The sequence below is a fragment of the Notolepis coatsorum genome (assembly GCF_963971535.1).
Source record: "Notolepis coatsorum genome assembly, chromosome: 11".
NCBI lineage: Eukaryota > Metazoa > Chordata > Actinopteri > Aulopiformes > Paralepididae > Notolepis > Notolepis coatsorum.
This window is the reverse complement of record NC_140175.1, coordinates 129,013,665-129,157,843: the sequence shown is the minus strand read 5'-3', so window position 1 is coordinate 129,157,843 and position 144,179 is coordinate 129,013,665. Positions and strand designations below refer to the sequence as shown.

At 43.4% G+C, this 144,179-nt stretch overlaps 1 protein-coding gene across 1 annotated transcript; it reads left to right on the top strand.

Moving 5' to 3' along the window:
- Nucleotides 1-25,002: 25,002 nt before the first annotated feature.
- LOC311237269 (toll-like receptor 2) lies at nt 25,003-105,687 on the top strand (the record flags this gene model as incomplete). The annotated part of the gene is made up of 3 exons (XM_084325075.1): nt 25,003-25,364; nt 25,908-27,366; nt 105,487-105,687. 3 exons carry the CDS (start codon nt 25,003-25,005, stop codon nt 105,685-105,687), a joined length of 2,022 nt encoding a protein of 673 aa, XP_084181201.1.
- Nucleotides 105,688-144,179: the final 38,492 nt, after the last annotated feature.

The window sequence follows — 144,179 nt, the reverse complement described above, 5'->3', positions numbered from 1 at the left end:
TCACTTGAGATCAAAGATCTCTTTTTCGAGCAAGACCTGGCCTGTGGTCGGAACTGCGGGTGGAGGTGAACATGCGAACAGCGGAGCTTTGGACGTATTGTAGTTTATGGAGGATTTTGGTGGATGTGCCATAAAGAATGCTGTGCTAAATACCCTGCTTATCTCTGAGTAAAAAAAAAAGTATGACTTGAATCTGGTCCAAGTGGCCCCCCGCCCCGAGCCTTGGAGAATCCATATTGTCGAAACCCTGTCGAATGGAATCGTCTAGTAACAAATTGACTCACAGATGATGTTTACTTCTTTCAAGTGGAGGAAGAACTGGAATGCAGCATCAAAGAACGGAGGCAGGAGTATGAAAAAATAAATCAACAACTTTATTTTGCCAGTTCAGTCCAAAGTCCGTAAACCGTAGTCAATCAATCAGACGGAGGTACAAAATAATTAAGGCAGAAATCCAAAGTCACTCACAGACAGAGCCAAAACCACACAACAGAGCAGACAGACATGCAGTTAGTCAGGGTACATCTCTGGAAGAAATGCCATTTTCTATAGGCTCTAGGTTTGTAAGGTTTACTCTCACACACACACACACACACACACACACACACCTACACACACACACACACACACACACACACACACACACACACACACACACACACACACACACACACACACCTACACACACACACACACACACACACACACACACACACACACCTACACACACACACACACACACACACACACACACACACACACACACACACACACACACACAACCCACACTCTAGTCATGTGTGGAGATGATAGGATATTCCTTTATTGATCCCCTTAGGGGAAATGCAGGCATCAAAGCAGCATGGGGGGGGGGGTGCACAGGTACAAGTATGGGCAGGGTAATAGTAGAAGACATAAATATAGGCAATACATTTATAGTACAGAAGAAAAGTAAAAAAACATGAGTTTGATAACTAACATAAGGCTATGGTTGAGGAGGTGAACTTGAGATTAGCCACAGGGGCCATGGCTCACAGCCTCAATGTGACTCTGACCTTCCAGGGCAGTGCAGCAGGTCTGTATGTCAGAGGGAACACAGCTGCCGTGTCTGTTTCTCTCTCTCCTCGCTCCACGTCTAAACAGTTTTTAGCCTTTTGTCTTTTCACACCCCTCTCTCTCTCTCAGCTGGAATATCTGCGTGAGGTGCTTCTCTTCAGAGCACGCGTTGGAAGCCGTTTGTAGGGATTTGTCCCATCGCTCTGAGCACCGTTTTGAAAAGTGTTGACTGCGATTGTTAGATATAGATTTTTAATAAAAACAGGATCATTTTCGGCAAAACGTGAATCCAATTCGTTGTACCGAGTGGGCACATGTAGAGAGACCTTGTGTTAACCATTATGCGACGACTGTGTGGTGCTTTTACGTAATCAATCATATTATGTTTTCTGTGTTTAGTGTGCCATCATAATGTGCATGAATGTGAGTTGTGTATTTAAAATAAGAAGCAGGCTTGATTACATTGGAAACCTATACAGACAGTAGAGCAAGACCGATTAATCAGACATATCGGTATCGGCCAATATGTTGGCTGATATAGGTGCCAATATTACAACTTTCTTTTACAGAACATGATGCAGAGTCAAATGCTTGGGGACATTTATAAATGTCGTCATCAGTTTGTCCAGCAGAGCACGCTCCGAATGCATGGTTTAAAATTAGTAAAGAGGACACCAGACTTCACTCATCGTGTTGTTTTTAATATACCTCCCTATTACCTAAATATTAAGATAAATTCATCATTAGTGAAGATTAAGCTATTTAGAATAGAATATAGAATAGAACATGCAATTATAATATAATACAATTCAGTTCCTGTCTCACACTTTTTGTATTTATAATCTTTTGTACAGGTGGCTGAGGGTAGGTGTAAAGTGTAAGGTGTGAGACTACATTAAAAAGAAAAAATGTAACTAATTGTCGGAAATTGGTTTTAAGCCATAAACATTGGATCCGATTTTCTTTCAATAAAAAAAAGTGAATTGTATCATTTTAAATGCTCTTTTAAAATGAAAAATAGTGATTGGAAAAGTATGTGAAAGTCCTTGAATTTCCTTTTGCAATGTCTGTGGGAACCCTGGTTTGTGCGTCCTTGTGCACGTGCTGGAAGAACATGTGATTCACAATTTTCAGCATTGAGTCACTAATTTGTTTTTCTATTAATACATTTGAAGAAGAAAAACATGTGTGTATCGTGATTGCAGACCAACGATGCAATTACACTGATGGACAACATAATAATAATAATAATTCATTACATTTATATAGCGCTTTTCTAGACACTCAAAGCTCCTCCCACAATGTAGGGTGTAAATTGCCTCCTTCACCACCACTGGTAGCACCCAACCTTGGGCCACGCAGGCTCGATGGCTGCCATACACTGGCACCAGGCACACATCACACTACATAATGACTACCATACACTGGCACCAGACACACAAGACACTACACAATGACTACCATACACTGGCACCAGGCACACATCACACTACATAATGACTACCATACACTGGCACCAGACACACAAGACACTACACAATGACTACCATACACTGGCACCAGGCACACATCACACTACACAATGACTACCATACACTGGCACCAGACACACATCACACTACACAATGACTACCATACACTGGCACCAGACACACGTCACACTACACAATGACTACCATACACTGGCACCAGACACACATCACACTACACAATGACTACCATACACTGGCACCAGGCACATATCACACTACATAATGACTACCATACACTGGCACCAGACACACAAGACACTACACAATGACTACCATACACTGGCACCAGGCACACATCACACTACATAATGACTACCATACACTGGCACCAGACACACAAGACACTACACAATGACTACCATACACTGGCACCAGGCACACATCACACTACATAATGACTACCATACACTGGCACCAGACACACAAGACACTACACAATGACTACCATACACTGGCACCAGGCACACATCACACTACATAATGACTACCATACACTGGCACCAGACACACAACACACTACACAATGACTACCATACACTGGCACCAGGCACACATCACACTACACAAGGACTACCATACACTGGCACCAGACACACATCACACTACACAATGACTACCATACACTGGCACCAGACACACGTCACACTACACAATGACTACCATACACTGGCACCAGACACACATCACACTACACAATGACTACCATACACTGGCACCAGGCACACATCACACTACATAATGACTACCATACACTGGCACCAGACACACAAGACACTACACAATGACTACCATACACTGGCACCAGGCACACATCACACTACATAATAACTACCATACACTGGCACCAGACACACAACACACTACACAATGACTACCATACACTGGCACCAGGCACACATCACACTACACAATAACTACCATACACTGGCACCAGACACACATCACACTACACAATGACTACCATACACTGGCACCAGACACACAACACACTACACAATGACTACCATACACTGGCACCAGGCACACATCACACTACACAATAACTACCATACACTGGCACCAGACACACATCACACTACACAATGACTACCATACACTGGCACCAGACACACGTCACACTACACAATGACTACCATACACTGGCACCAGACACACATCACACTACACAATAACTACCATACACTGGCACCAGACACACATCACACTACACAATGACTACCATACACTGGCACCAGACACACATCACACTACACAATGACTACCATACACTGGCACCAGACACACGTCACACTACACAATGACTACCATACACTGGCACCAGACACACATCACACTACACAATGACTACCATACACTGGCACCAGGCACACTTCACACTACACACTAACTACCATACACTGGCACCAGACACACGTCACACTACACAATGACTACCATACACTGGCACCAGACACACATCACACTACACAATGACTACCATACACTGGCACCAGGCCAGTGGTGCAGTGCTGGGCAACCGCGGTCAAACGGCGTTTGGGCTTCGAAGTGCGCGCATCCTATTATTATGCAAAGTCTAGGTGATAAGTGCCTAGACTTTGCATAATAATAGGATACCGTTTGGCCTCCGCCCATATTACGACTGCACCCCTGCACCAGGCACACATCACACTATACACAATGGCTGAACGGCTCAGGAGACAGGGATTGATATCAGCCAATTAAGGGGAAGGGATGATTAGGTGGCCTTGATGTCAGAGACCTGATTGGGAATTTGGCCAGGAACGTCGGGGAACCCCCTACTCTTTACGATAGGCGTCCTGGGTTCTTTAACGACCGAGATTCGGTCAACATAGCTGCAAAATAAGTGGTTCCTTTTAGGGGGGAAAACATCTGCTGAACATGTGGACGGTTCTGGATGTAATTTTCACAATGTGTTGCATACAAACCTCTTTTCTCACTTGTTTGCCTTCCTCCCTGGTGGTGACACGTTTTGTGTTTGGTGACTGGACACTTTTTCTACTACATGCCCATTTTCTCGAACATGATAGCCTAGTTCACCACCAAGAGAAAAAGAAAAGGACCAGCCAAAAGAGGGCAAACCATCTCTTTTGGAACCACACATATTATGGCTTTAGACGCTAGACAGTGGGAAAACATGTGGCCATGCCAAACTGTCCTAGTTAACCCATCACTACCACACTACCAAAGGGTTAACCGTCTGTAGTGTGGTAGTGAAAGGTTAACCTCCTATAGTGTGGTAGTGAAAGGGTTAAAAAATAGGGATGTCCGATATTATCTGCCGATATTGGCATTAAAATGTAATATCGGAAAATATCGCTATTGTTTAAAAAATATATATAATAATAATCTATTTTGTTATTTATTTTTTAACATTTATTTTACCTTTATTTACCCAGGCAAGCAAGTAAGAACAAATTCTTATTTTATTTATTGTCAAAAGTATGCATAATGTTGTGTTAATTCCACAACAAGAGATATGTAAGGGATAATGTATGGCTACGAGGTCATTGTCGCAAAATATTTTACCGACACAGAGTTTAAAATACCGAGGCGCAGCGCCGAGGTGTTTTAAACGCCAGTGAAGGTCAATTATTTTGCGACAATGATCGAGTATAGCTATACATTATCCTGCTTATTACATGGCTAACTTACTAAGTAACAAATATACCTAATTCATTGTACACCATCGACAAGACGAGATCAAATGCAAACGCCGTTGTTCTGTGGCTCTGTCAGCCCAAATAAAGTGATTATTATTATTATCGGCAGTCGGCAGGTCTGTGGTCTGATTGCACTGATGACTGTGATTGCACTGATGACTGAGTGCAGCTGTGCATATGCTGAGCAGCACTGAGGCAGTGTTGTAGTGGGCTTGATTGCGAACAGCTGCGCACAGCGGTCATTATTGCTTGGCAGCGGTCATTATTGTGTGATAACGGACCTCTGACGAGCGCTATTGACCAATCACAAGCAAGCATTTCGGCGATTGTGAAAACGCCATGTAATAAGTAATGTTAATTACCTGAAATTATTCCGTTTTTTGGGGGGGGGGGGGGGGGGGGGGCGCATATATCGGTATCGGTTGATATCGGTATCGGGAAATTAAGAGTTGGACAATATCGGTATATCGGATATCGGTAAAAAAGCCAACATCGAGCATCCCTAGTTAAGAATCATTTACCTCCCCAGTTGACAACTTGGCTGATGGATGACCCCGTGGGTGGTCTGCATGTTGATTGGCTGATGGATGACCCCATGGGTGGTCTGCATGTTGATTGGCTGATGGATGACCCTGTGAGTGGTCTGCATGCTGAGAGACAGATCAGGGTCATCAGGTTCCTGTTCACTCACCACACCATTGTTTGTTTCAGGCTAGAAATGAGGAACCATGACATCTGTGGTATAAACGGTTCGACACGGGAATCGAACGAGGAACCTCTGGGTGACCAGATGACTGCTCTACTGTACCTACCGAGCCACTGTCACGGTCTGCGTACAACACAGCAGCTACTGCTCACGTTGATGCTGGGATTAAAGGCCTTAATCATGGGCACATGGTGATAGTGTAATATCAGGGTTCGCACAAGGTCCTTGAAGTGCCTGGAATCTCTTGAAAACAGCAATTTTTTTTACAAGGTGCTTAAAAAGTCCTTGCAATTCAAATCAACCATTCGCATTGAATGTTTTGTTCATCCATGATCAAATTGTTTTGAAACAAGAAATCATTTAAAAAGATAAATCCATGAAAATGCGTTTTGTTTTTTGGCCAATCTGTTTCTGAGTCTACGCATGTAATTCTCATATTGTTCTTTCGTGTGGTGAAGTATTTTATTTGTTTGTCATAGGCCTACTGCACTTTGGTATGTGTTCTTATTGGATTAAACCTGATGCCTTTAGTGCGCCTATGAATAGACTGTGTTGTCTTTTTTATGTTGGGCATTGGGGGGTGCGTCAGCTAGGTTGGGAGGTGACGGGGGATGCATGACCAAAAAGGTTTGGGAACCGCTGCTCTAGCTTGATCTAGCTGGCAAGCAGGCTAAGAAGATGCTTAAAAAAGAGCATTTAAAAGTGAATTGTATCCTTCGAGTGACATCCTTGTAAATGAAAAAAATAGTGCTTGGAAAACTACTTACAAGTCCTTGAATTTCATTTGGCAATGTCTGGGAACCCGGTAATATCTTTATTGGTGAAAACAGTTTACACACGGACACTGCCATGTCATCTGGTGTCTCCAGTGATCCGTCCAGAGTCTCTAGACATCGTCAGCGGGACTCTACAGGCCGATGCACTGCTCTGTCCTGGAGATCAAACCTGTAACCTTCCCGTTACTCGTCTGTTCCTCTAACTTCCAGGCCGACCCCTCCGCGTGTAGCTTAATCCCAGCGGAAGAGTCGCAGAACGCTTCCGCATTCTTCGCCGCACGCCAGTACGGTAATGCGCATTTCCTTTTCCTTCGCCCAGGCGAATGAGATCCCCGCTTGGTTCGCCGCTTTGGTTCATATTAATCACATATTAACACGCTTTGGTTCATATTAATCACATATTAACACGCTTTGGTTCATACTAACGCGCCATATTAGCACACATATATACACGCGATGGACGCAGCAGGCGATCATATTAATCACATATTAACACGCTTTGGTTCATATTAATCACATATTAACGCTAACGCGCCATATTAGCACACATATATACACGCGATGGACGCAGGCGATCACTGCTACTGTTATTCAGCCGCGCCGAGGTACATGATTGATTGATATGTACTTTACATATTATCCAAACGAGGACAACGCAGCTGTCAACTGTACTTTACATATTATGGAATACATGTATATTATCGCGAAGCTTGAAAAGTACTTTCTGGACGTGGAAGGGAATTATTTCACTACGTGCGTCAATTGTTTGTACTCCTCTACTTAGCCCCTCGGCACGACCTGTCTATGACAGTCTACTGCCGCAACAGACGTGACTGGGGGTTCTGTCTCCCAGGCAGTCCTGAGGTCCGGGATCTCTCCTGCATCCCGCCATCAGGTGGGCTAGCAGGAGTGTGTGGGTGTGGACCGTTAATATGATTAATATGAACCAAAGAATATGAACCAAATCGTGATTAATATGAACCAAAGCGTGTTAATATGTGTCGAACCAAGCGGGGATCTCATGCGCGCGCGAGTACCTCGCGGGCACCTCGCGAGCACCTGGGCGAAGGAAAAGGAAATGCGCATTACCGTACTGGCGTGCGGCGAAGAATGCGGAAGCGTTCTGCGACTCTTCCGCTGAGATTAAGCTACACGCGACCCCTCCCCCCCAAGTCAAATAGTCATCATTTCAACTTCTGTTCTGTTCTTACTTCATGATTCCCTACTTCCTATTTGTGACTGGATGAACTAGTCAGAGATACGGGGACATAGCCAGATCTTTGCTGGAACAGCACAACCCTATACTTACCTATGTGATTGTACGTAAACAAGATGACTGTTTGACTCTACCTGCAAGCAAGATATTGTATTGGGACTCCATGAGGTAATTTCAGTGAATAATTACATTACTATTTGTTCTTGGAAAAAGGCAATATTGGATTCAAATTTCGAGAAAACTTATGGTGGCTGTTTTTCTAGACTATTCTATCATACCTGCATATATACTACTACTATATACTATATAAATATACCCAGTGGCTATAAAAACAAATTGCCTCCTTCATACTTCTGAAAGGAAACCAGAGGCAATTTGGCCCAAATAGATATTATATGTAAATGTACATAAATATTTCTTATCACTTTAGATTAATGTTATGCTTTAAAATGTCTGGAATTTCCTTTTGTCTGAATAGAGTACTTGGTGTACATTAGATTAATTAATTAAACTAGAAATGTTGTTACACCAGAATATCTGGAGATGGTCAAGTATACATATATTTAAAATGCAGATCTGTTTCACTCAAAATATTCAAAACAAATGCAAATTTAGAAAGATTTACAATTTCATTATAATCCTTGTCAATCAATTTGAACATTTAAAGAAAATTATGTCTCCAATGACATGTTTTAATGACGTCACGTGCACGCGAGCTCCCACACATGCGCATAAATGTTCCCTCGCGTGCGCACAGAATAAAGACGATGCCTAATTGCCTCTAGGAATGGAATGTTCCCAGATCGACAGAGAGACGCCCTCCCGAACAGAGACAGTCTTGCTTCCCACCCCACACAATGCTATGCCCGCAGCTAGCTACGTGACGCTACCGGTGGCTACACCTAACCACGGGGCCGACGCTACGCTAACTGCTAGCCCCACCCCAATACCCACTAAACACAGTACTCAGACCCACAGTTCACAGTACCCCGTACACAGTTCACGGCGGGGTGGGTAACTGTACATTGGAGGGGGTTGGGTTAGGACATTTACTGTACATTGGAGGGGGTTGGGTTAGGACATTTACAGGGGCCAGTTTCAAATTGGAGTCTCCCGTAGGTGCTCTTTGAGAGTGGTTTTGAAAGTGGGTAGTGATTCACATTCCTTTACGGCAGTGGGTAGGGCGTTCCACATTGATGTGGCATAATTGCTAAACGTGTTTAGTCCCTTGTTTGAGCCGAATCTGGGTTTAACATGATTTGTGGAGCTCCCTCTGGTGTTGTGATCGTGGTATTCACTGACCTTTGGGAAGTATTTTGACATGTACATCGGTACCTTAGTCGTGTAGTGTATCTTGTAGACCAGGCCCATTGCAAGTTGCTGTACTCTGTCGTCTACTCTAAGCCATCCTAGGTTGTCAAAGGGGCCAGGGGTGAGGTGGGTTCTAGGAGTAAGGTCAAGCAGTAGTCTGACCATTTTGTTTTGTGATGTTTGTCATTTAGATTTTAGCGCCTTTGAGGTGCTTTGGTACCATGAGGTGCAAGCATAGTCGTAGTACCCTTGAATGAGTGCTCCTGCCACAGTCTTTAGGGTATTCTTGTTAACCAAGTGGCAGCTCGACTGACCAACCACCCAAATCCCAGGGTCGCTACAAATGATGTTCTATGAATATAATTAAAGTGTACTTGTTGGTGATTGGGGTTACTGGAGGCCAGTGTAATATTAGTTCAGACATCGCCCCAGTCAAACTCAGGGTCCAGTTCTGGAATGTCTTCCCGCCAAACTATATCTATATCTTGTACGTGGACCTGAGCAAAGGTGCGGTTACACCTTTCGTTTCATTTTCGTATCATTGTCATATGCGTTTCGCCGCGACGTTGTGCGCCTCGAGTCACACTTTCGTTTTTTTTCCGTTTTTGTCACCCGAGCACACTGATGTAGTATACTGCCAAAGCAGTAGGTGGCAGTAGGTGGCAAACATGAAGGCAATTTCAACCAATCAGAACTTGAATGTGCCAATACACTTCCTGGAAGCTCCAGCAAAGAAAATGTCAATAAGGCAGGCGCCTATGCCGCGCCACCATCTTGCCTATTTACCCAATGCAGCAATTTTTTCAGCAAAGCCTAATAAAAGTGCAACAAACAAAACGGATACATTCACTGTGTTGTAAATTCCCCATGATTTGTTATGCTGTGTATTGTCATTTCCAGTCAGGCACTTCTTTGATGGCCCAGGGGTCCTATTATTTATAGTCTGGCATCTCTCTGGACAGCCCAGGGGTCCTAATGGGTTTAAATACAGCGGCCATCTTGCCGCCCATGGGTTCCATTGCTGTCTGCTTTCCCAGTGAGAGAGTGCGTTCATGAACTAAGTAAGTCACCAATAGCCTACAAATATAGTGCCTATGGTAATGATAGATACATGTCATATGTAGCCTGCCTTATGTGTTGAGATGCTGTGACATGCATGTGTGACTATGATTTGGTTTGCTACGTTGTGTTAATTCATGCTGCTAATTGAGCTATGCTAATGCCAATAATGCTATAGCATCTCTTCAGTTGTGTGTTCTGGATGCCATTGCATTCTGCCATTTACTTGTTATGTTGGTCCATGCGGCCGATGCTAATATGCTAGATAGCATCTTTTCAGTTGTGTGCATTATGTTTGGTCCATGCGGCCGATGCTAATATGCTAGATAGCATCTTTTCAGTTGTGTGCATTATGTTTGGTCCATGCAGCCAATGCTAATATGCTAGATAGCATCTTTTCAGTTGTGTGCATTATGTTTGGTCCATGCGGCCGATGCTAATATGCTAGATAGCATCTTTTCAGTTGTGTGCATTATGTTTGGTCCATGCGGCCGATGCTAATATGCTAGATAGCATCTTTTCAGTTGTGTGCATTATGTTTGGTCCATGCGGCCGATGCTAATATGCTAGATAGCATCTTTTCAGTTGTGTGCATTATGTTTGGTCCATGCGGCCAATGCTAATATGCTAGATAGCATATTTTGCTGTGTGTTCAGGTTATGATTAATAAGCATGTACCTCTGTTAATTATTGTGTGTTCTGCTTATCTGTTGCAGAACACCACTCACTCAATCTTTGATTGCTCCATCCAGCCCTACGACCTGGATGGAAGCATATCGCTCAACAACAGAATCCTTAATAAATACGAAAGGACTGTTCTCTGTGTCTGCGTCCGCTCTCTGACCGGGGTGTGCCCTTCTGGATGAAGTGGCTCCAGCAAACTTTGCAAACAAGCATTATATCTTCAATATTGGTCCTTCGAACCGGATAACTTCACCCACGACGGCGCCATGGACACACAGAGAACAGCAGCAGACGAAAATGGAAGACGAGGAGGAAGGCTGCGACAGCTTCCAGCACACCTGCAAGGCTATCAGGTTAGCTTACCACAGTCCCTCATGCCTAATACTGCACCGCCTCTACCAGATGACAGCGAAGGTGCCACCGCACAGCAGCTGCGGTCACTCAGCCTGCAGACCGAGGTTGCAGCTACAGGTGACCAGCTCCACACTGCGCTCGGGCCCCCTCCCTGCCACTCATTGCCGGGAGCAGTCGATCAGACGCGACACGGGGACCTATCACCGTATGCTAACACCCGGCCTGACCAGCGGGAAGTGTGTGTGGGGCTCACATCGCCATCCCCATCAGAGCAGAGCCACCACAGTCGGAGCCTAACAGGTGGCACCTCTGACGCAAGAGGACCTTGCTCTACCATGCCCCTACGCCTTCCACCACCATTGTCACATCATAGTCTGAGTGTCCCACCTAGCCGCTCACCATGGTCGAGCCCGCTGCCACTAACGCTGCTGTGCCCAACAACTGCAACGTTACAGTCTCAAGCCACAACCTGTACACCGGGCCAAAGGCAGCAAGCCTACATGTCGACTCAGTCTCTACCGCCGACAGTAACCGCCGCACCGCTGTTCGGGGCAGCTCTGAGGCCCCCAGCCCCCACCGCGATGAGTCTGGTCATGCCACAGTCTGACTTCCAGGTGATGCTAGCAGTGGGTCACGTGGGCCAGCAAATGCCAACGGTACCAAGTCACCAGTCTACCTACCGGTCAAACCAGCCTGTGTCATCAATGGTGAGGAGCAGGCATGGCAGCACACCAGCGGCCGCACGGACACGGTATGAGTTTACGCCGATGAGATCTGCATATCAAGCGTATCAATATACCACAGCTACGCCTGCACAGCCTAACTATCAACTCCAGACTGCAACAGCGCTCTACCCTGCACAACGGTTGCCCACTGCAACTGCTCTCCAGCCAGTGGGCCAACATACAGCAGGTGCACCTCAGCAGTCTACCCATCAACTACCCTCCTGGACAGCGGCATGTTCACCATACACAACCGCTGTTGCAGCAGCGAGGGCATATCGGCCTCAACCAATCATCACTGCTCAGCAAGTGTACCAAGCATTGCCGCACCAACTGAGCCACCATCCACAACCAGTGTATCAGCCTCAGCCTGCTCCATCGACTCAGCCAGCCTACCAGCTGGTGCATCCAACACCCGGTCCAGCACCCTACTATCATGTAGCAGTTCCACCGGTCCAGTATGTCCGTCAGGCCCAGTACACAGCACTACAGGATCCACACGCTCTCCAGCCTCCCAGGCAGCCAGTCCCTGTACCTAAACTGCCTAACCTGGTCCATGACAGCGAGAGAGAGTTTACAGACCTTAAGATGGCGCTGGATCACCTGCTCGATGCCCACCCTGAACTTTCTGAGCACTACAAGTACCGTGTACTTATGGAGCAGCTGGTTCTAGATGAGGCTAAGCTGATAGCCCAGTCCTGCAGGCATTATGCGCAACCCTACACCGCCGCCATGCAGGACTTGCAGCGGCAATACGGACAGCCATATCAGCTTGCACAAAGCGAGATTGCCGCACTACTGAACGCTCCTGATCTCAAAGCAGGAGATACCAAAGCCTTCCAGAGCTTCGCCCTTAGCGTCGACTTGCTAGTGGGAATGCTCACATCACTGGAAGGACCTAACGGGATGGAAGTCAGGTCGACCGGCCATGTGGACCGGCTCCTGTGTAAACTCCCTACGCAAGTGAGAGATGGCTTTGTGGAGCACCTACAGGCTCGAGGTCGCCTCGACACGACCAGCCTAAACCCGTACGACCTTCGAGACCTCGCCGACTGGCTCAGGGTAAAGGCTGACGCTCAAAGACTGTCGGAGAGAATGGCACAGCGCCATCGGATGGAAGGGACACAGTTCCCTAAGAGAGATAAGCAAGTTCCCCCACCCAGACCTCGCAACCAGCCTTTCCACGTTTATCATGGCTCCGACAAGCCTGAACATGACAGCCGTCAGCCTGCTGAGACATCTCGATCAGAAGCCAAGAAGCAGCAGTTCAAGAGGATGTGTCTCTTCTGCAGGAGTGCCGAGCACTACCTATCGCAGTGTCCAGACATTGTCCAATGCTCGCCAGGAAAGGTTGAGGAGTGGATAGCAAATGGCAAACGTTGTCGTCATTGCGGTCGTACCAGCCACGAGCAAGATGCCTGCACCTTGAGGAAAGCATGCAGTGAGTGCCAGGAGGTCCACCTCAGAGTCCTCCACGCCATTGCCAAGCCAGGCCCCCGCTTCTACCTCATCACACCGAAGGAGGGCGCCTCTCTCTCCAACTCCAGACGAGGAGGGAAGGTGTACCTTAAGGTGGTACCAATCGTCATTACCAACGGAAGCAAGTCACTGCACACTTATGCGATCCTAGACGATGGAGCCGAACGCACGATAATACTGCCAGCTGCAGCTCGACACCTGGACCTTAAAGGCGAAGCGGAGTCCCTCGCACTGCGGACGATTCGCCAGGACGTGGCTCGCCTCACTGGCAAGTCTGTAGACTTCCATGTGGCCTCCCTGACTCATCCTTCTGAACAGCACCTGGTGAAGGGTGCCTTCACAGCGGGTCGATTAGCCCTGTCAGAGCAGTCTTACCCTGTGACGGCACTTCAGGAACGCTATCGCCACCTGAGGGGGCTCCCATTGCAGGACTTCAGTCAAGTGCATCCACTACTGCTAATTGGTGCAGACTGCACCCATCTGATCACACCGCAAGAACCCATCAGATTCGGCCCCAAAGGTGGACCCGCAGCAGTCCACACAGCGCTCGGCTGGGCACTCCAAGGCCCAGATGGTCTTGCGTCGCATGCTACTTCATGCTACTTTACCTCTCTCAAGTCTGCACCGGACGACCTCTATCAACACGTTGAACGTCTCTGGCAGCTTGATGTGCTTCCATTTAGAAGCGAAAAGCTAGCAGTAAGGTCCCGTCTGGACCACGAGGCTGTGGGCATCCTGGAAGCACGCACTGAGAGGGTGAAGGTTGGTGACACACTCCGATACGCCACGCCTCTGCTCCGCGTAAAGGACGCGCCGCCACTGAAAGCCACTGCCGAAGCAGTCATGCCAATACTCCGTAGCACCGAGCGACGACTGGTAAAGGATCCAGCCAAGGCTCAAATCTATGGAGCAGAGATCCAGAAGCTCATCGATGGAGGATGTGTTACCAAGCTGGGTAAAGAAGAGGTGACCAAGTCTGACGAGTCATGGTTCATCCCCCATCACCATGTCCACCATAATGGGAAGGATCGTCTGGTCTTCGACTGCTCCTTCACCTGTCGCGGCCTCTCCCTCAACGAGCAACTTCTTCCAGGCCCAACCCTCGGACCATCGCTCATCGGGGTCCTCCTGCGATTCCGGCAGTACACCGTCGCCATTAGTGGGGACATCCGAGCGATGTTCCATCAAGTTCGGCTGTTACCTGAGGACCAGCCACTGCTGCGGTTTGTCTGGCGAAACCTGCAAAGGGAGGAGCAACCGGACGTGTACCAATGGCAAGTCTTGCCGTTTGGGACCACAAGCAGCCCCTGCTGCGCAACATTTGCACTGCAGAAGCATGTCAAAGATCATGTGGAGGGAAACGAGGATATCCTGCAGTCCATAGAGAAGTCGTTCTATGTGGACAACTGTCTCCAGAGCCTTTCAACGCCAGAGGCTGCCAAGCACCTTGTGGACAAGATGCGGCAGTGTCTAGCCTTGGGAGGATTCGAGATCCGGCAGTGGGCGAGTAACGTCCCATCCGCGGTCTCCCATCTGCCCTCCACCGCTAGATCGGACAGCACAGAGCTATGGCTTGTAGAGAAGAACACTGACACCCAGGAGCCGGCCCTGGGCCTACGGTGGCATTGTCCAACTGATCAACTTGGCTACAAGTCCAAGCCTTTGGAGAGCGAGATTCCCACCATGCGCTATGTCTACAGGGTGCTAGCCCGCCAATATGACCCTCTTGGAGCCATCATTCCCTACACAACACGGGCCAAGGTTATAGTCCAGAGACTGTGGGCTAAGAAGAGGGACTGGGATGACCCAAATCTCCCTCCTGACATCCTTGAGGCCTGGTTACGCTGGGAAAGGGAACTCCCTGACTTGCCGAACATCTCCCTACCGCGAAGCTACGCACCGCTGGAGGTTGCCACAGAAGCCACAGACTACACTCTCCACATCTTCTCTGATGCCTCTGAACAGGCGTATGGCTCGGTAGCCTACCTCACAATGAGGAGTAATGACAGAGTCCACGTCTCATTTGTTATGGCACGGTCTAGGGTGGCCCCAAAGCGTCAGCAGTCGATGCCACGGTTAGAGCTCTGTGCAGCACTGGCAGGAGCCCAGTTGTGCTCCCTGATTCATCGGGAGCTCACCCTAAGCATCTCCCAGACCTTTCTCTGGACTGACTCTACCACAGTCTTAACCTGGCTGACATCAGAGTCCTGCAGGTTCAAGGTGTTCGTGGGAACCAGGGTCTCCGAGATCCAAGACCTGACAGCCCTGCACACCTGGCGCTACGTGGACACAGCCAACAATCCAGCCGATGATCTCACCCGCGGCAAAACCCTAGCTGAACTGGCGGCACCAAATCGGTGGATTCAAGGACCATCATTCCTCCGTGGTCCACCCGACAGATGGCCATTGCTTCCCACCTCTACAGACCCAGAAGATGCGGCCGAGCTCAAGCAGAGTATCTTCTGTGGCCTCACACAGATTAATCCGGCATCCCAAACACCCGATGTTTCGCAGTTCAGCAGCTGGACGGACCTGGTCAAAGCCACCCAGCAGTTTCTTTACGGGGCGGCGGCCGACTCCTCTCTACCTCACCCTGACCTGCACGACGCCGAAGTCTTCTTGCTGAAGGCCAGCCAGGCGGACTGCTTCCCCGAGGAACTTAAGTGTCTCAGAGCCGGAAACCCAGTACTGCCCAGTAGTAAGCTCGGTACGCTCTCGCCAGAGATGGATCATACAATGGGTCTTCTCCGAGTTGGTGGACGGTTTCGCCACCTGGACATCTCCTCCTCTACCGACATCCACCCCATAGTTCTCCACCCTGGCCATGCAGTGACAAAACTCCTCATCAAGGATGTGGATGCACGCCTACTCCACCCAGGGCCCGATCGGGTCTTTGCAGAAGTCAGGCGCCAGTACTGGGTCCTGCGGGGTAGACAGGCCATCAAACATCATCAAAGGACCTGCCCAGAATGTAGGAAGTGGAGAGGGAAGCCGGTGGTTCCAATGATGGCCGACTTACCTCCTGCCCGCTTGCGGATCCTTAAGCCGCCATTCTTCTCGACAGGAATCGACTGCTTCGGGCCATATACCATCAAGGTCGGGCGGGGCACCAGAAAATGTTGGGGAGTCATCTTTAAATGCCTGACCACTCGCTGTGTCCACTTAGACCTGCTGAGTAGTATCGACACCGATGCCTTCCTCTTGGCTTTGAGACGATTCATCGCCCGGAGAGGCACCCCCTTTGAGATTCTCTCGGATCAGGGGATGAACTTCCGAGGTGCAGAAAGGGAACTGAGGGAGGCATTCGCCTCGATGGAGCCACAGCTGCAGGAGATACTTGCCAAGAAAAGGATCAAATTTCAGTTCAACCCACCAGCAGCTCCCCACTTTGGTGGTGCCTGGGAACGTGAGATACAATCCGTCAAGAAGGCTCTGCAGGTGGTGATCGGTACTCAGCCTCTCCAGGAAGAAGTCCTGCTCACTGTTATGGTCGAAGTGGAAGGCATCCTCAATGCCAAACCTTTAGGATACGTGTCGTCAGACATTGCGGATCCGGACCCTGTGACACCAAACATGTTGCTGATGGGGCGGCGGGACGCCTCCCTGCCACAAGTGTCCTACGCTCCGGACCTACTCACCAGGAGACGGTGGCGGCATTGCCAAATGATGGTGGACCACTTCTGGGTGCAATTCCTCAGAAGCTACTTGCCATCCCTTCAAGTCCGCCAGAAGTGGCGACAACACACTGATGGTCTCCTCCAGGACACCGTCGTGATGATTGTCGACCCTCAGCTGCCACGTGCTCACTGGCCCGTTGGGAGGGTTGTCAGACTAAATGCAAGTGCAGATGGATGCATCCGGTCGGCTGAGGTCCGAGTTGGAGACAAGACGTACCTACGACCGGTAGCACGCCTTGTCCAGCTGCCGGCTGTGGCACACGATGTTGACAATCCATAGACCTCGGTAGCCACTTAGGGAATTTGACTGTTTACATAATAGCTATGCTATTCTTGGGGCGGCTGTTGTAAATTCCCCATGATTTGTTATGCTGTGTATTGTCATTTCCAGTCAGGCACTTCTTTGATGGCCCAGGGGTCCTATTATTTATAGTCTGGCATCTCTCTGGACAGCCCAGGGGTCCTAATGGGTTTAAATACAGCGGCCATCTTGCCGCCCATGGGTTCCATTGCTGTCTGCTTTCCCAGTGAGAGAGTGCGTTCATGAACTAAGTAAGTCACCAATAGCCTACAAATATAGTGCCTATGGTAATGATAGATACATGTCATATGTAGCCTGCCTTATGTGTTGAGATGCTGTGACATGCATGTGTGACTATGATTTGGTTTGCTACGTTGTGTTAATTCATGCTGCTAATTGAGCTATGCTAATGCCAATAATGCTATAGCATCTCTTCAGTTGTGTGTTCTGGATGCCATTGCATTCTGCCATTTACTTGTTATGTTGGTCCATGCGGCCGATGCTAATATGCTAGATAGCATCTTTTCAGTTGTGTGCATTATGTTTGGTCCATGCGGCCGATGCTAATATGCTAGATAGCATCTTTTCAGTTGTGTGCATTATGTTTGGTCCATGCAGCCAATGCTAATATGCTAGATAGCATCTTTTCAGTTGTGTGCATTATGTTTGGTCCATGCGGCCGATGCTAATATGCTAGATAGCATCTTTTCAGTTGTGTGCATTATGTTTGGTCCATGCGGCCGATGCTAATATGCTAGATAGCATCTTTTCAGTTGTGTGCATTATGTTTGGTCCATGCGGCCGATGCTAATATGCTAGATAGCATCTTTTCAGTTGTGTGCATTATGTTTGGTCCATGCGGCCAATGCTAATATGCTAGATAGCATATTTTGCTGTGTGTTCAGGTTATGATTAATAAGCATGTACCTCTGTTAATTATTGTGTGTTCTGCTTATCTGTTGCAGAACACCACTCACTCAATCTTTGATTGCTCCATCCAGCCCTACGACCTGGATGGAAGCATATCGCTCAACAACAGAATCCTTAATAAATACGAAAGGACTGTTCTCTGTGTCTGCGTCCGCTCTCTGACCGGGGTGTGCCCTTCTGGATGAAGTGGCTCCAGCAAACTTTGCAAACAAGCATTATATCTTCAATACACTGTGTGTTCTGCCTGTCATTTGTTGATGAAACAAAACTAACATCAACACAAGTGACCACCAAGAGCGGATAGTTTAGTCTAAAAAACGATCGGTAGCATTGTTAGCTGCATGCTAACGTCAATGGAATTTGCCATTATAACAGTATAGCATTGTGGCTAGAAGCTAACGTTAGCTCACGCTACTTATCGGGAGCTATCAGTGGTTACATAACATTAGAGACAACGCTGTGTGTATTAAACAAAGGTGAATAGATGACTGGGCCATTTTGTTTAATGCTTGTTAAAGCCCAACCTCCAGGTTAAACCCTACTGATCAATTATGGGTAGTTTACATCATTGGTATATAATTTCATTATTTATTTTTTTCCATTTGACACCGGAAATGCCACTCTGAAAGAGTTAAAAAGGTCCACACACGAATAACATGCACGCGCGAATCAAAAAAGCTTATCAAACGCCGACGTCACAACAGGTCAACAGGACAACAGGTGCATATTAATGAGCCGAATCTAAAAGCTTATCAGACGCTAGCACCTAGCACGGCCGTGACGTCACTTCAGGAAACGTATGCCTTATGTCCGTCCGGGTCATAGTACTAGATCAATGGTGGCTCACTCGGTGCATCACAGTTAGCCTATATCTCCGCCGTCCCTGCTACACGCAGTCGGGACCACTACACTCACTGACGTTAGCCTATAGCCCGCCGTCCCTGCGGGTGGTTCTCTCCTCTTTGTGTGCCCCCGTCCCCGCGGAGGAGCTTGTGGACTCGACGGCGGTGGCGGCCGCGGGGCGCCGGAGCCCGCAGTGCTAGTTAGCTCATAGCTATCGTGTAACACTAGCCTTTGCGGGCTCTAGCGCCCTGCGGCTGCCGCCGCCGTCGCGTCCATGGGCCCCCCCGGCAGGGCACCCGTGGGGACGGGTCGGGGTGTACAGAGAGCAGAGAACCATTTTGGGTCGGCCGTTCATGCCGGCCAGCGAGCCGGATGTCGGGATATGTTGTTAGCACAATAGCTACCAAGCTAAGCTATGTTATCTACTAACGTTATAAACACAATATGTGTACAACGACACAATGATTTACATTATTACAAATATGGTAACGTGGTTGTGGCTTTTACAAATAGTGGTTAGCTTTAGAGATGGATGGATGGCTATAATCACGGAGCAATAGTGAGGTGAAACAGATACATTTCCATTCGGCTAGTAGTAGCAAGCATATATCTATGGTAGCAAGGCTCTCTGCCTGCCACTAGCTGTGTGACTCTCAGCGCCCCCTGGTGAGCCCCCTGTTGTCCTGCACCTGTTGTGACGATTACACACGCACGTTATGAACCATTGATTAAAATATGCACGTGCGTGGTGATTGTGTTGGGCATACAAAATGTTTGATAAAAACACTAAAACTGGGTCAATTTCAATACTTTTTTTTCCCCTTCTTCATGAAAGCCACTGTTGGCCTAGTCCACATTGTTTATTGAACAAAAATACAACGTGGAGGTTGACCTTTAAGTTGAAAGAGGAGCTTTGAGCTAACAGGGTTTGATAGCTAACACTAGCTCATGTTATCCAGTGGCAGTGCCAATCGGTAATGCTAGCAGAATGAATGGATGTAAACTTTCTTTAACATATTGCATATGGGTACAATACAATACGGCTCAATACAAACAATTGTTAAGGGAATGCAGACTGTTGTAGCTTGGACTGGGGTCCTTATAACAATAACTTGACAACACATAGTAGCTGCAGCTATTTGGTTTGGGACAGCTCTCTGTCACCGGAAGGGCACGCAGATGGTATCTACTGCGCATGGGCGTTTTCGCAACAACAGCTACACGCTGTTGTCTGCGCGTTTTTTAGCGTTTCTCCAAAACGCAAACACAATTTTGCGTTTCAGCCGTATCCACAAAAAAATGCCAAAAAACGCATTTCTGTGTAATAGGGACATGAAACGTACTCAAAAACGTATAAAAAAAACGCCACAAATACACTAGTCTAACCATGGCCCAAGAGTGTATAGACATCTGAAACGAAGCCCCTTGAGGTTGTTCTGTCTCTAAAAAAAGGGTGTGGATGTAACGGTTGACCCCATGCGCCCTGAGCGCCGCCCTCAGCTGTAAATAGAAGAAGGAGCAGCTGACATACATATGAGTGTGGACTCCCTTCCCTTCCCACTGAGGGTTGTTAATGGGTTTATGACCAATAAGTAATTGTTGGTTAGGAAATATTGGGGAGTCAATTGGTGCCATGGGCATTTGATGGTACAAGATCTCTGTGCGTTGCGCCATGTCTGAATCACATGGGAGATGATCGTAATGGTAATTGACATTTTCTAATCGAGGTGTTGTCCACATGGAATTTGTATGTACATTTCTCATCGGGCCACACACCAAGATATTTATATTCAATGATGAAGACTTTATTCCAGACTCAAGGTCCATATTACACATTATACAAAACACCAACAAGAATACAATAACAAAAGCAACAAGGCCAACAACATAGATTAAAATACATTAAAATACATAAAGGCATCAAATCCAATGTTTCCACAAATCAGAGGAGTACCTTGTATCACTTCGTTTAACATCACTAATGGATTATCTTGTTTTTAGATTCTAATAAATGACACATAAATGTAAACATCAGGTTCCTCAGCAGAGCATGGAAGGTGGGGACATTTGTAGTCACAAACAAATGGCTTGCACTAGTCTGTCTTGGGAGCTTAAGGAGGATCCTAAATGCATCATTATATGCTACCTGCAGTTTTTTGTTTGTTGCTGTGCTATAATTACAACATATTGGCCTGTGCATATAGTTTGCAGCACTGGCGCTGCACATCAACATCATCACACATGTCATCAGTGATATTGTGACCCAGACATCGCATACTCTTCACCACATCTAGAGCGCAGTCAGACAGCAAGAAGGAGGGCAACTTTTGCTTCTGGTCCTCACAGTTTTCACTATCATAACAACACTCTTTTTAGGGTTGAATTTGATGTCATGTTGTATATACCATACACAGAGCAGATTTTAAGCAGTTGCTGTAAACCAGCACTATAGGGGGACAGTATGACTAAGTCATCAGCATAAATCAGATGGTTGATAAGGCTCTCCCCCACCATACATACAGTCTTGCAATCCCTTAGTTTGAATGAATGAATGAATGAAAACTTTATTTAACAGATTGCAGAATGGGTACAATACAGTACGGCTCAATACATACAATTGTTAAGGGGATGCAGACCTGAGAAAGATGTTTGTCTTGTTTCCATCTGGGTCCCCCATTTTCAATTCATATAGACATTTATGACATACACAACATACATGACATTTATGGCATAGGGACATATAGGTATTTAGTACTGATACATTTGTGACATAAACGGTATTCCAATATACAGTACTGTTACCCCTAGATCCTGACAGAGTATATACATATGATGGGGAGGGGACTGTACATTAGGAGGGGGTGGGTGGGTGGGAGAGAAATATACATACGGCGGGGAGGGAATATATACATGCGGTGGGGAGGAGACTGTCTATTAGGAGGTGGTGGGGGTTTTGGGCATTTACGGTGGCCAGTTTCGAATTGCAGCCTCCCGTAGGTGCTCTTTAAGAGCGGTTTTGAATGTGGGCAGGGATTCACATTCCTTTACAGCTTTGGGTAGGGCGTTCCACATTGTTGTGGCATAATTGCGAAACGTGTTTAGTCCCTTGTTTGAGCCGAATCTGGGTTTAACATGATTTGTGAGCTTCCTCTGGTTTTGATTGATTGATTGATTGAAAAGTTTATTAACAGATTGCAGAATGGGTACAGTACGGCTCAATACATACAATTGTTAAGAGGATGCAGACCTGAGAAAGACTTTCGTCTTGTTTCCATCAGGGTCCCCCATTTTCAATTCATCATATGACACACATGACATACAGATAGACAGTACTGCTACATCTATACATTTATGACATACCAGATTTTCAAATACAGTACTGTTTGTGATACTAAAAAAATCCAGAAGAAGAGTATATACATTTGACATAGAAACTGTGCATTGGGGGAGGTTGGGTAGGTGGGGTGGGGCTGTGTATTGGAGGTGGGGGGGGGGGGGACACTGTACATTGGAATACTGACATACATTTGACATGGAAACTGTACATTGGAGGAGGTTGGATAGGTGGGGTGGGGTTGGGTGGGGCTGTATATTGGAATACTGACAAAGCCATGCTTGGTCTTTATTGTACAACTGGGTTAGGACATTTGTAGGGGCCAGTTTTGAATTGCAGTCTCCCGTAGGTGTTTTTTGAGAGTGTTTTTGAAGGTGGGTAGTAATTTACATTCCTTTACAGCTTTGGGTAGGGCGTTCCACATTGTTGTGGCATAATTGCGAAACGTGTTTAGTCCCTTGTTTGAGCCGAATCTGGGTTTTACATGATTTGTGGAGCTCCCTCTGGTGTTGTGATCGTGGTATTCACTGACCTTTGGGAAGTATTTTGACATGTACATGGGTACCTTGGTCGTGTAGTGTATCTTGTATCCCTCCCAGTAGACTCTCTCAATGCTAGAACCAGTTATGGTAGATATCTGTAAACCATCATATTCAATCTTTCTGGTTCTAGAAAACAGCATACATTTAGTTGTACTAGCATTAAGAACCAAATTAGGTTTAATAAGAGCTTCCTGGAGTGTAATAAAAGGATAGTTGTAATTTCTGAATGGCCAGTTGTACAGAGTCAGCAATACAATACACACCAGTGTCATCTGCATAAAGATGGGCTTGACAACCATTCAGTGAAAACACAATATCATTAATATAAATAGTGAAGAGGACAGGACCTATAGAATTGAACCCTGTGGCACACTTTTAGTTATTGATATTAATTTAAACAATTTAAATCCGACTTCACACACTGATGTCTCCCTGACAGTTAATCTTGGAACCAATCACATGCATTTCTATCCAAACCAATAGTAGCTAATAGTTTTAAGAGTAAATGGTGATTGACTCTATCAAAAGCTTTTGACAAATCAACCACAGAGCACATTTTTGCTCGGATGAGGGAAGCAACAGTTGTGATTGGAGGATCAAGAAAAGAGGGCGGGGAGTGCTCACACATGTAGACGCGGACTGGTTTTGTTCTTTTGATCATGGACTCTTGCTCTGATAACTATTTGTTCTGATTTGTGATTTTAATTCTGTATTTTACTGTTGATTTGATTATATCTTTTAGAAAAGCCTCAATCAAGTCAAGTCAAGTCAAGAGTTTTATTTGTCACGGCAACAAGTATACAATGAAATGCGGGTGGTCTTGCCCGCAACGATGTGCAATACAGTAGTAACAACATATAATAGAATCCAATAAAACAACATTGTGCAATAAACAAGTAACATAGTACGGCATATCGGTATTTGTACATAGTTATTTACATTTTTTATACAATCTCAGGTTATGCTATACTATTTTTAAAGTGACCTTTCTTTAGTGGCCATAAGTGTGGGCGTGTGCAGCATGAGTGTGTGCTTGCTCATGTTAAAGTGGCTGCTAGTGTGTGAGCGTGTACAGTGTCTGTGCTCATGTGTGCTTGTGTGTGTAGAGTTCAGTGTTCAGGGCTCTGATGGCCTGGGGGAAGAAGCTGAGCCGAAGCCTCTCTGTCCTAGTAGCTGATGTTCGCAAGCGTCTGCCTGACCTCAGCAGCCTGAACAGGCTGTTGTTGGGGTGGTGTGGGTCTTTCATTATTCTGCAGGCTCTGGATTTGCACCTCTTGTTGTATAGAACCTGCAGGGGTGGTAGTGCAATACCCGTGGTACGCTCGGCTGAGCGCACCACTCTCTGTAGAGCCTTCTTGTCCTGTGCCGTGCTGTTTCCATACCAGGCAGTGATGTTTCTAGTCAAGATGCTCTCTACAGCTCCGGAGTAGAAGATACTCTGAACTTCCTTAACTGTCTCAGGTGGTAGAGGCGCTGCTTCGCCTTTTTTACGACTGAGTCTATGTGTGTTGACCATGTCAGATCCTCCCAGGTACTTAAAGCTGCTCACCCTGTCCACGGTAGCCCTGTTTATCCTCAGTGGTGTGTGTGTCTCCTGCTGTCCTCTCCTATAATCCACGATCAGCTCAATGGACTGGTGTCGAAAACTAGCACTCGTGCTATAAACACGCAAAACAGTGCATCTGGTCTGTCCACTGCATGTGGCTGTGGTGTCCATTTTAAATAAACATTTTCATTCATTCATTAATTGAGGTTAATAAACATTCAAACCTTCTTTTGTTTTTGATAGGTGACTCAAGATGGGAAGGCTGACCATCCTTTTGATTGTCCCTCTGCTGCTGATGTCTCCAGGCCTCACTCCTGCCTCGTTCTCTACTAGACCACAGTGTCGTCACTGTGACCGAACACACTGTAACTGCTCTGGGCAAAGGCTGACCAGAGTCCCTGCCGTCCCTCTGACGGCCGTCACTGGGCTGGACCTCTCCTTCAACAAACTGAAGGTTATAACGACGGAAGACTTCACTCGGTATGCCACGCTAAAGTCGCTGAGCATGAACGACAACGGAATCAAAGTGATTGCAGAACAAGCGTTTAAGCCGGTGGCGAATTTGGAGAGATTAGACCTGTCTTTCAACAAGCTGACTCGGTTGTCCGCAACCTGGTTTGAAAAACTTATTTTCCTTCGATACTTGAATCTCTTGGGGAATGAATACAGAACATTGGGGGGTGGACACCTCTTCCAACCTCTTAAGAGGCTTGAGATCCTACATGTAGGAGGACCATCCCTGCAGTCTGTGGATATCAATGACTTTGCTGGTCTTAGCGGGCTTGAAGAACTGTTTTTTCACGGAGAGGATTTAAAGGTCTATAAAAGCGGGAGCTTGAACCGGATTGGGCCTGCGAGTCGAATAACTGTTGGTCTAGAAGGTCCGTTTCAGAGAAACATAGCCCTCACAGAGGCTATACTCGTTGACGTTTCACACCCAAATACAACACTGACTTTCACCGACACAACGTTTTACACGGTGGATCTTATGTTACCGTTTCGCATTGTCCGTGACAGAGGTGTTAGGAAAGTTATTTTTAGAAATGTCAAAATTACCGATAGGGTTTTTACCACATTTGTTAATGGCCTATCACATTCTAATGTGACTTTCCTCGGGGCTATAGATACAAAATTCCTCCTGACGAATTTATCTTTCAGCGGCATCTCACCTGACCTCGTAATGGATCACCTAGAGGAGGCTGTCCTCAGGAACATTGACATTCCTCAATTCTATAACTTTCCAGTCATCTTTTTTATGGCACCTCTCTTGAAAGGGCTGCGAAGGGTGTCCGTGACTGACAGCATGCTGCACACCATTCCCTGTAATACCTTCGTCGACTCGAAGCTCGAGTATATAGACATCAGTGGCAACTTATTGGACGATCGGAAGATGAGCGAGATGATGTGCCACGGCGGAGGTGCTTTTCGGGCCCTACGAACCATTAATGTCAGTAGGAATCACCTGCGGTCGCTCAGCAGTTGGCTCTTCTCCCGCCTAGTCAAGCTCGAACACATAGACATGAGCGGGAACACGTTCCACGGTATGCCTGAGACTTGTGACTGGCCGTCGAGCCTCCGGGCACTGAACCTCTCGTCGTCCCACATAACAGCGGCGACCTCTTGCCTGCCAGAGAGTTTACACGTTCTCGATCTAACCGACAACGACTTGACTGCCTTCAGCGTTGAACTACCTTCCCTGACAGAGTTGTACATCTCTGGCAATCGGATACTTCGCCTACCGGATGGTAGTCTATATCCCGTTCTTTCGTCTCTCTTCATTCAAAACAGTGCCCTTCAGTCATTCGGCGACAATGACTTGAAGGCTTACAATAAACTGAGGATCTTGAAGGCCGGCGCCGACACGTACATCTGTTCGTGTCAATTTGTAGATTTTATGACACGGGATATGAAGCGACACGGAGTGACACTAGGAGATGGTGTTGAGTCCTACACCTGTGAGGCTCCTGATGCCGTGAGGGGGAGGAGGGTGGTGGACGCCAGACCGTCCGCGTTCGAGTGCCGCGTGGCTTTAGCCGTGTCCATACTGTGCTCCGGCGTCCTGGCTGTGTTCCTGGTTACCGCGGGGTTATGTTATAGGTTTAACGCCGCGTGGTACATGAAAATGACCTGGGCGTGGCTCAGAGCTAAGAGGAGGCCCGTTCTGAAGAAGGGCGAGATCTGCTACGACGCTTTTGTTTCCTTCAGCGAGCACGACTCCTTCTGGGTGGAGAAGCATCTGGTCCCAGAGCTGGAGAACTCCGAACCGGCGTTACGGCTCTGCCTCCACAAGAGAGACTTCCTTCCCGGAGGCTGGATCGTGGACAACATCATGGACGCCATAGAAAAGAGCCACAGGACCCTGTTCGTCCTCTCCCGGCATTTTGTCGAGAGTGAGTGGTGCAAGTACGAACTGGACTACTCCCATTTTAGACTGTTTGACCACAACAGTGACACCGCCGTGCTGATTCTACTCGAGCCCGTTGACAAAGACGCCATTCCCAAAAGGTTCTGTAACCTGCGAAGAGTCATGAATTCTAAGACCTACCTGGAGTGGCCCGTGGACGACGACCAGATCCCCAGGTTCTGGCGGAGTCTGAGAGAGGCCCTAAAAAGACCTGTTCAGTTTGAAATACCACCAATGTAATTGATTGTCATTGACTCTCTGAAATGTAACATACCTTAAAAAACAAATATATAATTGTATATATAATTGTTTTGGTAAATCAACAATAACAACAATATATTTGAGATATATGGTATAGGAAGATATATTTTATTTGATTTGTATTTTATTCATTATTATTTAATTTTTTTTTAAATTTATTTAGTTGTTGTTATTTTTTGTTATTTCAAGTTTGTGTGTTTATGGTTGTTCGAGATAAATAAAGATCAAATTAAATAGAGACCCTTGCCCCATTCATTGTCTAAAGAGCAGCCCCTGGAGTGTTTTTCTCCATGCTGAGTTGGATGACCTTTCACCTGTCGAACATGTTTCACACAGGCTGTGTGACGTACAGGCTTAGAGGCAGCTCTGGGACGGAGTGTGGGTTTTTTATCTCCGCTTTCTAGCTTTAGGAGAGAGGCGTGCATGTTCACAAATATTGACTCAAGTGTCCTGGGGCACATGGATCAACATTAACGTGAATTTTCAATGAGCAGCTTTCCCCTTTTTTATTTGGAGGAAAATGGCATTCATTTTGTGTAGAGTTATCCTCATGTTATTATTATATTGCTATCCTTATGTTGCTATCCTTATGATGCTATCCTTATGTTGCTATCTTTACGTTACTATCATTCTATTGCTATCCTTATGTTGCTATCCTTATGTTGCTATCCTTATGTTGCTATCCTTATGATGCTATCCTTATGTTGCTATCTTTACGTTACTATCATTCTATTGCTATCCTTATGTTGCTATCCTTATGTTGCTATCCTTATGTTGCTACCCTTATGTTGCTACCCTTATGTTGCTATCCTTATGTTGCTATCCTTATGTTGCTATCCTTATGTTGCTACCCTTATGTTGCTATCCTTATGTTGCTATCCTTATGTTGCTACCCTTATGTTGCTATCCTTATGTTGCTATCATTCTATTGCTATCCTTATGTTGCTATCCTTATGTTGCTATCATTCTATTGCTATCCTTATGTTGCTATCCTTATGTTGCTATCCTTACGTTGCTATCATTCTATTGCTATCCTTATGTTGCTATCCTTATGTTGCTATCCTTATGTTGCTATCCTTACGTTGCTATCATTCTATTGCTATCCTTATGTTGCTATCCTTATGTTGTTATTCTTATGTTGCTATCCTTACGTTGCTATGATTCTATTGCTATCCTTATGTTGCTATTGTTGTAGATTTCATAAGAAGAAATAGTTCCATGGGAAGAGAAGTAGGCTTGGACAACAGGTCAGAGTAAATGTCTCCTTGGTTGGCTGTTGGTTTAATTCAGCAAAGCAGCAAACTCAAAAATAAAAAAATAAAAAAATAAAACAATTTATAAAATTATTATAATTTTTTTGTATCTCATTCATTCCATAAGAACGTAGAATAAACATTTACAAATGATAAAATATCAGGCCTAAAATGGTTATGCGATTCAAATGCGATTAATTTGATTAATTAATTTAAAATCCTGTAATTAATTAGATAAAAAAAATGTTATCGCCTGACGGCACTAATTATTAATCATAATACATACATGAAGGCAATATATTTGGAATGCAATGCATTATAGCTGATCCAACACATTCAACGGCATATGAAAACAATACCATATTAGATACAATTATTGAAATACAGTAGAATAAAGGAAAGGTAATGGCACCAGGCAAATTCGGTTTGCATCTTGATATAACGTTAGCTAGCTAGATCGAGCAGTGCTCTGTAATGCCTGGGGTGAAAGGCTTGGTGATAGTAGCCTATAGAAACTGTGGCTAAACAATGAATAAATGTTTATGCTCTTTTCTTTGGTCATAGACCTGTTCATATGACCTGAACTCCAGAGTAAACAAAATAGGTTAGCCAATTTACGAGTAGCCTAATGTAGTCTTGTTTATTATGTAACGCTGTGATGCACGCCAACAGGGACTCGTCCAAACCCTGTTGGCATGCATCACAGTCACGAAAGGGGCTATAGCGTTACTGTTACGACCCCTGTGGGTCTAAGGGTAAAGGGCTGTAACATAAATGCTGGTTGATAGAAATGATGGACCAGGTTTGTAAACACAATGATATTTATTGATAAATGCAAAGGAAGCACATGTAGCTCAAGGGTGAGCCAAGGCCAAAACAACAAACAAACACCACTATTCTCCAAATAAACCAACCTAATCTATGGTCAAATAAATGACATTACCTAAACTACCCTTACCTAACCAAAACAGGAGAAAATAATATCCAAATGAAATGGCAGCTCACCCCATCCGTGCTTCCTGAAAAAGAGGAAAATAACACACATTAGAATATACAAGAATGGAAAACATAACAAAACAACCTAAAACTATCACTGCTCTCTCTGTGGCCATACACACACAAAGGCAGTTTCACAAATACAAAGGCCAATAAACAAATGCAATATTGTCAAAGTCAAGGTTACAAAATCACACCAGGCCTAGCCTCATGCCATGAGACATGACTGAAGTGAGCAGCCATGTTTTTTTTTTTTTTTTTTTTTTAATACTTTATTTCTCAGTTTACTATAGACAAGAACAGACAAACAAAAAGGAGGAGACAGAACAAAAATAAACCGACATAACAAAACGAAAAAACGAAAAAGACTGCCAGACAGGAAAATAAAATAACAGTGTGACTTAACTCAAAGCATTACAGTGTGTTGTATAGCCAGGTGTTACAAGGTGCAGGTCAAACATGAGATATACACGGGTGGGGGTGAGGCCCTGTCCACACGAGCGCTGGATTTAATATAACCGAAGTTTGAAAAAAATAAAACTCCGTCCACACAGGTGAACAACAGGTGAACAACCGTGTATAACTGCGTACTCACGCCGGCTGGAAAACCAGCAAACCGATACATGTAGTACAATGTCAAAGCAGTAGGAGGCGATGTTGTTCAGACATGAAGGCCATTTCAACCAATCAGAAAAGGTAGAACGCTCACTGCACTTCCTGTTTTGTCGCCATCTTTAAATGTCATTTTGCCAACGGAGGATATATTTTTCAGCAAAGAAAGAAACTGCGAATAAAAGTGCAATAAACAAACGGATACATTCACTGTGTGTTCTGCCTCTCATTTGTTGATGAAACAAAACCATCAGCAACACAATTTACGACCAAGAGCGGATAGTTTAGTCTCACAAAAGACCGCCGGTGTTGTTAGCTACATGCTAATGTGAATGGCTATATCTATGTATAGCAGTGGCGTCATTTCAGTAAAAGGCAAGGTATGGCAAGGGGGAGGGAGGGGGGGGGGGGGTCAAGGGGTAATTTTTTTTGTCAAATCAGTTCTGCAATAGTCACTTTTGGTGAGTTGTTTCTATACAATTCACTTATATGACATTTAGGTAACATTAATGAACAAAGGAGACAAATACAGTATGTAAGTAGTAAACCAACCGTATGTCCATTTCCCTTATTTTTTTTCTTTCTGGCGGCATATTTTCATTTGAGTTAGTCACCTAGTAAAAGTGAGATGATTGACAATATCAAAACATGCTTCACTAAAATAACATATAGAACGTGTTCTTATTGACACAACATAACATGGACTTAATTAATTTGAATTTTGAATCAACAGTATTATGGCGTTTATACAGTTTGTTAAATTTAACCCCACCAGAAATTCGGACACGGTTTTAGAAAACGTTTAGGCAGCGAAGGCTCCGGCGTTAACGTTAGTAGTCAGTCGCTTGGTTGTTTATTATTAAATAAAGAGCATCCACCTCTACCTGGCGTTCAACTACAGCGCGGCAGTGCCATCTACAGGCTGGGTGGTGGTAGGGTGTACTACTAACATGACAGAGCCGCCGACCAAAGTATGGCGAGTGCCATACCTTGCCATACCAAAATGACGCCCCTGATGTATAGTATATAGCTTAAATGCTAACATAATGTGGTAACGTTACCACTATGAATGGATGCAAAACGTTATTTAACACATTGCAGAATGGGTACAATACAATACGGCTCAATACACACAATTGTTAAGGGGATGCAGTCTGGACTGGGTTCCTTATAACAATAACTTGACAACACATGAGTTTAGTTTAGCCGCAGCTACATGTTTACTCTGAGCATCAGGTCAGGAATGCGACAAGTAACAGACATCAGTTGATCACAACACTCTTCAACACAGACGATACGTTTCGAACAAAAGTTTGTTACAATCATTTTCATATAACGCTACTTGGGACAGCTCTGCTGTAAACACTGGTGTAGCTGGCTCTGCTCTCTCTACCCCGCGGTCTGCCGTGAACATGGGAAATAATTGCGGCAGCGCTGCTGTAAACACTGGGAATAACCTCGTTGCTATGCCCACACGCAACCGCAAAACTTCACCCTGGCCACCGGTTTTCAAGACCGCGGTTGTAGTGTAGCAAATCCCCGGTTGTGTGTGGCCGAACAGTGCAACTGCGCACATACAATCATGGTTATATTAAATCCAGCGCTCGTGTGGACAACCCCTGAGTCTCTGCAGAATGCAGTTATTTGTCCTTCAGATAGTCAATGAATGGGCTCCATATGTCCGAAAACCTGTTGTGCTTCACCCGGTGGCCAGGGTGAAGTTTTGCGGTTGCGTGTGGGCATAGCAACCGAGGTTATTCCCAGTGTTTACAGCAGCGCTGTCGCAATTATTTCCCATGTTCACTACCACACTACCAAAGGGTTAACCCTTTCACTGCGACAATACAGAAGGTTAACCCTTTCACTGCCACACGACAAAGGGTTAACGTTCTGTAGTGTGGTAGTGACAGGGTTAATACTGATGCCGGCAGAGTCTCCTCTTTTGGACTTGAGCGCTGCATTCGACACACTCGATCATAGTTCTAATAAACCGATTTGAAAACTGCGTTGGATTATCTGATGTGCACGGAATTGATCTGTCCTATCCATTTGACCAGCGCTTGACATTGTTGTTTCAAATGTTTGTTTTTTTACTGTTGTGTCAATAAAGTATCCAATCAATCCATTTCTTTTTAAAGAATTGTTTTTTGAAAATATACACTTTGACTGCTGTTTTGATAGGGTTAGGGTCTTTACTCTTGACTACAATTGAAAAAGAAACACAACATCACTTAATACGGACTGTATTGATGTATTTGTGCAATGTGAAATAAGGCTTAAGAGGTTAATATAGACCCATTAATGTAGAACTATATACTGAGTTGATTGACACCTCCCATAAGTCTCTACGACAAACAGTTATTTGTGTGTGTGTTTTTCCCAGTGAAAGTGTAAGAGGCTCATTCATGTGTCTGTCCCTTTAAGTAATTTTTTTTTGTGTGCATGTGACCTCACTGCCAGCCTTAATTGATTCAAATCTTAAGACACACATCCATCCTCAATGCATTTCAATGAGGCGGCGCTTCTCTCACTTTTTAGAGTACAATAAAAGCAAAACCATAAGAGATAAAGCTTAGATATTTAATATGAGGGAGTTGATGAAGCTTTATGTGCAATTATATTCATTCAACAATTGTGGCCTCTGTGGCGATCTAAATACATGTGAAAAAGGGGTGGAGAGTCCATTAGTGTGTAGGTGGAGTGTGACTGTCAAACAAATGGCTACAAAATTATTGAAATGTCCAATTCCATGAATTTCTTTTATGACTGAGGGGACAGTCGTGGCAACATTTTGATGTCTTGTTTTTATATCTAGGTGCAAAATGTAGGCCAATGTCGCAATTTAAAAAAACATCTTGCAAAAACAAAATTAAATCAGTTTTCGACAGTTTTCAACATTCCATCATTCATTCCTATGGAGCAAAATTGCTTGTTTAAAGTCTATTTCTCCCAAACAATGTGGTGAAACATTCCACAAAGCAATAGCAACTCAAGTTGGAGCAGGCCAGTCGTTTTGAAACCTGACACGTGTGTGTAGTGAGAAAGCTCAGGGAGCAGTAGCCAAACAAAAAAAAACATCAGAATAAAGCAAAAGAATAATATCATAGATCTACCAGGTCACACACACTAGTAAAGAGCATGCAATGTTCTTTCAACACGTCTTTTATACCTTCATTGTGCTACACCAGGAAACTCATTTAACTTTTCCTTTATGATAAATGTTGGTTTGCTATTAGTCAATATTAGAAGAGTTGAGGACTACATTTACATTTAGGACTATATGAATTAGTTCTCTCTCAATCTCATGGACATGCATGAACAGCCAAATAAAAAATCAGATGTGCCCTATTGTCCTTACTTGTGTCACTGTAGCCAACCTTTCACTTTGGGGTTTTAAACATGGGTTATCGTTTCCAGCATTGCCTACTAGCTCTTATTGTCTATGCAGGCAGTATCACAGAACTGTGTCTATGTGTGTCACTCACTGAGTGCCCATCCTCATGTACCTCTCTGAGATTTAATAAAGAACAAAGAAGGGAGCCTGCATGATAAATCTGTGAGGTTCGCCTTTCCCTTGACCTTTTATTCCCTGTCTCCTCACCTCACTAGCCCCCACCCTCGCGTTCGTTTACTCTCGTTTGCTCTTCAGCAGCCACACCCTTGGACTACCTGTCATTATGTGTTTGATTGGTCTGGTGCCGAACACACACTTCTTGTTCGAGTATCAATTACCATCACGCACCTGATGTGTATTCTAATTAGCACCCCTGTGGGCTTTAAGTACCTCGCTCTTCCCCTCTGTCCTTGTCGGGTCGTTCCGTATCATATCTCTATCACCAAGCTCCTTCGGGAGGTTCTCTGTCTGTAGGCTCCTACGGGAGTTTCTGTTTCTGTCTGTATGCTGTTTTATCTCCGGCGTGAGACGAGGTGCAAGCTTTGGCCACCTGTCGCCGTTTGCCTGGAGGGAGACATTGTACTGCGCTCTCTAATCCTCTACGGGAGGTATTCCAGTGTTCCACTTCAGACCTCCGCGCAGCAGACGCGCACCACTCAGACCTCCGCGCAGCAGACGCGCTCTTCACTCCAGACGCGCATCCAGACCTCCGAGCCAGACGCGCTCTTCACTCCAGACGCGCATCCAGACGCGCATCCAGACCTCTGAGCCAGACGCGCTCTTCACCCCAGACGCGCATCCAGATGCACTCCAGACGCGCATCCAGACCTCCGAGCCTGACGCGCTCTTCACTCCAGACGCGCATCCAGACGCGCATCCCAGACGGGACTCCAGACGCGCATCCAGACCTCCGAGCCAGACGCGCTCTTCACCCCAGACGCGCATCCAGACGCACTCCAGACGCGCATCCAGACTCCGCGCCAGATGCGCTCTCCGTACCGGCGCGTACTCCAAGCAGACGCGCACCACTCAGACCTCCGCGCCAGATGCGCCCTCCGTACCGGCGCGTACTCCAAGCAGACGCGCACCACTCAGACCTCCGCGCCAGATGCGCTCTCCGAGCCTGCGCCCTCCTACTCCTCCCTGTAAGCAGCTCCAGCCCTCGCCCTGTCCAAGGCCTTGACTCTGTTTCTCTCTGTCCCTGTCCAGTTCCTCCTAGTCCTCCTAGTCATCCCTGTCCTGTCCTCCTAGTCCTCCCTGTCCCCAGCCCGCCTCCGCGGGCCTCTGTCCCTGTTTCCCCACTCTAGTCCTCCTAGTCCTCCCTGTCCAGTCCTTCTAGTCCTCCTAGTCCTCCCTGTCCAGTCCTCCTAGTCCTCCCTGTTCCTGCCCTGCTTCCCTTGCCCTGGCCTGTCCGTTAGCCTTCCCTTAGCCTTCCCCTTAGCCAGCTCGCCTCTTAAAGGCACTGTGCCTATTTTCCCAAGTTCATGTTTTCCTGTAATTTGTGTTCTCCCTTAAAGGGACAGTGCCGTTTTCTGTTGTTTTCAATAAATGCCCAGTTCTTGGCTTACTCTCATACCTGTCTTGTGTTGTGCGATTGGGGTCGGTTACAAACCATAACAAGATCAAGTTTCAAGTTTCAAGTTTCTTTAATAGTTGTCATACAGAAGTACAGAATACTTTTATACAAAATGCTTCTTACTGTTACGCTCCAGAGACTGTGCTAGACAAGATAAGTATGAAATAAAATAGTATAGCATGTAAAATAGAAGTAAAAATAGAGGTCACAGTGTTCAGTATAGACATATGTACAATGTTCGATGCAGAATAGAAGTAACTGAGTTACCATATAATATACAATATACTATGCAAATCATGCGCTGGAAGACAGAGAAAAAGAGGACAAAGGAAAGCCTCCACTTTCGCAGGTGGGTCGGTACGCAGTGGAGTCTAGGAGGCTGTAGATTTTATCCTCTGAATGATATTGACATCACAGGTTTGAGTCTTACTTCTCTGGTTTGGGAAATGTGTTTTGTTCACGTTTTCACCAAGAGACAGGCAGTCAAGAGTTTGTACTTAACCTGCACATGTGGGCCCTTTTGAGGACGATTTGCCCACCGGCACTTTGGATTGAGGCTCAGTGATTAAGTCCTGTTCCACACAGAAATGAAAGAAGACTTTGATTAACTGATGAGTATTTGTGGAAGAGGGTTGAGCGAAGGTGGAATGGTCTGCAGATAAATTGTTTGATGTGTAAAGGACGACATCTAGTGGACAAGACTTATAACACACTCCACAAGTAATGAGACTATCAAGGTTGATATTGTATGACATTGTATTCTAGTTTCAAACCTGCTGCAAGGACCCAATTTTCCAGTTATGAATATATATATATGTCTCTTCTAAAACTGCATAGAACACCTTAAATTGAAAGGACCATTTCTAAAGTGTGGACCCTGCTTTAATAAAGCACTTCAAAATGTTTTCTTGATTTACTACCACTGGCACCCCACCCCACCCCTTGGATCCTTTATTGTCCTGCATGAAAGGTGGCAACCCTGAGTGTTCTTGCCATCAGTTTCTATGCAGGCCAAATACAATAGGAACGGTGTCACTCTCCTACGCTACGCTCGGAGGGAGGATACCGCAGGCGGAAGACGGCCGCTGCTGCTGGAGCTGGACCGAGTCATGTGAGACAAGCCGGCAGCAGCGCGGTGCACGGAGCCGGGGAGAAACCACCGCCTCGCCCCGCTGGCGCTTCACAGCGCATCCCAGGCAAGAGTGTAAAGGGGGGCGTAATAGCATAGGTCAGTGGCCAATCAGAGGAACCCGGAAACACAACTGCGTTGGGTAAAGCATACACGCATCCAGGAGCACTCATACAAGGGTACTACGACTATGCTTGCACCTCATGGTACCAAAGCACCTCAAAGGCGCTAAAAACAAAATTACAAACATCTCAAAACAAACTGGTCAGACTACTGCTTGACCTTACTCCTAGAACCCACCTCACCCCTGCCCACTTTGACAACCTAGGATGGCTTAGAGTAGACGACAGAGTACAGCAACTTGCAATGGGCCTGGTCTACAAGATACACACGACCAAGGTACCGATGTACATGTCAAAATACTTCCCAAAGGTCAGTGAATACCACAAATACCACAACACCAGAGGGAGCTCCACAAATCATGTTAAACCCAGATTCGGCTCAAACAAGGGACTAAACATGTTTCACAATTATGCCACATCAATGTGGAACGCCCTAGTTTTCCCCACCGACCCAACCTTTTCCAATGTACAGTTTCTTCCCCCTCAAATGTATATACTCTCTTTTTAGACTCTTTTTGTATCACAAACAGTGCTGTATATTTGTAGATCTGGTGTGTCATAAATGTCTAGATGTAACAGTACTGTCTATCTGTATGTCATGTATGTCTGTTATGATGCATTGAAAATGTGGGACCCTGATGTAAACAAGACGAAAGTCTTTCGAAAGTCTTTCTCTGGTCTGCATCCCCCAATTGTGTGTATTGAGCTGTACTGTATTGTACCCATTCTGCAATCTGTTAATAAAATTTCCAAACAATCAATTGGCTAACACGTGTCTGTTGCACTAGTAACACGTAGGGAGAGATAGAGAGAGAGAGAGAGAGAGAGAGAGAGAGAGAGAGAGAGAGAGAGAGAGAGAGAGAGAGAGAGAGAGAGAGAGAGAGAGAGAGAGAGAGAGAGAGAGAGAGAGAGAGAGAGAGAGAGAGAGAGAGAGAGAGAGAGAGAGAGAGAGAGAGAGAGAGAGAGAGATGAAAGATGAAATTACCTACCTGGGTTCCATCCTAGAGGCAAATCTTTCCTGTGACAAAATGGCATCCAATGTAATAAAAAAAAGTCAACCAACGAACTAGATTCTTGTACCGGATCTTTAAACAAGAATACCCTGAAGACTCTGGCAGGAGCACTCATTCAAGGGTACTACGACTATGCTTGCACCTCATGGTACCAAAGCACCTCAAAGGCGCTAAAAACAAGATTACAAACATCACAAAACAAACTGGTCAGACTACTACTTGACCTTACCCCTAGAACCCACCTCACCCCTGCCCACTTTGACAACCTAGGATGGCTTAGAATAGACGACAGAGTACAGCAACTTGCAATGGGCCTGGTCTACAAGATACACTATACGACTAAGGTACCCATGTACATGTCAAAATACTTCCCAAAGGTCAGTGAATACCACGACCACAACACCAGAGGAAGCTCAACAAATCATGTTAAACCCAGATGCATCGAACATTGTACATATGTCTATACTGAACACTGTGACCTCATTTTTTTTTTACTTCTAATTTACATGCTATACTATGTTATTTTATTTCATACTTATCTTGTCTTGCACAGTCTCTGGAGCGTAACAGTAAGAAGCATTTTGTATAAGAGTATTCTGTACTTCTGTATGACAACTATTAAAGAAACTTGAAACTTGAACTTGAGATGCGGCTCAAACACGGGACTAAACACGTTTCGCAATTATGCCACATCAATGTGGAACGCCCTACCCAAAGCTGTAAAGGAATGTGAATCCCTACCCACATTCAAAACCGCACTTAAAGAGCACCTACGGGAGGCTGCAATTCTAAACTGGCCACCGTAAATGTCCAAACCCCCTACCCCCTCCTAATAGACAGTCTCCTCCCAGTAGCGGCCGCTGGGTACTTCGCCACTAGGGGCGCTATACCAAACATTTTGCAAAATGCAAACATGTACAGTACAGTACCACGCAACACTCATGGCAAGACGTGAGCGATTCGACTCATGCTCACGGCAATGAATCGGCTCTTATGAACGAGTCGCTCAGCTGTTACTACAACAACACACAACCAGTCAAATAAAGTATAGTCTAGACTCTAATTCACAACTTGAAACACAATATATAAATAGAAAAGTTAGAAACAAAACTCGCCCGTCTACAAACACAGGCAGATCTCTCCCTCTCTCCTTCTCTCTCTCACACACAGCGCGACGTGGAATCGATTCGTTACACAATCAGACCTATTATATACCAAGAATAACTTCAGTATGAGTACAGGGCTGTACACATATTTTGCATATTGTTAAACGAGCCAAGGCTAGCTATTAAACTATCGATATGAATCGAAAATCTGGGACCCTGATGTAAACAAGACAAACGTCTTTCTCTGGTCTGCATCCCCTTAACAATTGTGTGTATTGAGCCGTACTGTATTGTACCCATTCTGCAATCTGTTAATAAAGTTCTCATTCATTCATTCATTCAAACATAGACGATCTCTCTGTCTCTCGGATCAATCAAATCAAATAATTAACACATGTATGTTGTCATTTTAAACAACTCACCATTCATTCATTATGCATCAGCAGCAACACAAACACGCACAGCTCTCTCTCTCTCTCTCTCGCTCTCTCTCTCTCTCTCTCGCTCTCTCTCTCTCTCAGATGATGTCAGATCCATTCAATAATAAACACATTTGTAAAGCTCGTTATTTTAAACAAGTTACCATTCATTGTCTGAGTGGTTATGTCCCACATGCGGCGAAATGAGAGCGAGAGCGAGAGAGAGAGCGAGAGAGAGAGAGAGAGAGAGAGAGAGTGAGAGAGCATTTTAGTAGTTACATTTTCAACAAGATTGCTGCTATTTAAACACTTCATGGAAACGGGGTAACGTTAACCTTATGTCGACTGTAGTATTGTATGACCTCGACATAACGTTTAAACGTTAACGTTACTCCGTTTCCATGCACTAAGTGGCCAGCTAAGCTAACGGAGCTAACAGCTAGCAGTAGCTGTAACGTTACAACGTTATGCGGCATCAGTAGACAACGTATCATGTATTAAACTAGAGTTAAGATCGCTAATCTACCTTGTTGTTGGCTTGTTGATAAAGTATATCCACTCCATGGCATTGTCCATCCAGCCTGTGTTGATGTCCATCCATTGTCCATACATGTCCCTCCACACTGCATCCATAATATAGCTTGTTGTTAGTTAGCCAACAAGCTGTGTGAGTGAAGTCTTTGTGTCTTTGTCCATTTCCGCCTCGAACAGCCTGCAAACTACCTGGCGTTCTATCGCCATGCTCTAAGACAAACTCTAACCTTAACCAACTTTGAAAGAGTGCCTAAGCTCAGTGTAGTTGCTGTTGTTGTTGACGAGTCGACTGAACTGCTGTTGAGTCCCGAGAAATGCGGCAATGGAAAAAAACTGGCATCGCGTCGGCCAATCAGAGAGCGTCTCCGCGAAATGCGGCTATGGAAATTCTTCACGGAAGTTCACACGCTGCTGGCTAGACCGCTTCAAATCGCGCTCGGATTCCAACATAATAGTCATATTTCAACGCACAACGCCGTATGCACTGATTGGCTGTGACGGAGACAGCGATCAAACTGTGACGCGCACGCAGAGCGCTATCGCTTCTTGCTGATTTAACAGCAGCTGGCCAGCAGGTGGGTCGGCGCCCTAGCGCCCCTAGTGGTAGAGCCGCCACTGCCACCGCATGTATATATACTCTCCCCGCCGTATGTATATTTCTCTCCCACCCACCCACCCCCTCCAAATGTACAGTCTCCTCCCCACAGTATGTATATTTCTCTCCCACCCACCCACCCCCTCCTAATATACAGTCCCCTCCCCATCATATGTATATACTCTGTCAGGATCTATGAGTAACAGTACTGTATATTTGAATACCGTTTATGCCACAAATGTATCAGTACTAAATACCTGGCTGTATGTCCCTATGCCATAAATGGCATGTATGTTGTGTATGTCATAAATGTCAATATGAATTGAAAATGGGGGACCCTGATGTAAACAAGACAAACGTCTTTCTCTGGTCTGCATCCCCTTAACAATTGTGTGTATTGAGCCGTACTGTATTGTACCCATTCCAGGGACGCGGGAAGGGGGGGGTGCGGGGGGTGCTGCAGCACCCCCTCTCAATTATTGCAAAAAAAAAAAAAAAAAAAAATTATGGCAGTATTTATATATTTGTATATACTGTAACTGTATAACTGTAACACTGTATATTATAAGTTTATCCTGCTCAAAGCACGTCACCATTTTAATATTGTGTGTATTGAGCCGTACTGTATTGTAGCCATTCTCCAATCTGTTAAATAAAGTTTTCATTCATTCATTACACTACTGTATGTACACAATCATACGTGTAAAACCGAGTAGATTTTCGAGTGATGACAGACTGTCACAGACTGATTGAATGACAGGTGAAACAACTAATTGTATTCACCTCCCGTCTCCCGCCCTTCCCACGCGCCACGAACCACTGAGCTACTGTGATACAGTGCTTGCGCAGTCAGTCGATTTGAGCTAGTAGTCAGACTTTGCTAGCACAGAATGTCTCACTTGCAGAAAAGAAAAATATCAGATTTATTTTCTAAACGTCCCGCCGGTCCCAGTGACAGTCCCACTAAATCTGATAAACGTCAGAGAGAGACAGAGACGACAGGTTCAGCCTCAGCATCAGGTATTGAAGAGTTAACTGAGTCTGTTCCCCTATACCCCCCCTCGGGCGCCAGGGGCTTCCACTGAGGGGTGATGCAAATAGGGATGGGGTGTTATGGCAGCTCATGATGGAAAGAGTGCGCACCGAGTCTGATCCCGAGTTGAAGAATTGGCTCCAAAAGAGAGACAACTGGATGTCCAACAACATCCAAAACGAAATCTTACAGCTGCTTGCCCATGATATTCAGCGACAAATTAGAGGCAAAGCATCCAAAAGCCCAATCTTTGGCTTGAGCGCTGACGGAACCACTGATGTCACTCACTGGAAAAGAACAATTATTGTGTAATATACAGTTAGCCGATGACAACTTGGAAGCTCAGAACTTCTTTTGGGGTTTTTACAATGCCCGGCCCAGACACAACAGCCGAGACGCTGTTTTTGTGTATAAAATACTTTTACGCCTCGACCTGCCCATGGAGAGGCTGATAGGATACTGTTTTGACGGGGCCAGCAACATGTCTGGGGGGTACAGGCTAGACCAGGGGTTCCCAAATTTTTCAGGCCGCGACCCAAAAAAAACGGTGTCAGAGAGCCGCGACCCCCACTATTATAGGAGGTAAAAAAAAATATTTTAAATGGAAATGTATGGTTGAAACATGCAAACGTTCAAACGCACACACACTAATAAGCATTGGAGGCTTTTAACCAGGGCCGGACTGGGGAAATCATTCAGGCCAGGAAATATAGCCCCAGTCAGGCCACTTTTTAAGCAGGGGGTCTGGGGGTCCCCCACCAGGATTTTTTTTTGTTACAAAGACTTAATTTCCTGCATTCTGGGCAGGCATTTTTTTATTTGTACCCTTTAAATGCCAGTGTTTGTGATGGCATCACAACTTATTGTTAAAAAACAGGCTAGCATATGTATGATTAGCAACAACACAGATTTTTATGGATTTTCAGTTTTTTGTAATTGATAAATACAATATTTTATTCAACTTCAGCCCTGATCATAACACCACATATTCATTTTATAATTCTAACCATTTAAATGCCAGTGTGTGTGATGGCATATATTTGCAATATATCAAATGCAAAGTACATTTTTCTGGGGGGGATTATTACAGGCTAGCATGTGTCAATGATTAGCAGTTTTTCGTAAGGATCCCGCCTCCACCAATCACATGCGGCTCCCTTTGTGTGTGTGTGAGAGCAAGAGAGAGAGAGAGAGAGATAGTTCTCCAACTTGTGTGAGTTGCAGTGATCTCCTGGTTGTTCCCCACCTAGGTTATCAAACTATTGCGCTGGTGCAAATAGAAACACTGGCCTGGCCTGCTTCTAAGTTCAGTGACCTGACAAAAAAAATAAAAAAAAATAAAAACGTTTGAGTGAGAGTGAGTGAGCTGCACAGACAAAAATACTCATAACTCATATTGACGGATTTACAAACGGGTTGGTTTGCTATAAACATCAAATATGTAGTTATGATACTGCATACTTATAAAAAAAAAATTTTTAAAGATGTTTTTTTTTTTACAAACCGCTTGAATCATAGCCACGTTAATAATGCTTGTAATAAACCAAACCGTTTGTAAATCCGTCAATATTTCAGCGAGTTATGAGTATTTTTGTCTGTGCAGCTCACTCACTCTCACTCAAGGCTAACTGGAGCAAGATGGCGGCGGTTCAGTGACGTCGCTCTCCATTGGCCGGCAGCGCGGGCAAGCTATCTAGTGTTCTATATATATATATATATATCTATGGTCGCGAACGCGGAACTGGAAATCGGTTGGTACCGCCCAGCAGCGTGATTACCAAAGGTAGCCGCATTTCTGGCAGTCGTTTCTGGTCATGTGACATGTGCGCCCAATAGCGTGACGACTCGAGCTGTGTCTTTGCCCATTTCCACGTCAAACAGCCTGCAAACTACCTGGCGTTCTATCGCCATGCTCTAAGACAAACTCTAACCTTAACCAAATTCGAAGATTGCCTAAGCTTAACCAGTGTAGAAACTGGCGTCGGCCAATCAGAGAGCGTCTGCCAGAAATGCGGCTACGGAAAGTATAGACGCGCCCAGCACAGTGAAACCGAGTTTGCGCGCGGCTGCTGCACAGTATTTCCGGACGCCTACGAGCTAGTGATGTGCCAAACGGATCATTTCAGTGAGTGAGCGATTCGATACACGCTCACGACAATGAACCGATTCACTGATTCGACTCACGGTTCACGGATCATTGACACTTCCGGAGCCAGCTGCCGCATTCAAACTATGATGAAAAAAATTTGGCCGCTGTTATACATGCAATTACATACAATTATACATACAATTGTTAAGGGGATGCAGACCAGAGAAAGACGTTCGTCTTGTTTACATCAGGATCCCCCTGTTTACATCAGTAATCATCGGTAACATTTAGAATTGATTTCAAGGTCCTCCTCCTTATATACAAAGTATAAACCTTTTACGATCATCTACTATTGAAGGTTCCAAGCCACAGTCTAAAGAAAATCAGGGATGCAGCCTTTGCTAACTATGCACCAAAGTTATGGAACACACTACCTATGGACATTAGGGAAGCTAGATCTCTTAATATTTTCAGAAATAAGCTAAAAACGTACCTCTTCACCATAGCCTTCTAATACACCCCGCTGTTGATTGTACTGTCGCACTATTTTACTCTGGCCATTCTATTGCATAATTTTACTATCTATTCTACTATTCTATTATTGCACTGTATTATTGGTGTGCAAACCAGTCAACTTACAAAAAAGAGCCTGTTGGACGATTTCAACAAGATAAATGCGACAACATTGCAAAATATTTCACTATAATATTTCAAAGTGAAGTAAAAAATATTATGATAATTATTTGATCATGTTAAATAAGTGTGACTGACTGACGACTGTGACTGTACTGTAGCAACACTGACACTCACAGCACACAGCAGGCGCAGCAGGCGTCGGTGTAACTTGTTTGACAAAAGACACTCATTAGCGCCACTCGACTCCTATACAACCAAATAAGTGTATGCTATTCATTCAGTTGTCTGTGTCAATGCCTGTCAATAGGTAGTAAGTATTCATTCAGTTTCTCATAGAAACGTGTCAGACTCTAGTTGAGCCCCCGATCGACGATATCCGTTGAGTTCATTGTGTGTGTCTGTGTGCGGGGGGGGGGGGGGGCGTGAACCGACTCATTGCCAGACGTGAGCGATTCGACTCACGCTCACGGCAATGAATCGGCTCTTATGAACGAGTCGCTCATGACCGACCCATCACTACTACGAGCCAGGTGAGCTGCGTTGTGTTACTCCGTCTGATAAACGCGTATAAAAGTTGTAATTCGTGTTTTAAACGTTATCTACTTGTTGCTACATGTTCCGTAAAATATTCCACTCATCCTGTGTACATTCTGTTCGGATCCAAGATCACTAACCCACCTTTGTGTTAGTTTAGTCTCGGAGAAAGTAGGCTAATGCTAACAACGAGACCGCCTGTTTGCTAGCTCCTTGCTAGCTTACATAGCTCCTGTATAGCTTGCTAGCTTGCTACTAGCTGTTGTCTATTACTAGCTGTTGGATATTACTAGCTAGCCTGCTACTAGCTGTTGGATATTACTAGCCAGCTTGCTACTAGCTATTGTCTATTACTAGCTTGCTAGTAAAAGCCCTCGGCTTTGAACTCGGCAGAATCTGCAGCTGGCTTTGATGAACCCTCAGGGTTAGTGCCCTCAGGGTAAAGATACCAGGCTTTTTATATCAGGGCATCTGCCCTGCGACCCTGTCTCTTATGAGATAAATTACTGACCCTCGAGCCGTAGCCAATAACGGCTGATCCTATCAACAAGAGCCTAAGGGTTTAGACATAGTAACAAAATAACTGCAGGAATCAATACATCGGGTTTAATTGTTGTCAGTAACATTATACTTTTTTTTACTGACTGTTAGTACAGGTATATGGGTAAAAAAGGCAGACAAGGTAGATGTCAGCATATATTGATTGGACATTTTATTAACAGATTGCAGAATGGGTACAGTACAGCTCAATACACACAATTGTTAAGGGGATGCAGACCAGAGAAAGACTTTCGTCTTGTTTACATCAGGGTCCCCCATTTTCAATTCATATTATGACATACAGATAGACAGTACTGCTACATCTATACATTTATGACACACCAGATTTACAAATACAGTACTGTTTGTGATACAAAAAGAGTATATACATTTGAGGGGGAAGAAACTGTACATTGGAGGAGGTTAGGTGGGGGGGGGGGGGACTGTACATTGGAGGGGGTTGGGTAGGTGGGGGGGGGACTGTACATTGGAGGGGGTTGAGGTTTTGAAGGTGGGTAGATTCACATTCCTTCACAGCTGTGGCTAGGGCGTTCCACATTGTTGTTGCATAGTTGCGAAACGTGTTTAGTGCCTTGTTTGAGCCGAATCTGGGTTTAACATGATTTGTGGAGCTACCTCTTGTGTTGTGTTTGTAGTATTCACTGACCTTTGGGAAGTATTTTGACATGTACATAGTCGCTGATAACAAACTTCCATTGCACCTGGGTAAAACGGAATCCATTCTCTTTGGATCAAATTGCAAACTCAGCAAGGCCAATGTCTTATCTGTTACAGTGGTAGGGATGGGTATCTTTAGGATTTTATCGATACTACTACTCTTATCGATACTGCTTAACGGTTCAGGAATTTATCGATACTCTTATCGGTTCTTTTTGAGTATTTTACACACACAAAAAAATTATTAAGAACATAATCGACATTGCTTTATTATTCTTTTATATAACTATATTAGATATTACTGCACATGGCTACTTTTTGATCAATTAATACAAGCAGTCAGATAAATTAACTATTTTGGGACTTTTTATTTTATTTACAAAGTACTTGAATCAGAATGCCCCACCCAATACCCAGCTGTTAAAAACGGTTCAATACTCCATTTTATTAGTAGAGGCTGTGACACTATTTCACCCTATCCTCTGTCATCCTTCCTCTAGCTGCTAGGGTGAAGGAACTTTGGGCTTGGCTGAGACCGGTGGTGGTAGAGGGAGGAGGGGTGGGCTGGGACATGGTGGCTGCAGCCTCAGCCTGACGATCTATAAAAAGTTGTCATCTTTCAAATATATTTGTAGCTAAACAATTAGCTAAGCAATTATATTTTATTTATTAGCCTATTCGTAATAATTCGTTATTAGCCTAGCTAACTCCGTATCTTGGCTTACCTGCAGTGGATGTGGATGCAGATGGAACACTGTGAGCAAAGCAGTCAAAAACGGTGCATTTCTGCACACTAATATTATGTTTTGCCAACAGATGTTTTGATAAATTGCTCGTTTTGCCACCCTTACTGCCAAATGTTTTGTTGCACTTGTGGCAACGTGCGTTGTCGGCATCGACTCTCGTAAAGTATACCCATACTTTCGAGCGCTTCGCTCTCTCCGCCATGACGAGCGCATGCAGATCTGTCTGTGTGCAGCGCGCTTCAGCAGCACGGAGCCACGGACAGGCACCCGCACCTCCCTTAAGTACCCGTATGTGTGAGTGTGAGCGGCTCGCGACGAGTGTGTGTAATAATGGCTCGCTGCGCCTCGCTTCTCGTACAGAGAGAGGAGAGATAGTTTGCAACGTTTAAATTCCTTGAAAAAAACCTTATAATAATAATAATTTCTAGAGTATCGATAGCAGTACCGATAACATTGGAGCTTATCAATACTCAGTTTTTATCTAATTTTGTACCGCCATTTAGAACCGGGGTCCGGGGTAGGGCTGCACGATTTTGGGAAATAATCTAATTGCGATTTTTCTGACAGATATTGCGATTACATTTGCGATTATAATTTTTTTAAGCAGCCCCACAGAGGTTTATTGTCAAATGCGGCTTGCATCTGGCCTACGCGGTGGGTCTTTTCGGGACACAGAGTCTGAAAATGTTTCTTTTTACCTGGGAATCGATACCGGTACGGTACCCAACGGTACTTTTTTTTCTGTACTTCACTCTCCCTCTCTGAAGTAAACTTCACAACACACAATCTAAAACCCCTTACCTCCCTCTCCCAAACTGTTCCTACAACAATTTTTTTTATGTTGCATGATCATGTATATTTATTTTGTATTTTTTTTGTTTAAATATCAACATTATCTGGCAATCCTCAGTAAATACTATCAAACTCCTGATGTCAGACCAGATATGAGACGCGTGCACACACACACAGAAAAGGAGAATACTTCAGCTAATGAAGTTAAATGTTTATTATCATCAACTATCCAGTTTGTTTTTATAGTGCAACGTTTTTCTACTTTTCTACATTAATTGAACCAGTAGAGAGATGGCCCCCCCGAGCCCCGCTCCCCCCCACCCTTTCCTTACTCAGCTCAGATGTTTTCTCTGTCTTGAGCAGGGTTAGCTAGGAACAGCTTTCTCAAGCTTCGCACCTTGGGCATGGAATGGGCTACAGGACCATTATCCACTTAGACACCCCGGTCTCTCTTGGTGAATTTAAATCTGTATTACATAACTTCCTACAAGAAGAATGTTGCTGCTTTCTGTAGTCGGGTCCCAACTGCAAAATTACTGTATTACCCTGTATTATACACTTTTACTATCATGTAGACTATTCTGCTTTGTGTTTTTGTGTTTACATGTGATGTATTGTATATTGTATATACATGCAAATTTATTATGTTCTTGTGTGATGTATCGCACATTTTATTGCTGTGTGATGTATTGCAAATGTTATTGCTGTCATCTTGGCCAGGTATCCCTTGCAAAGGAGATCTTGTATCTCAATGGGACTTCCTGGCTTTAAAAAAAAACATTTTTTTTCTTTATTTTTTTTCTTTAATTGCAGGCTTGGCGATTTGATAATTGCATCATTCCAAATAGGGATTTCGATTAAAAAACGATTAATCGTGCAGCCCTAGTCCGGGGGGCATCCCTATACAGTGGGTGACAATATTGTCACAAGGAAAGATGAAATTACCTACCTGGGTTCCATCCTAGAGGCAAATCTTTCCTGTGACAAAATGGCAACCAACGAACACGATTTTTGTACAGGATCTCCTCTCTGGTAAATAAGAATACCTTGAAGACTAACAGGAGCACTCATTCAAGGTTTCTACGACTATGCTTGCACGTCCTCATGGTACCAAAGCACCTCAAAGACTCTAAAAACAAGGCTCCAAACATCACAAAACAAACTGGTCAGGCTACTGCTTGGCCTTACTCTTAAAAACCCACCTTACCCCTGCCCATTTCGACAATCTAGGACGGCTTAGATTAGACGACAGAGTACAGCAACTTGCAATCGGCCTGGTTTACAAGATACACTACACCACAAAGATACCCATGTAAATTTTTACATTTAGTCATTTAGCTGACGCTTTTATCCAAAGCGACTTACAAGTTTTGTACTACAAGACAGCAGGAAGGGTACAACTCTATCAGCTGAGTAACAAGGTCAGTGAAGTTCATGACCACAACACCAGAGGGAGTTCCACAAATCACGCCCAACCCAGATTTGGCTCAAACAAGGGACTAAACACGTTTCGCAACTATGCCACCACAATAATGTGGAACGCCCTACCCACAGCCGTAAAATAATGCGAATCCCTACCCTCCTTCAAAACCACTCTCAAAGAGCACCTACGTGTGTCTGCAATTAGAAACGGGCCCTGGAAAATAAAAATAAAAAACTCCCCCACCCAACCAATGTTCCCTCTAAGGTGCGCCTGTGCGCGCGCACATCTGAAATCTGTCGCGCACAGAAACGTTTGTGTAAAAAAATAAAAGATGTTTCTTAAAAAACAGCAGTCAGCTTGGATGCACGTACATCACAGTCTTCTCTCATACAGCTTCTCTCCTTGTTGACAAACGCGCACACACGACAAACGCACACACACGCTGCTGGGGCATTGCCCCCCTCCCCCTCCCCCTCCCCTCCCGGACCTGTCTTGTCAACACAAAATCCTCTCACTCGCTCCCAAGTGCAGAGCCTCGACAGCTCTCCTTTCAACATCACTGAATCATTAAACAAAAATGGCCCAGTAAACGATTGAATTTAGTTTAATACATGAGGCGTTGTCTTGTTATCTAGCTGGTAAGGCTGAGCCCGAACCCTGTTTTTAGGGTTTGAACGTTCGCCAGGGTTTATCGAACGAACGTTCGAACGTTCGTTTTTTTAATTTTTTTAATAAAACAATTTTTTAATAATTTTTTTTTTCATTTTTTTAATAATAACTTTTTTTTTTATTGTATTATAGATCCTACGGAGGGCGGCATTGCATAGTCTATTGGTGAAAAACATGTTGTTTACAGTGGTGGCTGTTCATGTAAACATGTAATTAAACAAAGCACTCAGAAGAAAATAAACAAGCTACTGAATCAAAGTATGATAAACAATAGCCCTTGCAGTCACGTAAGGGGCTAGATAAACAAATGTATTAGTTTTGTGGCATTAACGTTGTTATATAGTTAGTGTTACACGTTCAATAACAGGTATTCACTCTTGGTCGACGGGGAGGGGAGCCGGAAGGAGAGGCGCACGCCTCGGCTCAACAGACCCGTCCACCGTCTACCTCGGAACGGCCGGGCTCCCAACACGCCTGCCGCCCGTCCGCCCTACCACCGTTCCGAGGTAGACGGTGGACGGGTCTGTCCACCGTGCGCCTGCTGTTGTTTCCAACGCAACCACCTCCCGCCATGAAGCTCGCGCTCCGTGGCCGAAAAAGGATGGTATTCATTAATGATCCTTCTGCAAGTTCACCTACGGAAACCTTGTTACCGATTACTTCCTCGGCGGGGAGCTAACTACGGCTCCCCGGTAGCTACGGTAAGTCTGTTGAGGCTTGCCGATTGGTGGTAACAGCAGAGGCGGGTGCAAGCGGTGTGACGTAATTGGCAGAATCGCCTGTCAATCAAAATAGAGCTCTGGTTGAGAAATAGTATCCCGCTGCAGCCCGGCAGACCATACTGGTTGAGCCGAGCGCCTCGCATTCACATCACCTCAACCCCGTGCGCATCCTTTATTTTTTTTTCACCGAACGTTCGAACCTATTAATTAAAGTCCGAATGTCAGCGTAACGAACGAACGTTCGGGCTCAGTCTTACTAGCTGGCTATCTACGGATGGCTCATTATATCAACAACTGATATGTTGCAGGCTTGCAGCTGTTGGCTAGCTGTTGGCTAGCTAGCTATCGTTCTTAGTTGGCTAACGTTAGCTACCTAGCTACTAGCTAGCTAATACTGGCTGGCGCTACCTATTAATTCGCAATGGAATGGCTAGCTAACTAACTGTACAAATCTATGTGATTTGGCTGAGACCGTATTTTGTACGGTTGGCTGGATTGGGGGTGGCCAGCTGGCTGGCAGTTCGTGGTGCAGTAGCTGGCTGGCTAATGTTGGCCAATATAGCTGTAACTGAATGCCAATGATGCTAGCCTTATGTGGTCTTATGAGTTTCAGTTCATAGGAAAATACTTTGACTATAATGGTCAGAAGAAACTATTTCTTAACACTTTGATTACCAGCCATGCGGTGCGCCTTACCGCCCAGGGTTTCCGTTGTCCGGTAATTACCGTTTTTTTACCGGGGGAAATCTGTTGAAGTCCGACATATTTAAATATCTCCAGTCATAATGTCCTGTGAAAATAATTCCCTCTAAGCACAATTTGAATTTGAAATAGTTACATTTGTTTCATTGTTGCGTCACCAAGCAGGTCTAATAATGACAACGATGTGTCAGCGGGAGCTTGATGTTGGATTTGCGAGAAGCATGTGCCCGCACAGTGCAATACTCCAATTCAGCCATTGGCAATTCAGCTGTTGGGTGGGTGGCGCCGCTGAGCGGTCCCCAGACCGGACCTGAAAGCACCGCTGGCTTTGCGGCTCTGCAGCTGCACACCACTGGGACTCGTCCATTGCCTCGCTGGGAGGCAGAGACCGGCATTGGTTTCAGCGATCACGCAACGTTGAACCCCATGATATTGCCGTCTCTCCCTGCCAAATTTCTCAGTTCTTCGCTTGATATAATTAATACAAATGTCCAATATAACGGAATTCGTTAGCTCATATAAATGTGATTATAACAGACTGCTGTTTATTAATGTCGGGCCGACTGCCAACAGACACCTATTTGATTTCAAGTCTGCAGCAGCATGGAGTCTCGAGGGACTTTTTTTATTTGGAATATATTAATGACTGTATATACTAGAGCTGCCGCGATTACCGCATTACCGCGGTATCGCTGTTACATCACGGCCACCGCAGAGTAGGCTGAATACCGCGTCACCGCTGTTTTTTATAATAATAATAATAATTTACCCTCCTCTCGTTGGGCTTGCGGCTCTGCAGATATACCCTACTCGTCTATCGAGGTTCCAAGCGACCCTATTGGGTACCAGAAAAGTCACGTGAAACATTGCAGACCACTGATTGGTCAGAAGAGAGACGCGTCACACGTTTTTACGTCCTGAATGTCAGTTCATCACAACAGCTAATAACGTTAGCTTTAACTCTCCGCCGGAGTGGACTATCATCGCTCTTCAGGAGTACTAAACGAGACATAATGATTTTACTGTCTGCAACGAATGTTATAATAAAAGCCCTTCGTTCTATACACTTGTCTGATTGAAAACTTTATTAACAGACCGCAGAATGGGACAACTCGGCACGCTCTGAGCAAAGAAAGGAACTGAGATATGAATAGAGTATTGCTTGCTATGGTCCGGTAAATACGCTGATGTTATTGAACGCATAACTATATAATGTCAATGCCACAAAACGAATGCCTTTATTATAAAGTAGTAACTTTATAGTAATAATAATAAGAAAGGGTCGGGGGGGGTGCCCGCGACACCGAGTGAACTGCGCATCCGTGTTTCACTTTCAATAACTAATGCGTGCTTGCCGAATCCCAAACAATATTCATGCTGCAAAGTCATCCTCTAAAGATAGACATTTAGACTAGAGGCAGGCTATATGCTATAAAGAGTAGACTACTACTAAAAAAAAAAAATGCATTCAAACTTTATTTTTTTATTTTTTGTGTGCGTGCGGTAAAAACCGCGGCGGTAGGAAATATTTTGCAAATTTGTGCGATAAGGAAATAATCAATACCGCGGCAGCTCTAGTATATACGCAAAAGTAGCCTAGTTTTAAGTTAAAATATTATAAATCTACATGCCTTGAGGATGTCATTCTTTATATAGCCTAGGGCTGGGCGATATGGAAAAAAATCATATCGCGATAACGATATGATAATTTTATTTTATTTCTCGATATCGATAATTATCGAATTGTTATAAGTATAAAAAAAAAATAAAAAAAAAAAAACGTTTATTTTTATTTTTTTTTAACAACAGATGTATGTTTATTTTGCAGCAATTCTTTGTCATTGCCGCCATCTTTAGTGTTACATCCCCTCACACTCCAGTTCTCAGGCTGCAGCTGGTTTAAAAGCTAAAGTAAACCGGCTTCTCTGCTGGCTGTGGCTCCAGAGGAGTTGAACAGTTCTGGCTCTGCTAGTTTATTTTCGATCTTTTGGCGCTTTTTTGGTGAACAAACCACCGCACATGTGCACTGTGACTCGTGACTGGAGTCTAGTTCTGCTAGCACACATAGCCTACTGTGTACAGACGGTTTCAAAATGTATTTTAAATTAGAAAGCAAACAAAATAAATGGACAAGAGAAAAAGAAATCTGAATTTGGTCAGTATTGTCATTTGGACAAGCAAAGCCATTACTTTAAGTTGCAGGCAAGAAAGACAAGTCTGTCCACTGTCTCTGGTTTTAAAACTGCCCTGTTGCAGGTAAAAAAAAAAAAAAAAAAAAAACGATTTTTTTTAAATTTCTATATTCGATATTGATTATTAAAATATATCGCGATATTTATCTCTATATTGCCCAGCCCTAATATAGCCTGCCTATCAATTGTTTTTAAGCTCAATAAACTCTGACCGGAATTGATCCCATTTGTCCGGTAGATTGAAATCTTGCAGGACACGGAGACCGGCAAAAAAAAATTCTAACGGAAACCCTGTTACCGCCATTGAATGCCACCACCCACTTCAATGATAGCGTTGTGAACGCATAATCTATGTTTTAGAGATTATGGCTATGTGTCTAATCTGGCCGTCGCTTATCAATGACTTGTTTGCAGTCAACATTGTCGAAACGGATTGTTTTTTAATCGGTTCATTTCCGTTTGATACCATTTTGAAAAGCCGTCGTTTTCTTGAAAGTTTCAGGAAAATATAAAGATGCTGTGATAAACAGCATTTACTGGAATATTCTGGACTACACAAAAACGTTGTAATTTTTCGACCTATTTATGAATAGTTTTCAAATAAACGCTAGATTATCGATAGTATATGTGCAGTTACACAGGGAGAGACGATAGGGGGCGGTATTTTCCCAATGGAGCTCAGAGAGAGGTTGCTGCACTAACGGGAGGCTAGAATGATGAAATATGATAATAAATTAAAAAAAACGACAAACAAACGCTATATAGCGTTGTTGGCATTCACCGGGCGGCATGAACTAACGACTTATAGCGTCGTTGCCACTCAAAGTGTTAAACAGTACTGTATATCTTGTATGTCATAAATGTCTGGATGTAACAGTACTGTTTATCTGTATGTCAAATGTCACTATGAATTGAAAATGGGGGACCCTGATGTAAACAAGACGAAAGTCTTTCGCTGGTCTGCATCCCCTTAACAATTGTGTGTATTGAGCTGTACTGTATTGTACCCATTCTGCAATCTGTTAATACAATTTTCAATCAATCAAGATATCTGTGTTTCGAATCCAACGGTTGAGGTAGGGCTGGGCGATATAACGATAACGATAAATTTAGTCTGGCTAGTGTGATTGTTATTACAGGGCTCTACAGTGCGACCATATTGCTCGCATATGCCCCTAAAAATATGTGTGTGCGAACCTGAAAAAACAATTACTCGCACGGCGTGCGAGTGCAGATTACAGCCTCATTCGTTCTTTTTTTTTCTCCGCTGCGAGAATCGTTAAAAAACTACAAGTCCCACAGTTCACAGCCGCATAAACGTTCCAATCACAGTAGAGTTTCCTGTGGTCACGCGACTGGAAACTGAAAGTAATGATCAGCGTCACTGTCTGAGTCAGACAATACAGCCATGTCGAAGCCCATTCATTTTTATTTTGCGCGAAAGATACCGGAGAATGAGAAGTCAGGCGAGGCAGCTCATGTTACAGAGGTGATAGTTAACGTTAACCAAGATACTGACGCTAGCCAGCATGCTAGCGAAGTTGGCCAAGCTAGCGAGGCTACCCCCACTACTACCCCCACTGTAGCACCCAATGTAGCCACTGTAGCTAGCGAAGCTACACCCACTGGAGCCGGAGGGAAGACATACAAATTTAACGTGAATTGGCTAAACATTTTCCCATGGCTAAAGTTCGAAAACAATGTCATGTTTTGTAAATATTGCAAAGTAGGATCGATGCATTGCGATGCATTGTTACACCCCTACAACTGGCCCACTGTGTGTGTGTACTAGTGTTGTCAAAAATATCGAAGTATCGATACATATCGATACTGAATATTTAAAACGGCTTCGATACTCATTTCCCGAAATACCGATACTTTCTGCAGTATCGGTACCAGCTGGCGAGTGTTCTACAGCAAGTTGTTGACGTGCTGTTCCGCCTGCTCCGAGTCCAGCCCTCCCCCTCACAGAGAAGTCTTCAGTTTGTATTTGTAAACAAGAGCTTTTAGCTGAAAATGATGGCAAATGCAGAGCCTCCGCAACTTGTGCTTGTGGATAAAGAAAACAGCAGAAGTGCTGTTTGGATGTACTTCGGGTTTGAAGTAAACAACGAAGGACAAGCTAAAGCTTCCCCAATGCTATTTGCAAGCGGTGTTAGAGCAGTGCCAGCGCGGATCTCCATAAATAAATTAAAGAGGTTCGTGACAGCTGCTCTTTCAACGTCAGGCCTAACAAAAATAATAGTTGGTTTCAGGTTGCCGACCGACCCTGCCGATTTAGGTGCGACCCAATATATTTTATGAGTTTTTAAAAAAAATTATAAAAAAAAAAAAAAAAAAATCTGATTTTTTTTTTTTTTTTTTTTTTTTTAGAATAAAGTTTCATAGAAATCTTAGTCAAACATTTAGTATTATGGATATTAAACATGCTGGCAGAGTACATGCATCCATGTTGTTGTGAACATTTTAATTAAATAAAGAAATTCCCTATCCATAGTCGCCATGGGAAAGAATAAAATAAAAAAATAAAATAAAATAAATTCCCTACCTACCCATGGCCAAACTGACAACCAACCTGAAACCAACTATTATTTTTGTTAGGCCTCACTGTGACTGAAGCATTAAACCATTAACTCTAGTTTAATACATGATACGTTGTCTACTCAACAGCTGATTCGTTGTAACGTTACAGCTACCAGCTAACGTTAGCTACTGCTAGCAGTTAGCTCCCTTAGCTTAGCTGGCCACCGTTATAATTACTGCATGGAAACGGAGTAACGTTAACGTGTAAACGTTATGTCGAGGTCATACAATACTACAGTCGACATAAGGTTAACGTTACCCCGTTTCCATCAAGTGTTTAAATAGCAGCAATCTTGTTGAAAATGTAACGTTACTAAAATGCTCCGAGCATAGCCTCTCTCTCTCTATCTACCGCTACCTCTCTCTCTCTCTCTCTCTCTCTCTCTCTCTCTCTCTCTCTCTCTCGCTTGCTCTCGTTATCTTTAAATAAAAATCGAAACTGTTACTAACTGTTCAGTTTGTGAGGTACATGCAACACAGATTACAGTGTTTACATCTGTCTGCTTGAGAAAATACCATGTTCTGCATTTGCAATAAAAATGATTGAAGTGAGATGAACAGTTATTTTTAAATGTGTGATCTAAAGATAAACAAAGGGTTTTAAAAGTGTTATATTTATCTTCTCTTATAGTACCAGACTCGAAGCTGAGGAGAATCAACCAGCAACAAAAGCTAAATTTGTTTATAAAAAAAAAAAATCTTTTTTTTGGGTATCGAAATGGTATCGAAGTATCGATACTTTTCAAGGTATCGTATCGAAGTCGAAATTCCAGTATCGTGACAACACTAGTGTGTACAGCTAACTTGGCTATCGTTATCAACCGCAGAGGTGGGCAATAGGGCCCAGCTGCAGCGCCGGACGGCCAGAGTGCAAGCGGTGTGGCAATAGGGTCCAGCTGCAGCACCGGACGGCCAGAGTGCAAGCGGTGTGACGTCGTAATTGGCAGAATCGACTGTCAATCAATGGTCTACCTGACACGCAAACTCATAAACAATGTTTCTGTACTGGAGGTGTACAGTATTTCAATAGGCAACCCTGAAAGGATAATTTTTCTAGAAGAGCAACACTAGCTCCCCCCTCTACTGATGGCCCTGGTTGTAAAGCCAGTGTCTCCTTTTTGTTCAATGTCACTGCCTTTCTTATTAGGCCTAGTTGTTGGCTACATAATATATAATATCGGCCGATATGGCCGTTTTTTTACACATCGGTATCGGACCGATATCAAGATAGGGCCGATATTAAAAAAAAAAAAGTTTTTTTTTTTTTTTTTTTGTCTTTTTTTTTCTTTTTACATGTTTTGGCCTTAAATAGTTTCAAAATATCAGTCATTTCTGAAAATAAGTTACAAAAGTAAAAAAATTATGCGTTTTGGAAAATAGCTCTTTATTTGATTATCATAAAAAAGTGTTTTCTATACAGAGATATCGACATCGGTAAATATCGGTATCGGCCAGAACAGCAATATTAATATCGGGTATCGGCCACAATTTTCACATCGGTGCATCACTAGTGCTCCTAAAATTTTTCATTTAGGAGCACCTATGCCCCTAGTGAAAAAGGTTAGCGTAGAGCCCTGAGACAAGAGTTACATGTTGTTCTTATCTTACTGAAGCCTTTTCACATTTGTTATAGAAGTGAATATGGGTCATATATTTAATATTTTTGTTAAGATTGTTTATGGAATTTAATTTAGTTTTTGCCAAACAGAATATATTTAATAGTGTAATTTGTAACAGTATTTTCAGATGCCTAATGAAGTGCACACCAAACCTAATGATTGTGCATCTGATGTGTGTCACACAGAGACCGCCAGTAAATGAGCCTGATACCCAGTACCCAGTGATTTTTTTTTTTTTTTTTTTTTTTTAGAATAAAGTTTCATAGAAATCTTAGTCAAACATTTAGTATTATGGATATTAAACATGCTGGCAGAGTACATGCATCCATGTTGTTGTGAACATTTTAATTAAATAAAGAAATTCCCTATCCATAGTCGCCATGGGAAAGAATAAAATAAAAAAATAAAATAAAATAAATTCCCTACCTACCCATGGCCAAACTGACAACCAACCTGAAACCAACTATTATTTTTGTTAGGCCTCACTGTGACTGAAGCATTAAACCATTAACTCTAGTTTAATACATGATACGTTGTCTACTCAACAGCTGATTCGTTGTAACGTTACAGCTACCAGCTAACGTTAGCTACTGCTAGCAGTTAGCTCCCTTAGCTTAGCTGGCCACCGTTATAATTACTGCATGGAAACGGAGTAACGTTAACGTGTAAACGTTATGTCGAGGTCATACAATACTACAGTCGACATAAGGTTAACGTTACCCCGTTTCCATCAAGTGTTTAAATAGCAGCAATCTTGTTGAAAATGTAACGTTACTAAAATGCTCCGAGCATAGCCTCTCTCTCTCTATCTACCGCTACCTCTCTCTCTCTCTCTCTCTCTCTCTCTCTCTCTCTCTCTCTCTCTCTCTCGCTTGCTCTCGTTATCTTTAAATAAAAATCGAAACTGTTACTAACTGTTCAGTTTGTGAGGTACATGCAACACAGATTACAGTGTTTACATCTGTCTGCTTGAGAAAATACCATGTTCTGCATTTGCAATAAAAATGATTGAAGTGAGATGAACAGTTATTTTTAAATGTGTGATCTAAAGATAAACAAAGGGTTTTAAAAGTGTTATATTTATCTTCTCTTATAGTACCAGACTCGAAGCTGAGGAGAATCAACCAGCAACAAAAGCTAAATTTGTTTATAAAAAAAAAAAATCTTTTTTTTGGGTATCGAAATGGTATCGAAGTATCGATACTTTTCAAGGTATCGTATCGAAGTCGAAATTCCAGTATCGTGACAACACTAGTGTGTACAGCTAACTTGGCTATCGTTATCAACCGCAGAGGTGGGCAATAGGGTCCAGCTGCAGCGCCGGACGGCCAGAGTGCAAGCGGTGTGGCAATAGGGTCCAGCTGCAGCACCGGACGGCCAGAGTGCAAGCGGTGTGACGTCGTAATTGGCAGAATCGACTGTCAATCAATGGTCTACCTGACACGCAAACTCATAAACAATGTTTCTGTACTGGAGGTGTACAGTATTTCAATAGGCAACCCTGAAAGGATAATTTTTCTAGAAGAGCAACACTAGCTCCCCCCTCTACTGATGGCCCTGGTTGTAAAGCCAGTGTCTCCTTTTTGTTCAATGTCACTGCCTTTCTTATTAGGCCTAGTTGTTGGCTACATAATATATAATATCGGCCGATATGGCCGTTTTTTTACACATCGGTATCGGACCGATATCAAGATAGGGCCGATATTAAAAAAAAAAAAAAAATTTTTTTTTTTTTTTCTTTTTTTTTCTTTTTACATGTTTTGGCCTTAAATAGTTTCAAAATATCAGTCATTTCTGAAAATAAGTTACAAAAGTAAAAAAATTATGCGTTTTGGAAAATAGCTCTTTATTTGATTATCATAAAAAAGTGTTTTCTATACAGAGATATCGACATCGGTAAATATCGGTATCGGCCAGAACAGCAATATTAATATCGGGTATCGGCCACAATTTTCACATCGGTGCATCACTAGTGCTCCTAAAATTTTTCATTTAGGAGCACCTATGCCCCTAGTGAAAAAGGTTAGCGTAGAGCCCTGAGACAAGAGTTATATGTTGTTCTTATCTTACTGAAGCCTTTTCACATTTGTTATAGAAGTGAATATGGGTCATATATTTAATATTTTTGTTAAGATTGTTTATGGAATTTAATTTAGTTTTTGCCAAACAGAATATATTTAATAGTGTAATTTGTAACAGTATTTTCAGATGCCTAATGAAGTGCACACCAAACCTAATGATTGTGCATCTGATGTGTGTCACACAGAGACCGCCAGTAAATGAGCCTGATACCCAGTACCGCCTCATGCCTGATTAATGTCGCCACACACACCAGAACACAACCAGACGTAACACACCGGTTATATTTGCATCCTAAAATGGCTTACCTGAGCTTGGTCCACCCTGGTTGGGCTTATCAAAATAAATGGTTTGGTTCCGGTTGCCAACCGACCCTGCCGATTTAGGTGCGACCCAATTTATTTTATGAGTGTAAAAAAAAAAAAAAAAAATATATATACAATGTTTTACAATAAAGTTTCATACAAATCTTAGTCAAACCTTTAGTATTATGGATATTAAACATGCTGGCAGAGTACATGCATCCATGTTGTCGTGAACATTTTAATTAAATAAAGAAATTCCCTATCCATAGTCGCCGTGGGAAGAAATAAAATAAATTCCCTACCTACCCATGGCCTTAACTGACAACCAACAGGAACCAAACAATTAATTTGTTTAGGCCTTGGTCTCCTTGTTCTCATGCAAGGCTCTATATACACTGGTTCTCAACTGGTCTAGTCTCAGGACCCACATTTTTCCTTAGTCATTAAGCAGTGATGCACCGATGTGAAAATTGTGGCCGATACCGAACCGATAACCGATATTAATATTGCTGTTCTGGCCGATACCGATATTTACCGATGTCGATATCTCTGTATAGATAACGCTTTTTTATGATAATCAAATAAAGAGCTATTTTCCAAAACGCATAATTTTTTTTCTTTTGTAACTTATTTTCAGAAATGACTGATATTTTGAAACTATAAGGTCAAAACATGTAAAAAGAAGGGGAAAAAAAGATTAAAAAAAAATATATTTTTAATATCGGCCCTATCTTGATATCGGACCGATACCGATGTGTAAAAAAAAACTGCCATATCGGCTGATCGATCGTGCATCACTATCATTAAGTTGCGACCCAAATTTCTTAACCAAAATGTGCAGTAATACACAATCCTTCATGCAATGTTAAAACATGAAACAAAAATAAACAAGTGCAACTAGGGCTACAAACCCAATGAAAAAAATAAAAGCTTCTTAGCAGACACTTTTATCCATAGCAACGTACAGAGTGCATAGATTTTCAGTATATGTAGTCCCATGGGATCGAACCCACAACCTCAGCCTTGTTAGTGCCATGCTTTACCAAGTGAGCTACAGAGAACTACAGAAGGCAGATGTATCTTTAATTACAGGCATATGTTTAAACTGGTGATGCTCATCATGATTCAAGAATCTAAATTGAACTGTATGAAATAAAAAGGCAGCCTTATCTTGAATTACAGGCATATATGCCTTTTAAACAAGTTTAAACTGGTGATGCTCATCAAGTTTCAAGAATCTGAATTGAACCCCCACAGCAACACTTCTGTATTCTGAAATCATGGGAGAGAGGAGAAAATGAATGAATGTGGATGAGAGCCTTGACGTAAGTGGTTGTAGCTATGGCTGTGGGGGTGCTGGAGACATGATCCAATAGACTTTTATACACCGGAGTCTCCTGGGCCCAGGAGTTCAAAACTTTTAATCACTATCTGAATGGATCAGATTTGTATTTTGGGTAGTTGAAAACCAAAAAACAGGATGAGGATCACTTTGATATCGGATCAGATCAGAAAATCAAATCCAAGATCAAGATCCAAGATCTGGATCAAATCTTCAAAATGGGTAGTTCAAACCGACAACACAGGAGTGGGATCAGTTTGATCCCAAAAAAGATGGATCTTGATTAGGGATGGGTATCGTTAGGATTTTATCGATACTACTACTCTTATCGATACTGCTTAACGGTTCGGTACTTTATCGATACTCTTATCGGTTCTTTTTGGCTATTTTTTTGCAAGAAAAAAAGACAATTAATTAAGAACAGAATCAACATTGCTTTATTATTTATAAATACAACTTTATAAATAAGTATTATAAATAAATATAATTTCTTCAGCAACAGCAGCAGCAATGTTCTTTTATATAACTTTATAAATAAATATAATAAATTAATATAATTTCTTCAGCAACAGCAGCAACAATGTTTTAAATGTGTCTGACTCTGAATTATAGACTTTTTATAATAAACAACAAATGCAAAAGGCTAACAGAACTGTGACACTCGTTCACCCTATCCTCTGTCATCCTTCCTCTAGCTGCTAGGGAGAAAGGACTTTGGGTGGTGGAGGTAGGTAGAGGGAAGATGTGTGGTGGCCCTGGGCTCACTGGGCTGGGACATAGTGGCTGACGCCTCAGCTTGACGATCTATAAAAAGTTTAGATTGTAGTATTTGTAGCTAAACAATTGTTTTGTTTATTAGCCTATTTGTAATAATTCGTTATTAGCCTAGGCAACTCCGTATCTTGGGTTACGGCTGCAGTATGCAGATGGAACACTGCGCGCAAGGCAGTCGAATACGCGCATTTCTGCACACTAATATCATGTTTTGCCAACAGATGTTTTGATAAATTGATTTGCTCATATTGCCACCCTTACTGGCAAATGTTTTGTTGCACTTGTGGCAACGTGCATTGTCGGCATTGACCCTTGTAAAGTATATCCATACTTTAGAACGCTTCGCTCTATCCGCCATGATCACGACTCAGTGCATGCAGAGCTGCTGTCTGTGTGCCGCGCGCTATAGCACGGGGCGTCGGGGAGCACTTTCATTAAGGAGTACCCGTATGTAGTACCCGTATGTCTATGTGTAGCACTAGCGAGCGACTCGCGAGGAGTGTGTGTAATAATTGACTCGCTGGCTGCGGCTCGCTTCTCGTGCAGAGACAGATAGAGGATCGTTCGCAACTTTTAAATAATAATAATAATAATAATAATAATAATAATTTCTCTAGAGTATCGATAGCAGTACCGAGGACGTCAGAGCTTATAAATACTCCGGTATTTTCTAATATAGTACCGGTTCCCGTTTAAAACCGGGGTCCGGGGGGCATCCCTAATCTTGATCCCACCAGAGGGGTGGATTTCCAGTAGATTACCAGAGCAAAATGTACTATACAATCTATAAAAAAACATGTTTCAATATAAATAAGATGGCAAAGTTTGTTAACCTCTTAACTGGCGCCCCCAAAAGTGGCAATTTTTTTTTACTTGAACTTGAGGACTGCATACTACTTTTGCAAACTAAAATACTATACTTTAAAAAGAGACCAGGCTCATCCATGTGCTATAAGTATAAAGATGACAAGATACAAGAGATACAAGAGTTTTATTTGTCACGGCATACAGGTATACAGTGAAATGCAGGGGGTCTTGCCTGCAACGATGTGCATAATACAATAGTAATATATAATAAGAATCCAACCAATAGAACAACATTGTGCAATAAACAAGTAAACAAAGTAGGGCAGATCGGTATCTGTATATGATTTATTTACAGAGCATGGTAGGACATGCTAGGTCCTGTGATAGTGCAATACACTGTTAGCTACGGATGAGGCACTGGGTCTTTATGTACACTGCTATACAATGCTATATTATACATTCTTAAGCTCTACTATACTACTCTTGACCTTTCCTTCTGTAAAGTGACCATAAGTGTGAGTGTGTGCAGCATGAGATAGATAGATAGATAGATAGATAGATAGATAGATAGATAGATAGATAGATAGATACTTTATTAATCCCCTTGGGGAAATTCAGGGTATCTCGCAGCTCACACAGTATACAGAGTGTGTGTGCTCATGTTAAAGTGGCTGCTAATGTGTGAGCGTGTACAGTGTGTGTGTTGTGTGTGTGCTCATGTGTGCTTGTGCGTGGAGAGTTTAGTGTTCAAGGCTCTGATGGCCTGGGGGAAGAAGCTGAGCCGAAGTCTCTCTGTCCTAGTTACTGGTGTTCGCAGGCGGTTGCCTGACCGCAGCAGCATGAACAGGCTGTTGTTGGGGTGGTGAGGGTCTTTCATTATCCTGCAGGCTCTGGATTTGCACCTCTTGTTGTATAGGACCTGCAGGGTTGGTACTAGGGCTGACCTTCGAAGCTTTTTTTGGCAATCGAAGCTTCGGGGCCGAGCTTCGATTTTAATTCGAAGCTTCGAGGGGATTTTTATTTTATTTTTATTTTTTATTTTTTTTGTATCTTATGTCGTGGGACTTGTACAGCACTTTGGTAAACTTTGTTGTTTTTAAATGTGCTCTATAAATAAAGTGGATTGGATTAATTAATTAAGTAGCCTCTTTCGTGACTGTGACGCAGCCAACAAGGTTTCACTCGGCTGTGTGATTTAATTCAAGGTGGATCGCTGTTGTCGTTTGAACAACTTCAGATTTCATGGGAACTACCAATCCCCCAAATCAAGAATGTTTAAGATGAATGAAGTAAGATTTTGATTATTTGAAATATGGCCTGTGTAGACTAAACTATGCACAGAATTATGTCAGTCTATAACAGGGGTGTCAAACTCATTTTCACAGAGGGCCACATCAGCATTATGGTTGCCCTCAAAGGGCCAAAGACCGTATAAATGTTAATGTGATGTAAAATAAATGTAGCTACTCATTTACATATTGTTAAACATGTTGTTTCTGTATTTATTACTTATTCAAGTTATACATATTGCATTTGCATAGATGTAAAAATATATGTTAGCTTATGTTATTTTAACAAATAATTTTAGTTTATCAGAACCCCATATTACTCCATTAATCAATGATCAAACCATTCAAGTAAATAACAAAGAAGAAGATCATCAAATACAAGCTATGACATTACGTTTGTTCAAAACCTTTTTGTCAGTCAAGAGGGGCAGAACTAACAACTGAGCTGCAAAGAACACGTGGGACAGATGTAGCAGATGTTACAAAAACAAATGGCTGCACAGTGCACACAACCTTGCAGAGGCCATACATCCAACTAATGGAAGATAGTTTAATTAACTTTAATTAACAGATTGCAGAATGGGTACAGTACAGCTCAATACACACAATTGTTAAGGGGATGCAGACCAGAGAAAGACTTTCGACTTGTTTACATCAGGGTCCACCATTTTCAATTCGTAATGAAATTGCTATTATGTGTCTGCATGAACACGCAACTGTAACTGTACTCAAAAATAACAATAAGGGTTGTCTCAGTTCACAACTATATTGGTCAAGTTTTGGGTGGGACTTGTTTGCGTCCCTACAGCTTCTTATTCAATTGAGCGAGATGCTCGGTTATGTCACACAGCCATTTTGCATCTGACAGTTCAGACAATATTTCTTCAACCCTTTGTTACCTATTCCGCCTGGATCTTTTTTGTATTTTGGGCTGTAAAATTGTCAAAGAATGTCTGAGGAGTACCGGTAAGTGCTTTTGGCTTTTTTTTCATTAATACCTCATAGGGCTGGGCGATATGGAAAAAAATCATATCGCGATAACGATATGATAATTTTATTTTATTTCTCGATATCGATAATTATCGAATTGTTATAAGTATATTTTTTTTTTTTTTTTTTTTTTTAACAACAGATGTATGTTTATTTTGCAGCAATTCTTTGTCATTGCCGCCATCTTTAGTGTTACATCCCCTCACACTCCAGTTCTCAGGCTGCAGCTGGTTTAAAAGCTAAAGTAAACCGGCTTCTCTGCTGGCTGTGGCTCCAGAGGAGTTGAACAGTTCTGGCTCTGCTAGTTTATTTTCGATCTTTTGGCGCTTTTTTGGTGGACAAACCACCGCACATGTGCACTGTGACTCGTGACTGGAGTCTAGTTCTGCTAGCACACATAGCCTACTGTGTACAGACGGTTTCAAAATGTATTTTAAATTAGAAAGCAAACAAAATAAATGGACAAGAGAAAAAGAAATCTGAATTTGGTCAGTATTGTCATTTGGACAAGCAAAGCCATTACTTTAAGTTGCAGGCAAGAAAGACAAGTCTGTTTACTGTCTCTGGTTTTAAAACTGCCCTGTTGCAGGTAAAAAAAAAAAAAAGTATAAAAAATAAAAACGATTTTTCGATTTATTTTTAATTTCGATATTCGATATCGATTATTAAAATATATCGCGATATTTATCGTTATATCGCCCAGCCCTAATACCTCAGATGTTCAACATACATGTATGTGTAAGAATGTGTAATAACTAAGGCTGTCAAAGTTAAAGCTTTATTAACGCATTAACCCACAATTATTTTAACGCCGCTATTTTTTTAACCCAAGATTAATGTTTAAAAAAATATATATATATTTTTACCAGAGCTCTTGGGGGGCCACATCAAATGACGTGGCGGGCCATGAGTTTGACACCTATGGTCTACAAGGTCCGGAATATACATGGTCCGGCAATGTAGACCAATGTAGACCTGCTGTCTCCTCCTATAATCCACGATCAAAAAATACTTCAATAGAAGCTTCGAATGTAAAAAAATGACATTCGGTACAGCCCTACATGAAATCATTATTTCTAGGGATGCCCCGATCGATTGGCCAGCGATCGGTATCGGCCGATATTCAGTATAAATATGAGATCGGTGAATTCCGATAATGCTTTATTTTCGCCGATCGTGAAAACCGATCGATGACACGCGCGAAAAACATGATCCAATTCTCAGCGGAGTTCTCACTCGCTTTCCTCTCACAGCCACACAGCTGCTGCTGCACGTCTTGCCACTCCTCCTCCCCCTCACAGACCCGTCATGTCAACATACCCTTACGGCAAGAGTCGAGTGCATGAGCAGCTCAGAGCTCCTCTTTCAACATAACAAGCATTAAACTAAATGGCCCAGTCTGAGTCGACTATTCACTTTAGTTTAATACATGAGGCGTTGTCTAATGTTATCTAGCTACTGATAGCTCCTGATATCAACGTCTGATATCATCAGTTTGGCATTCGTTTTCGCAGGTGCTGGCTAGCATTGGCTAACTAGCTATCGCTCCGTTAGCTAACGTTACTGTTTAAACAAAATGACCCAGTCAACTATTCACTTTAGTTTAATACATGAGGCGTTGTCTGTTATCTAGCTACTGATAGCTCCTGATATCAACGTCTGATATCATCAGTTTGGCATTCGTTTTCGCAGGTGCTGGCTAGCGTTGGCTAACTAGCTATCGCTCCGTGAGCTAACGTTAGCTACCTAGCTAACGTTACTGTTTAAACATTATGACCAGTCAACTATTCACTTTAGTTTAATACATGAGGCGTTGTCTAACGTTATCTAGCCGGCTAGCAGTAGCTACAGATAGCTCCTGATATCAATTTCTTATAACATCTGACATCATTCGTTTTTGCAGCTGTTGGCTAATTAGCTATCATGCTCCATAGCTGTAACTGAACACTGAGAACATCTTATAAGTTTCAGTTCATAGGAAAATACTTTGACTATAATGGTCAGAAGTAAATTAACTTGGATACTGTTATGCTTAACACCCAGTACTATTCACTTTACTTAATTTCTAAGATTAGATAATTTAGACCGGACTTTGAGTGCCTGTGTTAGACCTACAGTATAATACTGCCAGCTGCTATAAGAACCAAAAACGATCGGTATCGGCAGTGTATCGGCCGATATGACTTATAGACGATCGGTGATCGGTATCTGTGGCAAAAAATTGGATCGGGGCATCCCTAATTATTTCTGTCAAGTTTAAAGGCTATTTTTGCTACTGAATGAAAGCTGAAGAAACCAGAAGGTTAATTGTGGTTCGGAATATTCTTTATTGTCAGAACATGACAAACTAGGCCTACTTGCCAAACCACAAATCTGAGGTAGAACTTGAACACGAACTGTATAACAATAACACTTTTATAACTGGCATTAACAATGAAAATAAATAAATAAAATCTCAAGTCTGATAAGCAAACAAAATAAATGGACAAGAGAAAAAGAAATCTCAATTTGGTCAAGCAAAGCCATTACTTTAAGTTGCGGGCAAGAAAGACAAGTCTGTCCACTCTGGTTTTGCCCACAATACAAATTTATTTAATTTAAAAATATATATTTTTTATTATTGACCACGTTTCATATTTATATCGAGGGGAAATATATCGCGATAATTATCGTTATCGTTTTATCGCCCAGACCTAGACTGGGAAGTTTGTTCAGAGAGAGAGAGAGAGAGAGGTTACCATAGGTATTCACGGTAACTTATATGTATTCCGGTAATTAATTAAATTTAGGCAATCATATTATCAGGGGTAGGCTAGCATATAGAATGTATTTTGTCATTGCACGTCATATACAACTAAATTACAAAGGAGCTCAACACATGACCGTAGTATAACACGACACTGTAACACGTAACAGGACTGATAAAGTGCATGATGAGTGGTGGCATATTGATCACAGTTCATAGTGCATATGAGGTCGACATAAATAGAAATATAATCACATTCCAGATGAAGTGAAGTACATGGTGTATATGAGGGGGACTGTTCAATGATCAGTCATTCAGCAGTCTGACTTCTGTCTTATGATGTACGTCATAGAGAAGTAGACTAACGTAGAAACAACTTTTCAAAGCATATTATATTATAAAGCAAAACACATACACAAAACAAATCAAATTTATTTATAAGCCCCAACAACACACGTTAATGTCCCCATGGGCCGTACAGGTCTTCTTTAAACAAGTCAAGAAGAAAACATAACAATAAGTCAAGAACAGAACAAGGACACCATAAGGTCCAACAAATTTAAAATAAATGCAAATAAATGAAAGAATGCAAGCACTCCCAGACATACCCCACGCGAAGGTAAGGAAAAACTCACTAAAACCTAACAATAGGTAAAAATGCTCCACAGGCAGTGTGGAGGAGAGAAACCTTAGAAGGGCCATTCAAGTACAAACGTTGCATTCTCATCTTATTGGATTCTTATTATTGCATTCTTGACTTGACTTGAATTGTATTGTTGTGTGTAGAGAGCATTCCGTAGAGAGCATTCCGTATACACGCAAAAAGAGCAGAGACACACACGCACAAACACACCATAGGTCACTTTGAAAAAGACACTTTAAGAAAATAACTTGTTGTGATTGTTGCATAGTGCAATATTGATGGCATTCCCCCAGGCCATCAGAGTCTTGAACACTGAACGCTCCACACACAAGCACACACACACACTGTACTAGTATAGCATAGGGACATAGAAGAATTGTATTGTTGTGTACCGGTACATGTACATTATATTTTTATTACTATTGTTTTATTGCACAATCGTAGCGGGCATGGCCAACCGCATTTCACTGTATGCCCTGGTATGTATGCGATGAATAAACCTCTTGAATTGATTTGATATCTCTTGTCTGCTGATTTGTCATGCAATGATAATATTTCTATTACATACTATTATCATACTACTGCTATTACATACTATTATCATACTGCAAGGGGGGGGGGGTACAAGCAGTGTAAACAAATAATACTATAGTACTACAATACAAAATGTTTGATTTTGTATCTGATCTGTCCTAATTATGTTAATACTATTCAGGGGAGAGGTGTGGCTGGGAGGTATGTTCATTAGATGGTGAAATCCTCTTTCAGTGCCTTCAGTGTTTTCTTAGGCAGTGAGTCGCTGGTATGCGTGCCATTAATGTTTCATTACTTGACAAATACAAACTAAACTAATTGGTGTACTTCTCTCTTCTCCAGGTACAATCGCTGCATTGCTCCCCAACAACAAGCAGAGATATGAACGAGTCAAGGCCTCACTGCTGTGACCAGTGTGGAAAGAGCTTCATCAAAAGGGCAGCTTTTCTAAAACACCAGCGCATTCATACAGGAGAGAAGCCCTACCACTGTGACCAGTGTGGAATGCGATTCAGTAGCTCTGGAGACTTAAAGATTCACCAGCGCCACTGCTGTGACCAGTGTGGAAAGAGCTTCAAGACCTCTGGAGGATTAAAGATTCACCAGCGCATTCACACAGGAGAGAAGCCCTACCACTGTGACCAGTGTGAGAAGAGCTTCAGTCAGGCTGGAGATTTAAAGATTCACCAGCGCATTCATACAGGAGAGAAGCCTTACCACTGTGACCAGTGTGAGAAGAGATTCAGTCATTCTCACCACTTACAGACACACCAGCGCATTCATACAGGAGAGAAGCCCTACCACTGTGAGCAGTGTGGGAAGAGCGTCAAGTCCTCTGGAGAATTAAAGATTCACCAGCGCTTTCATACAGGAGAGAAGCCTTACCACTGTGACCAGTGTGAGAAGAGCTTCAAGTCCTCTGGAGAATTAAAGATTCACCAGCGCTTTCATACAGGAGAGAAGCCTTACCACTGTGACCAGTGTGGCTCACGTTTCAGTACCTCTGGAAAATTAAAGCAACACCAGCGCATTCATACAGGAGAGAAGCCTTACCACTGTGACCAGTGTGAGAAGAGCTTCAAGTCCTCTGGAGAATTAAAGATTCACCAGCGCTTTCATACAGGAGAGAAGCCTTACCACTGTGACCAGTGTGGCTCACGTTTCAGTACCTCTGGAAAATTAAAGCAACACCAGCGCATTCATACAGGAGAGAAGCCTTACCACTGTGACCAGTGTGAGAAGAGCTTCAGCACCTCTGGAAACTTAAAGACACACCAGCACATTCATACAGGAGAGAAGCCCTACCACTGTGACCAGTGTGAGAAGAGCTTCAAGTCCTCTGGAGAATTAAAGATTCACCAGCGCTTTCATACAGGAGAGAAGCCTTACCACTGTGACCAGTGTGGCTCACGTTTCAGTACCTCTGGAAAATTAAAGCAACACCAGCGCATTCATACAGGAGAGAAGCCTTACCACTGTGACCAGTGTGAGAAGAGCTTCAGTCAGGCTGGACACTTGAAGTTACACCAGCACATTCATACAGGAGAGAAGCCCTACCACTGTGAGCAGTGTGGGAAGAGCGTCAAGACCTCTGGAGAATTAAAGAGTCACCAGCGCATTCATACAGGAGAGAAGCCTTACCACTGTGACCAGTGTGAGAAGAGCTTCAGTAGATATGATAACTTAAAGACACACCAGCGCATTCATACTGGAGAGAAGCCTTACCACTGTGACCAGTGTGAGAAGAGCTTCAGTCAGTCTGGAGATTTAAAGATTCACCAGCAGCGCATTCATACTGGAGAGAAGCCTTACCACTGTGAGCAGTGTGAGAAGAGCTTCAGCACCTCTGGAAACTTAAAGACACACCAGCGCATTCATACAGGAGAGAAGCCCTACCACTGTGAGCAGTGTGGGAAGAGCGTCAAGACCTCTGGAGAATTAAAGAGTCACCAGCGCATTCATACAGGAGAGAAGCCTTACCACTGTGACCAGTGTGAGAAGAGATTCAGTAGATATGATAACTTAAAGACACACCAGCGCATTCATACAGGAGAGAAGCCTTACCACTGTGAGAAGAGTTTCAGCGCCTCTGGAGAGTTAAAGATTCACCAGCGCATTCATACAGGAGAGAAGCCTTAACCTCTTGCCCGATGGGTCCGGTACTGGTCCCAAGAGGACATCTCGTCATAAATCACTCTGTATGACATAATGTTGTGGTTTTTTTTCAAATGTATCCAAGAGTAAACATCCTTCATAGTCATAGTGTATATTTTCAGAAGTATGCTTGTTTACCAATAAGTTAGTGTTTTTTAGTGAGATTTTAATCATTGAAATTTGTTAATATTTTCACTCCATGGGATTTTCAAAATAAGAGTATCGCAATATGAATTGATCTTTTTACGCTGCATCGATCCTATTTGATTATTGATAATAGATCGTCCCACCCCTACCCAGTGAATTCTAGCTTCCTGCAAGCAAAAAAATTATTTCTCTTATTTCTCAGGATAATAATAATAATAATAATGGCTTGGATTTATATAGCGCTCTTCATGGCACCCAGAACGCTTCAGAGTCCATTTTTGTTCATAGTCATACCGGTGGTGGTAAGCTACTCACGGAAGCGTGGCGAATAATCATCGCCTACGGCCCCTCCGACCACCACCAACATTCATTCACATGCATACACATTCATACGAGGCAAGTAGGTATATAGCCGTGGGAAGTTGTTATTGTTTTATTCCATATTAATAACCGTATTAACGTCCTCGATCGACTCTGTAGACCTACCCGCATATTTGATTAGGATACTCTTCACCCAAATTACAGCCGGATTGGACATTGTTGTAAAACGCAAGCGATCGATCAGTGAATGTGGCTACTTGAACGCACACTGTATTGCTAATCAATAATACTAATCGGCGTCCCCCGCCGCCCCCATTTCATCCATAGATGCTCTGTAATAGTCCGGATGCTAAGCAGTTTGTTTTATTTCATTCGTATATATACAACAGAAATGCCGTTCGATATAACGTTACTAGCCTTTAGCCCTATAAATAGCTTTCCAGAAAAAATATGAGACGAAATCTGCGATAAACCTTATATTCACGGCGCTATAAAATGACAACCAACCGATGGATTTTTATTTTCTTTAAGCCATTATGAAGGCACGGTTTATGCACTCAAGTGACAATGAGAATGGACAGATAGCAATACTATAAAGTATATATATAGCTATCCAAAAGTACATCGGTTTGTTTACAAAGCGCTGTCCTCTAGCCACATATTAGACGGCGCCGAACGGTCCTCAAAGTGTTAAGTATCACCCTTCGTCTCTGTCTCGGCTCTCTCATCCTTGTCTGCAAACTGTGTTCTCCTCACCTTCATCGTCAACCCCGATCGTAACAAAACCTTCTGTTTAATCATCTTCCCTTTATTAATTTCCTTCGATTTTTTGTACACGTGATCTCAAGAAGGTACTGAACGAACTCAGTTGTTCATGTCTGGTCATTTTTAGCATGGTGTTATTCACTGTCAAAGATGCAAAGAAAATTCATAATTTATATTCTCCTTTGTTTCATCACAATTTAAGCAAGCCTAGTAATAGACACAATATTTCTGACACTGGGAATACATTCCATGAGATCCATATATGTCCCTAGATACCATGAACATGCAAATGGCTTTGTAGAAGTGGAGCAATCTTCCATTTACTTAGGTATGTATTTTAGGCGGATTTTCAGAAAATAGGGCTCAGGCTCAAGACTGGGGGAAACATTTAATTTGATCATTCAATTCAAAGACACACCAGCACATTCATACAGGAGAGAAACTTACACCGGTGAATTCATACAGGAGAGAAGCCTTATCTCTGACCAGCATGCGAAGAGCTTCAGACAATCTCAAGACTTAAAAAGAAGCACCAATATATTCCAGTATATTCCAGGTTTCAAACCCTAGAATTGTGTAGAAATCTGCTAAAAAAAACTCAACATACTTAACCCCTTAAGCCTGAGCAGTCCGCTACCGGTACAAAATTGATATCACGCTATAAATGGATGAATACAGAGCGTATTAATTAATGTTGTGTTTCTTTTTCAAATGTAGCCAAGAGTAAAGACCCTAACCCTGTCAGAACAGAGATCAAAAGTGTCAGGGCCTCGGCTTCTGTAATGGGAGAGAAAGATGACAGAGTGAAGGATGAGGTTCTCGATTCAGTATTTGGAATGGGTGGGGGTTGGTACTTTTGTTTACCAATTCTTTTAAGTGTTATATGAATACATATGAGTATAGAAATCTCTTCGTATTGAGATGTAAACCGGCGTATATAGACGCGAGGACATGGGGCAACCTAACTTGAGTGTAGTCTTTCGAATTTAATAAAACTACACTTCCCAGCTCACACCAGCCCCTGTCAATCATCTGACTTATTTTTCTTTGTTTGTTATTTCGGGATCATATCTCACGGGTCCAACAAACCTGAATGTTATTGCCATAAATTATAACGTAGTTAACTGCTTTACCTTTCTTTTTTTTATCCACTTCTCCTTTTTCTGTTTTTCTCCCATCCCAATTTAGTCGTGCCAATTCCCCCCTCCCCTGTCTTGATCGTTGCCCGCATGTGCCCCCCACTGGTCGGTCGTAGGTTGAAGAATATCGCATGTCCCCTCCGATACATGCGGAGTCAGCCAGCCACTTCTTTTCACCTGCCAGCGCGGACTCTCATTGGCGAGGTGTAACGTGTGGGAGGCTCACACTAGCCTCGACATCTCCTGTCCTTGCTGTGCAGGCGCCCTGACCGACCTGTAGGAGTTGCTGTTTACAACGACCAGATTACCACCCATCGACTCCCCTCCCGCTGACTCTTTCAATTGAATCAGTATGACGGCCGGCCCAAGTCGGAGGCAACGCTGACAGCCGGATTCGATACCGGTGTCTCACGCGTTGGTGACGAGCGCTTAGACCGCTGCACCACCCAGCCGCCATTGCTTTACCTTTCTGTGAATGTCTAGCAAATCTGTTGTGTTGCAATCTGATGAAAAATGGCGGAGATATTTACATTATAAAAAAGTAACTACTTACAGTAGATTTCATTCACAGTTTTTGCTGCCCTGTCAGGGGCGCCTGGTGGTACTAAATCCAGATTGAACTCTGCCATTGGAAAGAGGATATTTCTCCCGATCTGTAAATATGTGACTTGGCCATAATAATAGGCCTGATATTCTATATTCATACTTAAAATGGCATGTGTCCGGGTGGCAAAATTGAGTACTGCGTCTACAAAAAACCCTGTAAATTATCTGTTTATTCATTTGCTTAGATTTTTTGTACACCTGATCTTAAGAAGGTGCTGAATGAGCTCAGTGGCAATATTTCACATCTGGTCAATGTTAGCATGGTGTTATTGACTGTCCAATATGAAATAAAAGAAGAAAGAAAAAGAAATGTATATTCTCCTTTGGTTCGTTACAATTTACTCAAGCCTAGTAACAGACGCAATATTTCTGGGAATACATTCCATGAGATCCATAGATGTCCCTAGATACCAAGAACATGCGAATGGACCTTGTAGAAGTGGAGCAATCCTCCATTTAATTAGGTATGTATTTTTAGACATTTTAAAACGAATGTGATCTGCATCAGAATAACCTATAATAATAAAAAATAATCACATAACATACAACACGATGTACCAGAACACAATAATAAATAATGTACTTGTTATTGCACATTGCTGCAGGCATGACCCCCCGCATTTCACTGTATGCTTGTATGCCGTGACAAATAAAACTCTTGACTTGACTTTTAAAGAATAATTGATGGAGTAAAATAAATTAAAATATACAATAATAATGAACAGATCCACAGACCAACTAACATTTGGGGTCACAAGACAAGAAAACAGGAAAAATAATAATTTATATATATATAATTATATAAATACAAAAACATAAAATGTATAAAAATAATGCTAAAAGACACAATTTCCCCTAAACCCACCCCAGGACCTCTCAGGACCAACCATCTCGCTGCTAGATCAAATCAAATGTATTTATAAGGCCCGACAACACACGTTAATGTCCCCATGGGCCTTACAGGTCTTCTTTAAACAAGTCAAGAAGAAAACATAACAATAAGTCAAGAACAGAACAAGAACACCATAAGGTCCAAACATTTTTAGATGAATGCAAATAAATGAAAGAATGCAAGCACTCCCAGACATACCCCACGCGAAGGTAAGGAAAAACTCACTAAAACCTAACAATAGGGAAAAAAGCTCCACAGGCAGTGTGGAGGAGAGAAACCTTAGAAGGGCCATTCAAGGGGGGATCTCCCTTAGATGTTGGTGATAGTAGTGTTGCAGACGGACAGTTGGTAAGCATGCACTCATGTCTGTAGTGAAACACAGATGAGTGCATGCAATAGCAACTGAACATTTTGAAAGATTAAAGATAGAGCTAATAGCGATAGCAACTGAACATTTTGAAAGATTAAAGATAGAGCTGATAGCGGATCTATTTGAGGCACAGGGGCGGCGCAAAGAGGGTCACGTCCTCCCCGTCTTAGTCACGGGACATTCAACACTCCGGTCATTGCTCAGGGACAGCCGGAGACAGGGAGATAGGGGGCGGCGCAGAGAGGGTCGCGAACTCCCCGACATCATCGCGGGACATCCGGCACTCCGGTCACCACTACGAGACCTCCGGAGACAGGGGGGCACGCAGAGGGGGTCGCAACCTCCCGGCCTTCATCACGGGACGTCCGACACTCCGGTCAGCACTCCAGGACAGCAAGTCATAGGCGGACAGGGAGACGGGACAGGCGTTAGACAGCTCATGAGATTGTAGTGGGCGGACATAGCAATAGATACAAGTGGTAAGCATATATGTGAATGGAGTAGATATATGAAGTAAGCGTATTATGTGAATAGAATAAAAGTACTTAACCCAGCAATGAAACCGCGTTGACTGTTAATCTGTTAACAGTCAGTTAATACTGTTAATCAGTTGACAGGACCACGGACAGACGACGGTGAATAACTGATCCAAGGCCTCGGATGTAGAGCAGTCACTACAATCTTGGCCAAGACCCCGAGGCATCCATCACCTTAGTCAGCGCCAGGAGACGGGCACTCAGAGAGATAGGGGGGGGGGGGGGGAAGAGTTAGAGAGTTCCCATGTTTGTGGTGCTGCAAAAGAGCAGACATGTAGTACCCTGTAGTGCCATGTAGTGCCATGTAGTACCCTGTAGTGCCATGTAGTACCCTGTAGTGCCCTGTAGTACCCTGTAGTGCCATGTAGTACCATGTAGAGCCATGTAGTACCCTGTAGTGCCATGTAGTACCATGGAGTACTCTGTGGTACCATGTAGTACCCTGTACCCTAACTAAACTAGACAGATTAATCTAAAGGTCAGTCCCCGACCAGGTGAGATCAGGGTAGGTTGAAGGAGAGAGAGAAAAGATGAGTCTTAAGCAGGGATTTAAAAGCTTCGACAGAGCAGGCGCCCCTGATGACGGCAGGTAATTTGTTCCACAGGTAGGGAGCGCGGTAGACAAAGGCTCTGTGGCCGGCGGATTTCTTTTTAACCCTAGGGGTCGATAGAAGCCCCGCATTTTGTGAGCGCAGAGCACGAGCGGGCGAGTATCGGGAGATGAGATCGGATAGATAGAGCGGTGCAAGCCCATTTATGATGACGACCAACCACCTCAAACTGAACCTAAGCAAAACAGAATTGCTCCACCTGCCGGCCAAATCCTCCCCCCTGACCGACCTCTCCATCACAGTCGAGAATGCAGCTGTGACCGCGTCGCCGACCGCCAAGAACCTTGGTGTTGTCCTCGACGACCAGTTGAACTTCTCTGCTCACATCGCAGCGACAACCAGAACCTGCAGATTCCTCCTGAGCAACGTCAGAAGGATACGCCCCTTCCTGACAAAAGAAGCCACCCAACTCCTCGTCCAATCAACAGTCATCTCCCGCCTCGACTACTGCAACGCACTGCTAGCTGGCCTCCCGGCCACTGCCACCAAGCCTCTTCAACTCATTCAAAACGCAGCGGCCCGCCTGATCTCAAACCTACCGAAGTCGGCCCATGTCACCCCACTTCTTAGGGACCTGCACTGGCTCCCCATTGCTGCACGTATCCGCTTCAAGGCCCTCGACCTAGCATACCGTGCGGCAAAGGGAACCGCTCCCGCCTACCTCCGGTCAATGGTCTCTAATTACACACCCTCAAGACCCCTACGCTCTGCATCTTCTGGCCGCCTCAGACCTACTCCTATCCAAGCTCCCGGAGGGTCATCAAAGAGAAGCCGCCTATTCTCAGTCCTTGCCCCACAATGGTGGAATGAACTACCCATCCCAGTTAGGACAGCCGAATCCCGTCCAATCTTTCGCCGTCGACTAAAGACTCACTTCTTCAACCATTATCTAAAATGAAAAAAAAAAATCTAACCTTGACTAACCTTACTGTCATGCACTTGTCCTAATAAACTAACCTACACTGTAACACGAAACACTTTGATGAACATTGTTACTCAGCTGATAGAGTTGTACCCTTCTTGCTGTCTTGTCGCACAGAACTTGTAAGTCGCTTTGGATAAAAGCGTCAGCTAAATGACTAAATGTAAATGTAAATGTAAATGTAAATAAAAAATGTTGTAGGTGACGAGTAGCACTTTAAAGTCAGAACGGGCTTGGATAGGAAGCCAGTGTAGGGCGGATAAAACTGGTGTGATGTGATACAATTTTCTAGTTCTAGTTAGTATCCGTGCAGCCGCATTTTGCACGAGTTGAAGATTTTTGATGCTTGAATCATTGGCTTAACTCTCTCAGCTGCCGACGCCCACAAGCTAATGTTAGATTCCTTGACTCCAATTACTCGAGCTGTTTTGCGCTCTGATTGGCCACTGACCTACACGCGTACGCCCCCCTCGCTATCGCCTTTGGGGCGTGAGATATGAAGACAGATTTAACTGGGTATAGGAAGGCAGTACCATACGAGCCGCAAATTGAACATGCAGTGCCGACAACAATCCAATAATAAACACTCGAAACAGCTATTACCAGACTATTACAACAGCAGTGGTGCCTGCTTCAAATGTCACGTATTATAGGCTATAAGCCCGTGTAGATCTATTCGGAATAATAAACATCACCACCCTCTAGCAAAACATGACACAATGTGATCCTATCTCCGATAGAGCAGCTGGTTGCAGAGACGCGAGTTGAACGAACACATCGGATGAATGAAAACGTTATTGAACAGATTGCAGAATGGGTACAATACAGTACGGCTCAATACACACAATTGTTAAGGGGATGCAGACCAGAGAAAGACTTTTGTCTTGTTTACATCAGGTTCATTCATTCATTCATTCTCCTCCCGATGTGTCCGTTCAACTCGCGTCTCTGCGACCAGCCGCTCTATCGGAGATAGGATCACATTGTGTCATGTTTTGCTAGAGGGTGGCGATGTTTATTATTCCGAATAGATCTACACAGGCTTATAGCTTATAATACGTGACATTTGAAGCAGGCACCACTGCTGTTGTAATTGTCTGGTAATAGCTGTTTCGAGTGTTTATTATTGGGTTGTTGTCGCAGACTCACTGCATGTTCAATTTGCGGCTCATATGCGCCTTCCTATACCAGTTAAATCTGTCTTGATATCTCACTCTTCCTATACCAGTTAAATCTGTCTTCATATCTCACTCTTCCTATACCAGTTAAATCTGTCTTCATATCTCACTCTTCCTATACCAGTTAAATCTGTCTTCATATCTCACGCCCCAAAGGCGATAGTGAGGGGGGGCGTACGTGCGCAAAACGGGAACCCGGAAACACAACTGCGTTGGTAAAAGCATACACGTGACCAGGATGCAGAAGGAGACAATATCTCCTCCCATGTATGAAGATCATCATTTATATATTTATTTAAATTATTTATTGTTATACTTGACATTGCTGCGAATGAGGGCAATCTTAACTTTTTTCTAGTTAAAATAAAGGTTTGAAATTAAATTAATTAGGATCAATGGTATTCAATATAGAGTGAAATAAGCAAACTGTTTTTTACAGTGAAACTGTATATAAATAGTTTACAATCAATCCAAAACGTCTGTATTACTTATAAACTGTTTTGCATGACGAGCAAACAGTGTTTCTCATCCTCAGTCAGACATCAGAGCAAACTGGTCAGCATATCATCTTGACTTGATATTTTAGAAATCTCCTGTTCCAAAGCATTATTGAGCAAAAGCTGAACTATTTCACAAATGATGACCACTTAATAATAGTTTCATACAGGCTAAAACACTGAGAAGCACACATTTAACCGGACCACCTGCTATCAGAAGGCCTTGTTGAGTCATGGTGTCCTACTCAATCAACCCTGCACCACCAGCAGCCAGTCTGTTGTTATTTCATCATTTATTTCTTTGTTGAACCAGACCAGGCTTTAGCTCCACTATTTTCACCTTGGTTAACAACCAGGAAAGGCCCAAGAGAACGTATTGTATTGTTGTTGAAATCTAGTAATCCATGCATGAAATAATTTTTTTATTTTCAGAGAATGTCTTAGTTACATCAAGATTGTGCCATGAAGGCAGTGCTATATTTATATGTGATGTATTTACAATGATGAGAGGTCTCTACATATATAGATTAGTGCTGTCAGGGGCATTACCCAGAATGCTGTGCTAGAGGGTAGACGCACGCTCCCTGTGCTCCCGATGCCAATCTTATTATACTAACTAAATAGTTGACTAATATATACACACACTATCTCTCCCTGTCTCTCTTACTATCCCACATGCACACACACACTATCTCTCCCTGTCTCTCTTACTATCCCACATGCACACACACACACACTATCTCTCCCTGTCTCTCTTACTATCCCACATGCACACACACACACTATCTCTCCCTGTCTCTCTTACTATCCCACGTGCACAAACACACACACATGCATAATTGCATACACACAGGCGTCAGTCCCAGACATATCTATCTACACAAACTACCCCACCCCCCTTGCAACTTGTACACATTATTTTATGCACAAAATAAAGTCTTCTCATATCTATGATCTCCCTTTCTGACACACACACACAACCTTCACTCATATACACCCAATCGTATCTATCTCTACGTCATTATCTCTCTCTGTACATCATATCTATCATTCATATTATGTATGTCAATGTTCCACTTAGTTTAGTCTTACTCTCCTCCTGTATAAATACTTTGTTAGCTCGTCATTCTACAGAGATCTGGGCTATTAGGTCCATTGCTGTTAGCTAGGTCTCTCCGTGTTGCAACATGTCATTCTGTCAGTAAACTATCCTTAATCAAAGACTGTTGTCTGCCTCTGTGAATAATCTCGTCAAATTATTTCCCAATAGCTCTCAACAGCATTGATCTGTTAGCTAAACAGAGGCTTAATAACCTGCAAGTGTTTTAATGTTAGCTAAGCTAACTTTGATCTCAAAGGTAACATTTAGTAACGTTTAGCCTAACTGCTAGACAGCAGCTGATTCCCCACCAATCAAGTGTAAAGTAGTCATAGTCGAGGAGAAGTGCTCGTCTTTATTCCCACATCCCATTTCATCATATCTCAAGACATCCAGCAAATCACTGGTCAGTTTATCTCATGCCTTCACACAATTTATTGATTTTTTACAACATCCGTAAAACAAATAAAAAATATATGTCTTGATCACGATAAGTAATCCAGTCGGAGACATACAGGAGATTTGTACTTCAGCGGTTTTTGTGTACTGGAAGAAAAATACAAGGATTATAAAGACAACCTACCGGTACATCTCTTTCACCATAGGTTCAAATGACAGCAAGTTTAGAACAGGACCCAGGTAAGATGGTCCTAGGGGTGGACGGTATGGTCTAAAATTTATATCACGGTATAATTTGAAGCATAGACGGTAACGGTATATATCATGGTATCAGTGTTTCCGTTAGAATTTTTTTTTTTGCCTGATAGGCAGGCTATATAAATAATGACATCCTCAAGGCATGTAGATTTATAATATTTTAACTTAAAACTAGGCTACTTTTGCGTATACAGTCATTATATTCCAAATAAAATAAGTCCAGAGTCGAGACTCTGTGCTGCTCCCAACGAATCCCAATAGTATGCAACTGCAGAGCCGCAGAGTAGGGGCGCTTTCAGGTCCGGTCACAGACCCGGCTCAACAGCGCCCCCCACCCAACGGCTGAATTGCCAATGGCTGAATTGGAGTACTGCACTGTGCCGGTACAGATGGGTGGGTTATGGTGGATTCTGCGGCTCTGCAGCTGCATATGCTTCTCGCAAAATCCAGCATCCAGCCCCGCTGCCCAGCCGTCGTTATCAGAACACTACACACATATCATAATGTTCACAGCAAACTGTAGTTGATCACCAGGTATGTTTTATTAACGTAGAATAATTCATATAAGAAAAACGATAGGGAAATCTCTTACCTTTCTCCACTGGTTAAAAATGCCAGGAACTGAAATTGAAACTTGCTGTGCTCCGCGGTGATATGTGTTTATTATGAAATGACAATTGCGTGTTGACACGCCGACTGCGCGAAGCCTCCTAAATAACTTTTTCCAGTTTGCACATATCTATTATCTATGACTAATTCTATCTATTTTTAGGGGCAAATGCGAGTGAAATAGTCGCGCTGTGGTTACATGACGTCATTGCTATTTTAGAGCTGCTCTACCGGTTACAAGGTATAGTCAAAATCCATACCGTAGAGCAAATTCATACCGTTTATACCGTATACCGTTTATACCGTCCACCCCTAGATGGTCCTATTCCAAAATGTCAATTGACTATGACACGTGGCATCTAATGTTTTATATCTATGGTTGCTGTTTTAATTAGAGCAAGAATAAGACTTCCTGACTTTTTTTCAAAATAAAAGCGACTACTTTATTAATTCTACTGGACACACATTTCCAATGAAAAACTTTATTTTACACATGATGTAATGGTGAATAAGGCATTACAATAAACAGAAACCTTATTGTAATGTGTTGGTTGGTTGCCTAGGCCAATGTTAAAGCCATTACTATTGTTAGACCGGCTTGGGTTGCAGAGCCCATTTCTTCTAAGACTTGTGGAACATTAATGCCGGTGTGTAAAGTGACAATTTTATGCAGATTGCCTAACTGATTAACACTAGCCATCATAGCTAACGTTACACTAGACCAGGGGTGTCAAACTCATTTTCACAGAGGGCCACATCAGCATTATGGTTGCCCTCAAAGGGCCAAAGACCGTATAAATGTTAATGTGATGTAAAATAAATGTAGCTACTCATTTACATATTGTTAAACATGTTGTTTCTGTATTTATTACGTATTCAAGTTATACATATTGCATATGCATTTGCATAGATGTAAAAATATATGTTAGCTTATGTTATTTTAACAAATAATTTTAGTTTATCAGAACCCCATATTACTCCATTAATCAATGATCAAACCATTCAAGTAAATAACAAAGAAGAAGATCATCAAATACAAGCTATGACATTAAGTTTGTTCAAAACCTTTTTGTCACAGTCAAGAGGGGCAGAACTAACAACTGAGCTACAAAGAACACGTGGGACAGATGTAGCAGATGTTACAAAAACAAATGGCTGCACACAACCTTGCAGAGGCCATACATCCAACTAATGGAAGATAGTTTAATTAACTTTAATTAACAGATTGCAGAATGGGTACAGTACAGTACAGCTCAATACACACAATTGTTAAGGGGATGCAGACCAGAGAAAGACTTTCGACTTGTTTACATCAGGGTTCACCATTTTCAATTCGTAATGAAATTGCTATTATGTGTCTGCATGAACACACAACTGTAACTGTACTCAAAAATAACAAAATAAGGGTTGTCTCAGTTCACAACTATATTGGTCAAGTTTTGGGTGGGACTTGTTTGCGTCCCTACAGCTTCTTATTCAATTGAGCGAGATGCTCGGTTATGTCACACAGCCAGTTTGCATCTGACAGTTCAGACAATATTTCTTCAACCCTTTGTTACCTATTCCGCCTGGATCTTTTTTGTATTTTGGGCTGTAAAATTGTCAGAATGTCTGAGGAGTAAGTGCTTTTGGCTTTTTTCCTTTGTTACTTCATCAATACCTCAGATGTTCAACATACATGTATGTGTAAGAATGTGTAATAACTAAGGCTGTCAAAGTTAAAGCTTTATTAACGCATTAACCCACAATTATTTTAACGCCGCTATTTTTTAACCCAAGATTAATGTTTATATATATATATATATATATATATATATATATATATATATATATATATATATATATATATATATATATAAAAAAAAAATCTTTTTTTTACCAGAGCTCTTGGGGGGCCACATTTGGCCCGCGGGCCGTGAGTTTGACACCTATGCACTAGACTGTCCCTGATCATACAGTCAGGAATAAATACATGGGGGAATAGATTCCACAGATTGAAGATGCTGTGCAACTTAGATGTGATCTGTTTAGGTCTCCTGGTGTGATCTGTTTAACTCTCCTGATGTGATCTGTTTAACTCAACTGATGTGATCTGTTTAGGTCTCCTGATGTGATCTGTTTAGGTATCCTGATGTGATCTGTTTAGGTATCCTGATGTGATCTGTTTATGTCTCCTGGTGTGATCTGTTTAACTCTCCTGGTGTGATTTGTTTAAGTCTCCTAATGTGATCTGTTTAGGTATCCTGGTGTGATCTGTTTATGTCTCCTGGTGTGATCTGTTTATGTCTCCTGGTGGGATCTGGGCCCTATTACCTGGTTCAACTAAGTTGATCAAAAGTCCCATTAGCCATATTCAATTAACCCAATGTTTGAAACCAGGCTTTCCCTGTCCCCTCCTCTACGTCTCTCTCTGTAAGCAGTCCCTGTCCCCTCCTTTACGTCTCTCTCTGTAAGAGTAAGCAGTCCCTGTCCCCTCCTCTACGTCTCTCTCTGTAAGCAGTCCCTGTCTCCTCCTTCACGTCTCTCTCTGTAAGAGTAAGCAGTCCCTGTCTCCTCCTTCACGTCTCTCTCTGTAAGGGCCTTTTCTCACTCACCCTATTCGTTTCTATTTCGTTCCGTTCTGCCCGTTCCGAGATCTGATCCGAACTCCCCCCCCCCTCTCCCCCCTCTAGTTTGTGTACACACTTCAGTCTGGGTGCGCTCTGGGTTTTGATTACGGTTTGCGTTTTGAGCTTGTAAGCTTGCCGTAGTCGATGATGTCACGCTCGAAATGTAAACACAGGAAGTGTTAACACGGAGACTGGAGAATGGATGTTGATATAAAGAAACAAATAACTAATAAATATGAAGTTATATTTGAACCTCTGTTGTCAAGCCTTGTCAATATAACCCACCCCCCTTTTCTCACGAATGGAACTCTGTTGTAGAGTCCGCTTTTGATCGTTTTGCAGGGTTAACAATAACGCTAAGCTAACGGCTACCGCTAGTTAGCTTTATAACCTTTTACTAGTAACATTGCTCGCATCGATTATATTGAATGTCATTGATCTACTGGTCGACCGAAAATGTAAACGGGAATGTCTTAACACGACTGCGGACTCTGGATGTTGATATAAAATGAACAAATTGCCAATAAATATGAAGTTATATTTGAACCTCTGTTGTCAAGCCTTGTCAATATAACCCACCCCATTTTATCACGAATGGATGGTGTTGTAGAGTCCGCTTTTGAGCGTTTTGAGCGATCTACTGGTCGACCACGGCCGACTGGTTGGGCACCACTGGTCTAATAGATATAAATGCATTCGAACAATGTATAGACATAGCAATGGTAAACAAAATTTATGACGTTATGTCAGCACCAGGCGCCACGCCCGTGAAAAGGTACAAGCTCGCAAAGCCACACCCCCCGTTCTCCCGGGACCACCTCTGCCAGCTGATCCCGTTCAGCGGGGGGTGAAACGATTCAGCGCCGTTTTGCACCCCAAAAGGGGTGAGTGAGAACACTCCCCCCCGTGCTCCGGGACGGTGATTCGATACAAAAGGCTGAGTGTGAAAGCCCCCTAAGAGTAAGCAGTCCCTGTCCCCTCCTCTACGTCTCTCTCTGTAAGAGTAAGCAGTCCCTGTCCCCTCCTTTACGTCTCTCTCTGTAAGAGTAATCAGTCCCTGTCCCCTCCTTTACGTCTCTCTCTGTAAGAGTAATCAGTCCCTGTCCCCTCCTTTATGTCTCTCTCTGTAAGAGTAAGCAGTCCCTGTTCCCTCCTTTACGGCTCTCTCTGTAAGTGTAAGCAGTCCCTGTCCCCTCCTCTACGTCTCTCTCTGTAAGAGTAAGCAGTCCCTGTTCCCTCTTTTCAAGGGATTCACTCCCTCAATGCTCTGGAACCTCAGCCTACAAACCTCATGGCCTGCAGCAGTGAGATACTTGGCTACAGGAGACTTTTCATCCTGATTTCCAATGTTGCTCTTATGTTCAGAGACTTGGGTCCTCATTTCTCTCTTGATTTGATCAACAAAGCAGAATCCACATGAGTACTAAGAGGTGGATTAGGAGTAGTCTCCTTACCTCTAAATCCTCTTGTTTTACTTTCTAGATTCCCTTGCCTTTTCTTAGCCTCATGTACAGTATTGGAGGTGTACATGTAGTTGTGTGTACATGTGCAGTATTGGAGGTGTACATGTAGTTGTGTGTACATGTACAGTATTGGAGGTGTACATGTAGTTGTGTGTACATGTGCAGTATTGGAGGTGTACATGTAGTTGTGTGTACATGTGCAGTATTGGAGGTGTACATGTAGTTGTGTGTACATGTACAGTATTGGAGGTGTACATGTACACTTGTTATTTGATAGCCTTATATAATAAAAAGTAGGGATGCCCCGACCGATCGGCCACCGATCGTTATCGGCCGATAATCAGTATAAATATGCGATCGGTGATCGGTGATAATGCTTTATTTTCGCCGATCGTCAAAACCGATCGAAAAACGAGATCTCACTCGCTGAGTTCTGTCTCAGACGCTCCGTATATATATATATATATTTTATAAAAAAATAAAAAAAATATGTATATACATATTTTTTAATTTTTTTTATAAAATATATATATTATATAAAAGAAAGGTTGAGATCCAAGGCAGCTCTACAGTTGTTAAAAAGCCTTTAATAAGTGGCTTACATTATTTAGAAAATCTTTTAAAAGTCCAACATGTTTCGGCCTACATGGCCTTCTTCAGGGTGTTGCTGTGACAAAAACAATACTGTGTGTTACAAAGGATCAGATTAAACCGAATATATATATTTATTTATTTATATATATTGCATAGTATTTGTATATCGTTTGATATCCCTTGTATATTCCTTGTACATATACACGGAATGTCCCTTTAGCCTAGTCCAGACCATGGTATTTCGTTCTCCTATTGGACAGCGGTCCACCGGCGCCAGGGACCGGCCTCCGGAGTCAGGTTCAAAGTCACCGACACGACATGTCTGTACATGCCCGGCCTTGCCCAGGGATACGGCGACAGAAATGAGATTGGCACTAGTTTGTTCACCGTGCATATAAATACGGCGCAGGTGAATACAGAAGCACTTAGTCAGAAGTCAAGTGTTACCCAATAAGTTGAAGCCTCACCCACAATACAACGTGCGGTGAAGTATGGCCTGTTTGGCCCCAGAATAGGGCATTGAGACCGCGTGCGAATTAATAACTGAATTGTCAGAGTTTGGCGCTATACCGTCGAGTGCGACATATTTCTATTAAGTCAATAATAGTCTATTTGTGTAGTTGAGCTTATAGGACTAGATATTACAATCCCTTAGATAATCAGCACTTTTTTGAATGGGGTAGTGGTAAAAGCTTCACTGGGGTCTTCAGGTGGGCACCCTCCTTCATTGGTGTTTCGTTGACAGGCCCACGACACCTCCGAAGGGCTCAACGGCAACACCTGGCGTCCCAGGTGTGCCCCCCTCTGCTTTTACCCCTCAATGGTCATTTTGCAGCTCCAAAGATTGCAAGTGACTTGGTTCCAAGTTCTCTGATGTGCTTGAATTACTTTCAGCCGGGGTACTGATGCTCGGTGGACTGTGGGTTAAATCCTGCCGCTGAGCTTCACTCGCCTGACTTGACCTTTCTCTCAGAAGATAATGGTCAATGCGAGATCCCGGCCTCACTTTCTTCAAGCACTTCATCCGGCCTTGATGTATTCGTAGGCTTCTGATGGATGTTACCTTGGACCAGCCACAGCTACATACTCTGTGCTCCTGTCCTTCAGTTGATGTGCCGATTATCTGGTTCGTCGTCGTTCCAGGGTCAGTTACCGGGTGGTCAGCCGATGAGTCATCTTCCGCCCCCGCTCTCGCAGACTCTAGGGGTGTTTTTCTCTTTAGACTTTTCGTAGCAATGAGGGGTGGCTTTTGTGCACTTAATTAAGCGACGGAGCCTGCCATCATGGATAGCTAGTCCATGACAGCCCCGTTGGGGTCTTTCCTTCCTGTCAGCTGTCTTTCCAAGCAGTCACATGGTCTTTCCCTTGTTGTCAGCTGCACTTTCACAGCAGTCACTGGATTTCTCCAGTTTATCAGTTGAGCTTATAGGACTAGATATTACAATCCCTTAGATAATCAGCACTTTTTTGAATGGGGTAGTGGTAAAAGCTTCACTGGGGTCTTCAGGTGGGCACCCTCCTTCATTGGTGTTTCGTTGACAGGCCCACGACACCTCCGAAGGGCTCAACGGCAACACCTGGCATCCCAGGTGTGCCCCCCTCTGCTTTTACCCCTCGATGGTCATTTTGCAGCTCCAAAGATTGCAAGTGACTTGGTTCCAAGTTCTCTGATGTGCTTGAATTACTTTCAGCCGGGGTACTGATGCTCGGTGGACTGTGGGTTAAATCCTGCCGCTGAGCTTCACTCGCCTGACTTGACCTTTCTCTCAGAAGATAATGGTCAATGCGAGATCCCGGCCTCACTTTCTTCAAGCACTTCATCCGGCCTTGATGTATTCGTAGGCTTCTGATGGATGTTACCTTGGACCAGCCACAGCTACATACTCTGTGCTCCTGTCCTTCAGTTGATGTGCCGATTATCTGGTTCGTCGTCGTTCCAGGGTCAGTTACCGGGTGGTCAGCCGATGAGTCATCTTCCGCCCCCGCTCTTGCAGACTCTAGGGGTGTTTTTCTCTTTAGACTTTTCGTAGCAATGAGGGGTGGCTTTTGTGCACTTAATTAAGCGACGGAGCCTGCCATCATGGATAGCTAGTCCATGACAGCCCCGTTGGGGTCTTTCCTTCCTGTCAGCTGTCTTTCCAAGCAGTCACATGGTCTTTCCCTTGTTGTCAGCTGCACTTTCACAGCAGTCACTGGATTTCTCCAGTTTATCAGTTGAGCTTATAGGACTAGATATTACAATCCCTTAGATAATCAGCACTTTTTTGAATGGGGTAGTGGTAAAAGCTTCACTGGGGTCTTCAGGTGGGCACCCTCCTTCATTGGTGTTTCGTTGACAGGCCCACGACACCTCCGAAGGGCTCAACGGCAACACCTGGCGTCCCAGGTGTGCCCCCCTCTGCTTTTACCCCTCGATGGTCATTTTGCAGCTCCAAAGATTGCAAGTGACTTGGTTCCAAGTTCTCTGATGTGCTTGAATTACTTTCAGCCGGGGTACTGATGCTCGGTGGACTGTGGGTTAAATCCTGCCGCTGAGCTTCACTCGCCTGACTTGACCTTTCTCTCAGAAGATAATGGTCAATGCGAGATCCCGGCCTCACTTTCTTCAAGCACTTCATCCGGCCTTGATGTATTCGTAGGCTTCTGATGGATGTTACCTTGGACCAGCCACAGCTACATACTCTGTGCTCCTGTCCTTCAGTTGATGTGCCGATTATCTGGTTCGTCGTCGTTCCAGGGTCAGTTACCGGGTGGTCAGCCGATGAGTCATCTTCCGCCCCCGCTCTCGCAGACTCTAGGGGTGTTTTTCTCTTTAGACTTTTCGTAGCAATGAGGGGTGGCTTTTCTGCACTTAATTAAGCGACGGAGCCTGCCATCATGGATAGCTAGTCCATGACAGCCCCGTTGGGGTCTTTCCTTCCTGTCAGCTGTCTTTCCAAGCAGTCACATGGTCTTTCCCTTGTTGTCAGCTGCACTTTCACAGCAGTCACTGGATTTCTCCAGTTTATCAGTTGAGCTTATAGGACTAGATATTACAATCCCTTAGATAATCAGCACTTTTTTGAATGGGGTAGTGGTAAAAGCTTCACTGGGGTCTTCAGGTGGGCACCCTCCTTCATTGGTGTTTCGTTGACAGGCCCACGACACCTCCGAAGGGCTCAACGGCAACACCTGGCGTCCCAGGTGTGCCCCCCTCTGCTTTTACCCCTCGATGGTCATTTTGCAGCTCCAAAGATTGCAAGTGACTTGGTTCCAAGTTCTCTGATGTGCTTGAATTACTTTCAGCCGGGGTACTGATGCTCGGTGGACTGTGGGTTAAATCCTGCCGCTGAGCTTCACTCGCCTGACTTGACCTTTCTCTCAGAAGATAATGGTCAATGCGATGTGTATCGTGCGGCTAAAGTTCTACAGTGACCAGCATCTCCAACGCTTCCTCGTATTAGCTAGAGTTCTTATCCAGGCTGGGCTGACCACATGGCGCTTTCACCCGAGGAGACCTAGACGAGAACCGTGTGGACATGTACACTGGATTAATCTACCCGACGACTACATAGCCCTTTGCGGCTGGAATATATTTGCTTTGGTCCTGTGATTTATGGAGCGGATAATTGCCGACGCCTGCACGTGTTGGATTTACCCCGCGAGGAGTCAAGTCGAGTCGGCGCCTCAGAGAGCCTGGGGCCGACTAGCTTTCTTCACTGTGGAGCTACAGTCTACAGAGAACAGCTGTATTCGTCTGTGGATCAAGAGGCTACTGCACCGTCTCCTGTACTCGGAGTCTCCCTAGTCATCGTTGACCAGACGTTCTACTACCGACAGACCCCCCACCCCTGCCGGCTTACTACCGGGGGGACCCTTCCAGTATCTCCCGCTATATTACTAGTGTACCATAGATATAATTCCCTAAGATTCAGGTTGTATAATTGCCTCCTGCGTAACCAGAGAATGGACATTCAGTATTGATTTGCCTACGCATATTCCTTTGCCTTACAAGTGCATTCAAAGTATAATGTAAAGTATATTATGTACCTTTTGCTCCATTAAATACTTAATAATTACTTTGTGTGGAACCGATTTCATTGTGGAAAGTGTTCATCATATTTAGATATCATGTACTGTATGGCCAGTAATTAAAGTACATAAAGCGGTAGTGGTTTAATGATACCATACTTATCAATACAGTCAGGGAATTGTACCCCTCAGTTACAATTGGTCCTTCGAGCCGGAGGGTAACTAGTGTAATATTAATATAGTGGTATTAATATTGACATGGCCTATGATGAACACTCCACAAAACGGTCCTCCTAAAGTAGATCGCCCGCAGCGTAGACGGCAGACACCTCAGTACTTAGAGGATTACGTTGCCAGTATACTACCTAGCCTTCTACAGACGGTAAACGCGGAAAAAGTACAAAGTAAAAGTATGTCCGACCCTATCAACCAGGCTACCCCGCCAACAGAGGCCCTAGTGGGTTCTAATGTAACTGACCAAGCTCACGGTAGGGACCAGGAGGGACCTGACACGACTTTACCCCCCGCCAAGACCGAAGAAGTAGTCCCCGGAGAGCTCCAGGAGAAAGACAGCCCTCCAGGGATGGAACTCTACCCGCAGCAAGAAGAGGAGAGCACCCCGGAGATGGATCTCCAGGACTCCCCACAGGAGAACAGATCTCCAACGAGTACTGCCAGGAGCGGATCACCTCAACCAGCGTCTTCCCCCAGCGAGGCGGACAAGATGCTGGCACAGGCATTCCTCGCCAGCCTAGCAGCCTCAACAGAGCGCGATCGACTCCAAGCACAGACGCTTAGTGAGCGCGAACATTCTTCCATGGAAAGAGAACGCCTTCAAGCGCAGCAACGGAGCGACGAAGATCGTATACGTCTAGAGATTAGACGCCTTCAGACGGAAGAGAATATGGTAAGGGACCGGGCCGAAGCCCAGCGCGCCGCCGCCGAAGCCCAGCGCGCCGCCGCCGAAGCCCAGCGCGCCGCTGCCGGTGCCCAAAGAGAAGCAGAGCGCGACATCGCTCTCACCAAGCGCGAAGCCGAGCGCGACCGATTACAAGCGCAGCTAATGGAGCAGCTGATCGCCAGGGCAACACCCCCTCCCTCCGCACAGGGTTCCAGGGCCTCGTCAAGACACGGGTCAAGGGCACCCTCCCCTACCCGATCAAGCGACCCTGAGCCCGACCACCAGAGAGAGCCTATACCCCCCTCCGAACTCCTTCCCCGACCGGTCCAAGTGAGACCCAGCTACAGGGAAGAAACGGTATACACCGCGGAGAGGCTAAATAGACGACTACAGGATCTAGAGGACCTGCCAGAGGAAGAAGAAGAGGGAGAGGAGGAGAGTCAAGCCCGACAGCAGCACAGTACTCCACAGGACCAGGAGGTCCAGTACAGCCCAGGCTCTACCCCCGCGGCTCTGCGCTACAGACCCCCGACTCAATTCACGGGTGAGCTTGACGCACGACCAGCCCCGAGGAATAGCACCTGGATACGTGGGCCATGGTACCCCGCAGGTACCAGCCCACCAAGAGGCGTAAGAGGAGACTCGCCTAGGAGGCCTCTCTTCCAACACTCACCGATGTGCCAGCCATCCACGGCATCATACATTGGCACACCGACGTTTCCGGACTTCACCCATGAGAACAGAGCACAGTACACGGAGCTACGAATGTGCTTAGAGACAATGTTGTCCGATGTAGCTGACGAACCGTACAAGTATGCTATCCTACTGAAGCACCTCAAGGTGCCCCGAGCGCACAATATAGCGCTAGCCTATGCCAACTCTACTACCCCATACACAGCGGCTCTAGCAGCACTCGACCAAAGATATGGACGCATATGGGACTACGTAATACAAGAGATAAGGCATATTGACCGCCTACCCCCAGCCACAGACAATCGCTCACTAGATGACCTGTCTATCAAGGTACAATCCCTGGTAGGGATGCTGGGGGCGCAAAGAGAAAAGGGTATGCACGAACTGTACGCAAACTCTAATGTCGAGAGGATTTTAGAGAAGCTTCCGCCCGCCCGACAAGAGCGCTTCAGGCGGCAAAGAGACCACCGTGATCCTAACGGTCCCGAGCCATCCCTCCTAGACCTAGCCGACTTCCTAGCGAGAGAAGTCAACAGCCTACGGTTGGATACGTTCATGCGGAGCACACCAAGCTCCAGAGAGGGACCTAGGAGAGCAAACGATGGCCGAAGATTGGTGACTGTCATGCACCAATCAGAATCAGTACCGAGCAGCAAGAACCACAGTACCCCCTCGATGAAAGAGAAGTGGAAGATGGTGTGCCCGTACTGCGAAAAGGAACACTGGTTGTCACAATGTGACATGTTCAAGAAGATGACCGCCGACGAGGTGAGTCAATGGATAAAGTCCAACCGACGCTGTTACCGATGTGCGCGCAGTCACATGGCAGCCGATTGCCGCTTAAAGAAGAGGTGTAGTCGGTGTGACGGAGCCCACCTAGATGTCCTACACGACAGTAACAGAAGAAAGCCTGCACCCTCAAGCAGCACAAAGGCAAGTGTTATGTACATTGACCCCGCCAGCAGCGGGGGCGCCCAGGTGCTCTTAAAGGTGGTCCGCGTAACACTGAGTTACCAAGATAAGGTCATGGACACTTACGCCGTCCTTGACGACGGGTCAGAGAAGACCCTTCTCCTCGCGTCCGCTGCGGCCCAGCTGGGGCTGCGGGGGAGCGAAAACCAGATGACGATTCGGACAATAAGAAGAGATCTAAAGACGATAAAGGGCGAGAATGTCTCCTTCACTATCGCAGCAAGCGGGCAGCCAGAGAGACGGTATAGGATTACTAATGCTTTCACCAGCCAAGAAATAGGCCTGTCGCAGTACACCTACCCCATCGCCAAGCTGATGGATAAATATGTGCACCTGCGTCAACTACCTATACCGCTCATAGACGGTGCCACCCCGACCCTGCTGATAGGCTCCGACCATGCAGACCTCATAGTCCCGATAGACCGGGTCCACACAGGGCCCAGAGGCTGTCCTGCAGCAGTCGAGACCCGCCTAGGATGGACATTACAAGGCCCCCTCGCCAAGTCTCTTAACCGAACAGCAGCCACTAACTGCCTCCACTCCAGAGTGACAGAAGAAGACACCACCCTCCTACAGCATGTCGAGAGGCTATGGACACTAGAGACAATGCCCTTTAAGAACGAAAAGAAAGACATTCATTCCAAGGAAGACATTTACGCTATAGCCCTCCTCGAGCAAGGGACAAAGAGAGTCAAAGTCAACGGAGTGATGAGATACGCAACTCCACTCCTGAGGCGAGAGGGTATGCCTACCTTCCACGCCACAAAAGAAGCGACGGAGCGGTATCTATTGAACACAGAGCGGCGCCTAGCCAGAGACCCCGCTCAAGAGACTGTGTACCACGCTGAGATTAACAAGCTAATCACAGCGGGACACATAAAGAAAATTGACATTAAAGAGGCCGATCAGACGACCGAATCATGGTACGTGCCGCACCACAAGGTCCACCACAATGGCAAGGATCGTATTGTGTTCAACTGCAGCTACCAGATCGGATCACAAAATCTGAATAAAGAGCTCTTGCCCGGCCCAACACTCGGCCCCTCTCTACTAGGCGTGTTACTACGTTTCCGCCAGGACAAGGTGGCCATCAGCGGCGATATCAAAGGGATGTTCCTGCAGGTGAGACTAGTGGAGGAGGACAAGCCCCTGCTGCGGTTCCTATGGAGAGAGAGGATCGGGGATGAGCAACCGGCCATCTATCAATGGGAAGTCCTCCCTTTCGGAACCACATGCAGCCCATGCTGTGCTACGTTTGCACTGCAAAAACACGTCGCAGAGGACCCAGCAGCAGATGAAGAGGTCCGACAAAGTGTAGGAAATAGTTTCTACGTGGACAACTGTCTGCAAAGCGCCTCGACGCCAGAAGAAGCCGAGGCTCTTCTACTCAAGCTCCGCGCCTCCCTGATCAAAGGCGGCTTTGATCTCAGGCAGTGGGCCAGCAGCGACCCGCAGGTGTTGCGCAGCCTCTCCCCCGAGGACGGGGCAGCGGGCAGCGAGACCTGGGTGGCGACCATCCCAGGAGAGGCCCAAGAGATGACATTAGGACTAGTCTGGTGCTTCAAAACAGACTCGCTCCATTATAAACACACACCCCTGACCAAGGAGCAGGGAAGGTCGACTGCACTACCGACCACCAGACGGAGTGTATACAGAACACTCGCCAGACAATATGACCCGTTGGGATGTATTCTACCTTACACCACCAGGGCAAAGATGATTGTAAGAGCGTTATGGGACAAGGACCAGGGCTGGGACGACCCCATACCCGAACACCTTGCATCCACATGGAGAGAGTGGGAGACGGAACTCAGCTCACTCCCAGGTGTCAACATACGCCGCAGCTACTTCCCACCCACAGTGAGGCCGGAGACATGCCAGATGGACCTGCACGTCTTCAGCGACGCCTCCGAAGTAGCCTACGGTTCGGTGGCCTACTTGCGTGCCCGAGAGGAGGGAGGAGAAATACATACTGCTTTCATCCTGGCTCGCTCAAGAATAGCCCCACAAAAGCAACAATCTATCCCGCGTCTAGAGCTCTGCGCAGCCCTAGCAGGAGCGCAGCTCGCCACGTTAATCCAACGTGAACTCACCATTCCGGTGCAAAGAACAATCTTGTGGTCAGACTCCACGACAGTACTCACATGGATCCGGTCTGATTCGTGCAGATACAAGGTCTGCGTGGGAGTCAGAGTCACAGAGATTCAAGATTTAACAGAAGTAGCAAGCTGGAGGTATGTGGACACAAAACACAACCCAGCTGACGTCATCACCCGGGGAATGTCCCTGGATGACCTCACCCGTCACAACCTATACAGTGACGGGCCAGAGTTCCTCAAGCTCCCGGAAGAAGAGTGGCCTACACCCACCCCACGGGAGGCGAGTAAAGAGGAGGCCGAAAACAAGAAATCTATGTTCTGTGGATTGAACACACTCGTCTCCACAGACCCCGACATAGACGATTGCCTCACCCTAGAGAGTGCGCAGCTAAAGACATTCCTGTGGCACCACCCAGAGGTTCAGCCCACTACTGACATTACAGCAGCTGACTACGAAGAAGCAGAACTTCTTCTACTACAACGAGCCCAGAGAGACTCGTTCCCCGATGAGCTAGACTGTCTACAGGGAGCAAAGCCCGTCCCATCAGACAGCAGACTGCTCCACCTAGCCCCCGAGAGCGACGCCCATAGTCTCATCAGAGTGGGTGGTCGTCTGCGGAGAGCTCCAGACTTACCGGATGACGTCAAGTACCCGATAGTCTTAAACAGCCGACACAAGGTCACAGAGCTGATCATAAAGAAATACGACGAGGATGTGCACCACGCAGGGGCAGAGAGAGTTTTCGCGGAGATCAGACGTCGTTATTGGATACTGCAAGGGAGAGAAGCAGTGCGGCGCTTCCAGCGAACCTGTCTAGACTGTCGTAAGTGGCGAGCGCAGCCCAGTATACCCCGGATGGCTGACCTACCTCCCTGTCGCCTCCGACTCGGCGACAAGCCCTTTCACTCCACCGGTATGGACTGTTTCGGCCTGCTGTATATAAAGAAAGGAAGAGGAACCGAGAAGCGGTGGGGTATTGTATTCAAATGCATGACCACCCGAGCGATGCATATAGAACTCCTTCCAACCATGAGCACAGACTCATTCCTTATGGCCTTCCGAAGATTCACATCGCGGAAAGGCAAACCGTCTATATTATTGTCTGATCACGGGACAAACTTCAAAGGCGGAGAAAGAGAGCTGAGAGAGAGCTTCCAAGCTATGGGCCCAGAACTTAAGACCCACCTCGCTCCATCCCAGATTGACTTCCAGTTTAATCCCCCGAACGCACCTCACTTCGGTGGAACTTGGGAACGAGAAGTACGTTCAATAAAGACAGCCCTGTACGCCGTGCTTGGGGCCCAGACCGTGGCGGAAGAAGTCCTAATGACAGTCCTCACGGAGATCGAGGGAGTATTGAACTCAAAGCCCCTCGGTTACGTCTCAAGTGATGTAGCAGATGTCGACCCAGTCACCCCCAACACACTCTTGATGGGGCGGCTGGACCCCGCGCTACCCCAGACAATGTACAGGCCTGAAGAAGCGAACGGCCGAAGAATGTGGAGGTACAGTCAAGTATTGGCTGACAAGTTTTGGAACAGCTTCCTACTCCACTACCTACCGTCTCTACAGACCCGCCAGAAATGGGTAAAAGAGAGAGACAATTTGACAGAAGGAACAGTCGTCATGATTATCGACCAGTCACTACCCCGAGCTATGTGGCCGGCTGGCCGCGTAAGCAAAGTGATCACCGGTGCCGACGGAAAGGTCCGAGCAGCCGAAGTGCTCGTCCAAGGGCGGATCTACACCCGACCCGTGGCGAGGCTAATAGAGTTGCCAAGGCTCCCCGATACTATCGATGACGACCATGACCCCATGACTTTGTGAACTGACCGACCCTCACAACAGACATTGAGTAGTGGACAGTGCGGTTAATCTGTCTCTGCTTAGCTAATTAGGTGGGACTAATTAGGGGGCGGCTGTTACAAAGGATCAGATTAAACCGAATATATATATTTATTTATTGATATATATTGCATAGTATTTGTATATCGTTTGATATCCCTTGTACATTCCTTGTACATATACACGGAATGTCCCTTTAGCCTAGTCCAGACCATGGTATTTCGTTCTCCTATTGGACAGCGGTCCACCGGCGCCAGGGACCGGCCTCCGGAGTCAGGTTCAAAGTCACCGACACGACATGTCTGTACATGCCCGGCCTTGCCCAGGGATACGGCGACAGAAATGAGATTGGCACTAGTTTGTTCACCGTGCATATAAATACGGCGCAGGTGAATACAGAAGCACTTAGTCAGAAGTCAAGTGTTACCCAATAAGTTGAAGCCTCACCCACGATACAACGTGCGGTGAAGTATGGCCTGTTTGGCCCCAGAATAGGGCATTGAGACCGCGTGCGAATTAATAACTGAATTGTCAGAGTTTGGCGCTATACCGTCGAGTGCGACATATTTCTATTAAGTCAATAATAGTCTATTTGTGTATAGTGTATCGTGCGGCTAAAGTTCTACAGTGACCAGCATCTCCAACGCTTCCTCGTATTAGCTAGAGTTCTTATCCAGGCTGGGCTGACCACATGGCGCTTTCACCCGAGGAGACCTAGACGAGAACCGTGTGGACATGTACACTGGATTAATCTACCCGACGACTACATAGCCCTTTGCGGCTGGAATATATTTGCTTTGGTCCTGTGATTTATGGAGCGGATAATCGCCGACGCCTGCACGTGTTGGATTTACCCCGCGAGGAGTCAAGTCGAGTCGGCGCCTCAGAGAGCCTGGGGCCGACTAGCTTTCTTCACTGTGGAGCTACAGTCTACAGAGAACAGCTGTATTCGTCTGTGGATCAAGAGGCTACTGCACCGTCTCCTGTACTCGGAGTCTCCCTAGTCATCGTTGACCAGACGTTCTACTACCGACAGACCCCCCACCCCTGCCGGCTTACTACCGGGGGGACCCTTCCAGTATCTCCCGCTATATTACTAGTGTACCATAGATATAATTCCCTAAGATTCAGGTTGTATAATTGCCTCCTGCGTAACCAGAGAATGGACATTCAGTATTGATTTGCCTACGCATATTCCTTTGCCTTACAAGTGCATTCAAAGTATAATGTAAAGTATATTATGTACCTTTTGCTCCATTAAATACTTAATAATTACTTTGTGTGGAACCGATTTCATTGTGGAAAGTGTTCATCATATTTAGATATCATGTACTGTATGGCCAGTAATTAAAGTACATAAAGCGGTAGTGGTTTAATGATACCATACTTATCAATACAGTCAGGGAATTGTACCCCTCAGTTACACTGTGACTAAATAGAGGAAAAAAGGAAAAAACACACAACTCAGGGAGACACTAATTACAATGGGGGACAGCTGGTCCCAATTAAATGAAGGCAAAGCAACATTCTCAACTTGAGTTGAAGTAAATATACAATAATACTCAATAGAAAAACAAATTTGTATATTATATAAGTATATATACACACAAGCTCAAAATATTATAACATAAAGAAATGAGTCAAAAATAGAATAGATCAATAATATTAATAATATAAACAATTACCAACAATTATCAAAAAACAATTATCAAAAAACAATTATCAAAACAACAACAATGTAAGAGCATTGAGTAATGCATGACAAAGAATAATCATACTATAATGTAATCTACTTAGCCTATAAAAGTGACAGTATGTCCGTAGAGTCATTTAAACCTGTAAAGAGGTGGCCTGTAGTCTATCAAAATACAATAAATAACAATGTATAAATACAATAAATAAAGTGATCTACTGGCCTATAAAAATGATACCATGTCTATGGAATCATTTAAACCTGGGAGTGAGGTGGCCTGTAGTCTATCGATCCAGCGACTTTCTTTCTGGTTTAGAATTCTTTGTCTATTACCTCCTCTAGACGTGAGTGGAACACTGTCAATTCCGATAGCTGTAAATAAAGCAGAGGTACTATGGTGAACTTCATGAATATGTTTAGCCATTGCATAATCCATGTTGTTAGTTTTAATAGCATATTTATGATCTGCCAGTCGATCAAGTAGACGGCGTTTCGTACGACCAACATAAAAAGAGTCACATTTGGAACAAGACAGTATATAAATAACATGTGTCGTTTGACAATTAATAAAGCTGTTAGAAGTATATGTCTGTTTTGTAACTGGGTGGGTAAAAGCTTTTGATCTTATCACCACATCACATTGTTTGCAGTGACCACATCTATACGTTCCTATAGGAGGCTTAGGTAGCCATGTAGATTTGACATCTGCCTGTAGATGGCTTCGTACCAATTTATCTCCGAGATTGGGAGCTCTCCTAAATGTACAGAGGGGCGGATCAGGGAAAATGTTAGACAGGGACTCATCACATTGGATCAAGCTCCAATTCTTTTTAATTATATTACGAACAGCAAGGGCTTTAGTACTATAAGTGGTAGAGAAAAACACCCTATCGGTTTTTTCTTTCAGTGTCTTTCTTTTTAAGAGGGAGTCGCGTTCTACAGTAGTGGCTTCAGATATAGCTATTTTAAGAGTATTATGTGTATAGCCACATTCTCTAAAGCGATCATACATCTCTCCGCTCTTTTCTCTAAAATCAGCCTCACTGTCACAAATTCTACGTACTCTTTTAAATTGGCCGTACGGAACATTGTTGATCAAAGTAGAGGGGTGGAAGCTCTCTGCATGTAAATAGTATTTTTATGCGTTAACTTCCTGTACAATGACGTATGTAAGTCACCATTCAAGTCTTTAGTGATTTCTAAGTCCAGAAAATGGATCTTATCAGGACTAAAATCTAGAGACAGTTTTATATTTGGGTTAGTGTTGTTCAAATAACTATGAAAAGCTTTCAATTCATCAATAGTGCCTTTCCACCACATAATGATGTCATCTATATATCTGGCCCACCAGATGATCTTATCTTTAAATACGTTTTGAGTGTTGAACACATAGTCCTCCTCCCATTTTCCCATAAAGAAGCCTGCATATGAAGGGCTAAAACATGCACCCATAGCACAGCCTTTTACCTGTCGATACATTTTGTCCTGAAATAAAAACACATTATTAAGTAAAGTAAATTTGGTTAGTTCGACTAAAAAATCTGTAGGGGGGTCCTGTGAGTCAGTGCGAGTATCTAAAAAATTTCTCATGGCTGTCATGCCTTGGTCATGGGCAATACTGGTGTAAAGGGCTTCTACATCCATTGTCGCCAAGTAAGTGCCTGGTCCAATATTCCCTTGCTCTTTGATTTTATTGAGAACATCTGTAGTGTCCTGTAAATAAGCTGGAAGCGTTGGAAGTAGTGGTTTAATAAAAAAATCTACGTATTTAGATATAGGCTCAGTTAGGCTATCGTTCCCTGAAATCACTGGTCTCCCCGGTGGTTCAGCAAGGTTTTTATGTATCTTAGGCAATAAATAGAAGGAGGCCATACGAGGGTTATCATTGTATAAGAACTTAAATTCTTGGTCAGAGATAAGGTTATCTTCTTCTTATATAATTATACTTGTAGTTGTATTATCTGCGAGACATCGCCACCACGCAACAAGTCAAAATGCTCGCTATCTCCACTGTCTGTGTGTATACTCGGCTTTGATCAAATCACATTCAGCATGCCCTCAGCAGGGTATATCTGCGGCTCTGCAGATATACCCTAGGCTCTGCAGATATACCCTACTCCCTCAGCTATCCCCGTTTGTGACTGCGATGCAAGCCGGGGCTCGAATACGCATCGAATCACTGTTATAAGACATTGATATCAGGAGCTATCTGTAGCTACTGCTAGCCGGCTATATAACGTTAAGACAACGCCTCAGTGAACTATTTAGTTTAATGGGACGTTTAGTTTTGAACAGTGAGCTAACGTGCGCTAACGTGAGCTAACGTGAGCTATCATGCATGTCTACTAGACTATTGCTGGAGCATTTGTTGATATCAGGAGCTATCAGTAGCTAGCCGGCTAGATACCGTTAACAATGCCTCATGTATTAAACTAAAAGTGAATAGTTGACTGGGTCATTCTGTTTAAACAGTAACGGTAGCTCACGGAGCTCGCATGCACTAGGTTAGAGCAGACTATTGCCTGAGCTTGTTTACACGGGGAAGGGAGGAGGAGGAGGAGGAGGAGGAGGAGGAGGAGACGGAGCGTCTGAGACAGAACTCAGCGAGTGAGATCTCGTTTTTTGATCGGTTTTGACGATCAGCGAAAATAAAGCATTATCACTGATCGCATATTTATACTGATTATCGGCCGATAACGAGTAGGGTATATCTGCAGAGCCTAGGGTATATCTGCAGAGCCGCAGATATACCCTGCTGAGGGCATGCTGAATGTGATTTGATCAAAGCCGAGTATACACACAGACAGTGGAGATAGCGAGCATTTTGACTTGTTGCGTGGTGGCGATGTCTCGCAGATAATACAACTACAAGTATAATTATATAATATATATATTTTATAAAAAAAAAAAAATAATATGTATATACATTTATAAAAATAATCGATATCGGATCGGTATCGGCCGATATGGCTCAAGACGATCGGTGATCGGTATCGGTGGCAAAAAACGTGATCGGGGCATCCCTAATAAAAAGTCCAAACCTTTGTCCAACATCTCATCAAAGAATCAGCAGGAACATTGTCCTCCTTCTTCTCCACCATGCACTGCTGCTGGGATGTTAGTGGAGGAGGATGCTTTATGACAACGTGGTAATGGATCAGACCACCTGTAGTCGATACTGATCACATGTAGCTACAGATACAGCCATAAATAGTCATGGAACAACTGTTTGCCGACCGTTTTGATGCCGTTTTGCGTGGTTAATGTTAACAATGACCAGCGGGGGCGCTCTCATACAGCTGGTGACAACGTGCCGAGGTGCCTGCTCTCTGTTCATTCAAGAAGCTCCGCCCTCGACAAAGGGAGAGAGAGGCTGAGAGAGAATGAGAGCGAATGGCCAAAATGCACTGTGTTCTGACCACATGTTTTGGCTCAAATACATAGTATTATATTGTATGCCTCGTTTTATAAAATATCCTTTGAGCGCAAGCGATTGATAACTGTCAACGTTGAAACGGCACAAGCTTTTATTTATTTTTTAAGCGGGCCGCTTTTATTATGAAATTCGTATTATGAAACAGGAAACACCTCGACCATTGTCTTCAACTTAGCTCACTACGATTCAACCTATTGCGTGGCACCACAGAGAGACGTTGTAGTATTGGCGTCTGTGATTTGCCTAAACGTTCGGCTGAGTCTGCAGCAGCCGAAGTTTCTTGGCGATAAACTTGGATGTAAACAACGCGTGATTGCATCGAACTAGCAACTCTTCAAGTTCATTGTTGCTCAAAATGGTCAATTATTGCCATGTTCTTGGCTGTACTAATATAGGTCCAGTGGCGGCTCTACCACTAGGGGCGCTAGGGTGCCGACCCACCTGCTGGCCAGCTGCTGTTAAATCAGAGAAGAAGACAATAAAACTTTTTCGTTTTTGTGTTTTATAGCCCTATAAATAATATAAACATGTTTAAAATTAATAATATTTACTCATTTTAAGTATGTTTGTATTTCCAATGCACAATATAACGTTATTATCTAAATAAAAAAAACATCGTTTTCCAGAGCAGGAAGTGACATCACGTTTTTTTTTTTTTTTTTTTCTCGGTCCGGGCTATACGCGATAGCGCTCTGAGTGCGCGTCACAGTTTGATCGCTGTCTCCGTCACAGTCAATCAGTGCATACGGCGTTGTGCGTTGAAATATGACTATTATGTTGGAATCCGAGCGCGATTTGAAGCGGTCTAGAAAGCAGCGTGAACTTCCGTGAGAATTTCCATAGCCGCATTTCGCGGAGACGCTCTCTGATTGGCCGACGCCAGTATTTTTTTCCATGGCAGAATTTCACAGAGACGATCTCTGATTGGCCGAATCCAATTTCTAATGTTCCAATTCTAGCTTCTAGCTTGGTTCCTGGTACTAGGACTGTTGTTTGTCTTAGAGCGTGCCGTGCCGTGACTGCAAGTTCTTTCTTTAGACTGTTAAGCTTAGGCACTCTTTCAAAGTTGGTTAAGGTTAGAGTTTGTCTTAGAGCATGGCGATAGAACGCCAGGTAGTTTGCAGTCTGTTCGAGCGGAAATGGACAAAGGAATGTACTTGTTGAGTGTTGTGCTAACGTCGACGAGCTCAGCTGAGCTAACACTTGGCTAACAAGCTATATGGCGGATATCAAGCTCTCCTGCCCTGGACGTTTCAACTAAACAGTGAGTCTCTCTCTCTCTCTCTCTCTCTCTCTCTCTAACGTTAGTACTAGTACTAGGCTGGTGCGGGCTAACTGGCTATCGTTCTGGGAGCTAACGTTAGTACTAGTACTAGACTGGTGCGGGCTAACTGGCTATCGTTCTGGCAGCTAACGTTAGTACTAGTACTAGGCTGGTGCGGGCTAACTGGCTATCGTTCTGGGAGCTAACGTTAGTACTAGTACTAGGCTGGTGCGGGCTAACTGGCTATCGTTCTGGCAGCTAACGTTAGTACTAGTACTAGGCTGGTGCGGGCTAACTGGCTATCGTTCTGGGAGCTAACGTTAGTAGTACTAGGCTATCGTTCCGTGATTTGTTTACTTGGTAACACGGGTTGCTAAGGAATTTAGGTTCGAGGTTGAAGAAATCTCTCTCTCTCTCTCTCTCTCTCTCTCTCTCTCTCTCTCTCTCTCTCTGCTTAACGTTTGTAAATAGTTTTTTTAGGAGCAGTACTACTGCTGGCCATTCATGAAGCGAGACATTGCTGATTGTTTATTTATCGATGGCTCATTGATTTAACTACTGCAGCTCTCTCGGATTGAATATACGTGGATTATGGCTTGTTCAATATCGTCTATGTTTGAATGAATGAATGAGAACTTTATTAACAGATTGCAGAATGGGTACAATACAGTACGGCTCAATACACACAATTGTTAAGGGGATGCAGACCAGAGAAAGACGTTTGTCTTGTTTACATCAGGGTCCCAGATTTTCGATTCATATCGATAGTTTAATAGCTAGCCTTGGCTCGTTTAACAATATGCAAAATATGTGTACAGCCCTGTACTCATACTGAAGTTATTCTTGGTATATAATAGGTCTGATTGTGTAACGAATCGATTCCACGTCGCGCTGTGTGTGAGAGAGAGAAGGAGAGAGGGAGAGATCTGCCTGTGTTTGTAGACGGGCAAGTTTTGTTTCTAACTTTTCTATTTATATATTGTGTTTCAAGTTGTGAATTAGAGTCTAGACCAGGGGTGGCCAACCTTTTTTGAACCAAGATCTACTTTTTTATTTACCACCTAGCCCGAGAGCTACCAGCCAAAATTGTATATTGTAAGCAGTCATTTGAGGCTTTATAAAAGCAGCATAATGAACACAAATCTGTCAGTGCCGAGTCCGACCTCATCTTAAATAACAAACAGCATTGCTTGTTGTAGTTAACAAGGAGAGGAAGAGTTGATTTAGCAAAAAAAAAAAAAAAAAAAAATTTTTTTTTTTTTTTAATAATCAAATTTTATTAATCAAGATCTACTTGAAATCAGCCCGCGATCTACCTGTCGATCGCGATCGACTGGTTGGGCACCACTGGTCTAGACTATACTTTATTTGACTGGTTGTGTGTTGTTGTAGTAACAGCTGAGCGACTCGTTCATAAGAGCCGATTCATTGCAGTGAGCGTGAGTCGAATCGCTCACGTCTTGCCATGAGTGTTGCGTGGTACTGTACTGTACTGTACAAAATATTTGGTATAGCGCCCCTAGTGGCGAAGTACCCAGCGGCCGCCACTGTATAGGTTGGATAGGGAAAAGCATTTGGAGTTCTTCAGATTGCCAATTGTCATCACAAATCAAGGAGAAGAGATGTTTGTGGTTGGCCAAACTGAACCAGGATTTCCATGGCAAGACTCTTGTCAACATTCGAGTTTGTTCTGCGCATTTCTTGTCAGGTAACGTTATGTGAAATATATTCTTGGCTGGATATGATTGTTATCTCATTTCATAACCTACTACAGTAGTAGTGTAAGACTCAGTTTACGTTATGGTAACGTTACGTCAGGTAACGTTATGTGAAATATTAATAACAGCAACTATCATTTTACAGTGGAATAGTATGAGGCTGGATATGATTGTTCTCATTTCATAACCTACTACAGTAGTAGTGTAAGACTCAGTTTACGTTATGGTAACGTTACGTCAGGTAACGTTATGTGAAATATTAATAATGGCAACTATCATTTTACAGTGGAATAGTATGAGGCTGGATATGATTGTTCTCATTTCATAACTTACTACATTGTAAGACTCCGTTTCTGTAAATGTTCCTAAAATGTAGTGTCAAAACAAAGTGTTTCTTGTCAGGTAACGTTATGTGAAATATTAATAACAGCAACTATAATTTTACAGTGGAATAGTATGAGGCTGGATATGATTCTTATCTCATTTCATAACCTACTACAGTGTAAGACTCGGTTTCTGTAAATGTTCCTAAAATGTAGCGTCTAAAGTGTGCTATATTTTTCATTATTGTATTCCAGGTAAAAAGTGTCACCTGTACAAGAAAGATGACCCAGATTGGGTGCCATCTGTAAATATTTGTAAGTATCTGTCTTTAGGATGCCTTAACTCGCTACTCGAGTTATTTGGTTATAACACTGTGTGTGCGCGCGCTTGATAAAACAAAGCATCTACTGTATTACTGTGTGTTTATATTGTGAGCAAGTCAAGCAAGTGTAATTGAACACAATACATGCTGACATGACATGCATCTTGCTGTTTGTCATTCTATTGCTAATGCCAGGTAATGTGAATTAATGGCACAAAACGAATTCCCTTAAGGATAGGATAAAACAAAGCATCTACTGTATTACTGTGTGTTTATATTGTGAGCAAGTCAAGCAAGTGTAATTGAACACAATACATGCTGTACAGTCTGCTAGGGGTAGGTACAAATAGAAAACTTCTATAACTGAACTGTCTAATAACTGAACTGTCTCATTGTATCTGTCTTTAGGATGCCTTAACTCGCTACTCGAGTGCCTATGTGGACTTTATGGAGTTGGTCCACTATATCCGGGCATTCGAGTCGGCCAAAGAGAGATCTCTCCTGCCCGGGCAGGAGGGCCTGGCCCTTGTTGGCTTCGGCCAGTACAAGAGTGAGACCCTGCAGGACCTGTACCAGTCAAAGGACCCCAATACTGTCCGGTATGTTTGAACGTATACAAATTAAATTCAATCGATTAATATAATGTTGTGTGGTTAGTTGTGTGTTATTGGAATGCCAAGCACTCAAAGCATGCATCTTCACATTTGCTTAGCTATGTCGCCTACGTACGAAAGATGCCGGCGAAGACACAAATGATGGAGGACGTCGTCCGCTACGTTCGTCTCCGTGACCGCAAGGAGGCAGCTGCCGCCACCACAGCTGCAGCGGGGCGGCGTTCTCCATCTGACGCAGAGCTGGTCCCAGCGTCAGTCGACACGGAACAGTGTAAGTAGTCATAATTACATGGATATATACTTTATTGATCCATCCCCTAAGAGAAATGTCTGTTCAGTCTGAATCTTACCTTCTTTTTTTCATACAATATGAAAATATATTTTAACTTGATGTGACCTTTTTTCATTCCAATCAATCGAGTGGGGTGTCTAAAATATGTGTTTTTTTGTGGAGAATTCAAATATGGGATTATCTTTCTAATCGGATAACTCCTACCTACATTTGGATTTCAAAATGGCCGATTTGACAATTTTTCACCCCTTGGCCATACTGTACATGGATGCCAACATGAATCTGAAGGAAATCCTAACATGCAAGGTGTCTAAATGACACATCTTCTGACCAGCTGATTAAGCCACCAATGCTGGAAGCGTCACTATTGATGTGAGGTGTTCTTCTGATCCTGACACAGGAGTCTCCCAGCTGAGTGTCTGGATCCCCCTCTCCCCTGATGGCCAGGATTCTCTCCACCCCCTCAATTCTCTATTTTTGATCCTCAGAGCACAGCAGTGTTTGGAGGATGGCTTCACTGATGGCCCTATTGCCTGCTGACAGTGCAGAGGTGAGTTTTATATGGCAAATTCTGTGATTATATCACTTTTAGTCAGGGAATCTAAACTCAACCTCCCTCAGTTACTTTTCTACTCTGCATTGTACATTGTATATATGTATATATATTGAACACTTTTGTTTACGTACTTGACTTCTATTTTATACTTATTTTATACTTATCTATTTTTATCTAGCACAATCTCTGGAGCAAAACAGAAAGAAGCATTTTATATAAAAGTATTCTGTACTTCTGTATGACAACTAATAAAGAAACTTGAACTTGAACTCTGTGTGTGTCGGCCTACAGCTGCTGCCGCAGGCCTGGCGTGCAGCTCTCACCGTGGAGCAGCAGAAGTGGATCGGTCGTGTGCTGTCCATCTCACAGGTCTCTTCATATAAATATCTTGGGATTTTTGTCGATAACACACTAACCTGGAACACCCACCCTGTCTGTACAATTTCTCTCAGCGGGTCAGTGTTAACGGCACTCTTTCAGAATCTAGAACCCTGAGCACTGGAGCTCCCCAGGGTATAGTAAGTTCACCTGTGCTTTTTACCTTATATACAAACGAGTGCAGAAGCATCTATCCTAACAACCGCTTCATAACATTTTCTGATGACACTGCCATTTTAGCTCTAATTAAGAATGACAGTGACCTAGCTGACTATTATTTGGAAATCCAGAGGTTTGTAAACTGGTGCGACAATAACTGTCTGGTTTTAAATGTTAAGAAGACTGGGGAGATGGTGTTTGACCCCAGAGGTGTTGGGGACCACAGGCCTGTGGTCATCCACACACAGTCCATCTCACAGGTCTCTTCATATAAATATCTTGGGATTTTTGTCGATAACACACTAACCTGGAACACCCATGTAGATAGGATTTTATAGTATGTCTGCACTTTATGTGCTCATTTCATCATTCATGTATTTTACATTCTACTAAAACTGAATCAAACCATAAACAAGGTGGCCTAAAGGATGTTAGATCCTAATGTGAAAAACTGTGATTTTATATGTCTGCTCATTTGACTTATTTCTACTTTTATCTTTACGTGTAAATTCAGCAGTCAACGTGTATATATTAAAACGTGTCAAATCTAACTTCTAACTAGTCTTCAGGGTATTCTTGTTTACCAGAGAGGAGATCCGGTAGTGTGGTATACTGTAGTGTGGCTGCATACACCCCCCCCCCCCCCCCTCCTGCATTTACATGTAAATGTAGGGGGGGGGTTGTATGCGAATGCTAGCAACACGGCCGTATGGATAGGAAAGTACTTGAAAGTCCTTGAATTTCATTTTGCAATGTGTGGGAAACTCATTATGATCTCCTGGGCCCCGTTCCCCGTACCTGGATAACTGAGTTAGCCGGATAATTTCCAGTCAAGCCTGACTTAAGCCGGACCTTCCCATTCCCTGACGCGCGATTGTCCAAATCACCATGACAACAGATCAAAAAGTTTGAGCCTGGTCGGGAGCAGGGTTAACTTCAGTTAGCCGGATGAACCATGGCCACGCCCCCGCAAATAAATGACAGCTCGCTTCCTGAAATGATTCTCACAGTCTAGATCCCATTATACCATTCTGAATTATGTTTCTGTGCTTCGTTTTCCTAGAGGGGGCTTCTGAAATGTATAATAATAGAACTAAATGCTGATAATAAATCATATTGAGCCTATAGATTTACTTTGTCCTAAATAAAATAATGCACGTCATATACGGCGCTCGGAGTCGCGATACACGCTGCATGTGGTTATTTTAATAACGGCGCATTGCAAATGTGAATCCCGTGGGGATATTTTTAATGAATGAAACATGCCGTTGACGTCACATTAATGCATTTGAGAATAAAGAGATAAAACTTCATTCAAAAGAAAAAATATTCTAAACACGGGTCTCTCGTACATTAATGGATAAACAATGAATCTATCCCGTCTGGCACAGTGGTGCAGCGGTAGTGCTCAATCCTGGCAACCGGGCGACCGGTGTTCGAAACCCTGCGTTTCCAATATAATTTTTTGGAATATAATATTAATGATTATACACAAAAGTAGCCTAGTTTTAAGTTAAAATATTATAAATCTACATGCATTGAGGATGTCATTCTTTATATAGCTCTCAACGTGCACCAAATTGAATTATTCCTACATTGCAAAAAGAAGGAAAAGACTAGGATTCGAACCCGGGCCGTCTGCATGAAAGTCAAAAGCAGAAACCGTTACACCACAGTGCAGATAAGTAAAAGATCCACCATACATCAATCAATGGGTAAGAGAGCCGTATCCTTATTCTGTATAACAGTTTAACTCATTATTTTCGCTAGCAAGATCTCATTTGATTATTCAATCCATATACCTACTGCCAGCAGGCAAGTTTAAAGAAATATAATCTGATTGATTGAGGTAATGAGGGACTTAAAATTAGCCTATAGATAACGCATTTAACTTGTCGGCGAGGCGATTGAGCCGTACTGCAATCTGTTAATAAAGTTTTAAATCAATTAATCAATCAATGCCGTTAGAAAATCAGGATCTCTGCTATCGATAAGTGCTGGCTTTTCAACTGAAGCGGCCGCGCGCACTTATCCTGGGTCTCAAGTCTGGTTCGAGTTAACGAGACTGAATCCACCTTCGAGGAACAGGAAAATCCCGGCTTCAAACATCGGGTTAACTGAATCTGGATAATGGGACTCTTGATCGACTTAGTTGAACCAGGTACGGGGAATAGGGCCCTGCTCTACGCAGATGTTGGCAACATTGTAACAAAATGCAAAATGGACTGCAAACAAGTAGGAATACAGCCAGCCAGTCACAATCAAAACCACATGCCAGAGAGAGACAATCACAGGCCAGAAAGTGGTACTGTTGGCCAGACAAGGTTCAAATCTTTCTCCGTTTAAACAAACAGGACTCACAACAGAGCAGAAAACTGTCTTGAGCCTGTAAACATCTCTATTGTTAAACCTACATGTATGGGATCCAAGCCTGCTTGATTAATAACAAACACATATTTCTATAATGTTGTGATAGAGCCTGCACAAGTATTATCTGTTCCAAGGTGATGGAGCCTACGGTAGTAAAGATGTAAAGAGTCTGCGGACAGTGTCTGGTTTTAATGTACTAATGGACTGATGGTCTGATGGTCATTGTGTTTATGTTTGTGTACTTGTGCATGTGTGATTGTGTGTGTTCCATGTGTCCATATCTGGCTGCCAAGAGGTGCGAGGAGCTGGAGGCTCAGCTGAAGGAGAAGGAGGAGGAGAACAGGACAGGCAGCCCGAGACCCAGTCTTCTCCTCAGACATATAAACTGTACATTGGAAGAGGTCTACAAATATACAGCACTGTTGGGGGGGGGGGGGCTAAACTGTACATATACAGCACTGTTTGTGATACAAAAATAGTAGAGTACATTAACCTGGCACACAACATACTTGTTCACATGTCATTTTTCTTTCACTCTAAAGGAAATATGTCTCACATACAGTAGACCCCCCCAGTAGCCTACTTTGTGGAGACGAAGATGATGAGTACCAGTCTTCTCCTCAGACATATAAACTGTACATTGGAAGAGGTCTACAAATATACAGCACTGTTTGTGATACAAAAATAGTATATAGTAATAATAGAGTATATACATTTGAGGGGGAATAAACTGTACTTTAGTAAAATGGTTTGTTGGTGCTGAGCCAAACTGTTGTGAGTATGCTGTCTAACTTCCAGCCTTGCATCCTCAAGAATACCATTACCTGATAGCTCAAACCACATCCAATGGGGTAGTCCTTTCCACATACTGCCACTACTCCAGTATGAGCTACTGCCCTCTGGGAGGAGGTTTAGAGTTCCACGCTCTAGACTGCAACCCCCACACCATTGAAATGCTAATTGTCCACCACCTACTGTAGTATTTATCGTTGCCATTTGAGAGTTCACACTCTGTCATCAAAAAGGATCATGGATCATCTTTAGACAAATAAATTGATACTAATAATTGATTACTTTGAACCTTGCACCTTATTAAACCTTGTCTAAAGATTAGATTAGATTAAAATGTATTGTCATTATACAGCACAAGTACAGTACAATGTGATTCAACTGTAAATATACAAATTCTGAGTCTGTGTTCTAATCATGTTGAGCTCAGTTGTAATCCAATCTTACCTAGCTGACTAATACCTGTTCCCTATTTGGTTTTGTGTCAGTCTTGTTTCTCTGATCCTATTTCTGAAGATGCATTTCCATTGGCTAATGGTCGAGATATAAGTCACTTGTTATTACTGTAAATCATTTGACATCTATTGCTGACTGTTCATACATTTGTTACAATAAAGATGCAAATAATTGTTATCTCTTGTCCAATCAGAATAATTTTTTTTATTACAAAACATTGAGATATCAAACAGAAAAATTGTCTTGTTTACATCAGGGTCCCCCATTTTCAATTCATAATAGTTGCTATATGACAAATGACTGAACACTGGGACCTCTATTTTTACTTGTCTAGCACAGTCTCTGGAGCGTAACAGTAAGAAGCATTTTGTATAAAATTATTCTGTACTTCTGTATGACAACTATTAACACTTTGACTGCCGGGACCCGTCTTTAGACGTCTTTGCTGGCCATGCTAAAGTTGCCGGGGGACGCTGTACAGCGTCCTTATATCAATATTTCAAAAATCTGCGATCGGATTCATAATGTCCCTCCGCTGGCCTGAGATCCACCAGCAGGACCCACTGAGCTCTCTGGCGGTTCAGGAGCGCCATCTGGTGGCCGATCGGCGCAATCGCCAAAACAGGATGTTGAATAGAGGTTGTCATGACGACCGTAGTACTTCCGGTCGCTCGCTATGGTTCATGGGACTCTGGCTCGTCCCGCTACACGGTGATCGATTGGCAATAACTCGATAAACAACATGATTTGGATGTATATACCATTATACAAGCTGGAGATGGACCGGGTAAAAATATATCCCATAATGATAAAATTTCTACTCGACGATGATCGCCCAACGGCGCGCGGAGACTGGGGTGAGTTTCAGCGTGTAACGTTACCGTCTTAGATACTAACTGCTATTATCAACATTTGACCCACATTAGATGATTGGTATAACGCTGCCCACGGAATTATAAACGCCCCCTCGCAAACCTAAGACATAAATATAATTGAAATTAGTATAGAATAAATAAACAACCACTCATAAGAAGCTTCACTTTAACAGCTAATCACCACCACAGGCTAAAATCAAAAAGTGCAAAAACAGTGCCACTGAAGGGACAATGTACAATGCATTGTACCAGATACAGTATAGCTATGAGCTCATTTACATCTGCAGTCCCTGTACACTAACATTAGGTGAATTGATTGGGGGACCCTGATGTAAACAAGACGAAAGTCTTTCTCTGGTCTACATCCCCTTAACAATTGTGTGTATTGAGCTGTACTGTATTGTACCCATTCTGCAATCTGTTAATAAAGTTTTCAATCAATCAATCAATACTCTATCACTGCACAGAAATTAGTCATTTTCTTTTGAAAGTGGTCATCAATGGTTACAGGCAGCCATACTGAAATAAGTATAATGACACAAACATTCCGTGCAATCTGTTAAATAAAGTTATTTCATTCATTCATTCATTATTTCCACCGTTGTCCCTGGAGTAAACGTTACGTTACCTCGTTCGTCGTGTAATAACAAAGCCATCGTAGTTTTCAGTTGCATTCCAGATCCACCCTGTTGTTGACATGTCCTTAATTCTTTGAAAACATAACGTTACTGAAATGATTAAGGAATGCAATGTTCGCTAGCTTCACAATAAAGTCTCTCAGTCTCGCGCCGTCCCAACGTTGACAGTGGCTCGTGTTATCGACACAAAGGCACAGTGATGAATGAGGAAGTCAATACTCAATAGACCGCCGCCGGTCGACTTTGCGCCTCCTGGCGGCATAAAACAGAACAGCAGCCTGGGGTCCTAATTAATTAAAACGACGTGATATCACTGTGCGCGCGTCGCGGCAAAGCGTGCATGAAAACTAAAGGCTTCATCTGTAGTATCAGCCTGATAGTGGTATTGGGTATAGGATCTGTGCATCCCTATATATTGGTTCAGCGTGTTGTTACTTTCCTGTTAAGAGTGTAGTGTGAAATAGTGGCCTGACCCTTTGTTACTTTCAAAAGCAATGGTTACAACAAATTACATTTAAATGATTGTATGCCCTTCTTTCTAGACTCCATGGCCTTACAGCTGTTTATCTGTGAAGAGGAGGTTCCCCCTGAGCAGCAGGAGAGGAGCCCCAGTCTGGTCCAGGAGGAGTCAGAGCCCCTACAGATTAAAGAGGAACAGGAGGAACTCTGGATCAGTCAGGAGGGAGAGCAGCTTCCTGTCTCTGTGAAGAGTGAACATGATGAAGAGAAACCTCAGTCCTCACAGCTCAGCCAAACCCAGGACACAGCCCCTCCAGATTAAAGAGGAACAGGAGGAACTGTGTCAAGATCTAGAGGAGGCTGATGGCTCCAAGATGACCTTACAACCTATGAAATGTGAAAATGAAGGTGAGAACACTCTGTCCTCACAACTCAGCCAAAACCGGGACCCAGAGCAGATTAAAGATGAACTAGATAAAGGGCTGGAAGAAGCTGAGCACTCCAAGATCACAGTAGACCCAGTGAAATGTGAAGATGGTCAAGAGAACGCTCTGTCCTTCCAGCCTCTTCAAACCCAAAGGGAGAAAAACAGAGAAGCATACTCTTTACCCAGCACCTCAACTGAACACATGAAAACAGAACCTGATGGAGAGGACTGTGGAGTAGCAAAACTAGCCAGTAACTTAGATCCAGCTGGTGATTTAGAACCAACTAGAGATAGCCAGCCTCTCTCTTCAGACTGTTCTCTAACTGAGACTGATGACAGTGATGATGACCGTTCTGGAGCTGAGACTGATGACGGTGATGATGACAGTTCTGGAACTGAGACTGATGACGGTGATGATGACAGTTCTGGAGCTGAGACTGATGACGGTGATGATGACAGTTCTGGAGCTGAGACTGATGACAGTGATGAAGGGAAGGAGACTGGAGGTCCAGGTTTGATGGCAGTAAAACAAAAGAAGACAGAAAATACAAACGTTGTCTAACAGGCCTGGGTTCAGCAAGAAGAGAGATCTGAAGATACACATAAAAAAATCATACCGGAGTGAAACCATTTAGTTGTTCAGTTTGTGGGGAAGTGTTCAGTAGGAAGGGAAATCTGAAGAGACACATGATGACTCATACTGGAGAGAAACTATCTAGTTGTTCAGTTTGTGGGAAAGTGTTCAGTAGGAAGGGAAATCTGAAGACACACATGAGAACTCATACTGAAGAGAAACCATTTCTTTGTTCAGTTTGTGGGAAAGGGTTCAGTACAAAGGGGGTTCTGGAGAGACACATGATAACTCATACTGGAGAGAAACCATTTAGTTGTTCAGTTTGTCCTGGGGTGGGTTTAGGGGTCTTTTAGCATTATTTTTATACATTTGATATGTTTTTGTATTTTTATAATTATATATATAAATTATTATTTTTCCTGTTCTCTTGTCTTGTGACCCCAAATGTTAGTTATTGTCTGTGGATCTGTTCATTATTATTGTATATTTTAATTTATTTTACTCCATCAATTATTCTTTACAAGTTAAGTCAAGAGTTTTATTTGTCACGGCATACAAGCATACAGTGCAATGCGGGGGGGTCATGCCCGCAGTGATGTGCAATAACAAGTACATTATTTATTATTGTGTTCTGGTATGTCTTGTTGTATGTTATGTGATTATTTTTTATTATAGGTTATTCTGATGCAGATCACATTCGTTTTAAAATGTTCCTGAAAATACATACCTAATTAAATGGAGGATTGCTCCACTTCTACAAGGTCCATTCGCATGTTCTTGGTATCTAGGGACATCTATGGATCTCAGGGAATGTATTCCCAGAAATATTGCGTCCGTTACTAGGCTTGAGTAAATTGTAACTAACCAAAAGGAGAATATACATTTTATTTTTATTTCTTCTTTTATTTCATATTCAACAGTCAATAACACCATGCTAACATTGACCAGATGTGAAATATTGCCACTGAGCTCATTCAGCACCTTCTTAAAATCAGGTGTACAAATAATCTAAGCAAATGAATAAAGGACAGATGATTTACAGGTTTTTTTGTAGATGCAGTACTGAATTTTGCCACCCGGACACATGCCATTTTAAGTATGAATATAGAATATCAGGCCTATAAATTACCTTATTATGGCCAAGTCACACATTTACGGATCGGGAGAAATGATCGAGCAATGATCAAGACAGGGGAGGGGGGAATTGGCACGACTAAATTGGGATGGGAGAAAAACAGAAAAAGGAGAAAAAGTGGATAAAAAAAAAGAAAGGTAAAGCAATTAACTACGTTATATTTCCATCCTGAAGGTGACGTGGGAAGGAAGGACTACTCTGTGTGAAACTCCCGCCCAAGCACGACGAGCCTGTGGTATGACGGTGGGGACAGACCCAGCGCGACGGGGACAGTCACCTGCGGGGCAAGGAGCAGAGGAAAAGCAACAGGAGGGACCGACACAGTAGGATGACACGGGTAGATAAGAATGGTATATTAGGGAAGGGAGGGGGGTAAGGGAAATAATCTATAAAATCGGGCAATTTCAATGATTCAATATATAGACAGTACGGGTACGGAGACATTAGGGATTGTAATTTCTAAGGGAAATCTCTAAGAGACATTCCCCCATGCTTGATATACAAGGGAAAAGGCATGGGTATATATGGTGGGCCCCCCTACTTACCAGATAATTGATATGAATATAATATGTGTATGGGGGCTTTATGTAGGAATAAGAGGTTCAAGGTAATGACTTAAAAGGGGGGGGATTCTGAGAACAGCTGAAGCAGGGGAATGGTATATTCTGGGGGAAAGGGTAATTTCTATTTTTCAATATGTGGACTGGGCGGGTATAGTTAAGTAGTTATAGTTAGTTAAAGGTAATATGGAGAGGCCGAGGGCCAAACATAGACAGAAGGAAGAGTGGATAGTTAGGAAATGGGGATGAAGGGAAAATGTATATTTCATAAAAACACTGCAATTTTTGATACAGACAAGGGAAACTAATGGAGAGGGAAAAGTGTGTAAGTTAGAAGGCCTGGCGACCTCTACCGTTCAGTATAAGTACTGGACACACACAAACAGAAAAAAGGAACAGCTATATAGGAATACAACGGAGAGGTCAAGGACCCAGCATAGAAGTGAGGAGTGGATAGTTAGGATCTGTGGAGGAAGGGGAAGAGTATATTACATAGAAGCGCAACAAGTTCTGGTTTAACTCTACAAAAGATACCCCCCTTCTTAACGGGTAATGGGTATAGCTTAGGGATTTTCGTAAGCCATATCCCCTTTCTTAACAGGTATTGGATATGGTTGATGCCCGGTAGGTGGCGGACTTGGTTTTGTTTTGTTTCAAGAGTTTTGTTTCAATGTTCCAATGTTTTAAATGGGTGGAGACCTAGAAGTTTGGAGGCTGAAATAGAGGACTCCTAGAGATGGTTACGGGAGGAGGAAGGGGGAGAGTAATGATACAGACTCAAGTTGAAGATAGTTTAGTCAAGTTAGACGTTAAATAACAGAAATGAGAAAAAGGGAGCATGAGGTTAGGGCATACTAGGAGGGTAGAGCGGCAGGAGAGAGAGAAAGATGGCATCCTGGTAGTAGGAAGCAGATAGTCTCCATGCAGGTGAACCTAGTAAATATATATGGTCCAAACAATGATGACCCGCTGTTTTTTCAAGAACTGTTTATGAAAATGGCGACTCTCACGGGCCAGTTCATCATGGGGGGGGGAGACTTTAACTGCGTGAGGAGACCGGAAATAGATAAGTCAGGGGGAGGGGATACCTCCCACGGAAGAACAAGGAAAGTAATGGATATGTTTATGAGAGACCTCGACTTGGTGGAGATATGGAGAAAACTAAACCCAGGCAAGAGGGAATATTCGTGCGCTTCTAAATTACTAAGTAGGCCAACGTTTTCTAGAATAGACTATTTTTTTGTTTCGTCGAGCTTGATATCTAAATTTACAGGAAGTGAATATGACAGTAGATTACTGTCTGACCATTCTCCAATGACGTTAAGTATGAGCATGCCGGAAATAGCGAGGGCACCCCCTAGATTTAGACTCCAAACCACATGGCTCAACAACCCGAAATTTATGACTTTTATAGGTGAAAAAATAGACATGTACTTCTCCATAAATACAGACCAGACAAGTGCAACGGTGAGATGGGAGGCATTTAAGGCGTATATAAGGGGAGAAATGATAAGCTATACTAAGCATAAATCTAAAGAACATTATAAACAAATGGAGGACATAGAAAGACAGGTGAAAGAAGTGGAAAAACAGCTATATAGAGGAGAAGACCCAGCAAAACAGAGGGAACTGCGGGTATTAACACTTTCACTGCCACACACGAGATATCTCGGGTTTCCGATAGTTATGTTGAAAGCCACTCTTGATTTTTTTTTTTTTTAGCGATCTGAAATCATATTGCATCACGCGAGCCTACCCGAGTATACCTGAGCACCGCCGGCGATCAGATGTGGAAAAAAGAGCCCCCTATCGTCTCCCAGATTACATAAGGGATTTTGGAATGGACTCAATGAAAATGGATGGGGAAATAAATCCTGTACTCCACATTTTCCAGTCCACTGATGCAACCGGGGTTACCACAGTTCATTCTGGAGCCTCTCAGCCCCGCGGAATCATGTACTGTGCTGTACACACGTTGGATCCATACACTTATCGATTTTTTCGAATGGTGATCAGGAATTGGAATATACCAGTTGGATACCATTTGATGTCAGGTAAGGAATCTATGTTATCAGTGTTAGGATAATCAGACAAATTTTGATGAAGATATAGGCTGTTTTGTGAAATGGGCTCTTTCGGTTTCACTGTAAAAGTCCAAGAGGAAATGCACACGGCGATTATCCGTGCGCGGCTAGAATGTGCTTGCGTGCACGTATAATATTGATCATCTAGCGTTTATTTGAAAACGATTCATAAATAGGCAGACGAATATCAACGTTCTGGAATATTCCAGTAAAAGACGATTATCATAGAATGGTCTAGAATTAACTGTTTTTTACCTCAAAACGGGTGCTTTTCAAAATGCTCTCAAACGGAAATGAAGCGATAAAAAACCAATCTGCCTTGACAGCACTGACTGGAAAAGGATTCTTTGATAAGCGACGGGCAGATTAGACACAGCCATAATTTAAAACATAGATTAGGCGATATTAAGCGTAACATTGGCGCCGATGGTGGCATTAAAGCGATACCTCTGGCGCCACCTCGTGGCATTCAAAGTGTTAAAGGCCCAGTACAAACATCTATCCACTACAAAGATAACATCGGACTTATAGTGGCTAAAACAGTCATACTATGACCAAGGGGAAAAAGCAGGCAAGATACTGGCATGGAGAATTAGAAAGGCACAAACGGAAAGGATGATAAATACGATCAAATTGGGGAATGGGGTGGAAACGAATGACCCAATAGAAATAAATAACGCCTTTAAAGAATATTATGAAAAATTATATAAATCAGAATACCCAAAGGACACAGAACAACAAAATGAGTTCCTGGACAAGTTAGAATTCCCAAAAATAACGGAGGAGGAACAGAAACAGTTTGACCAAGAGCTAACAATAGGAGAATTAAACGAGGCGCTTACGGTTATGAATAGCGGGAAGGTGGCGGGCCCAGATGGGATACAAACAGAAATATACAAGAGATTCGCAGGAAAACTGCTACCCCACCTACTGGAAATGTTCAATGAAGCATATGAGGAGGGGACTTTGCCTCCATCCTTAAGATCGGCGATGATTTCGGTACTTGGGAAACCGGGAAAACCACCCTCAGACACAACTTCATATCGTCCTGTGTCCCTCATGTCCTGTGATACGAAGATTTTATGTAAGGCGCTAGCTAGACGCATAGAGAAGTCGATTCCACATCTGATAAAAAATGACCAGAACGGATTTGTATTGGGAAGACAGGGATTTCATAACATTAGGAGATTACTAAATGTTCTTCACACTAAGAAAAACGAAAAAGACCACGCAGTTCTGTCATTAGACGCCGAAAAGGCATTTGACAGGATTGAGTGGGGATATCGGTTTGAAACACTTAAAAGGCTCGGATTTGGGGAAGGATATATAAAATTGATCAGGATTCTATACACAGACCCAATGGTCGAAATAACTACAAACAACCAAATATCGACACCGTTTAAACTACAGAGATCTACCAGACAGGGTGTCCGATTTCTCCGTTGCTATTTCTGTTAGCAATCGAACCATTAGCGATGACGATTAGACAGGACCCGGGAATCACGGGGATGAGAGTAGGGGGTATGGAGCATCGCCTATCGCTTTTCGCGGACGATATAATACTATACTTAACTAAATTGGATACCTCAATTAGAAATGCGAACGAAATACTGGAGAAATTTGGAGTATTTTCAGGATATAAGACGAATCAAAATAAAAGCGCACTTATGTTACTAAATGAGAGAGAACGGGAGAAAACACCGGTGCACACACAGTTTGCGAGCTCCCCCAAGGGGTTTACATATTTGGGGATAAAGATAACCCCGGAGATTAAAGACTTAGTACAGAGTAATTACGATCCAATAATGACAGATGTAGAAAATAGCCTTGAGAGATGGAGCAAATTACCAATATCAATGATAGGCAGAGTGAATGTTAATAAAATGACTATATTGCCTAAATTCCTATACCTATTCCAATCAATCCCAATGCCCTTGCCTGAAACCTGTTGTTCACACGTTTCATATGGAACAATAAAAAGCCCAGGTTGAGACTGACGCTCCTTTACCTCCCGTATGACAGAGGAGGGCTTAGACTTTCAGATATGAGGCTTTATTACTGGGCGGCACAGCTCAGGACAGCAATGTTCTACTTTCAACAGACAGATATACCGGCTTGGATGGAGATAGAAAAAGAGGACAAAGATAACACTAGACGCATATATGTATTCACGACAGAGTAGCTTGTTGATAAAAAGTACAAAGAACCCGTTCCTCCAAAATACAGTAAGGATCTGGCACAAGGCGCACTTACACTTAGGTAGAAGAGATACATTATCGGGGTATACACCAATCTGGGGGAATGAGGAATTTAAACCGGGAAGGAATGATGGGGGATTCAAAAATTGGGCAGAAAGGGGTTTGGGTAACATTAAAGACTTATACAAAGAGGGGGAATTGATGACCTTCGAACAGATAGTAAGCACATTTGAAATCCCAAGATCACATAGATTTAAATACTTTCAAATCAGGAGCTACGTAGTCTCAAAGAACAGGGGCACAGAGGAACCACCCACATCCATAATAGAAAGACTTACTAGGAACAATATGGTGGGAAGAGGACAATTATCCAAGTTTTATGATGTGTTGTTATCAGGATCGGATGAGAGCTCTTTGAGCAGTTTGCAGGCATGGGAGAGGGACATGGGGGTAGAAATAGCAGAAGAGGACTGGGAACAAGCATGTGAGATGTCGCAGACACTTTCAATCAATACCAGATGTAAACTACTACAATATAAGTGGATACACAAAGTATATATGACACCAGAGAAATTACACAAGTTTTACCCCGTGATCCCGGATGAATGTACTAGGTGTGGGGTAGAGATAGGGACCCTATACCACTGTATGTGGGAATGTGAGAAGATACAGGAGTATTGGAAGGAGATATTGGAACTCATATCGGAGATGACAGATATAGAAATCCCGACCGATCCTAAGTTATGTATACTACACTTATACCCGGAGAAGTTCCCAGCTTATATTAGAAAGAGGAAATTGATACATTTTTGTTTGCTACAGGCCAAGAGAGTGATAGCTCTAAACTGGAAGGAGATACAGAGACCAGGGGCTAAACAATGGTTAAAGGAAGTGTCAGAAAACTTAGCAATGGAGAAACTAACATACATACAGAAGGGAAAAACAGAACAATTTGAAAGGACTTGGTCATCGTTTATACATTTCCTGGAAAGGGTAAGAATCTAAAGGAGAGAGATAGGAAACATGAAAGGTAAGGGAAAGGAAAATAGGAGGAAGGTTTATGGGAAAAAAAGAGAAGGAAAAAAGAGAAAAAAAAGAGAAAGGTGGATGGAGGTAGAGAAGCCGAAGAACAGTTGTTTATTTTTATCTTTATTTTATTTTTTAATTTATTTTATTTTATGTAATTTTTGTGCTGATATTTCCGTGGTTTCTGGTAGGTAATTTAAAGGAGAGCTATTGGGATGTTTCTTTTACCATGTGGGGACTTTTGCACAGTTCCGGTGAATCTATGGAACACCTCGGAAAGGTTTGAAAAAAAAAATATATATATATATATATAAATAAAATAAGAGGATCATTGTTCGATATTTCTAATCAGGTACTGAAAAGCAACATGGTTCTATCTCAGGATCTTGAGACACTTTAAGGCTGGGCTCCCACCACTGTGTGGACGGGTGCCAAAGGCCACACAGGCTGCCACTTAGGCGGGTGAGAAATCTCGGACATTGAGAGTTGGATACGTGGATACTGTTGATGTGAATCCATAGAGCTGGGGAAAGGTACTGGACACTGAGGAATGCCGTTTATAGGATAGTTCCCCTTTATAAATTAACATTAACAATAATTATTTCTATTGTATGTCTGCGGAAATGTCATTTGTATTATAATTAGGGAGGGGAGGGGATTGGAGGGTGTCTTTTTATTTTTGTCATGTGATTATTGTCTCTATATATGTTTGTATAAAAGAAATAAATGCAATAAAAACATTGGTTTAAAAAAACGACGTTATATTTTATGGCAATAACATTCAGGTTTGTTGGACCCGTGAGATATGATCACGAAATAACAAACAAAGAAAAATAAGTCAGATGATTGACAGGGGCTGGCGTGAGCTGGGAAGTGTAGTTTTATTAAATTCGAAAGACTACACTCAAGTTAGGTTGCCCCATGTCCTCGCGTCTATATACGCCGGTTTACATGTCAATACGAAGAGATTTCTATACTCATGTATTCATATAACACTTAAAATAATTGGTAAACAAAAGTACCAAACCCCACCCATTCCAAATACTGAATCGAGAACCTCATCCTTCACTCAGTCATCTTTCTCTCCCATTACAGAAGCCGAGACCCTGACACTTTGATCTCTGTTCTGACAGGGTTAGGGTCTTTACTCTTGGCTACATTTGAAAAAGAAACGCAACATTAATTAATACGCTCTGTATTCATCCATTTATAGCGTGATATCAATCTTGTACCGGTAGCGGACTGCTGCTGTTGAGTTTTTTAGCAGATTTCTACACAATTCTAGGGTTTGAAACCTGGAATATATTGGTGCTTCTTTTAAGTCTTGAGATTGTCTGAATCTCTTCACATGCTGGTCACGGAGATAAGGCTTCTCTCCTGTATGAATTCACCTGTGTAAGTTTCTCTCCTGTATGAATGTGCTGGTGTCTTTGAATTGAATGATCAAATTAAATGTTTCCCCCAGTCTTGAGCCTGAGCCCTATTTTCTGAAAATCCGCCTAAAATACATACCTAAGTAAATGGAAGATTGCTCCACTTCTACAATGCCATTTGCATGTTCATGGTATCTATGGACATATATGGATCTCATGGAATGTATTCCCAGTGTCAGAAATATTGTGTCTATTACTAGGCTTGCTTAAATTGTGATGAAACAAAGGATAATATAAATGATTTTTCTTTGCATCTTTGACAGTGAATAACACCATGCTAAAAATGACCAGACATGAACAACTGAGTTTGTTCAGTACCTTCTTAAGATCACGTGTACAAAATTCTAAGGAAATTAATAAAGGGAAGATTATCAAACAAAAGGTTTTGTGTTACGATCGGGGGTGACGATGAAGGTGAGGAGAACACAGTTTGCAGACAAGGATGAGACCGCCGAGACAGAGACAAAGGGTGATACTTAATGAAGGGAACTTTACTGAATCATAACCAAAATACAAAACAAACGAAAGGCACTGGCACTAACATAACAACGAAGTGAAAACAAGAAAACGACAGGTGTAGACAGGCATGAACTCACTTGACAAAACACCAGGGAACACGGGCACGACACGGGGACAACGCGGAGACAATGACGCCACAATAACCCAACCAACCAACAAGCAATAAATACTGAAACTAATTAATAATCAAAAACAGCTGGGGAGAGACAGGCACTTAGAACAAAACAATAATCAAAACAACAGGAAGAAGAACTAGGCAAAACAAAACACAAGATAATAATACCAACACAAAGAACAACCTAAACAGATAACACTTGTAACAAATAAACGAATTGCAACAACAGCATATCTTTAATGCAATCAGAGAGGATCTTTACTGACTGCATTATCTGCAGGTGAGCGCTAGATGGCGCCATAATACTACTAATTCCTTGTGTGGGGTAGGAACACTTATTGTTTCTACTGTCCCAGACTTGGGCTGGTCTGGGAGTGTAACAGTTTTGTAGATACAATACTGAATTCTGCCATTCGGACCCATGCAATTTGAAATATTATTATAGAATATGAGGCCTATAAATTACCTTATTATAGCCAACTCGCACATCTATGGACCGGGCCAAATCTCCTCTTTCAAATGGCAGAGTTCAATTTGGATCATCACCAGGCCTGCATCGAGAATGAAGAATGAAATCTACTGTATGTACAGTTTGATTCTTAGAATGGATATGGCTCCACCATTTTGGATTGGATTTCAACATAGATGGTTGCTAAATGTTCACAGAAGGTAGACACACTAACTGCGCTCTATGCCAATAACCGTTTTGTGATATAGAGTATCCTGGGGCGGCTTTGGCTCAGGGGTAGAGCGGGTCGTCCAATGATCAAAGGGTTGGTGGTTCGAATCCCGCTCAAGCCCATGTCCATTCCATTGCCGTTGTGTCCTTGGGCAAGACACTTAACCTACTTGCCTCGTATGAATGTGTATGCATGTGAATGAAGGTTGGTGGTGGTCGGAGGGGCCGTAGGCGATGATTATTCACCACGCTTCCGTGAGTAGCTTACCACCACCGGTATGATCCAAGCCATTATTATTATTATCCTGAGAAATAAGAGAAATACATTTTTTGGTTGCAGGAAGCTAGAATTCACTGGGTAGGGGTGGGACGATACATCGATCTATTATCAATAATCAAATAGGATCGATGCAACGTAAAAAGATCAATTCATATTGCGATACTCTTATTTTGAAAATCCCATGGAGTGAAAATATTAACAAATTTCAATGACTAAAATCTCACTAATAACACTTTAACCTATTGGTAAACAAGCATACTTCTGAAAATATACACTATGACTGCTGTTGTGACATGGTTAGGATGTTTACTCTTGGATACATTTGGAGAAAAAAAACACAACATTGTCATACAGTCTAGACAGATTGATTTATGACGAGATGTCCTCTTGGGACCGGTACCGGACCCATCGGGCAAGAGGGTAAGGCTTCTCTCCTGTATGAATGCGCTGGTGAATCTTTAACTCTCCAGAGGCGCTGAAGCTCTTCTCACACTGGTCACAGTGGTATGGTCACAGTGGTAGGGCTTGTCTCCTGTATGAATGCGCTGGTGACTCTTTAATTCTCCAGCGGTCGTGACGCTCTTCCCACACTGGTCACAGTGGTAAGGCTTCTCTCCAGTATGAATGCGCTGGTGTAACATCAAGTTTCCAGCCTGACTGAAGCTCTTCTCACACAGGTCACAGTGGTAAGGCTTCTCTCCTGTATGAATGCGCTGGTGGATCTTTAATTCTCCGGGGGTGTTGAATCTCTTCTCACACCGGTCACAGTGGTAGGGCTTCTCTCCTGTATGAATGCGCTGGTGAATCTTTAATTCTCCAGAGGTGTTGAATCTCTGGTCACAGTGGTAAGGCTTCTCTCCTGTATGAATGCGCTGGTGACTCTTTAAGTCTCCAGAGGATCTGAAGCTCTTCTCACACTGGACACAGTGGTAAGGCTTCTCTCCTGTATGAATGCGCTGGTGACTCTTTAATTCTCCAGAGGTACTGAAACGTGAGCCACATTGGTCACAGTGGTAGGGCTTCTCTCCTGTATGAATGCGCTGGTGACTCTTTAATCCTGCAGAATGACTGAAGCTCTTCTCACACTGGTCACAGTGGTAGGGCTTCTCTCCTGTATGAAAGCGCTGGTGTGACATCAAGTTTCCAGCCTGACTAAAGCTCTTCTCACACTGGACACAGTGGTAAGGCTTCTCTCCTGTATGAATGCGCTGGTGACTCTTTAATTCTCCAGAGGTACTGAAACGTGAGCCACATTGGTCACAGTGGTAGGGCTTCTCTCCTGTATGAATGCGCTGGTGACTCTTTAATCCTGCAGAATGACTGAAGCTCTTCTCACACTGGTCACAGTGGTAGGGCTTCTCTCCTGTATGAAAGCGCTGGTGTGACATCAAGTTTCCAGCCTGACTAAAGCTCTTCTCACACTGGTCACAGTGGTAAGGCTTCTCTCCTGTGTGAATGCGCTGGTGAATCTTTAAATCTCCAGAATGACTGAAGCTCTTCTGACACTGGTCACAGTGGTAGGGCTTCTCTCCTGTATGAATGCGCTGGTGTAACTTCAAGTTTCCAGCCAGACAGAAGCTCTTCTCACACTGGTCACAGTGGTAGGGCTTCTCTCCTGTATGAATGCGCTGGTGTGTCTTTAAGTGTCCAGAGGTGCTGAAGCTCTTCTCACACTGGTCACAGTGGTAGGGCTTCTCTCCTGTGTGAATGCGCTGGTGTATTAGAAAAGCTGCCTTGTTGCTGAAGCTCTTTCCACACTGGTCACAGCAGTGGCGCTGGTGACTCTTTAAGGTTCCAGAGCTACTGAATCGCGTTCCACACTGGCCACAGTGGTAGGGCTTCTCTCCTGTATGAATGTGCTGGTGTGGCCTTGACTCGTTCATATCTCTGCTTGTTGTTGGGGAGCAATGCAGCGATTGTACCTGGAGAAGAGAGAAGTACACCAATGCAATTTAGAGTACACAGACCACCAGTACAGATCATTCTTAAGATTACAATGATCCTTTTGTGGAAATTCGGGATATATGTGTCACGTACCAGCGCTTGCGACCACAACTCGGCCCGCCCCTTTCTCGGCTAGACCTTGTAGAGTTTTCTCTTTTTTTTTTTATGTGTTTTCTTCACATTATTATAAATTGAATGTATAAGTACTTGTTTACTATAAAAACGAACAGTTAGAATATCTAAAATAGTGTCAAACCTGTGTTTAAATTTCGGTTGTTCACGGACTTTATTTCAATGAAACGGGGGCGTAATTACTGTATTTGCATGTGAATCAAACCTAGCCTGCAGCCCGCAGAGATTTACATTGGGGGAGTGTTTGAAGCGACGCACTGGCTGTTTACACTTTCAATGGGATTAGCACTCTGAATCAGAAAGAGATGAATGCATTGGATCTAATGAACGAGTACAGGAACTTTGTTAAACCAGCTTTGAAAACACCGCGCTATTCAACGGAATTAACTGAGATCGGTCGAGATGCGTCTGCATGGGTAAGTTTAAGAATGTTTGTTTATGTTTACAGTAGCATGTTTACAATTCCGCATCTTTGATAAAACTACACCAAGTTTTTCTGCCGACCACAAGTCCAACCATGTCACGTTTATTACATTAACGTTAGCGTTAGCTAGCTAGCAAGTTAAAGTTGCTAACGTTATATTGATAGCTATTGTTTCAGATAGCAAGGTGGAGAGCTGTAAACAAGACGAAAGTGTATGGATGCAGGGTCCATGTGTGTGTAATAACAACAAGTTTATAATCTCAGCACAGATTGCAGAATGGGTACAGTACAATACAGCTCAATACACACAATTGTTAAGGGGATGCAGACCAGAGAAAGACTTTCGTCTTGTTTACATCAGGGTCCCCCATTTTCAATTCATCATAACATTGACATACATGACATACAGGTAGGCCTGCCACGATAACACATTTTGCTGGGCGATTAATTGCCCCCGAAAATATCGCGATAAGCGATATTATTGCGACCGGTTAGAGAATTTTTTTTTTGAGAAATTTATTTCCCAAAACTTTTATTTTGAAGCCCACCGCTCCGTCTTTTCCGGTGTTTTAGACTTTTATTTTGAAGCCCACCGACCGGACCAGAAGTATTGTTGTAATTATCAGGTACTTTTTTAGTCCCTGCTCTGTCGTGGTTCCAAGCGAGTGAGATTCATGCATCTTATTGGTAGAAGTGGTACCAGAAAAGTCACGTGAAACACTGCAGACCACTGATTGGTCAGAATAGAGACGCTTCACTCGTTGGATAGTCTGAGGGAGTCTGAACGAAAACAGAACGGATTTCATAATCATTATGTTTGCAGCAGGCACAAGTGCAATAAACAAAGGATACAGTCACTGTGTATTCTGCCTCATTTATTGATTAAACAAAACCGACATCAACACAATTTGCCACCGAGCGGAGAGTTTAGTCTCGCAAAAAGATCGCTGACTTGTTAAGGCTTGTTGTTAGGGTAGGTGCTAATGTTGTGCTAGCGTTTTAGCATGGCTATCGTACATAGCGTGATCAATATAACTCGCTATTGATTGTTTGTATGAGTAACGTTAATGCTAGTAGAATAGACACAATGAGGGGTAACGTTAGCCCCACGGAGGTCCTGTGCTGTGCTCTGTAGTAAAGCCAGCGGCCCGCCTCCCAACACGGACAGTGACTGAGAAGGGGCACTGGTTCCGCCTCAAACAAACGCGCAAATACAGTAGCAATTAATTGCGCCCGTCAAAATCATTGCATTCATTTTAATTATCGCGGCAATTAATCGATTTATTGCTTATCGCGGCAGGCCTACATACAGGTAGACAGTACTGCTACATCAGTGTCTAAGAGAGGTGATGAGCATCAGATAGCAAGGTGGAGAGCTGTAAACAAGACGAAAGTGTATGGATGCAGGGTCCATGTGTGTGTGTGTGTGTAATAACAACAAGTTTATAATCTCAGCACAGATTGCAGAATGGGTACAGTACAATACAGCTCAATACACACAATTGTTAAGGGGATGCAGACCAGAGAAAGACTTTCGTCTTGTTTACATCAGGGTCCCCCATTTTCAATTCATCATAACATTGACATACATGACATACAGGTAGACAGTACTGCTACATCAGTGTCTAAGAGAGGTGATGAGCATCAGATAGCAAGGTGGAGAGCTGTAAACAAGACGAAAGTGTATGGATGCAGGGTGCATGTGTGTGTGTGTGTGTGTGTAATAACAACAAGTTTATAATCTCAGCACAGATTGCAGAATGGGTACAGTACAATACAGCTCAATACACACAATTGTTAAGGGGATGCAGACCAGAGAAAGACTTTCGTCTTGTTTACATCAGGGTCCCCCATTTTCAATTCATCATAACATTGACATACATGACATACAGGTAGACAGTACTGCTACATCAGTGTCTAAGAGAGGTGATGAGCATCAGATAGCAAGGTGGAGAGCTGTAAACAAGACAAAAGTGTATGGATGCAGGGATATGAGCACTGTGTGTGTGTGTGTGTGTGTGTGTGTAGTTTAAGATGCTGCATCACCGCTTAGCCACTGAGTCCAGCTAGTTTAAGATGCTGCATCACCTCTTAACCACTGAGTCCAGCTAGTTTAAGATGCTGCATCACCTCTTAACCACTGAGTCCAGATAGTTTAAGATGCTCATCACCTCATGACATGAGGACCGTGCGTATGTGTAGCTAGGAGTGATATGATAAGCAGTGTGTAAGCAGCTTGCAGAGCTACATAACATTAGGCCCATGCCACTGAGTGAGGACTTTGTTGCTTTTTCTCGTTGTGACATAGATTTAACAATAATTCTGGTGTCAAAGCAGCATGGGGGGGGGGGGTACATAGCTTCACAGTCCTATACAGTCCAGATAGGGGGTCCTGGAGAGACAGGGGTCCTGAGGAGAGAGAACTCTGATTCAGCAGCACTTAATTATGTTAATGTTATTCAGGTGAGGGGCGTTGCTGGAGGGGGGTTTGTTGACGCCCAGTTGAAACTGTCTGAAGTGTGAAAAGTTGCCTTCCTTTGAGACACCTTTTCACCTCTTAGGAAATCTAGAACACAGCCAGTTTTAGAAGTTATAATTGGGCACATCGTGTTCAAAACATTCTCAGATGTCAACATATGACACATCATTTGAAAGCTTAGATTCTGTACTTTAGCAATCTGGAATAATCTGAAAAATGAAAATGTAGAGATCTGGCATAAAGCGCTGTGAGGTGACACATATGTGTTAAAGGTCCCCTATTGTTCACTATTTGGGCAATTTTACACAAGCTGTTTTTGGCTGGGCTCCGACCATACTCGCAATGCGCTTCGAGTGACAGATCGCTCCGAGAGCGTGTGTGAGAGCAGCTCGAGTCGCAAGTGTGTGTGTAAGCAGGGGGAGAGAGCTGAGGAGAGATTGCTCCGAGACTTGCACAGTATGAGCCTCTCTCTCCCTCTCTCTCTATTTTTCTCTCTTTTGGGGAAGTGCTCGCTCCGTTTTGATCATAATTTCAACATTATACTAACTTCCTCAAATAGTTGATTGTGGGCGGTGGCTACAACCACAGAAGGAGCTGAGGTTACGCAGATCATTATTCGTACACATCACAGATTGATGTAAATTCAGGGCTTGGCTTGGTTTAGTGGGGGAGGATCTTGTCTCAACTGAACTGGAGGAATGCGCCTGAATGAGAATTTCACACCTAGTCAAAACCCCACATTGCTAGAAAACAATGCAAATCACTGGAAAAGGCCATTTATAAGATAGTTCCCCTTTAAGTTAGAATCCCAAAAACAGGCTTCGGGGACAGCTGTACAGCGCACACACATACACACCACATTATTCTGCGGAGCAGCCCAGCGCACACACACACTAGGGATCGGGATTGAATATTCGAATTTTCAAAGTCGATGCCAGTCTCCACGTTGGATTTTCATGTCAGAAAAAAAAGATTTTTTTTTTTTTTTTTTAAATACTTTTTTTTTATTGAAGCAAACCGCTTATTTAATTCCTTTTTATATTTAGAGGCAGCCTAATTTTCTTACCGGCCAAAAAAATATGCATTTTTGCGTCACATATAAAAGAAATTCAGTACATTTCAAGTAGATAAGGTATTACGTTGAAGAATACACACTTAAATAAGAGGCCAGAGTAAAATGTGTACTCTCTCTGAAGTCTAAACTTCACAACACAATCTAAAACCCCTCCCTACTTCCCTTTCCCAAACCGTTCCTACAACAATTTTTTTTACAATAATAATAATACATTTTATTTGGAGGTGCCTTTCAAAACACCCAAGGTCACCTTACAGCGCATAAGAACAAAACAATCAAGATTAAAACAATGATCTTGGAAAAAGTGTCAGTGGAATTAAAAACAAGACAAACAATGTAAACGTATGAAATATAAAACAGTGGCACACAGGGTGCAGTTATAGTGAGTACGCCCAGTAAGCAAGGCAGTTAAAAGACACGGTTAAGAAAAGAATAAGATAAACAACAAGAAGTATAAAAAACAGTGAAGTTAAAAATAACAGACAAACAAACAGCAGGGGGTATTGGGCAGTGATGGAGGTTATAGTGAATATGCGAGTTTGAACAGATGAGTTTTCAATTGTGATCTGAATGATGAGAGTGAGTCTGACTGTCGGATGTGTGGGGGCAGGGAGTTCCAGAGTCTGGGAGCCGAGCAGCTGAACGCTCGGGCACCCATGGTACTGAGGCGTGAGCTGGGGATGGATAAGAGTCCAGTAGAGGATGAGCGGAGGGTGCGGGAGGGGGTGTAATCTTGGAGGAGATCAGTGATGTAGGCGGGGGCTAGATTGTGGAGGGCTTTGAAGGTGAGTAAGAGTTTTTTTTTTTTAAATAAATCCGGTAGTGCACAGGGAGCCAGTGTAGTTGAATGAGGACGGGGGTGATGTGGTGGGATGAGTTTGTGCGGGTGATAATCCTAGCAGCAAGAGTTTTGGATGATTTGGAGTCTGTTGATGAGTTTGGTGTGAAGGCCGGTGAGGAGAGCGTTACAGTAATCGATCCGGGATGTGACAAATGAATGGACCAGGGTTTCTGTATTTGATTGGGACAGGGATGGGCGGAGTCTGGAGATATTACGGAGGTGAAAGAAAACAGATGTGTGGTGTAAAGGAGAGGGAACCATCCAGAATGACAGAGGCTTTTGACTTGGGGGGAGAAGGGTACAGGGAAGCCGTGGATGGTGATGTTTGGAACTGGGGTGTTTTGTGATTTGGTGAGGGTGGATTTGGAGCCGATGAGCAGGGCCTCGGTTTTGCTGCCATTTAATTTCAGGACGTTTCTGCTCATCCAGCTCCTAATGTCATCAAGGCAGGTGGTGAGGGAGGTGGGGGGAAGGGCAGTGGTGGGTGTGGAGGAGATGTAGACCTGTGTGTCGTCTGCATAGCAGTGGAAGTGGACCCCATGGTGACGGAGGATTGTGCCCAGGGGAAGGAGATAGATGGTGAATAGGAGGGGACCCAATACTGACCCCTGGGGGACACCCAGTGAAACAGTTGAACACCCTGACTTGTGGGTCTTGAGTTGAACAAACTGTTGTCTGTCGGTGAGGTATGATGTAAACCAGGAGTGTGACACCCGTGATCCCAATGCCAGCCAGGCGGTCCAGGAGTATTGGATGGGAGATGGTGTCGAATGCCGCACTGAGGTCGAGGAGGATGAGGATGGTGAGAAGTCCAGAGTCAGCTGTACGGAGGTCGTTGGTGATTTTGACAAGGGCTGTTTCGGTACTGTGTTGTGGGCGGAAACCGGATTGAAAGGGTTCATGGAGATTGTTTGTGTCGAGGTGGGATTGCAGCTGTGCGGCAACCACCCTCTCAAGGGTTTTTGAGATGAAGGGAAGGTTGGAGATGGGACTAGTTCCAAGTCAGTCAGAAGATCCTTAAGAACTTCTACTCATGTACAATAGAGAGCATCCTGACTGGCAACATCACCTCCTGGTTTGGGAATAGCACTGCACAAGACCGAAGCAGACTACAAAGAGTGACACGTTCAGCCGAACGCACAATTGGAGGGGGGCTCCCCACCCTGCAGAACATTTACAACAAGCGGTGCAGGGGCAAGGCTAAGAGAATCATTAAGGACTCCAGCCACCCGAACAACTGCCTCTTTGAACTGCTGCGGTCAGGCAAGCGATACAGGAGTCTCAAGGCGAGCACAGAAAGACTCAGAAGAAGCTTCTATCCCCAGGCCATCAGGCTGCTCAACGAACAATACACAACAACCATCAAACACACATTTGATTTGCACTACAACCCATACCTCAGTACACCTTACTGTAAATTGTACCTAAATTGTACCTCATCCCATTTCTGCTTTGCACTATATAGTATATTGTATATTAGTATTGCATAGTATATTGTATATTGTATGGTAACTCAGTTACCATACTGCATTGAACATTGTACATATGTATATACTGAACACTGTGTCTACGTACGTGACTTCTATTTTTACATGCTATACTATTTTATTTCATACTTATCTTTTGACTAGCACAGTCTCTGGAGCGTAACAGAAAGAAGCATTTTGTATAAAAGTATTCTGTACTTCTGTATGACAACTATTAAAGAAACTTGAACTTGAAACTTGAATTTATGTTACTTTAAAAGGTGATGCGTCTGTTGTGTTCAAAAGAACTTGGATATGACAATAACCTCACCGATGCTGAGGCATTATAGAGCAGTGGTTCTCAACTGATGGGTCGCATGGCCATTTGAGTGGGTCGCGGATGTGTGCGTGGAGAAGAAATTGAGGGGGAAAGGGTTTTATTTCGCAGTCTACAGAATTTCTGATATGATATGATACATTTATTTATATTGCGCCCCCTCAACCAATAGTTACATCGGCCCGGGCGCAGCCCGGGAAAGAAAGAGAAACAAAAAAGACAGAAAAAATACATGCAGGCCAACCAAGCCGATAGAGAACGGACAGCCATAATACACCAGTCATACTACAATACAAAACTAGCTCATGGATTGTTTATGGCGAAAAGGTGGGTTTTGAGCATGGCCTTAAAGGTCCGTAGAGTGCTTGCAGATTTTGCTGCACTTTTATTTTGAAGCACATACGTTTCCCATGACGCAGTGCGCGTGCAGTAGCAGTTTGCTGCCAGCGTTGTCATGACAGTAACACTAATGTCATCACATCAGTTACCGCCCATTGATTCAAGCATTTGTAAACATGGCGAAACGCAAATACGACAGACTACATTAAATATGGGTTTTCTTACATTGACAAAAGAGAGGGACAAAAACCTCAGTATGTTGTGTGCAGTGAAGTGTTAGCACATGAAAGCATGAAGCCATGAAAAATGAAACACCATTTACCGTTAGCTAGATACCGTTAGACAATAGCTCATGTATTAAAATAAAAGTGCATAGTTGACTGGGTCATTTTTTGTAAACAGTAACGTTAGCTAGGTAGCTAACATTAGCTCACAGAGGTCCCATGCACTAGACTAGAGCAGACTGTTGCCGGAGGCAATAGGAGCCTCTGTTGACATGGGTCTGGGAGGGGCAGGGGAGGAGGAGGAGGGGTCGTGCGCTGCAGTTCTGTGTGCCTGAGAGAGAAGTCAGCGAGTGAGAACTCCGCTAAGAATTGGATCATGTTTTTCCATCGGTTTTCACGATCGGCGAAAATAAAGCATTATCGGAATTCACCGATCTCATATTTATACTGAATATCGGCCGATACCGATTGCTGGCCGATCGATCGGGGCATCCCTAATCATTGGCGTTCAGTTACAGCTATATTGGCCAACATTAGCCAGCCAGCTACTGCACCACGAACTGCCAGCCAGCTGGCCATCCCCAATCCAGCCAACCATACAAAATACGGTCTCAGCCAAATCACATAGATTTGTACAGTTAGTTAGCTAGCCATTCCATTGCGAATTAATAGGTAGTGCCAGCCAGTATTAACTAGCTAGTAGCTAGGTAGCTAACGTTAGCCAACTAAGAACGATAGCTAGCTAGCCAACAGCTGCAAGCCTGCAACATATCAGCTGTTGATATAATGAGCCATCCGTAGATAGCCAGCTAGATAACAAGACAACGCCTCATGTATTAAACTAAATTCAATCGTTTACTGGGCCATTTTTGTTTAATGATTCAGTGATGTTGAAAGGAGAGCTGTCGAGGCTCTGCACTTGGGAGCGGGTGAGAGGACTTTGTGTTGACAAGACAGGTCCGGGAGGGGAGGGGGGCAATGCCCCAGCAGCGTGTGTGCGCGTTTGTCAACAAGGAGAGAAGCTGTAGGAGAGAAGACTGATGTACGTGTGTAACGGATGGTACCGCGAAGCCCAGTCACGAAGAACTTCGGACGTCGTGAAGTGACTGTGGCAGGGTAGCGGTACCAGTAAGTAAAACTCACTCCCCTGAGGCATCCAGACTGAGTGCTTAGAAGTGAATTCACGACTTCCGGTATGGCGGACATGGCTTGAGACGTGCTTTTCCTCTCTCCCTCATGTTTTTTTTATTTCCGTATTTTAAGACTCCAAACCTTCTCAGTTATTTTTATATACCATTAGCGATACAGCTAACTAACCAAAAGGCTTCACAAAGATGACATCCCAAGACTCCAAAGCCAAAAAGGGGCGATGTTCTCAGAAGAGGAAGCGGACAACGTTGTTAGCCAGGCCTGGCTAGCTACCCTGCTTGAAGACCACAAATTGGCTATCACCACAGAGTTCAGAAAATCCATTACCACTCTGGAAAATAAACTTGACAAGATTCAGTCGGATGTGGCCGACAACAGACAGAGGGTCAAGTCAATGGAGGAGAATGCAGAACTTGTAAGCGAGATTGGTGTTGCTGGAAGCTACATGCGCCGAACTGAGCGCTAGCCATGCTAGGCTAAAAGCTAAAGCAGAGGACCTAGAGGCCCGGGGGCGTCGGAACAATCTCCGGATCATTGGACTACCAGAGAAAATTGAGGGCCCAAGACCAACACCCTTTTTCGCTACCCTTTTATCCCAGGTTTTGGGAGCAGATACCCTCCCTACCCCTCCGGAGTTGGACCGCGCACACAGGTCGCTAGCAGCTAAGCCGAAGCGGGAGAATCGGAGAAAATGAAAATGTGCTTGACGGTTTTAATCAAGAAGCTAATGCAGAGGCAGGCCGACATGGAGGCTAAACTGCTCGACCAGGAGGGCAGAACGAGGAGGGAGAACCTACGGGTCTACGGTATCCCAGAGGAGAAAGAGGGAAAAGACATGCACGGATTTCTAGACAGCCTGTTTAAGGACGCACTTGGCCTGCCTCATGGACCTTTGTATCGAACGAGCACACCGGGCATTAGCCCCAAGGCCTAACAACCTGCAGCTGAAGCCACGGTCAATCGTGGTTAAGTTTGGGAGCTACAAAATGAAGGAAGAGATAATACGCCGGACGTGGCAGAAGAAAAACGTCTCATGTGACAATGAACGCTTCTATGTCGACCATGATTTCCCCACTGAAATACTGAAGAAGCGAGGAGAATATGCCGAAGCCAAGAGAATAATGAAGGAGAAGAATCTCAAGTTCCAGACACCGTATCCTGCGAAAAAATGAGGGTATTTTACGAAGATGGCACCCGCCTATACCAGAATGCAGCGGAGGCGACGGCGGATATGGCAAGACGTGGATACCAGATCACCGTGGTGAACCCTCCTGCCGACCCAGATCGAGAGGAGATACTGCAGATGTCTACCTGGCAGACAGTGGGAAGACAACGGGGACCAGGAGGCGACATACAGGCGACGGAGAATGGAGGTCCCACACAGCAGGGCAATGAACATCACGGGTACCGGGAGAAACTCCAGGGATTCAGACGGGGACAGTCGGAGGCGGACAATTAAGATAACGGTCAAGAAAAACGTGGATACAGATAAGTCTCAGGGGCATCGTCATTGAGTAACGAACATCGCAAATTGCCAATATATATTAAAAAAAAAACTTGAAGTGAAAATAGAGGGCACTAAATGGAAAAATGCTAAAAGCGTGGGAAGGGAAATATCCTGGATAGATAAAAAAGGGATGGCGAAATGAACCACAGTCCAATATAGCTATGACATAGAAATTACAATGTACCAATATATATATCTATGGGATATACAAATGTTAATTGTTGGAAAAGGAAAAATGTCACCATCTTGATAAGTTCAGTTGATCACACTGTATATAGACTACAGTGTGAGCCGTACGTTACATTAAGGTATACAAAATAGTAGGGGCACAGTTTTGGGCAACCTGCCTTGTGCCAAATGCACTCCTCTGTTAGACGGAGGGACCAAAGTGCACGGGTGAGTATCGATCTCACCCTCGGTACAATTGTTCTATCTGGGGTCCTATCAAACGTAGCTTGGGTAAATGTGGGGGGGGGGAATGTATTTATGTTTTTATATGTTCTTTTATTTTATCATATACTATATTGGTGTATATATATCATCACAGTCTCAGGTCCTAGATATGGAAATATGGGATATAGCGCCCCAGACATAGAAGCATTACATGCTGGATTGCACAGGGGAGATGCATTACAAGGGATATGGGGCTGATTAAAATAGTATTGTGGAATATAGACGGATGTCATCATCCCATTAAGAGAAAAAAAGTACTGACGTTCTTGAAACAAAAAAATACGGATATTGCACTAATTCAAGAATCACACCTGAATGAGGAAGAGTCGGCCAAGCTTAAGAGGGACTGGGTGGGACAAATATTCTATAGTACGTTCTCTTCTAGGAAGAGGGGGGTGGCAATATTAGTGAGAAAAAACATAGACGTTAAGGTGCACAACAGTTTCTCGCATGATGAGGGGAGATGGGTTATATTGGATGCAGATTTGGAGGGACAGAGAACTACATTAGCTAATATATATGCACCCAACGTGTCGTCCTCAGACTTTTTTCATGAAGTATGTGAGGTGATTAGGAAGATAGGGAATAGCAACGTAATCATAGGGGGGGGACTTCAACCTGGTTGGAGACACCTTGCTGGACAAATCATCTCAACCCAGGTCCGCTGACAACGCAGGGAGACTGGCGGTCGGTGTACTGATAGATGAATTGGGCCTAGGGGTGGGAATCACCAGTTTCATCACGATACGATACGATATCGATTCTTTGGACAACGATACGATATTATCCGATATCAGACAGTCTGCCACGATACGATACGATTCGATTCAGGTGCCTGCGATCGATATGAGACGATATTATATGCCCATTTAACACAATCAGTAACATTTAAATCAACAAAAAAAGGCAATGGAAATATCATTTGACATTTTTATTTTTGAGCTCTTCCAGACATTTAAATGAAAAACAATATTGTTTTTAATACAAATAGACCTCCTGTTCACTGTTTTTGGTTCGTTTTTCTTTTTTTTCGATATTAATATCCTATTCACTGTCAGAGCTGTATTAAGGTGCAGTACCGGCCAGATCCTGTTAGTGGGGCTATCCCGAGAATGCACCCTCCTTCCCAATCCCCACTTCTCTCTGCCTATGGCTCTGGGTTAGCTTGTTAGCTTACGCTAACGTAACGTTATCTTCGATCTTTAACGTGGGCATAATGGAGTGGCGAGGATTACTAGTCTTGCTATAGTGACGCTCTAGACCAGGGGTAGGCAACCCTAGGCACGCGTGCCTACATAGGCACGCGGGGGCATTTGCATAGGCACAGGGGGCAGCAGTAAAAAAAAAAATATATATATATATATATATAATTTTTTTTTATTTTATTTTTTGAAATATTATAGTGAAATATTTTGCACTGTTGTCGCATTTATCTTGTTGAAATCCTCCCACAGGTTCTTTTTACTACCACATATTTAATTGAGACCCTTTATTTGTTTATTATTTCAATTTAGCTGGAAATACATTGCTACATCATTCAGTAACATTTGCAGAGCCTTATAACAAAAACATTATTACGTCACCATTGTGACCAGTGGGATTAATCAACACATTTCATTATTTATTTTTCTATTTCATTGAACATTGCACATGTTAAAAGCCATTTTTTTTACTCAAAATGTGAGTATTACCAAGTCAACTTGTGTTCTTATTAGGTTGAAATAATGTGGTTGTGTACTTTTTTTTCTGTTAACTTATTATGGATTGAAAACTGAAAACCATATATTTTTAAGTTCTGGTAACTTATTATTATTATTTTTTTTACAGTGTAGTCTTGCGATCAATCAAAACTTATTTACACGATATACCTCACATTCACCCTCCATTCACATCCTGATGTTCTCCTGGTGTTCTCCATTAGGCCTGTAGGTGGAGCTATGACAGCACACGTACAGTACACACACCGATGGTGTGTGATGTGTCCAAAAATGAATGGGCAAATGTGAGTGAAATGGTTGCACTGTATGCAGCGGTTTGTCTGCATTGCATCCCCCCCCCCCCCAACTCAGATTTAGGGTTGATACAACCATCATAATAATATTGTTAATAATAACAATAACAATAATGATGTAATAATGTAAAAATTATCATTAAAAATACCTGATTATGAGAGAAAAAAAATTACGATGCATGGAATATTGTTGAGGCACACTAGTTACAACTATATTTCAAACAGGCACTCCATGTCAAAAAGGTTGCTGACCCCTGCTCTAGACGCTACTGCTGTGTGCTGTTGATGTTAACGTCGCCGGATTTTCAAAATAAGAGTACTTTTTACGTTGCATCGATCCTATTTGATTATTGATAATAGATCGATATATCGATCTGGATCGATGTATTGTCCCCCCCCTAATTGGGCCTAGTGGATATCTGGAGGGTTCTGAACCCACAGGAAAGAGAATACATGTTTTACTCTCACCCACATGCCTCATACTCTAGAATAGACTATTTCCTGATCTCTAGCACGCTGGTAGAACAAATAGCAGATAGTAGAATAGGGAACATTGTAATATCTGATCATGCTCCAGTTGAGTTGGTAATCACATCCATAGAGGAAGGGCAGCGGTCCCTGAGATGGCGATTCAATAACGTAATGTTGAATGATGAAGTGCAGGGCTCTACGCTAACCTTTTTCCCAAGGAGCACATGTGCTCCTAAATGAAAAAATTTAGGAGCACACAAAGAAATTTAGGAGCACCCAAAAATATTTAGGAGCACAGTGAAAATATTTCAAGTAACAGAGTTTTTTTTTTTTTTTTTATATATAAATGTATATTTGTACTGTGCGTGCATGTGTGTAAATTAGCTCTTGCTACAACCCTGCATGTTTACATTTTGTACTTGATGTTCATTAACATGTGCTGTCCCTATCAAATAAACTATCAAATCAAACTACTGCTACAAAAGGTTCAGTTACTTAACTTTAGCCCCTTTTATGCATACAATGCTTATGTTTTGGCTGTGTTGCTCTTCTAGAAAAATAATCCTTTCAGGGTTGCCTATTGAAATACTGTACACCTCCAGTACAGAAACATTGTTTGAGTTTGCGTGTCAGGTAGACCATTGATTGACAGTCGAGTCTGCCAATTACATCACACCGCTTGCACTCTGGACCCATTGCCCCCCTCTGCTGTTGATAACGCTAGCCAAGTTATTATACACACAGATACACAGTGGGCCAGTGACTTTGGTGTAGGGGTGTAACAATGCATCGATCCTAAGGGGGGAATTCAACTGCATCGATTTGAAAATGTTAGAATAGATTATCGCAATTTTAATGTGTACACGTTATGTTATTGTCATGTCCGTTACAGCCAACACACCGACATACGCTACTGCATCAACGTTATGATTAACAAAGCAAGGCATTCGTTTTGTTGCATTAACGTTATATTACTATTGCTATCGATAAATCTAGGTGTTCTAAAATCTATTGCTATTGGTAAGAGAGAGACTATAATAAGTTAGTGTCTCGGAAAACGAGAGCCCTGATCGCAATGGCGGAGTTTCAGGAAGTAAACAAGCAAAATGAGAGCTTCCGATTGGTCATTTGCTTTATTTCCCATGAAACCAGTCACTTCACTCTACTGTGATTGGACCGTTGGCTTGAGTGCAATGTGGGACTTGTAGTTTTTTAACGATTCTCAGTGGAAAAATTAAAAGTACGACTTAGGCTGTCATCAGCAGTGCGCGTAATTGGTTTATGAGGTTCGCACACAATTATTTTTAGGGGCATATGCGAGCAATATGGTCGCACTGTAGAGCCCTGAAGTGTCATGTGCATACATTAGAACTATATTTAAGGAATTCTGGGAACTTAATGAAGGGTCAATAGATGATAGTGGCATAATGTGGGACACATGTAAAGCATACATGAGAGGACGACTCATACAATACAGTGCAATACTAAAAAGGGCAGAGAAACAGAAAATGACAGCATTGGACAAAGAAATTAAAGCACTCTCGAAACAGCAGTCAGAGACCAGACCCAGAAACGTGGAGAAATCTGAACAAATCCAAATATGAATTGAACAACATATACCAAAAAAAGGCTGAATATGCTTTATTTAGGACCAACCAAAGATATTATGAACAAGGGGAGAGAGCGGGTAAAATACTGGCGAATCGGGTTAAACAAATGCAAAATCAAAATATTATATCCTCAATTTATAATAAGGATGACGAAATCATTACAGGAAATTAACAATGTTTTCAGGTGCTTTTACCAGGATTTATATACCCCACAGGCGGCGGTGGATCAGGTAAAAATGGACGCGTTCTTCCACAAGATTGAATTACCATCGTTATCGAAACAACAAATTAAGTCAATAGAGGGGGAGGTCTCGATAGAGGAAATACACGCGGCAATCAATAGCCTTAAATTAGGTAAAGCGCCAGGAGACGATGGGTTTACTCCCGATTTCTACAAACAATTCAGTGATATAATTTCTCCAAGACTATTGAAAGTATATCAAGATTCACTGTTAAAAGGGAGCTTGGCCACTATCTTGAGATCGGCCACTATTACGTTACTACAGAAGAAGGGCAAAGACCCTCAATACTGTGGGAACTATAGGCCTATATCCCTGAGCAACTTGGAAGAAAAAGTATTAGCAAAAATACTAGCAAATAGAATAGAAGATGTACTACCAAGTTTGGTACACTCAGACCAAGTGGGTTTCGTGAAGGGGAGAAACTCAGCTGATAATATTCGCAGACTCCTACACATAATGTGGAAGGTTAGGAATGATGTAGAGCCTACAGTGGCCTTCTCATTGGACGCCGAAAAGGCCTTTGATAAGGTGGAGTTTGCATTTTTATTTTACACGCTAGAGCGCTTCGGATTCAGACCATCGTTTGTTGGGTGGGTAAAGCTGTTGTACACAAATCCGATGGCCTCTGTCTTGACTAACGGGATCGTATCCTCGCCCTTTAACCTAGGACGGGGGACGAGGCAAGGTTCTCCGCTTTCTCCCCAAATGTTTGCGCTTTTCCTCGAACCACTTGCTATCGCACTAAGGACTAATCAAGACATCAAAGGGGTAATAGCGGGACAGGTGGAACATAAACTATTTTTATATGCGGATGATATCTTATTGGTATCCAGCAATCCCCAAACAGCAGCTGGGGTCATTGGAACTGTTATCGAGTCCTTCTCAGAAATATCTGGATACACAATCAACTGGAGCAAGTCAGAAGCAATGCCTCTCTCTAAGTGCTGTCCCTCTGCTATTAGGAGGGGATGGCAGTTCAGGTGGATGCCGTCAGGGTTGATATATTTAGGAATAAAACTGATCCCAGGTCTGAAAGAGATAGTACAAGCCAATATTGCCCCTATAATCGAACACGTTAGTGCTCTGACCCAGAATTGGGCCAAGATGAATATGTCCCTCCTTGGGAAGGTAAACTTAGTAAAAATTATATTGGCTCCCAAATTAAATTATATCCTATATATGCTGCCGCTGACCCTCCCGACTCAGTTACTCAAACAGTATGACAAGATAATTAATGTATATTTGTGGGGGGGGCAAAAGGCCGCTATTTGGTCGGGCCAAAATGTATGCAGCAAAGGAAGATGGCGGCTTATCCCTGCCTAAGCTAGACTGGTATCACTACGCGTTCTCACTCTCCCAGCTCTCGAAATTGAATCACTCGACTGAGGAGGCACCTGCTTGGGTCAAGATGGAGGAGGAAATGGTATATCCCTCATCTCTGGAATCCTTCCTGACACAATCAGACAGACCTATACCTTATAAGAACCCTCTAATGGCGTTTGCCAGGGAAACTTGGAATCAGTCGCACAGGCTGACTAGTGATAGCCCATATCTAACCACAAGAGCCTCTATATCAGGGGTCAGCAACCTTTTTGAGTGCCTGATTGAAATATAGTTGTAACTAGTGTGCCTCAACAATATTCCATGCATCGTAATTTTTCTTTTTCTCATAATCAGGTCTTTTTAATGATAATTTTTACATTATTACATCATTATTGTTATTGTTATTATTAACAATATTATTATGATGGTTGTATCAACCCTAAATCTGAGTTGGGGGGGGGGGGGGATGCAATGCAGACAAACAGCTGCATACAGTGCGACCATTTCACTCACATTTGCCCATTCATTTTTGGACACATCACACACCATCGGTGTGTGTACTGTACGTGTGCTGTCATAGCTCCACCTACAGGCCTAATGGAGAACACCAGGAGAACACCAGGATGTGAATGGAGGGTGAATGTGAGGTATATCGTGTAAATAAGTTTTGATTGATCGCAAGACTACACTGTAATTTTTTTTTTATTAGTTACCAGAACTTAAAAATATTGAGTTCAGTTATTGTGCATTAAGGTTTTCAGTTTTCAATCCATAATAAGTTAACAGAAAAATAAGTACACAACCACATTATTTCAACCTAATAAAACTATGTTTATTGTCATTGTTTTAAGAACACAAGTTGACTTGGTAATACTCACATTTTGAGTAAAAAAATTGCTTTTAACATGTGCAATGTTCAATGAAATAGAAAAATAAATAATACAATTTGTTGATTAATCCCACTGGTCACAATGGTGACCGTAATAATGTTTTTGTTATAAGGCTCTGCAAATGTTACTGAATGATGTAGCAATGTATTTCCAGCTAAATTGAAATAATAAACAAATAAAGGGTCTCAATTAAATATGTGGAAGTAAAAAGAACCTGTGGGAGGATTTCAACAAGATAAATGCGACAACAGTGCAAAATAGTTCACTATAATATTTCAAAGCAAAAAAAAAAAAAAAAAAAATTTTTTTTTTTTAGTGCTGCCCCCTGTGCCTATGCAAATGCCCCCGCGTGCCTATGCAGGCACGCGTGCCTAGGGTTGCCTACCCCTGCTCTATATGGTATAATAAAAAACTAAAGATTGGTAAGAAATCAGTCATATGGGAGGACTCGATTAAAAGGGGGATACATGTACTAGGTGATATAGCCGGGGAAGATGGGGTATTACCTTTTGAGGATATTAGAAAGGATTTTGGTATAGATAATAAAAACTTCTATAAATTCCTACAGATTAGACATTGTATATCGTCATCAATTGGAGGGCCAAAATGTGGCCTGATTACTGCAATTCAAGAAATATTTTATAAAGGATGGCGTAGGAAAGGCGGTGCGTCAAGATTCTATGATGTTATAAGGGAACACAATGCACCCAAGTTGGCGGGTCTGAGGTTGAGCTGGGAGAACGATGTACGTGAGGATATTACTGAGGAAATATGGGAGAAGCTGGTGTCCAAATGGGGTAAATTCTCACGGGAGGCACAATCACAACTTATCTTCTACAAAGTTTTAAACAGAAGCTATTGGACGCCTAGTAAACTGGCCAGACTAAAATTAAGGGACAGTGACATTTGCTGGAGATGTGAGAAGGAGACAGGCACTTTACTACATGTTATACGAATGTGAGAAAGTCCGGAAAATGTGGGATCAAATTGTGATATTCCTAAGTAAAGTTTTGAATGTAAAGGTGAATAACTCCCCAATGGCATGTGTTTCGGGTATAGTAACGAAAGAGATTAAACTGCCTAAATACCAGGGAATGTGATATAGAATGGCCATGATATCAGGGTGTAGAATTTCCTTACGACATTGGAAATCACCCATTGATATTACTTATAAAGAATGGATGGAACTAATGTTCCGGACAGCATCATATGAAAAAGTAACATAGAGTCGCAGGGAGAGAGGATATCTTTGCTGAGGTATGGGACCGTTTTCTACACCTGACTGAACGGTCTGGGGACGAATGATTAAGGTGGGGTTTCAGTATTATCAATGATGAAGGTGAAAAATGGGATCTAACCTGATGGTACCTATACTTTATATTGTATTATGTATGTATATGCATAGATTGTATGTCCGGATGGTGTATCTATGGAGTGGCCACTTTCTCTATCACACGTGCATATCTAGCCGCATATGCATGTCTAGGACACACATACTCTTATGTGTACGAAACTGAATTACACACACTCATATGCACATGGCTGAGATATACATGTCAGAGGCACAC